Source organism: Symsagittifera roscoffensis, chromosome 10, assembly GCF_963678635.1.
Source record: "Symsagittifera roscoffensis chromosome 10, txSymRosc1.1, whole genome shotgun sequence".
Taxonomy (NCBI): domain Eukaryota; kingdom Metazoa; phylum Xenacoelomorpha; order Acoela; family Convolutidae; genus Symsagittifera; species Symsagittifera roscoffensis.
In genome coordinates, this window is record NC_087071.1 from 12,085,441 (window position 1) to 12,229,619 (window position 144,179).

The 144,179-nt window shown below is 34.2% G+C and overlaps 7 protein-coding genes across 15 annotated transcripts in view; 4 read left to right on the top strand and 3 right to left on the bottom strand.

The window, feature by feature from the left end:
- The first annotated feature begins 4,122 nt into the window (after positions 1–4,122).
- On the top strand, positions 4,123–7,558 carry LOC134854979 (uncharacterized). Its single transcript, XM_063871358.1, has 3 exons — positions 4,123–4,330; positions 6,306–6,534; positions 7,412–7,558. The coding sequence occupies exons 1-3, from the start codon at positions 4,218–4,220 to the stop codon at positions 7,556–7,558; spliced, it is 489 nt and encodes a 162-aa protein (XP_063727428.1). The 5' UTR covers positions 4,123–4,217.
- Positions 7,559–24,126: 16,568 nt separating this feature from the next.
- On the top strand, positions 24,127–32,108 carry LOC134855581 (uncharacterized). 2 transcript variants are annotated; one of them, XM_063872119.1, is made up of 5 exons: positions 24,127–24,393; positions 27,521–27,705; positions 27,952–27,995; positions 31,540–31,620; positions 31,855–32,108. In XM_063872119.1, the coding sequence occupies exons 1-5, from the start codon at positions 24,281–24,283 to the stop codon at positions 31,918–31,920; spliced, it is 489 nt and encodes a 162-aa protein (XP_063728189.1). In that variant the 5' UTR covers positions 24,127–24,280; the 3' UTR covers positions 31,921–32,108. The 2 variants fall into 2 exon arrangements, with proteins under 2 accessions (XP_063728189.1, XP_063728188.1); XM_063872118.1 differs by lacking the exon at positions 24,127–24,393 and adding an exon at positions 25,762–26,041.
- A 6,199-nt stretch (positions 32,109–38,307) lies between these two features.
- LOC134854948 (uncharacterized) lies at positions 38,308–46,292 on the top strand. Its single transcript, XM_063871329.1, has 3 exons — positions 38,308–38,395; positions 44,993–45,225; positions 46,047–46,292. Exons 1-3 carry the CDS (start codon positions 38,335–38,337, stop codon positions 46,248–46,250), a joined length of 498 nt encoding a protein of 165 aa, XP_063727399.1. The 5' UTR covers positions 38,308–38,334; the 3' UTR covers positions 46,251–46,292.
- Positions 46,293–52,633: 6,341 nt separating this feature from the next.
- On the top strand, positions 52,634–62,311 carry LOC134855440 (cornifelin homolog A-like). Its single transcript, XM_063871968.1, has 3 exons — positions 52,634–53,081; positions 54,321–54,421; positions 62,028–62,311. The coding sequence occupies exons 1-3, from the start codon at positions 52,994–52,996 to the stop codon at positions 62,178–62,180; spliced, it is 342 nt and encodes a 113-aa protein (XP_063728038.1). The 5' UTR covers positions 52,634–52,993; the 3' UTR covers positions 62,181–62,311.
- Positions 62,312–63,488: 1,177 nt separating this feature from the next.
- Positions 63,489–92,729, bottom strand: LOC134855644 (uncharacterized). The gene is made up of 3 exons (XM_063872205.1): positions 92,162–92,729; positions 90,207–90,297; positions 63,489–65,452 (listed from the first exon to the last, which is right to left on the bottom strand). The coding sequence occupies exons 1-3, from the start codon at positions 92,312–92,314 to the stop codon at positions 63,579–63,581; spliced, it is 2,118 nt and encodes a 705-aa protein (XP_063728275.1). The 5' UTR covers positions 92,315–92,729; the 3' UTR covers positions 63,489–63,578.
- A 4,492-nt stretch (positions 92,730–97,221) lies between these two features.
- LOC134855645 (uncharacterized) lies at positions 97,222–127,752 on the bottom strand. Of its 8 annotated transcripts, none has more exons than XM_063872206.1 (4): positions 127,474–127,752; positions 125,922–126,065; positions 104,526–104,669; positions 97,222–99,113 (listed from the first exon to the last, which is right to left on the bottom strand). In XM_063872206.1, exons 3-4 carry the CDS (start codon positions 104,578–104,580, stop codon positions 97,450–97,452), a joined length of 1,719 nt encoding a protein of 572 aa, XP_063728276.1. In that variant the 5' UTR covers positions 104,581–104,669; positions 125,922–126,065; positions 127,474–127,752; the 3' UTR covers positions 97,222–97,449. The 8 variants fall into 8 exon arrangements, with proteins under 8 accessions (XP_063728276.1, XP_063728279.1, XP_063728277.1 ...); XM_063872209.1 differs by having other exon boundaries at positions 104,526–104,687; XM_063872207.1 differs by having other exon boundaries at positions 127,265–127,752.
- An 8,279-nt stretch (positions 127,753–136,031) lies between these two features.
- Positions 136,032–144,179, bottom strand: part of LOC134855093 (thyroid receptor-interacting protein 11-like) — a 172,153-nt gene continuing 164,005 nt past the window's right edge. The window contains exons 8-13 of the mRNA XM_063871476.1: positions 142,294–144,179; positions 141,668–141,903; positions 140,028–140,191; positions 139,461–139,684; positions 138,934–139,107; positions 136,032–136,812 (exon numbers count right to left, since the gene is read on the bottom strand). The exon at positions 142,294–144,179 is cut by the window's right edge and continues 1,420 nt beyond it. Coding sequence (XP_063727546.1) covers positions 136,093–136,812; positions 138,934–139,107; positions 139,461–139,684; positions 140,028–140,191; positions 141,668–141,903; positions 142,294–144,179 — 3,404 coding nt within the window. The 3' untranslated portion in view covers positions 136,032–136,092. The remainder of the gene's footprint in view (positions 136,813–138,933; positions 139,108–139,460; positions 139,685–140,027; positions 140,192–141,667; positions 141,904–142,293) is intronic.

Below are 144,179 nucleotides of genomic sequence, written 5' to 3' on the forward strand. Positions count from 1 at the left end.
TTGGTTTAACCTTCGGAACAGGCTACATGTCCTAGAGGATTGTTTACTCATAGACGAGAGAGTCGTCATTCCTACCAAACTGCGGCAGACAGTACTTGACAGTCTTCACTTGACACACCCGGGATCAGCGGTGTGTTGGGTTTGAGTCACCATGTCTGGTTCTCGCATATTCATCGATCAATTGTGCAAATGGCACAAAACTGCAAACACTGCACAGAGCAAGCTAAAAATTTAAAACCCATCTTAGGAAAGAAGATTTCATTCCAAATGGAACCAGTAGTCGAACCTATTGAGGAAGTTCAATTAGATTTCGCAGTGCCCCTTCCGGATGAATTAAATAGAGATGCATACTTTCTAGTTGCAATAGATAAGTGGTCAAAGTTCCCATCAACAAAAATTGTATCAAATACAACAGCAAATATTGCAATCAAGTTCATGCAAAGATACATCTCTAACAACAGGGTGCCAAGAAGATTAAATTGCTATCAAGCGCAAACATTCAGAGCTAAAATTTTCAAATTTTTTGTCGGACATACAATATAAAATTAATATTCGCACCAGCAGATGATCACAGAGCTATAGGAGTGGTTAAAAGAATGATTCAGACAATTAAACGTAGGTTGGCTGTAATGAAAATAGACCAGTCAAATACACCATAAAAGTTAGCTTCAGATGTCGCAGAAATAATAAAAACATTAAGAATCACATCACACGATGTCACAAAAATTTCACATTCTGACGCGCATATGGGCAGAAAACCAAATACCCCCACTTTCGAATATAGGCACAAATAGCTCACCAAACAATCTAATTTGGGAGAGCGCAATGTATGCATGTTTAAATCGAAAGAACGTTACGAAGCCACCTATACCAGCGGAACTTATGCATGACCTTCAGCGCTGATCGAAGGACGAAGTACAGATACAAAAGAAAGGATCACCACCTAAAGCCACACATAAATCACTAGCAAGGACGCTCACCAACACGCAATCACCGACCCAGCCAGAAACAGGTGCACAAACAAAACCCATAGAACTAGCTAAAAAATAATAACTTAAGATACAAGGGAGTACAAAGAACAATAGACAAAACGAAAAAAAACAAGTGGCACGGAAAACTATTCGATTAGCAACAAAAGTCAAGAACCCAGAAACGTTTGAACAAAAATATAAGACCATAAATGGAAAAATCCTAACCTACACACCACACACTGCTTGAGTACAAATTTTTGGAAAACAACCGAGGTTACTAAGAAACAGCGGAACAGGATTTGTCCCTAACCCTTTAATATACGGACCATGCAGAATTTCTCGACTAAGCGATTATGTTGCTTATAAATCCGCACGGAGAATCGGGCCATGCCTACATTTTTTAGACATAGAAAGTCCAAAGACTCCACAACATCCAATGTTCAAGGAGGACACTAGAACTGGGCTACCGATCAAACTAACAGAACAGGAGAAGGCAGCACAGAGCAGAAGCCGAAGCAGCCCCACATAAAGAAAGGCAAACAACAAAGCGACAGGAAACAGGACTGGAGAAAAACCAGTAATAAAACTACAGACGCCACGAGGGATGAGCCTCCAAACTAAGATCGAACAGGAAAAGAACAAAAAGCCCAGAAAAGGATAATGATTCGTCGTCAAGATCGGAGGAGCTCATCTCACAGACACCAAAACGACAAAACCAAAAGCACACACCACCTGCAACCGCAACAAGAATGATCGACTAGAAACAGACAGGCGACACTAGCAATATCACAAGGTAACCCCATCCCAATCAGCACAATACAGATCGCGAGTGCAACCGGGAAAAAGCAATTTGAAATCGATTCGCCACCAAAAAAATCAACGCAAGACTTCCCAAGGAGATTGATCCAGGAGATTGGTTTTTTTGAAAAAAAAAATACAAGGCTTGTGTACAATTTATAGAGGCTATTAGCCCAAAACACAAACCGACCACCACAAATAACAGAATCGACCTAACATCCCCAACAGAAGCAGAAGACGAAACGATGGAAAACAACGTATTATTCGTAAACACGAAGGACACAGAAGTGAAAAAACGAGAAGACAAATATCCACAAAACAACGAAGAGCACGTTAAAATGCACGAAAACATCGACAACAATACCGTGGAAACCGGAGAATAAAAATGAAGAGACAGGACAAACAGTCCTCCCAAGGGAACTAAAAACTCAAACAGTAAAACTCTACGAAATTTTCCCGAGGAGGGGGAATGTCATCCGGCATGGATAGATAAAACTCCGCATAAAACTTATTATGTAAGTTTTGATATTATGTAACGTTAATGTGTACTGGTCGATTGACCCTGATACCGAGGACGAGGACGGCGGTTAGAGTGAACTACGGTTCAGAAAGAGAATTAACGTTAACATTAAATAGTTGTCTTTAACTTCGCTCTCTCAAGAGCCCGACATTATCTATCCATACGGATTTAGGAATTAGCAAATCATACCTTGAGGACTTAGCGGTATGACACTGATCATAAATCAACGAGGAAAACTGAAAAAGCATGCAGCTGATACAATTCAAATTTAAGTTACAAATACAAAAAGAGTTTAAAAAAATGATAGCCTGCAAACATTTGCAACGAAGATAGATAGAAACAAACTCACAACTAACAAGGTTGAAATCAAATTATTGGCCTACGCAGCAGCTCCATTTGGAGTGAGAACAAGGCCAGCGGCAGCGGTACACCCGATTCAATACTTTTGAGAGTTAAAGGTTTTACTTGGTTTTATAGATCATAAACTAAACATCAAAACCCATTATAAAGCAAACACATTAAAATAAAAAATAAATGTAAAACGAAATGCTCATTAATTTAAGAATGATGACTCGCATTTTGAAAAAATCATGTAGAATGGGTCGTACAATGTGTAATTGTATTATAGAGAACAAGTTGCAAGAGTGTTTTTTTTTCTGGACTATTTAGAATTTTTGTCATTTAACGGTTCTGTTCAAAATCGAAGCTATCGGAATATTTAAAATTAGAAACTAATTGAAGAAATTACTGTTTGTATAGGTCTATTTCAGGTACCAAAGCGCCGCATTTTGCTAAAAACTGTTTTTAAACACCAAAAATGGGGCATCTAGAGCCCTCTAAGATATGCTATGAGTTTCATATTAAAGCTTGCTAAGTGCCTAGAGAAAACTAGTGACGTAATTTTATCACAAGGGGATGGGAATTGTTGGTTTGTTCATTATGACATGAATTTGCGTCAAATTCTTTGTCATAACCAAAACAAATGGAAGGATTAAACTTTTGCTTTGGTATGACAAAAATTGTTTTGTTCATGATTTTTGGTTCCGACTTCCAGGAACAAAAGTAGCAGATTATTTGTGCTCGTGGTGTTTTTTTCTTCAGACAAATTTCGACTTTTTAATTTACTATAATTGACATTTTTTTCTAATAACTTTCAAAAACAAATTAGTGTCCTGGGCTTAAACTTAAACATTCATATATTTCACCTGTGATCTTTTTTTGTAAAGTTATGGGGATTGAAATAATATCATTTTGGCTAATTTGGGACAATTCAGGCCCGATATATCTTGCGCTATTAACGCATAAGAGGAGATTTAATTTGTCTTTAAAATGGTTCAAAATTGGTTGAAGCAAGTTTATTAGCCATAACTTATTTGTTACTAGTGTTTTCTACTTTATATGGTGTGCGGGGGATAGTTTCACAAAAAAATCTTAATTTGAAAAAAAAAAACTTTTTTTATTTTTTTTTTCATGTTATTTCTGCTCGGTAGAGCTTAAGAGGCGGTGAAAATATTTAGGACTTCGAAATTGATCGAAGCAAAAAACAGGCATTCAGAGAACCGGTTCTCAAATAATTTACCACAAGTTTTCTACTTCATGATCAAGCAAAAAATCATTTCCACCGGTCTTCAAATGGTTTTTTGTTCCAATGTTGGTCACAATGATTGAGTTTCAGAAACGTAAGGACGAGAGTTTCAAAATAAGGTAACCAAATATTTCCCTTTTGATACAAGTTTTGTATGAAAAGGGAAAAATTCGGTTACTTTTGTCAGAAATCTTCTTCCGTTCAAAATTATATGCTTCTGAAATCAATCATTGTCAAATACGGAATTTCAAACGCACGCTGTGTGAAAAGTATTTTGTATAAAATAAGACTTTTAATTTATTCCATCAAAATATTTCAATAGAAGTTTTGAGAATAGCAAAAAATGGCGACTGAAGAGTCTATGGTAGTGACAGCAAGACAACAGGAGCTAATTATTGAGGACTTGCAAACTTTGACGTCAAATTACAACGAATTCCTTGAAGATGTTTTGGAACAGTGAGTATTAAATGAAAAAAAAGTTACAAAAATTTACAAATCAATTTCTTATATACGTATTTTTTTGCAAAACAAAAGAAATGAGAGACAAAAAACAAGTCAATCGAAATGTATTTTTTGAAAATTTGGTTCACTTTTAAAACTCCGGAGAAAAAATCTTGGTTTGATTTCATCATTAATCCGTGACATGAACTTTCCAACTTTCAAAGAAAGTACCGGGACAGTAAAGCTCTAGGTTATTTTTCTTAAAACTAATTGTGTTTTTTATATTATCTTTTTTTTGGTTGAACTTTAGGAATCAACAAAAAAATTGGTACCTTGAAGTCAAAAAACTTTTTGCCAGTGGCAACTAATTGTAATGGTATGGCTATTTGAAATTTTTCAAGTTTTTCCATTAGCTATAAGTAATCCGCGATTTGATTTCCTGTTTTCCGTTAATGCTTCATCAAAGCGGTTCCAAAGGGAGATGAATCAAAGTATTTACTTCGTATAAGGCAGTATTAGAAGAATTCAATTGTATATTTTTGCATCTGTCATTTGGCCTTCCGTGTAGGAAAAATAAAAATGTGCAAGATTGCTTAGCTCTTTTCCAGTTTCCCCCCCCCCCCCCTCTTTCAAATTCAACTTTGAAAAGCTTATTTAACTTTGTCATAATGCAATGAAATTTGGCGTGGTGAACAAATCAACAACTGTGAACAGATTTGTTCTTCATACTTTACAGCGTAACATCACGCATTTAGCCGTAATAACACGTAAAACAAACATAAAACTCGGTATTTTGCAAGGTGGGGGGACTGGAAAAGAGCCGATTGCTTGTATCAGGGCGAAGCTCTGAATATTTCGACTGCCTTTTAAGGTCTATCGAGCATTAATAACCTGAAAAAAGTATATGTAATAAAACATGATCTTTTTTAATTTGATCTTCTTTGTGAAAACTATCATCCGACACGCCATATAAAGTTCGAAGTGACAGATTTCACTCATTATGGCAAATGAGCTTGCTTCAACCAATTTGGAACGATTTTTAAGATGGATTGAATCCCAGCTTACGCGAAATATATCTCGCGTTAATAATCCCAAATTGGCCAGAATGGCAATCTTTACACCCCCATAACTTTACGAAAAACAATCACAGATGAAATATCTTTTTAAATTTGAGTTCAAGACAAAAATTTTTGTCAGATGATAAAAAAGCTCCATCGAAAATAGCTAATTAAAAAGTCGATATTTGTCTGAAGAAAAAAACCACCCCGAGCACGAATATTCCGTTGTTTTTGTTATCAAAAGTCGGAAGAGCAAGACTGGCCGTATCAATGCGAAGTGCTGAAAGTTCCGACTGCGTTTTACGCTCTATGAAGTAGTGTTCACTCGAAAAATTGATGAATAATATTGATCAAAAAATATGTATCAAAAATATCTTTGAGAATTTTAAAAAGTGTTTGAGATTTTGTATCATCCCACCATATGAAATTCAAAGTGGTTAATTTAGCTCCTAGTAACCTGGCAGTATGACAAATAGCCTGCTTCAATCAATTTGGAACGAGTTCTAAGACGGATTAAATCGCCGCTTACGCGTTTACAGCCCGAAATAAATCACAATTTAATTGTCCAATTTTGGCCAAAATCGGAATGTTTAAGATCCCATAATGTTAAGAAAAATGATTGCAGGAGAAATATCCTTTTAAATTTGAGCTCAAGGCAATAATATCTTTCAGCTGATGTAACAAAAATTCCGTCTAAAATGGCTAATTAAAAAGTCGAAATTTGTCTGAAGAAAAAAAAACCACCCGAGCACAAAGATTCGGTCATTTGTTTCGAAAGACGGAACAATGATAAAAATAAAAACTCAGTTGCTTAAGTTTTTTCCTTTTTTTCAATAACTTTTTTCACCAACAGTTTCACCTGCTTTGAAATTCATGGATAGTTGGAACATTCATCATTTTGCCCCAATTCAACGGGATTTTGTTGTGTTTAGGTTCATGAACGAAAACGATGAAGTTCCCAAAATATTTTCATGGGCCGACAGCAACAAAAACGGAACGGAGCAGCGAAGTCACCCGCGGTTCAAGAATCACGCAAAGGCCATTGGAGTAGCCTTGAGAGACTGTTTGGGAGACTTGAACGCAATTAAGAAACACGAGGAGAGGTTGAATTTTTTGGGGGCTACTCATAACAAGAAAAAAGTGCAGTATCATTTTTATGAGGTCAGTTTTCTTTATAATTTTAGGTTTTTGTGCTGAAATTTAAAGAATCTGCCTGCCTTTTTGTAATTTTTGTTTTTTCAAACAATCGTAAACGTTTAGATTGTTTATTTTCAAAATTAAACTAGACCCAATTTATCACCTTTATGAGGTCATTTAAAAAATATATTTTAGGTGTTTAATGCTGAAATGTGAGAAAAGTGTGTTTTTTTTTCACGATTTTATGTTTTTATGCTGAAATGTGGTTCAAAAATGAGCAATTTTAGTTAATTAATTTCCATTAAAACTGGTTGACCTAAAAGAATATTGCCAACAACTTGGCATTAACCAGATCAACAGTAGAGTTCGCGCAGGTATGGAGGTTCCATTCCTTTTTCATTACCGAGTTTTACTTGAATAACTTTTAATTCACAATGTACAGGACACAAGAAGCATTAAAAACGAATGATTAGGCTATTCTATGCAAACTTCGTTTTCATAATCTTGTATCAAAAACCTCGATATATCAAAACCTCAATATATCATATATCATTGAATCTATAGGCAATTTATTTAGAAAAAAATATTTGATGGCTTTTTGGTAAATCATTGTGATCTACTCATATTTACAAAAGCGGCCACTGAGTTCAAGTACTAGAAGTTTAGAGAACCTACCTGCCAGGAAAAGACCAAAACTATGGTCCGACCTTTTTTCGTCCGTTTACAAAAAATTTATCCTCCAAGAAGACAAATTGTTCATATATGTATCTTTCTTGCCTTTATGAGCTGAAAATATTGATTCAATCTAAAACAACAACAAAAACAATCACAATGAGCCTTAAATTACCAATCTCTGCATAGAGAACCAAATAGTGACTGCCAATCATTTCTTATGTTTCAGAAGCTGGGTGGTTGCATTGTGAATCAAGTTCAGAAACGGATAAGCGACAAATGGGACGAAGAGAGAAAACAAGCATGGGAGAAGGCGTATGAAATCATCACCTTCTTTATGATTGTGCGGTTCTGGATGGGAAACTTTGGATCATAGTTGGATTGAAAAAGAAACCTGATTATCCAGAAATTGGTAGATTGGTCCCAAACTAACTGAAAAAACCAGCTGTCAACAATTTTAAATAAAATCAGCAAAATTTCCATGAAAAGCTTGTTAAAAAGTTACCTCATGTTAACCTATATTAGCCATCAATATTCACATTAAATAAGTTTTCAGCAGCAAACTCTCATCGCAGATACTGTTAAATTTGAAAAGCTGCTCAAGTTCATTAATTATTTTTTATTTGATCACAACTATGCACTTGGGGTAAGTTGACATAAAATAAAAATAAAAGAAGTGTAAAGATCGTGCTTTATTGAAAAAATTATTTATTCTGTAATTTATTAGTGCTCCTTATAGTTAGTTATAAATGTTATTCCAAACTATTCAATGATGCAACTGAGACTAGTTATGATATGGCTCTTGGAAACAAGTTATTGACTGGAGTCTTTTCATTTCACAGATTCCAATAATCAGCTAATTTTTCAGAAAAAATGGCAGATAATTTCCGGTTTTTTAGTGTCCAGCAAAAATTGATTTTTAAACTAAAAAATTCTGACAAAATTTGGTTATTGTATGGCACACATTTAAGTCATGAGCTCAATATTCCTTTAGTTTTTAACCGTTCGTTTTTTCGATTTTTTTTCATTTTGGTATCATTATTGCACGTGAACCTATCAGATGTCTGATAAAGTGTATATCGTACTGGTGAACTAATTTAGTTCAAAGAAATTTTAGATGAAACGGTGCATGCTAATGAACCCAACTTTTGCGTTACCTGGCAGTAAATTATCCTTTTGAACTTGTCGTTGCCTGCATGTGTCCAAAAAACTAAGAAAAATGTTAGTTTAAAAAAAGTTTTCTATTTTTCTGATCAACAAAAAATTTGTTATGGCTTGCTTTGCCTTACTAAAAATGTGTTCATATTAGATTTTATGTATTCAATTTTTTTGCTATAAGTATTTCTAGCTACTCATCGGTATAAATATCCTACTGATTGCAGAATTACTTTTTGAGAAAAAAAACCTTAATATTGCTCTTTATTGATCTATATTAAAAGCATTAAGAATGTTCAGAAAATATAACCTTTGAACTGAATTTTTTTCCTTAAATGAGACTTTAATTTCAGTAACGTGTTTTAATAGTTCCTTCATGTTCAGTTTGAAAAGTTTTCTGTCAAAATTTTAACTAAGATCTGCAAGTTTTTGTGCTTTTTGCCAAGTCAATTTCTGAGAAATCAAAACGTCCAGAATTCCCGCATCGAAGTTTAGTCGTAAGTAATCGATTATAATGGATTATTATGATGATATTTTCACAATTATAATTGATTATAATTACCAAAATTAGGTCCTTAAAGGGTTTATAATCGATTATAATCGTTATATTTTCCAAGAGATTATAATCTATTATAATCAATTATAATTGATTCTAGTTCCAATAGAAAATCTCTTATAATCGATTATAATTGTGATAATTTCCAAGAGATTATAATCTCTTATAATCCATTATAATTGATTCTAGTTCCAACAGAAAATCTCTTATAATCGATTATAATTGTGATAATTTCCAAGAGATTATAATCTCTTATAATCCATTATAATTGATTATAGTTCCAACAGAAAACCTCTTATAGGGCGTTATAATTCCTAATTTTTTCAAAAAAAAGTTGGTGAAAAAATTAATTATAAGAAAATTAATAAACAAAGAAAATAATGATAGAATATTCAATATGAACAAAATTAAAACGAGTTGAAGGATTTTGTGAATATTGTGGATTATTCTTGGAGGGGTGCCCTGGATGTAGAATAATTTAATACAGATTTCAAGAGATTATAATCGATTAACAATTGATTATAATAGATTTTTTTGAATTTTCACTAAGACAGCTACTAAAATCATACTATAATCGATTGTTATCTCTTGAAACTGGGTGCGGGTTGTCATGTATTGGTTTTGGGTTCAGCGGAGATTGTAAGACAAAAGCAATGCCCAGAAGAAAGTGAGCATCTATCAGCTTTGTTAAAAGAGATTTCGATGTGCCATTGGTTTACTTATGCTCAAGTAAGGCCAAGTAATCATTTATGTAGTCTTTATGCACACCAGGCAATTGACAATGCAGAAAGTTTCTCGATAGTTTTGTGACCGCTTTTTATGTGCTAAATCATGAAAAGATTATGCAATTAAAATAGTAAAACTGTTAGATTTTCTAGCTTCAGAAGCCTCACCCAAAGTCCAATTAGTCAAGCTTAAGATAACAATAAGTATTTTCTTAAGCTTGACTAATCGTGCACTTAGATTGATAGCCGGAAAAAAGTAAGGAAAATCTAATGTTTTTCTTTAAGGCTGATTGTTTGTATTCACTGAATAAAAACTTCATTTGGAAATATTGCAAGAAAAGCAACAGCACCTGTATATTTTTGAAAAAAAAAGAAGAACAATAAGAGTGTAGTCATGTGTTTGAGTCATGTTTTTGTTCTTCGTTAAGTTTTTTAGTGTAGACAATGTTTTACAAAGACTGACGAAGATTTTAAAATGCCTTTAAAAACAATTTTTGGTGGCATCCCTCAGCCAATCAAAATTGAGTAATAAAAATCTCAAAGTAAATCGCGAAAATCTCTAAGTAAATCTAGGCCATTCGTGTTGATATTGACCAATTAGATAATAAGCAGATGAGTTTTCGAGACTGAAAATTTCTTATGAATTCGAAATATCAAGTATAGATATTTATCTGAATAATATCGCGGTTGTAACACAAAATTCGTAATTTTTTGGTTAATTTCTACTGATTTAATACATTTTCTGTTAATATTGAATTTGATTTTGTGCGAAAGGCATTTAGCTAATAGGAACGTTTAGCAATTTTGATTGGTTGAATTTTTTCGAGCATTCGGTCCCTCAAGCCTGAGAACCCTCCCCACAATTTTTAGCAACGGCTCAAAAATGCATGTGGAACATTTTTCTTACGTAACCTTAATTCCAATTTTTTGATATCTCCCTCATTGTAATATTGTGCTTTCAAATCTTCGTAGGCAATTATTGATTAAATTAATCAATCATTTATTTTTTGTTGTATTGATCTAGAAACTAATTGAGCCACTCTGATTAACAATCTATTTGAAAAAAAACATACAACAGCCATAAAATGTCTCCAGTTTCACAAAAATTAAACTTACTTTAGGTTCAACAATTTAAGATAGCACACAAAATTGTAATAAAACAATGAATACACACGCAACCATTTTGGCTTTTAAAAAAACAGTCGAAAGGCCTACAAGTTAAGATTGCTCTCAATGAATTTTTCTCAAAATATTTATGAAATATTCGTGAAATAATATATCTAAAATTTATATTCACCATATTTTAAGTAAATCAATTTGTATGTTTAATTCCGCTTAAAGTTTTACTAAAACTGTAAAAAGAAAATTCATTGTGAAAACTCAACAAGACTGCTCGTATCAGGGCGAAACTCGAGGTTTATGGAGCAGTAATAACATTAACAATTACCGCAATACCTAATATCATTAACAAATTAAGTATACGCCATATAAATTACAAAAGGATAAATTTCGCTCCTTTTAACATATCAATTATCTCAAGTAAGCTTCTTTCAACCAATTTGGAACAATTTCTAGACGGATTAAATTTCCGCTTATACCTTAAAAGCGCGAAGTATATCGCGCGTTAATTGTTCCGAAATGGCAATCTTTAAACCACCAGATGGCAACCTTAAAGATGGCAATCTTTAAACCACCAGAGGGCCGAAATGGCAATCTTTAAACCACCATAACTTTACAAAAATTGATCACAGGTGAAATATCTTTTCAATTTTAAGCTCAGAACAACAATACCTTTTTAATGATATAAAAAACTCCGTCAGAAATGGCTAATTGAAAAATCGAAATTTGTCTGAAGAAAAAACCCACCCCGAGCACAAATACTCCGTTACTTTTGTATCGAATGTCGGAACAACAAGTTATTAATACAGTAAATGCAGTTAAATTAACTCATACAGAATTAAAACGCAGGAAAAATAACAGATCAATTGATGGATAACCGTTTTTGCAAACAATTTCAATGATTGAAACTCTTTTTCTTCTAATTGGAAGGTCAACAATCCCAAGTGTTTTTGAAACACCCAATTCATTGAAACACCGTATTTTTAGGTATAACTGAACGAGCCCTAGCTAAGACAATAGCTTTTTGGTTTTATCGAATGATCGTCTCGTTTTTACATGCAAATCAAAAAGGTGCGTTCAACGGTGCCGAAGTAAAACAGTGTCGAAACTGAAAAAGTGTCCAACAGTGCCAAAAAAATAATGATTTTTGACTTTGTTGGACGTTATTTAGATTCTGTTGTGTTTCGGCACTGTTGTACTTTCGCACTGTTGTACTGCCTCAAATCAAAGTATTTACACTTTTAATGACCGAACATTTTGCTCAAGGTATTTAAAAAAGAAAGCTACTTTGGAAGAACACAAACCTCTACAATTGCTTTTTGCTCGTGTATTAACCAATAGCCAGTTAAGTGAACAGCCATTTGTTCAGTATAAATTGGTTTTTTTTCTACAACTAAAATTAACACTTGCAGCAGGCCAAAATCGGCGTGATTAAGTTTAAAATACGTAGTTGTTGTTTTGAGAACACAGATTTTAAAAATTGCTGAGATTTTTTGAAAAATTGTCCAAGCTTTCCACATTTTTTCAAGCATTTGTTTCAAAATTAAACTTTGCTCCCACTACCTCAGAAAACGAATGTATTTTTTCTGGATTTCTTCTTCAATTAATGAAAAATTCAGTATGTTTGCACGTACCGTCCATGTGAACAATCTCCCCCCAAAAATTAAATCGCAAATTCAAGCCGCAATGCCTGCATGCACTACGCTCATATCTGATTGGCTGAAAAATAATTTTTTTTAACCAAGTGAGCAATCTCCCCCTATTTTCATTCAGGGGGGATATAGTTCAATTGGTCCTTACGTTCTTATTTCTTACACAGCGACAGTTTTATTTATTTTATTTCAGTTATCACAATGATAAGAAACGCCAGAAACCCAATTAGAAGAAAGGATGCGTAGCCGATTAGAAAGACGCGGTCAATTATATTTGCTAATCTCGACCATGCAAGACTTGCTGCTTTGGAGTTCATCTGAGCTTCGTCATCTCCGGTTGATTCAGTTTGTTCGGCTGTTTCTACGCGAGTGATTTGGTCCATTTGGTTAAGTCGGCTTGAAACCTCGTTTTTCTCTTCAGAAATGAGAGTCAAAAGCCATTTTGGAGCTGGTTTCCCTTGATCCGCATTGAAATGAATTTTAGCTATTAACACACACTCAATTACTGAAAGAGCTACCATCATAATTTGGAAAATAACGTATACTCCAATCAATGGAAAATCTTTTTCCCCACTTGCAGGTAAAATTTCGGACAGAACCAGGAGTTCTAGTATTTGAGACAGTAGAACAGTAATTGCCAGGGAAACCTTTTCTCCCGATTCCGGAGGAAGGATAAGTGCAAGAACTGAAATTAGTCCCATCAGAATTGTGGGAATTAAAATGACAATTATGTAGTAAGTCGGATGTCTTTCCAAATGTAACGTGTATTCAAGTCGGTCATAAGTATAATTGTAGGACTTTGCATAGAAAATTTCCTCTTTCGCTCGGTAAGTTACAGGTTCTTGTAGCTTCCAATTCGACGATTGTTGGAAAAAAACGAGATCCAGTTTTTCAGGATGGGAGAATTCGGGATCTGTTGTCAGACGATAGTCATTTTGGGTCGAAATCCATTGACCAGCATGGAAGGTACACACCTAAAAGCGATTAGAGTTTTTTCATGAAAAACATAGCTTGAAATACCCTAAAAGTTTAAGCAAGTTATTTAAGTCTGACTCTGATTTGGCTACGGGCAATTCTTGAGAAAAATGATCAAAAAGTGGCAAATTGATATTTTTGACAAATGTGCAATTTGGCACCCTTATTTTTGAGGCAATTATGTTTTGTTGTTTTTGCCGAATGTTTTTTTTTTAATTTTGTGAGTTTTTTTGATCAGAAAGCGCTGAAAAAAACTTCAAATGAAAACTAATTTTACTCAAACTGATAGCTAAATTTTTGTGGTTTAAGCAAAATTTGATTCTCATATTATAAATCTAATTGTTGATACAAAAAATCAAAATAAAAAAATATGAATAAGGAAAAAAGTACCTGAGTGTCGAATGGAAATAGTCGTACACGAAGATTGCATGTCAATTTAACATTAACGACACCACTGTCTGGAACCACCAGTCCGTTGTAAAAAATATACTGCCCGTCGAATGATTTGTAAACCACTTCAGTCGCTTCCAGGAAAGTCACATCAGGGTTCCAGACGGTGCCTCCAAGTTATTTTTCAGTTAGTTAGTTTCCTCAAAGCCATTTTTGAAGCTCTCAAATCATCAATGTATCAATACACACTACAGTTAGGAAGAAAAATACGGAACAACATTTTGACGTTTATATAGTACGATCCAATTTGATCAAAAATTTTGGTTTTAGCCTGCCAAAATTCGTTCAAACAGTTTTTGGTTTATTGTTTTCTGCTTCAAATTTAATTTAGAAGATTCAAATTTGAATTTCAACGCCATTTCGAAATAATATTGTATTTAAACTCCGAGTATTTTTAATATTGAGAATTTTGCTAGCGAGCATGGTTATTAGGTATAAAACGTTCCGACTTCTAAAAAAAATAGATCAATGTGGGATGGTTTTTATTTACTTCAACCAATTTTTTTTAAAAAAATTGCAGAGCTCAGTTCGAAGGTGTAATCTAGTATTCCCAAACCGTTTTTTTTTTCTATGCTAAATGCACTTTGTGCTTAGGAAAATTGCTCGCTTAACTTTTTGAAGACTTCAGCTATGATGCTGTAAGCCTAACAAGAATCCGACTTGGTTTCGAATTGAAATCAAAATGTTTCGAACTGAAATCAAGCAAACTAATTGGTCCTATTATTTTCTTATAACTACCAAATTATTGTAGCTTAATGTTTTATATTAACAATCCCAGCTTTATTTTTTACCAAAAACCTGGCGAAAAAATTTTAGAATCCCAATTAAGGGCAGTCGGAATATTCAGTTCTTCGTTCATAAATCCGAGAAGTCTTGTTCATGAACAAGGTTTTTTCGAAAAAAACATCCGCTACTCGAATGGTCGAAAATTTCACATCTTACTTACTACATCTCTACATCGTGCCAGAAAAAAGTTTGCACCACTGTGACCCAAAGTTTTTGTCAAAACTTATTGGAAACAAATAAAATGAACTAAAAAGAATCAAAGATTTGTCCTGATATTTCAGCAATCTGTTTTATATGTTTCAGGGATTCATTTGATTATAAACAACTGAAACCTCATTGAACTTTTGGAAGAGAACAAATTTTCAGATAAGAGAAGAAACTTTGTCGAGTGCTCTTGAAAATTAAGCACAAAAAACTAGTTTGAAATTGATTTCTACAAAGCCGAAAAAATTCTCTCAACCATATTTGATATGAAATAACGTATTGTATAGCATTTTTTCATTTTTTTGCACGTACAGTTTTGCTCAATGTCTCTATCACTCATTTTGATCCTAAATTTTTTTTATGGTTGTTAGTTACTTTCTCAAAAAATGGGAAACTAACAAAAAACACCTTTTAATAAAGAGAATCCAAGAAAACCAGTCATGTTTGGATCCCAGTTTATGTTAGTTACACGGTATGAAAGGTAAGTCCACAATTTGACGTTAATTGTTCCTTCTTTTTTATCTACTCCCAGAATTTGATAAATATCGGCAAGTAAAAATACTGATCGGTTTATCAAATTAGAAGGAGGTGAATGTTTTGTTAAGTTTTTTCTAACTGATTTCACAAAACGTTCTTCCTCGTCGCTATCAAGAAAACAGTTTAAGCGAAAGAAAAATAGTGCCAAAATAAGAACCGAAATTTGGATAGAAACCATTTCGCTAAAAAAATATTGCCGATGATTTAAATCAAATTAGTTTTAAAGAAGCATTGTACCGCGCAAAGTAATCAAAAGCAAATTGCCTCATTAAAATTCAATAATCAGGCAAATTCAACCATCAAAAATTCAAGGATGGTAATATAAATTCATCAATTTAGATTGAAAAGAAAAAGTGTGTGAGGTAGGAATATTGAGTAAATTATCTTTGCGCGACAGAATAATTTTTTGAAAAAACTACCTTACGAAACTGAAAAATATCTAAAATATTGAGAGTTATGATTTGAATTTCAATAAAATATACTATAAAATTTGCTAAAAATATTCGCTTGGTCATGATCTGAGAAAATAATACAAAAAACTTTTGTGAAAGATCCAATAAAATTTTTGTAGGGTTGTTAAAAATTTATTGGAATCAATTTTAAGTTTTTTAACCTTCGAAATATTTTATTTTTAGTTCCAATAAAATAACTAAAAATCACTTTTATCACCACCAAAAACGTTTTTCTGAAACAATTAATATTTTCTCAAGCATGATTTTTTTAAGATGAAATTTAACCTTAATTGCCTGTGTTTACACAGTGCTGTTGAGTATTTTTTTTCAAAACAATATTGTTTGAGATAATCTTTCAAAATATTATATGTACACTTTAGTTTTTTTATCCTAGTTGTATTGCTGACTTCTTGCTAAAAAAAATTGTTTGTCTGGCTCAACGTATGATTCATTAACTTAAAAACTTTCAAAGTTTCACAACAAAATTTCCTCACTCATAACTGCAACAAAATGTTTTTTTTTTGTTAAATTCGTCAATAGAAAAACACAATTACGGAAAAAAAGTACGTTCAACCTCTTAAACTCAATTGTTGCCCAATTAAATGCGTATTGTTTAACGGTCTTTGGTGGAAAACCCAAGATGCTATGTCTGATAGCCTGGTATTGAATAAACGTTGAAGAGCCTTAGTTTTTTCAACATGATCATTTTGTATAACTACTACTTGTGTGTTGCCTGTGTGTCGTAATGTAATTGAAAAAAAAAGATTTAAATACAATATTTTTCCAACAAAAATCTAGTTATTAAAAATGAAATATTAAAGATTTCAATGAGTATCAAATAAAAAAAATAGAATATAACGAGAGGCTGGATTCAGTGGAAAAGAAATATTATGAAACAGCAATTTTCAAGCTACAAGAAAACCTTCTTTACGTTTTTATTGACAAAACATTATCTAATTTTGAGTTTGAGCGAATTTCGTTTAAGAAGCTATCATAATTTCTTGTTGCTTATTAACATGATTTTTTCCAGAATTTTTTTTGATTTTTATTGATCTCATGGTACCAAGGGTACTTCATGTTTAATGGAAGTTTTCACACTTTGATACAATTGTATCTCGACTAGCCCAGAGATTACCTCTAACAACGTTTTTTCCGCTCCAAGTGATTTATACTTTTTCTTCAACTTCTCCAAACAGAGTCAATCAGTTACCTGATCTTTATTATATTATGACAAAAATCACAAAATACATTTAGCATAATTGAAACATTTTTCGATAAATTTACGCTGAAGTAGAAAATGCTGACGGTGAAACAAAAACTTTCCTCCAAAAGTGCCAAAACAATCTTTCAAAAAACCTCATTTTGAATGAAACTCCTTGCAACAAAAACAGAATAATTTTCTATGCTTCACAATTATAGTTTCCCAGGTAACACTGTAAATTCGAGATCTACGGTTTCCTGCGGCAAGAAGAAATTATGTTTACTGAAGTTTTTTCGAATATCAAATTTTAGACCAAGAGTTTCATTCCAGTTTTGTTAAAAATAAAAGCAGAATTGTGAAAAAAAATGAAGTTTTGAAACCGGAATTTATCATTTTACTGATTCTTATTGTTTAGTTGCAGCATATGCATCCTCAAAAAATTAGAAAGATCACATTAGATCTTTTTTCTACTTATTCACTTTCTTTGTTTTTTGAGAAATCCGAGAAAGTTGAAGCACAGTTTGAAATATAACGCATTTTTGGTTAAAAAAGTAGAAGCAAAGGTGAGAGAGACAAAACATAGGTCGAGCAACGTCAACGCATAGGTCGAACAAGTCAAAACGTAGGTCAAACAAACCGTAAACCGAGGTGAAAATCTCAAAAAAATACAAAAAAAACTTCAAATTAAGCAAATAATTCGAGACCATTTAAATTAAAATTGACTAAATTTGGTGGAACCAAAATAAGCAGTGAGAAAAATTTTAAAACTGTTAGATCTATAAAGCATAAGAAAAAATTTAATCGAGATCATCACAAACTTTGTAGCAAAATATATTTTCTGCTAAATTCGACTTCGATTTTGATTTAGTGACAAATCTTAGTCTTTAGTTGACCAAAACGTCGCTATCTGGGATTTTTCTTATTTGAATCTTACAGCTTCTTACGAATATAGGCTCTGAAAGTATTAGAAGACAGTAGTTTTTCTCATAAGAAAATTGTAAGTTAAGAACTTTTCTTACAAGAAAACATTACGAGGCCAAACTGTGCATTCTGTGCATTGTATGCGGATTCCACAACAAGTCAAAATCGAATTTGTCGCGGAATCCACATCATTGCTACTTTTTAAAAAAATTTTCTTTGCTGTTATGGATTCCACAAACAAATACTTAAAACACTGTTCCGCTCAAAATCGCTCGAAAAATAGACGAATTTGCGGAATCCGCAACCGTATTTGCGGAATCCAAAACAGTTTATGGAGTCCACAGACAAACATTAAGACATGTGTATAGTTAAATTGAGCTGTTGAGGAATCCGCAACTGTAAGTTGAATCCACAAAGTGTTTGTGGAATCCGCAATTTTGTTTGCGGATTCCCTTTACATATATGTATATATGTAGTAGCCTTTAAAATTATTTCTTTTTATATACATGATTTGATTTCACTGTAATAGAAATTTACTAGAATAGAAAGTTACTAGAATAAATCAGTGTTTGGGATTAATGGATTCCCAATTACTGACCAGTATTTGGGATCGATGAAATCTCAAATACTGAACTAATTCGACAATTTGCTATGCGTTGGGTTTCTAATCACTCTCAACGTAATGACTCCAAATAATGAATTTCTTCCATATTTATTCCACACTATTCCAGTTTTTGAGATTCCATCATTCCCAAATACTGAACAGTATTTGAGATCGATGGCATCCTAAATACTGACCTAATTTGTCGATATGCTCCATACACTCTCAACTCAATGACTTCAAATATTGAAATTATTCGGTGTTGTCTTTCCAAAATATTAAAAGATGACATCCACCGATTTAGGTAACCAATGTTTTAAGACTTGTTCGTGGATTCCGCTGACAATGGTTAAGTCTTAGCTTTTAATTTCCGCCTTGCTAGAAATAAGCATTCCAGCTCAGCTTTTAATTGTTCATATGCAAGTTCAGTATTGAACAAATTTCGGAATCCACCTACAGTTTGCGGAATCCTCTTACATTTGCGGATTCCGCTTACATTTTTGCTGAATCCACTTACAATTGCGGAATCCAAAACAACTAGCTATATTTGCTTGTTGCGGAATCCGCGACACAACAAATGTGCCGACAACATTTACGTTACACTCCTATGTACGCGGAATCCACGGTTTTGTAACTGGAATCCACTTACATTTTGGAACATGTTTAAAGATTAGTTTTTGGAATCCAGGAACATACAAACACAAATCTGTGCGCCTCTCCAGTGCACAGTTTGGCCTCGTAATGAATTGATGATAGCATTTTTTCCCAAATAGGTTTTCAAAATTTTTGTGCTTTTATGTATAAAAATTTTCCCAACGCCAGTTCAAAAATTCTCTCTTGTCACAGAAAACAAAAAACAATAACGAAAACTCGTATGCCAAAAAACTCGTTTGGCTTCATGAGTATACTGCAAAACCCACTAACTTTATACAATTAGTTTTTTCTGATAACTAGAAATTTTGACGATATATAAGTGAGCCCGTTTATACAACACGCCCGCAGCCATTTGACATGATTCGTCAAAGTTGATTTTTGTTGCCTCCAAAATAATTTCAAACGGTTATTTACAGACAAGTAGCAGGTAACAGGTTCAAAGAAAAAAAATACAAACTTTTTGCTTCGTAATACATTGAAACCTTATACAAATTTTTTACATGCATAAGTTTGAAAAAAAGCACAAAAGTCCTAAAATTCGAAATTTGGAAAAAAAAAATTGATTTTATCTGTTATTACGGTACAAAAAACAAGTTAAAAATATTTTTGGGTGACTTTTTTTTGAATTGAACTTGAAGTTGTAAGATAGACAAAAATTCCTACAAATCTTCCTACAAATAAGTTCTATGATAGGGCATTTTTTAGGATGGTCAACCCTGGGTAGTTTTTTGATCCAGAAATTTTCTCAAACTTATGACGTTTACAAATATGTAACATCCTCATCCCACATCTACAAAAAAAAAGATTTCAAAAACTCTGAAATTAACAACAAAAACATTGAAAAAGTCGATCCTTAGACCCATCTGAAAATATTCATATTAGACTAACAAAGTGAGCAGTCACTGAGCAGAAAAATGTAAAAAACCACAATAAGCAGCTAGGCAAAATGCAAATAGTTGATTTCTGATTGGCAAAAAATGCCTGTGATGAAATCTAAGATCTCCCCTGTTAATTAAACTGAGTCAATTTCAAACTATTGAATTAAATTTAAAGTGAAAAATGTTGATTTGAATATTCATAAAAGTTTTAGAAATAATATTGCCATCTACAACATTCTCAACATTTGCGAAATTGCTCAAAACTGTTAGCATACGGGTTCAAAATTGGCCTTTAAGATGCTGCAGTCAGTTTTCTTGGATTTCTTATTACAACGGTTGACGTGGAACTCATTGCAATGCAATCCACTTCAATTGCATATGTTAACAAGACTGCTCGTATCAGGGCGAAGCCCTGAAAGTTCCGACTGCCTCTTAAAGTTTATGGAGCAGTAAAAACATAAACAAAATAAAAAAAATTGATTGAAATAAAATAAAATGAAAAAAAAAATTTCTCTAAACTTAGAAAATTTTTCTATGAAAATCATCCCCCACACACCATATAAAGCACAAAACAATAGATTTCGCTCCTTGTAACAAATCAATTATGGCAAATAAGCTTCTTTCAACCAATTTAGAATGATTTCTAAGACCAACAAGACTGCTCGTATCAGGGCGAAGCCCTGAATGTTCCGACTGCCTTCAAGGTTTATGGAGCAGCAGTAAGAACATAATAAAAATTAAATGAAATAAAATAAAACGAAATTTTTTTTTCTAAAATTTGAATTTTTTAAATGAAAATCATCCCCCCACACGCCATATAAAGTACAAAAAGATAGATTTCGTTCCTTGTAACAAATCAATTATTGCAAATAAGCTTCGTTCAACCAATTTGAAACGATTTATAAGACGGATTAAATCTCCGCTTACGCGTTAATAGCGCGAATTATATCGCGCGTTAATTGTCCCAAATTGGTCAAAATGGCCACAATGGCAATCTTTAAACCCTCAGAACTTAACGAAAATTGATCATAAGTGAAATATCTTTTCAAATTCAAGCTCAGGACAACAATACTTTTCGAATGATATAAAAAAAATTCCGTTAAAAATGGCTAGTTAAAAAGTCGAAATTTGTCTGAAGAAAAAAAAACCCACCCCTAGCACAAATATTCCGTTACTTTCGTATCGAAAGTCGGAACAAAAAGCTCGGGTTGTGCATTCACTTGCTCAATCGGACGAAATTTTACACTCAATTTTACCACGTTTATACTTTGTAGTATGTAAGAAATCAGATAAGCAATTTTCGAACAGATTTTCTGCTCATATTGGTCACAGTTCGGTGTAACCAATCTGCGAATATCCAATATGAGTCACATAATGTTAAATTGAATTTCAGTAGTACAAAAAATCAGTGAAATGCTGATGGATTTCCTAAATGGATTCTGTAGTTAAATCATGCATTCAAAATCGTTTTTGTTTCACAAATACCTTTTAAACATCTTTTGGAGGAAAAACAAACAGAACCTCAAAGAAGTTTTTTTTTTATCGTTTTGAACATGATTACTTGTAATTCGTTGCCACTAAAATCATGTTTCCAAGCCCGAAAACTTAAAAAAAAAGTGCTGTGAATATTTATTCAGTCAGCTAAATATTTTCATCAAAACTAAGACTTTGGTGTTTATGGGAAAATTGATTAAATTGGGATGTTAATCTCAAATCGATTTTACAAGAAAAATGAATTTTTTCAGTTTTTTTTTTTCAAAAATTTCATCCATTGTTATTTTTTTAAGTCGCTCCATAGTAATTAAAACGCAGTTTTTATTCTACAATACTTCTGATAATTGTGACTTCGAATGTTTGCAAAAACGAGTTAGCGAACCGTAACTCCTAACAATTCTGATGGTTGAGTATTTCCATCATTGGGCCTCTCTATCGTAAGGAAAATCGCTGGAATAGTGCTAATGAATCTGTGGTGACCTTTCAGTTTTTTGAGATTTTAGTATGGGGGTTTAAAATATGTAGCAAAAAATCATCAAAAAAACGATGTTATTTTTTAAATTTCATTATTTTGAATTAATCCATAGAAATTAGAGCGCAGTCGGAAAGCTCAGTGTTTTGTCCTGATACGAACATTTTTTTGTATTTCAATTTTATCAACTTGTAAAGTAATCTACATCTTTCACGAATTTTTCAAATTGTTTTGGAAGAAGCAAAAATTTTTCAAACACGTCTCATTTTATCATGGTCGACAAAATTAGTTTGTCTAAAAGTAATTTTTATTGATTCTGTTAACGCATAAGTTGAACCAGTTAGCTCGCGCAAGTTCTGCTTAGAATCTTGTTGGAGCCGTCTCAAGTTGCTGCGATATGCTACGCGTTAATAAAAAAGCGAGCTAAAGGGGCACATCATTTATGCCCGCATTAACTAAAAGGGCTTGGTGTTTTTTGATTTGTTGAGTGAATTAGAACGAATGGAATCAGTTAATCAGTTTTCAAATGCTATGATATATTTCATTTAAGGCTTTTTTCAAAAGGTTAGAATCAGTTTCGATCTCCCCAATACCAAAAGCAACGCTAAGCTTGAACATATAAAAACGTGTTTTTTTTTTTAGTAAACCTGTGCAGCTATTCTTGTAATGCTTATCATGATTTCATTATTGTTGATTGGTTTTACTTTTACGATCATCAAAAATTTCAGCTTTCAGTTCATTTTCGTCTCGACGGGCGCTCACGAATAGTTTTATTCGCACGAAAAACGACTCTGTAATTTCTAATGACCAAAGTTTGGGCAGCTTGTGAAATTCAGGCAAAGTCAATCAAAAATAAAGCTTTCATTTTCTGGATAGTTAATATGAATCAAAAGAACAATTTTTGAAAATCACAAAGTAAATTTCATGATCATTTTAAAAAAAAATTGCCCATGCATGATCGTAACTTGATTTCGTTTTTTTTAAAATTGTCTTGTAATGATCATTCAGACATTTAATGACAAAATTAGTCATTACACACAGTTAAACACTGAAATTAGCAATGATTTCATCCTATTTTTAAAGAGCACGAGGACTGGGTTGCCCACTGTAAAAGATTATGCGCAACCATACACACCCATACACATTCACAAAACCTTACGTAATTATAAATAACATTTTAGTTTTTTTTTTCAAAATTATGGAAAAAAATACGGCTCTTTTTCCTTCCCCCCCCCCCACCTGCAACTTTTTATAAGTAAAGTTACTGTTCACCTTGTCCAATTGTCATGAAAATTGACATGCAGACTAATTAGTCCATGACAAACATATTTGGTCGTCATATTTAACCTCGTAAAACCACTCGTTAGACCTAAAAATTGATGGTCGTGTGAGGCGGGGGGGGGGGGGGGGGAAGAAAAAAGAGCTAAAAATACTATTAAATGATGCGTCTCATAAATTATGCTGTTTTACTAGGAAATTTTTTTTAGATGTTTCTGATTTGTTTAAAAACACGATCAAACCAAACTATTATTTAGAGCATCTTGACTCGACATGAAGCGTCGCAAAGATAAGAAAAACCAAATCCTACAAAATAGAGTTTCCGAAACAGAAGAAAACATTCTTTTGCTTTTTCTGGCGCTTATAAGATTTGATGTGCAGATTTGTATAAGATGACTCTTTTTTTGGCTGAAGTCTCACCACAAAGCATTTGACAACAACTCAAGATTGTAGTTTTTTGAATTGATAAACACGTTATTAACAAATATTTTTGAGTGATTACATCAGTTATGCTATAGCTGCCAATTTAGTCAAAAACAAAAATCAAAAAATTTCTCGAAATAATTGGGTGAAACAAAAACGATTTTAATGAAATAAATTTTACAAATTTGCCTTTTTTCGCTCAGAAAAACTCAGGAAGAGAATTCTTTCTTTCGATTTAAGAGTATCAATTCACTGTCATTAAAGTGAAAAACAATATAACTTAATTGTCAGATTTTGTTGAAAGATCTATTTTGTTTCTTTTTTTGGGAGAAATTTGACCGGCTAGGACAATAACGTTTTTTTATTCAGAAACTGTACTTTGTTAAATTCAATACTCCTACTATCAAATTACACTCCAGTAGAGAAAACATCAGTTTCTAATGGTTCCAAATACCAATAAATTTGATCTTAACTTATCACAAAATCTAGCCTAAAAATCTACTGTGAAAATTTTTACGAAAAAAATCTAGAATTGAACAGAGAATTATTGGACAAATCATCAAAAATGGCGACAGAAGAAACAATGAGAGTAACTCAGAGACAACAAGAGTTGATTCTGGAAGATTTTGTAAAGCTGCAGCCGAATTACGATGAGTATGTACAGGATCTTCTAGAAGAGTGAGCAATTGATTTTTTTATCTATATGAAAGTTTTAATACTAACTATATAAAAACATTTTCAGCGTCTCTTGCAAAACTTATTTTCGCTACTCGCCTAATTTTTTCAGCCTTAGCTGTTCATTTCTGCATCTTTAACTTTTAAATTAGTCTATAAGTTATGATGGTTAACTATTAGAGAAAAGTATTGGACTCGAAAGATGGATAAACGGCAGAATTTTTTTAATAATCTTTTAAAAACGTCGCCTAGCTTTTATGATGGCCAATAAAATAGGAAGATCTAATCAGAAAAAAATTGCTGGCTAAACATGACTGCTTGTATGATGGCGCAGCTTATATATTGACTTCTTTTTTTAGGTGTTTAATTTAAACTTATTCTATAACTCAGTTTTTTCCCAAAAAAAAATAAAGTCTAGCACAAAATAAAAATAACATGATAATACTAGCACATGAAGCAATTAGCTTTCTTTGGATTGATTTCTGAGCCGTGTAGTTCGCTACATTTGGTGGCTTCTACTAAACAGAAAATCAATGGGGGAGCAAGCTGATTATCCAGAAATGCCCTAATTAACATTTTTCAAACCTCCAAAATTTCACTAACAAAATCAGAAAAAACCTAGTCATACATTTTCCGCCACCTTATTCTGAATCAGAACAGCATTTTTCCTTACTGTGTTAAGTTGCACAAATGGGATAAGAATTGTTCGTATACGGACTATCAACGCCATTTGCTTGCGGGCTGAAGCTATTTCATTGATTAGTTTATGATATTTTTCTTCAGAAATGATTTTGTCGTACATACCTTAAGCGAAGTTAACTCGCAGAGTAGTTATTTTGCAAATTGTGAATTTGAAAAAAATCTGTTGACAGAACTCTGAAAAAACGTGTGCTGGTGAAAGGAAATCACTTGTGTTTTTTTTCTAGAGAAATGGACACCATCTTTATTCTGCCGTTTAACCTTAGCAAGCTTGTGTTTTCTTCTTTTAAACTAATCAATCAAAAAGTTCAAAACTATTAGAAAAAACCTACAACCAAAATGATGATTTACCAAAACTACTAATACGAGTATGATCTTCTTTGTTTTTTATATCAAATCTTATGAATCCTATAAATAATATATCAAATCTTATAATATGTTTGTAAAATTTTTTGAGGTAAGACAAACATCAGTTTGTTAATATAATGAGAGTTTTTTGGTTGTGAAATTGTAGCGCAATTTTCAGTAGAAAATAATTTGTATTGCGCACATTACTAAAAAAACAATCGCCTTGCCTCGATTCAATTTGGGATAATTTATGATTTCCTTTGCCGCCAACGCTAATAAGAACAGGAAACGTTGCTCTCATAATCATTCCAAAGTGCATTTACTCCGGAAACAGGCCTTTTGAACCAACTAAGATTTCTGAATAGTGTAACTAAATCTTCCCTCTTTTAAAGAAAAGTTAGAAAACTGACGAACAAGATATTCTTTTGTATTTAAATTTGCTTTCGAATTTTTACTCGACATCAAGTCTAAAAAAATTTAAGCCATCCAAAATGGCGACTGAGGAGTCTATGGTGGTCACAGAAAGACAGCATGAGCTGATCATTGAAGATATGCAAATTTTGATGCCAAATTTTGTGGAGTTTGTTGAAGATGTTTTGGAACAGTGAGTAATGAGTTTTCCAACTACTCTTCATTGTTTTTGAATTGTTTTACGAAAAAATTATCCAAAAGAAATCTTAAAACTTTTCAAAAAACAAATATAAACAGAGATTTTTTTCCGGATTTATTTTCGATTACCCCGCACGCTATGTCAAGTTCAAATTCATGTTCTTAGTAATTACTGACGTATCAAACAACTTCTCTCAATTCATTTTGCATCAATGTTGGAGCAATTTAATTAACCGCTGACTCGCTAAAAAAATTTGCGCGTTGATTGTCACACATTAGCCCTAAATTGGAAACTTCAAACCCCCAATTTTTTCACAAAAAATTTTAAAGAAAAACGGTCTTCACAAATTTGAGTTCAAGATATCAAATATTTATTCAAAAATTTTAATTGGAGAAGTCGAGTTACTTTTGAATTGGAAAAAAACATCCCGAGCACAAATGTTCCGTCACTTTCTTCAAAAATAAACAAACGCTTACATGAAAACTTTTTGATTGTACTTTTTTTTGTTGTAACCAAAAAAAATTGATCAAACCAGGCTAAATCATTTTTTCAACTGTCCTTTTTGTTTTTTTTCTAACACTTTCGAATTAAAACTTTTCAAAGTTGTTAGCTTCACTTAGCTCGATTTTGTTTTTAGTGAAGCTCATTTCCGAGGCAGATGATTTTGCGATTTATTTCTGAGGCAGAGGAAATCGCCGCGTACGTATTGCAAGAAAATGGGCATTTCTCAGGTCTTCACAGTTAACAAAGGTTTCCTCAAAAACATCAACGTTCGAGATGTGTATACAATCTCAATTTGATAGTTGTAAAAAATAGAGAAAAAATTGCACTGGGTGCAAATATCCAATTTCTTACTGAATTATCCAAAAAACTATTTTTTTTCAAAAAATGTATCTTGTGGTACTAAAAACTTGTGGTATTGTTTGAACTCCGGCAAAAAGTGATAGGTTTGAATTGATACGAAAATGATTTTTTGTGACACTTTTTTGATGAAAAAGGGATACAAAGTTGCGCAATACAAAGAATTATTTTACTTCAGTTGATTCATTTCCTCAATAATATCACGGCGTTTTTTTCTTGAAAAGTTTTTTTATTACTAGCTGCAGACTTAATAGGAAAAAGTATATATAATTTTTGAGTTTTCAAAAAAGTAGCTGCTGAGTAACACAAAAAAATCACGTGCGATAATGTTCCATAGAAAACCAAAGACTTTCGAATTTTTCTGATAACACAAATCAAATTAGATAATGAATGCACAAAACTAATTCAAAATCTGTTCACCCGAGATTTTTTTTAAATCACTAACCAAAGTTCCACAAAATAAAACATTTTCTTTGGAAGTGTCAGACCATCTTGTTGAAAAGTGAGTGTTTTGTTTTTTCTCACACTTTTTGTCCTATATGATTGAAGTTGATAAGTTATTGATTATGTATATATTTTTTTATTTAAACAAACCTGAAAACCATTTTCTAGATTCATCAACGAAAATCCAGAAGTTACAAAGATATTCGGGTGGGTGAACGACAACAGAACAGGGACTGAACAACGAAGCCACCCTCGCTTCAAAAATCATGCAAGGGCTATTGGAACAGCACTGACTGAATGTCTGAGAGACCTAAATGGAATAAAGCAACACGAAGAGAAATTGAGTTATCTAGGTTGGCGCTATTTTACTCATCGGAAAAATAAATGACGGAAACCAAAAAGAACAAAACAATCAGGCGAAAAAAAAGGAAAAAATCAATAAATAGACCAAAAATTGAAAAATAAAGTAATCAGACTAAATCTGTAGAACAAATTGAGATTATTTTATCATCAGTTTATAATAAATAGGGAATCGGTGAGCTTTTGTGGATAAAAGCTAGCACTTATTTTTCTGTGATGAATTCATAGCCCCAATCTAGGTTCTCTTCACAACAAGAAGAAGGTACAATATCACTTCTACGAGGTCAGTTATTTTTTTTGATTTTTTTCTAGAAATTTTTGCTCCTTAATTTTGATTTTTTTAAAATTACTAAGCTATACGCCTGCCAATCTATGAGATGTCATTAGAAACATCTTTAGAAACATCTAAGGTTTGTGCTTATGCAAAAAGCTTCGTTCAAGTTTATGTTGGCACCGTTTCAGGGTCTCCTAGTCTTCCCATAAAATAGTTGACAAACATTTTGTCAAAAAGGTTATTATTGATAAGAGAAAAAAATTTAGACAGATTCTCATCTGAGCCATTCTTAAATTTGCGCTATAAAGCAGCAAAAACCTATAACAAGTTTTTTCAGTTCAAATTTTTTTGCATTCATTCTTCGTGGCTACACTTTTTTCGCGAAGATTACAAAAAATAACAAAACTGCTCTAATGATTTTATAAATTGAAAGCTTTCAAAACGTTTCCTTTTTTTTATTAGATTGTAAAACTCCCCCACACGCAAAGGAAATCAGAAAAAGATTTTTTTCTTATGCAGGACGAGATATTTGAAAAAATTGAATTGCCTCAGTTCAATAGCTCACAATCTTCGCTGATTGAGCTATCATTGATAGTCATCTCACGCTGATTCAGCGTCGTTTGTTTCAGTATTAAGTTTTCAGTATTATATTATCGTTTCATAAGTAATTCAGCGCTGAAAAAGGCAATATTTATCGTAAATTGATACACAGATTGTCTCGAACACGATATTTCTCTGCTGGGGTGCAAATTCACTGGATATGGCCAGTTTTTAGCTGTCAACTTTGCGACGATGGTGCAAAGGTTATTTATGTCAATTGAGCTGCAAAAATATTTATTGCATTGGTGTGAAAAAAGCATAAATCAGCGTTAATACCTGCTGAAACAGTTTTGATCAACATTTATGAGGTATTGATAAGAGCTGGACTTGACCAATTTGCTGGTTACAATCTAGAATTTTAGGCTCTTTTCCAGTTCCCCCCTTTCAAAATAACGAGTTTTATATTTGTTTTACTTGTTATTACGGCTAAATGCGTGAAGTTACGGTGTAAAGTATGAAGAACAAATCTGTTCAAAATTGTCGATTTGATCACCACGCCAAATTTCATTGCATTATGACAACATTAAATAGATTTTTCAAAATTGAATTTGAAAGTGGGAGGGAAACTGGAAAAAAGCAGAATTTTACACTTATTCAGCGCTAAAATTTGCTCTGAAGTCAACACCGATATGCGTTACGAGAAATAAAGACGTGAATAGCGCTTCTCATTTATCTCATAGCGCCCAAAATATCAATTTTCAAACACCCAAAATATTACTGAAACCGATTCCTGTTTTATATTCTGTTTTATATTCTGTCAAAAACTGCTAATTAAAAAGTTAAAAATTATTTCCAAAAAATCTAACGCAAAGCATAGGTATTCTGTCGTTTTCCTCAAAAGTCAAACTGTTATTTGCAGAAAAAGAAATTTGTATGCAATTTTTTGTTTTCTTCAAATAACCGTTGTAAAATTTTCCTGCTTCCAACAATTTGACAAAGTATTTGAGACAAAGGTGGTTTGTTTTTCCTGACAAATTTAGACAGTTTGATCATCGATTTCTTAATGAAATAAAAACAAGTTTTGTCAGAGAGGTTGTGCTGTCAAAAAAGAAAAGATGTTTTACCGTTGACCTTTTTTCTTGAAGCTATGCGGCTCTGAAAATAGCCACTTTGGCCAAATTGGATTAATTAAACCACAAAATTTTTCGTTCTACCACGTATTAGGGGCAAAACATTTCTTACAAATTGAGTTGAAGCTCTTAGTTATTTTTGATACTATTATACAAGCGTTGATCATTCAAAAATTTTTTTGTCGATTTCTGTCAAAAGTCTTATCAATTTTTCAATTTGAAAAAAAATTCTATAGACGTTATAGGGCGGTCCAAACTTTCAAGGCTTTGTGCTGATTCAAGCTATTTTTCTTAGACTTGGAATATTAAAAAATTGTCCTAATAAAATTTGCCCTGAACACTTACTTACATTCCCGCAGTGATAAAAATCGAACACATTAACGCAATTAAAGAATCGATTTATATACAAGCACTTTGAGAGCGATAATTGATTATATACCGAAAGAATGCAATTTTTTTCCAGTAAAAACAAAGTAATTTTAGTGTCTAAAGAACCGATGTTTCTTTGCTTAAAACTTGTAACTAATCTTAAACTAATCTGTGTATGATCAGTTAAAGTCCCATATAAATAAGTCTGTTTAAAATATGGATATTGTTTGTATATAATCAGTAAATCTTATGTATTCAATGTGAACGTAATCTGTAGTTAACTTGTATATAATATGTATATAATCCACATAGAATCGATTCTGATGTCAAAAAATTTTAGGGGTTGTAAAAAGATCAACTCTAAGCCTCCATCTTTTTTGATATAGTTTATTACGAAATTTAGCAAAATTTGTTTTTTTAGTCATGAAGAACCGCGTCAGTGTTTGAGGAAGCTAAAGTCACTTGAGGAGAAAATATTACCAAAAAGTATAAGTTTCAGGAGATCCCGCTAAGGTTTATCAATCTAAGGTTTCTCGCGGTGTACTTTTCTGCAGAACTTTGTCAATTACAGTTTCTATGAAAAACCTTGTATGTCAATTGTGTAACAAAATCGACAAAAAATTAATAAAACAAACATGGAACCACTTCTGTTGGCTGCAACTTACTTTTTTTATAATTGATAGATTTTAAGCTTGAACACCAGTATAAAAAATTAACTGAAAAGCGTACATTGCATTTTTTTTCACATTACTCATAATAGTTCATGGGCAAAAAATAGACAAAACCAGTATATAATCTGCTAACAAAGTTTATACAGTCTTCATAAAATCTGTGTATATTCTGCAAAAAAAATAGTTAAAAATTGGTATATAATCTGAATATAATTGGAAGTTATTCGGTGTACAATAAGTACAATATCTGTAAATAGTTGGTGCATAATATGTATATCTTTTTTAGGTGACGATTTGTATATAAATAAAACATAATCCTTACATACTCTGTATGTAATCTATGTATAATCTGTAAAAAAAAGTTGCAGATAATTTTTATGTAATCTACAATAAATCTGTGTATAATCTTCTGCATATGATCAGTATATATCTTGAAAATAAACTGGATATAGTTTGTAGATAATGTATTGTGAAAAAAAGTCGTTAGATAATCTGTAAATAAAACTTTCATAGTCCGTACATACTCTGTATACAATCTGTAAATAATTTGTGGATAATATTTTAAAGAATAAAATTTTGATACAGGAAAAACAGTGTGTTTTGAAAATGAATTTTGTTGAATATATACTGTTTAAAATTTAGCAAAACCAAATGCGTTGTAACCGATTTTTAGAAGTTTTTAATTGAAGTTTTACTGTATAAAATAAAATTGATCGGAATCATTTTTCTATAGATAATTGATTTCCATCCATTTTGTCGCGGATGGTCTTGTTTTTCTACGATTGCTTAATTCTGCAATGAGGAAAAATACATTACACTGTTTCTTTATAACTCGTTTTTTAGAAGCTGGGCCAATGCATCGTGAACCAAGTGGAAAACCGAGTTGGATCAAATTGGAACGCAGAGAAAAAATTGGCTTGGAAAAAGGATAATAATTTTTCCTTTATTCCGATCGAATTAACTTGTCCTGAAAAACAAAAAAATTAAAAATAGTTATTCGAAGTTTATAGCTTTTAAGAGTTTTGCAAGAAGGCCTTGAAGAAAAACTCTAGACGTTAAATAGAGATTCCACTTGGCATAAGATTTTTGATGCCAAGACGACCAGTTTGTCATAGAGAACCTTCTATTAGGTCGGAATAAAGGAAATAATTATGTCCGAAGGCATATGAAATCATCACTTTCTACATGATAGTTCGATTCTGGATGGGAAATTACGGAGTGTGAAAAGAAAACAATTTGAAACAGTCATACTGAATTATCATTTCACACCATTAGATACAAGAAAAAAGAAAAGTTGCATGATTTTTCTTGATGAACTCACAAAAATATGAAAATAAAATAAAAATTATAAGTTACAATTGAATTATGATTTAAACTAGACTTCTCAGTTGTTGACACATAATTTGAACAAAAATGTCCGAAAAGTTCATTGCATCTGCGACGCTATTTTCATAGCATACATATCAGGTAATTTTTTTAGCTTATTGAATGAAATTTATCCAGTCTCCAAGCCTAGTCCATTTTATTGTTTCCCCAAAATCCAGACTGAGTTGTTTGGGTGATAATAATTTCAAGATCCTTGTCTGTTGTTTAAAATATTCTGTTTGGAAAACGATTTTACAAAAAAAATGAATATTTCGTGGTGAAAATTAGTTACCTACATTGCTTAACTCTGTCTAGTAAAAAAAATTTTTAAGTCTCTTTTCTAAAATTAATTTGCAATCTTTAATGTTGAGAAGTTATTTGATTTAATATATTTGCAACTTCAGATGTTTCAAGATCAAAAATTCAAAACAGATTTGAGCTAAAAGCTGAAACACTGCAGCATGTAGCGATTCTAAGTTTGTCCTAAACTTCAGATGCCACTTGATGGCCCAATATATGACACTTATACTCACTAAATGCCAGCAAGGCACTCATCAAGTCTTCAATTTCTATGATTATGAGGCATAAAGAAAATCTTCAGAAGGCTAGAAAAAAAACAGCCAACTTACATTACGAGGCCAAACTGTGCATTTTGTGAATTGTAAACGGATTCCGCAACAGGCAAAAATCAGATTTGTCGCGGAAATAGCTAAAACACTGTGTTGCTCAAAATCGCTCCAAAAACAGGCATTTTTGCGAAATCCGCAACAAAATAAGAGGAATCCGGAATCAGTTTGTGGAATCAAGGAACAAATAATGATAATACATGTGTTTAGTAAACTTAGGCTGTCGCGGGATCCGCAACTGTAAGTGGAATCCGCAAACTGGAAGGGGATTCCACAAATTGTAAGCGGAATCAGCATGAATGTGCGGAATCCACTAACATTTGCGGAATCCGGAACAATCACCTATATTCGCTCGTTGCGGAGTCCGCAAGAAAATCAATGTGCCGACAAAATTTACGTTACAGCTATTTGTACGCGGAATCCACTAAGGTTTTGACTTCTAACTTCTAACTTCCTGTCTCTCGAAGTCTTGTTTTTGGAATCCCGGAACATACAGACCCAAAATTGTGTTCCTATCTAGTGCACAGTTTCGCCTCGTAATGTAAGAACAGTGAACTTGAAATAAAGAAAAAACATTATTAGGAATTTTTGGCGGTTATTGATCCAATTAGGCGGCAAGCAAATGTTTGTTTCTAAATTTGCTAGCCCGCAAATCAAATGAAAAAAATCTACTGCTGTAAAAAATAACGATTCAACATTAGGTGAATGTTTTCTTCTAATTGGGTGTCTCGCTTCTAACGGGTTGGTGACCGTACAAAATTGCTTAACATACCATTTTCGGCTCTTTTTTCAGTTTCCCACCCTTCTCGAAAAATTCCACAATTAAGCTGATCAAAAGTTGCTCACATGACCTTTTGCATATGAGAAATGCTGTTCACTCTCACACATTTTGATGGAGTTTTTAACATGAGAAGTTATTTTAAAATTAGATTTCCACATATTGAATTTCCGAAAACTTCCAGGGGGGAAATGGAAAAGAGCCCCATTTTCTTAAAACTTACTTAAATCTTTACTTAAAACCTACTCCAAAGAATGTGCGAAAAACGTTTTTGCAACCAGGTTCAAAAATTGATAAAAATGATTTTCATACAGTTTCAAGGCATGAAAAATTGATTATCCTACAATTTCATAAAATTGAAAAAATGCTTGTCATACAATTTCATAGTGTGAAAAATATCTATCATACAAATGTATTCTATAAAAAAACTGATTTTCACTCCATTTTCATCCTATCCCGATTGGGGTGAAAACACTAAAAAAAGCCAGGACTGACTTAAAGAGTGTAAAAAAATGCGTATTATCGAACTTGCTTATGTTTATTATGAAATACTTATTTTGCTTTTTTCATACTACTTTCGTAGTCAATGAAATAGCAAGAAATAGTATTAAAGCAGTTTTTCATAGTATGAAATTGTATGACAATCATTTTTTGTCAACCCGGGCTGCTTTGGCTTCTTCTTCTGCTTCTGCTTCTTCTGCTGGCTTCTGCTTCGGTATTGGGCTTCTGCCTTGACCCAAACACAAACACATTTTTTAAACCAAAAACAATCAACGATGGGAAGACTGTCATTTGAAATAAACTTTTTAAGAGATTTTTATACCATTTCATAGGTTGGCAACAAAACTAGGTAACCAACCGTTTAATTAGACAGCGATAAAAGAGTAGAAAATCAACTTCTATAAAATGGAAAGCGAACCGCGTGTTGAGATCTGATCTCGTGATGTGACATCGCGTGATATCGTGCACTATCCAATCATGTTTTTATTTTGAACAAAAAAGTGGGAAGTGACTTCTTTATAAAGTGAGAAGTCATTTCTTCAAGACCTAACACTCCTCCTTTCAAAATAAGTACTGCATCATAGCCTACACTAGTCTGGAGGTTTAGTTTTACCATGTCCATACGATGTTTGTTGAAAGCAATATCAGTTTGTCCTAGCTCAAATATCCTGATCATTTTGCCTACTCTGCTTTTAAACTTCCTGCTCTTCACTATCTTTGAACCTAACATCATAACCATACTCTGAAACTGCCTAGCCTCGCATAATTTTCTCTATAATGAGAAATTTCAAAAAAAAATTTTGGTTAACATCATTGACAATTTGTTTTCTTTCGGAAAAAAATGGTCCCAAACAAAAAGTAATCAGGTATTCTGGTGTCTACATGTTAGATTTTTATAATAAAGGACTAGCGAGAAGTTTTTGATGCTTCTAAATTTTTATGCATTTTAACTACATTCGTTAGAAGTTTTAACTTTTTGGACAAAATTTTTTTACAATTACAAAAAAAGTTGTAAATAAAGTGCCCACTTGAAAGCCGATTTTCAGGCTTCATTACAATTGTAAAAAACATAAAATCTCAAAAGAGTAGCCATTAGTTCATTAATCGAAACATTTTGGAGATAACGAAAACATCTTTGGCAGTTTTAAATAGTGTTCAATTCCGATAATTAAAACTAAACAGTTACATGGAGTTATGTTACAAGGCGTCAGCTTTATACGAGAAAAGAAGTGATTGACAAAAATGTAACGATTTTCCAGAGTTTTTTGTTACACAAGATGATAATTCAAATTTTCTGTTACGCGCCTATTTATTTTTTTGTGAAGTACTTGCTGAGAGCCTTTCAGTTTTTCTACAAATTGTTCCCCTTGACCGTGAAGCAAATAGCATGTATTTTCAACCTCCGTAGCTGATTTAATAATAGATCAAAAGCAATCACACTTACTTGCTTCTTTATATTCGGTTAATTTCATTGCTTCAGGCTAAATGCCGAATGGAGAAAAACTTGACTGCCATAAATTTTTCATGAAATTTTTGTTCTTCCGTTGTTAATGCCAACTGTGTTTCGAACTGGCTCGAACTCTGTATCTCGACAGCGATGAAAAATGATAATTGAAATTGATTCCGATCAGTTTAACATAACATTCGCTACCTTCAACATGACAAAAAATTTCTGCATTTTTTTCGCCAAAATTTATCAATCGAAGGAAATGATAGAAAAAAGGAACCATTAATACAAATTCGTTCAATTTTATGTTGCAACTTTATGTATAGTTTTATATTTAAGCCTTTGTAAATTAAAAACCTATGTTTCTTGATTTTGATTTCTAAGGAATTTATGTTCAAAAGGTAATTTCTCAAAGTGACTTGTGAAAGTTGAACGTTCCATTTTCTTTATGATAATCAGGTTTACACAGTTTGACACTCATCATTTTCGCAAATTTACATGAATTGAAGCCTGTTCTCAATTGACAACTTTAATAAATATTATTTGGCTATATGTTCATTCTTCACAGTTTTTTTTCTGGCTTTAAAAATTACTTTGTTTACTCAAAAGCAAAAAAGTCGTTTGTTTGAATTCATAATCAGCAGAAAAGAAAATTTCGCTAAAGTTTTTAGTATTATATAGCCAACCACCGAATAATCTTTAAAAAATGTTCAACTATTATTTACGTAATTTATCTAGTTTATATATTTCGTCCAACTTTCAAGTGAAACAAATAGGGATGCTAATAGAAAACTTTCCATTTCTAATTCATTCGAAGTTTTTGTAAAAAGAAAAAATTCACCTGTTAACACCATTTTCAGAAACGCACAAACACCAGAGATCAAAATGAAGCTGCGAAATCAAATCAAGTATTTAACACTTTTATGCACAAAAGTCACTAACACACAGTTGCACCCAAGAAAAAAGATTATCCTACAATTTCATTCTCAAAGAAGATAAGAAAACGTTTGTCATATATTTTCTATATCTGATCATTATTTGATAAACAATAAATGCAATGTTGCGAAAAACCCAAAATCCTAGGTTCAGGAATATAATTTGTTTTACTTTAGCCGCAATATCATTTTTATGCTCAGACAAACAATTTTATCTAGTTTCCTTAATTATGTGAGAATTAAGGAAATTATATATTCAGGAAGAAAGAACATTGTACGTTTTTTATTTTCAAAATTTTTATTATTGTTAGATAATTGAATACTTTTTACTGAGTAACTTTTCGATGTTGAAACATTGTATGGTTGTAGGGAAACCTTATGTTCTGCAAGCATAGCATCTAGTCCAGGGGGGCGGATCTAAGATGACCAAATTGATTTTTTGAGCTCTCCCAAATCACTATAGAGATCCCATTTTGACCAAAATTTCTGCGCCGCACAGGCAAATTTTTGATTAAGAAAACAGGCCAAAAAAGGGGTTTTTAAGCTTTTTTTGGAAACTTTTGACCAAAAGATTGCGTTTTTTTCCGCGCGCGTTTTGCGTCGCAGGGGGTCAAATCACTGATTAGGGGGGGTGTCTTCCGCCTCCCTTAAATCCCCTGGTGATCTGGTCAATTCTTTTTTTCATCCATCGAATTTTTTCTCGGGACATATTTTGAGGTTGATCAGTCCTTGTTTATACAAAATTTAGGTAAGTCAAACTGTAGTGTAATTTGCTTTACCTTATATGGGGAAGATTTTCAGTTGACTGATCAATTTTCTTTGGCTGTTTTCATTTAGAGGCTGGAGAAAGAGTGATTTTAACGGGAGTTGATGTGACTTCTTTGATGCGCTAAAATGGACTTTGCTAAAAGTTATAATTGTATTTGTTACATTTTGCAACTTGGACATCGCGACATGAACGAATTGAGGTGTTGCTCTTTTTCTGACAATTTCAATCAATACTTTATCGCACGCAGCGTCTCCTGATTAAATTTGTTCTATTTCTTCCATCTTGTTGATAACATTTTGCTTCATTACAAATCCTTTAAAGTTTGTTTTTCTTCGTCTTTGTGTTTTTTAAAGATTTTTATCTCAGTAACAGTACCAGTATCTTTTTCACTACCCCTCTTCATTACATTTGGGGGGACTCGTTAAATTCAGATATTAACTTAACCGTGGAATAAGTTCTTCTTAGGGGTGGCAATTCTTTCGAGAGTATCAAAAGGGGGGTGTGGAGGAGGTGATATTTCAAGAGAACCAGTATTTTTACAAAAAAACGAAGAAAACTGTAAGAACTGAAACTGAGTTCCTACAAAAATATTATTTTGAACAAAAACTAAGTTTAACTTAGATCTAGAAGTTACAAAATTACCAGAACTGTTATGATTTCATTTAATCTGCAATCAAATCCTAATTTTAATCATAAAACTGACTTTTTCGGGTACATTAAACTGATTTAAGGCTACATGAGACACACTGGATGAAAATTTGATTAATTTATCTCGAAATGATTGTCAAAACCAGCCATACTCAAATTGTCCAAAGTGTTATTGTGTATAATTTTAATAAAAATATATTTTAAAACTTTTTTGACTTAATTGAACTAATTTTTGATAGACTTCTGGGCAATTTTGGCAAGTTTTATTTAGCCAGATTAAAAGCTCGAGGTCAAATCTTTGAAACGCTCGAGTCAAAGATAAGCCAGTAGGTTTTGTATTATTAGAATTAGAGCCATGTTTGTAAACTTAAGAACAAGCTTTTCAGATTGAATTTTCGGGTAATATCGTGCAAATTAAATCCATGATGTTAAATGCCGGTCAAAATTTAAGCTGTTTTCTTTTGCCATCTTGATTAGTCACCCAAAAACTAACCATCTTCGAAAAAAAAACAAGCTAAAAATTTCAAATTTTTTGTTAAATTCAAACAATTTACACTTACAATACTTTGATGGCTATTAAGAAATGTTTCGGGTGGATTGCTATCACAATGACAGTACTGGGAATTTCAGGTAATTATTTGAAAGCGTTTAAACTTGTTCAAAAGAGGATTTGCTTTGGAAATGCATTTAAAAAAATAAAACCGATAAAGTCATGGTGAAACAAAAATTGGGGCTTTTGTTTTTAATTGGAAGCTCGACTCAGTTAAATTACTGCTATCGAAGTTTTTGATACGGATTTTAATCAATCTCTGTACTTATTCGTAATCTAACTTAAGATGATTTTCTTTATTTCGACGAAAATGTTTAAAGCAAAGCACAGTGGGTGAACGTCGATATTTTGGGAGGGTGTAGTACTGCGTTGCAGTCATCCATTTACATAATATGTATACTATTATTTCCAAGGCCATTTGTGCCGTTCTAAAATAGAAGAACTGCAAATTCAGTCCTGCCATACAGCGTAGTAAAACTGAGCTAGTAAAACTGAGCTACGAAAAAGACGTTATTACAAACTGTCTAAATTCAAGTGTTGTGCAACACTAGTTTTATATAATTGAGTTATCAAAACTTCCATCAGTTATCATAAGGCGCAGCCAGCAGGATTCTTGTCTCAAGACAACCCAACCGAGATGGGAATTCCCGTAGTCGGGAGCACAGCGAGTTCAGATCAGCCATGAAACTTTGAAATTTGGCTCGACCAATTTATCATGGCAGTGACGGTGAAAGAGAAAGTGGATCCCGAAACGTTACTATAAGAGCCAAAACCGATCATAAAAAATTCAGAACTAAAACCAGAAATGCCACGAACAGGTGAAGATGCTATGGCCGTGAAAGAAAGGGAAGAAAGAGAAATAATGGCTAGAGACAAAGTCCAAAGGGAGAACGAACAACGAAGAAAAAGAGGCCGAAGGTTGGCCATAATGTGTAATATTACTAAGTACAGAAAAGATTAGTGTCAAGAATATTACAAGCGGTGGGGGCAGAAGGAAAGACGAGATTCGTTTAGCAGAATTCGCACACGGAGAACTCAAAACTGAAATTTAAAGAGATTGTAGCTTTAGAAGAGTGACGTATGAACGATACAAGCTTTTCAATAGACATCAAGAAGCAGGAGAGTCACTGGAAGCATTCCATGCTGCTCTACATGCACATACAGCTAGGTCCAAATAGGGTAAGCTCGAAGATGAACTACTAGTACGAGGTTTATTCATCACGAGGATGAAAAATGCAGCCCTACAAGACACTTTGACATTTGAAACCTCATCTCCCGACGAAGTGTTTAAAGAACGCTCAAATGTGAACAGAGCAAACAGACAACACGGTCATTTTAGAAGAAGAACGCTAATACTGCGAAAGCAATTCAATCGTCTGAATCACAAGAATAAAACAAGAACCTGTTATGACAGTTAGGAACAGTAACCAGATCTGCAGATGGCAAGGTAAGGAACAGCATGAAACAAAACAACAGTAATGTAGAAACAACTCACGAGCTACTAAAAATAAACGAATTTGCATTAGATGCGGCAGAACGTTTACCGAGGGTCATTTAAAGAATTGCCCAGCAATGTGGAAAACGTGTAAAAACGGTACGAAACCAAACAACTTTGCGAAAATGTGTCGTTCTCAACAGGTAAATGTATATGAAGTAGCGGAGGATGTCGAAGGTAGGTCTGAAGACGGTTGCAATATCATACAGAACTTTGACTACCGTGATGAATTTGAAACCATTTCGATAGAATATTCTCAACAATCACAACTCCAGATAGAACAAAAGGTCCATAACAGATTGGAAAAAAAGAAACGATACAAAAGGAGAACAGGAATGATGTAAGTAATAAAAAAATTGACATACAAAGAATTCCACAGTCCGAGAAAATTAATTCTCTGAAGGCTCTTGTCAAGATTGATAATTAAATTATCTACATTGCAGTAGACACAGGCAGCCCAGTATCGTTTCTCCTTAGGGCTAAAGTAAGACAAATTTTGGAAAGTTTAAAGAAAACCAGGTTTGTATCAACCGAAAGTTAAACCTGCAGGCACAGTTTTTTGACTACTATCAACATCCAAAATGATTCCTGGAGCAGCCAAAGTAAACATTCGCTCAGCGGAATGGCAAGTTCTGGATGCATCATTCCTGATTACAGAGAGACAAACTAGTTGTAATCGTGAACACCACCCAGAAACTAGCTCCTAAAGAAAACTCGATGTTTGACGTGCTACTGTGCGAGCAGTCAAAAAATTGGAGAGAATTTTTTCTATAAAAAAGTCATGAAATTATTTGATTGATAGGAGGAATTGAAAAACCATTTAGTAAGCATAAAGTATCCACTATGTCTAATTCAGGAAAAAGGTAGGCGGATACCAATTCACATCCAAAATATTGTACAACTTGAATTAGAAAAAATATTAGCGCAAGGTCATATAAAACGGCTTGACAAGTTCACAAGTGAATTTTTCTTCGCTACGAGAGTGATCACGCACTGATTATCGCATTGGAAGCGAAATAAATACACAGACAACTATTTAAAAACAAGTACCAGATTACCAACGTAGACAAACTATTAGATAGAGTAAGCAACTGCTAAAGCAGCGGGCGGTTTATATTTCACAGTATTAGACCTGAAATACGCATGTAGTCAATTGAGGTTGACTGAGGAGTTACCAAATCAATTTAACTTCATTTTTGTCGGAGGGCAATCAACAGGGACTTACAGGTTCCTGACAGGTTTTTATGGACTAGCCGTCATTCAGAATTTCAGAAGACATGAATAGGACCTTAATCCACGCCGAAAACAGTTTCTGTTTTCTAGACGATATAATAATCGTTTTGAAATGAAACGAAAGCGAACATCAATTATTAGTTTCGAGCCTATGAAAAAAGTGGATGAAGAAAATCTGGCTTTGAAAATCGAAATTGTTGCGAACGAGGTAAACTGACTCGGTCACCATCTATCATCAAGCGGGGCTATACTATAAGTTACAAAAACAGAGGCCATTGTACAGTGAAATCCCCCAAGGCATTGAAACAACTTAGGTCGTTCGTGGGAGCAATAACTACTTTTCGTAGTTCATTCAAAATGCAGCAAGTCTAACTGGCAAACTCAGATCAAAAAACGCATCAGGATGTAAGGTGAAAGATCAAGAAAAACCGTGAGAATCAACGACAGGAGGAGTGAGCAAGGATGCGAGCTTGGAGACAACATAACAGTGGAGAAAGTAGCGAAGACAACAGTTTAGAGAACAAGGAAGATAAAGAAGGGAAAGCTAGCAAAATCAGAACCGGAAAGTTCAGAGACGGACATACCGAACGTGACCTCGGAAAAAGAGAGAAAAACCCGGACGCAACACAATCAACTTTGTCAAACTGATGTTTTTCTGGGACTACATAAGACCTGGTCATATATTCAAGCTAGATGCCAGCTCAGAAATGATCCATAACAACTATACTAACAGTAACCAGAATACCAGAGCAAGCAACAATCGAGGAGCTGTTTTAATAGTCGAAGTTGACTTAACAGTAAGATATGAGAAAACCAGTCCAGATGTGAGCGTGGTGATACCAGGAAAGAGTGTTAGTCACACGTCAAGACAACAAGAGCCACAACTGCCCGCGCAGCAGGCAGACGGAAGAGGGAATGTTCTACCTGCCATGAGTTTTTGAGAAAAGTCTTTTGGCAGAACTGATCACAGAAGACGTGTGGATGGGTCGTCGAGAGGAATGATCGCCACGACTTAGAGCTGATGGAGTCTACACAAACCCACTATGGCAACAAATGGCAGTCGCTGAAGTTTGCTTACTGGTTGGCAACCACCTACCTGTGCGAGCCCAACTTCGACCAGTGGTGATGAAAAGGATACAACGTGGACATCCTGGTCAAGAGGCCATGCTGGATGTCTCAAATTATTTGTGGTTGCCCCATATGCATAAGGATATCGTTAGGTTAGTGGATGAATGCAGAGATTCCATCAGATATAGCAAGAATGCTAAGAATGTCATTCCTATTTATTCATATATGCCTTTGCCTTTGTTCACGCACCCGGGTCAGGAAGCTCAAATTGATTACGCAGGGCCACTAGAAGATCATAAGGGAAAACATATATCTATAAGTGGCAATTGATAGATACTCGAAATTTCCGTCGTTTGAAGTTACAAAATCCACGGGGGCAAACTCATCAATTAAATGTCTACGAGCGTATATTAATATGCATGGCTATCCCGAGTCATTCAAAACCGATCAATTCTCAAAATTTAAAGGAAATGCAATGCAAAAACTTTGCACGGAGAATGTTATAGAACAAAAATTTTGCTCAGTGTGAGACCTCGGGGAGTGCGGTTTAGTCGATAGAACGATATAAACAATAAAAAGCAGACTGGGTCGCATGCTACTGAATGGAAACATTTTATCAGTAAAACTTCGCCTTAGTACAAAAAAACGAGACTTATGATGGACGAAGCAATAAACAATACAATGTTCGCCATTTTAAGCCCATTTTGGACGCTTACGAAAACCAACTTAGTGTAAAATTCTACAAGATAAAGTTCTAAACAACTCTGAAAATTTAGATAAACAGCACCTGGAGAGATCAGCCCTCACAGCATCGCAGCTGAAGCGCAGAATTGATCAATTTTTGGAGAATTTCAAAATAACCAAAAGAAGATAAAATAGCAGAGACGTCAGCCCGCTGTTTAAGCAGCAGATTTCATCAACCAGAGATCGGGAACGAGCCCGAACTTTGAAGAGTCTAGTTGAAGCCCAGTGGTTTGCAGAGAGACCAGAGCCATCAGGGAATGACATGCGCCGGATTTTCGACGAAACCAGCACGATAATCCTGAGCTTCGGAAAGAACTCCTATACTCATGGTTTCATAGAAGATCAGCTCGAACTCCAGGGGGTGAAGCTCTCACCGAATCTACCCAGTCAGGATGAAGGCAGAAAAAGCGGAAAAGCCGTAACCAATCCGCTAAAGGGGTGGGCGGTCTTAGAATCATCCTCTACAGTAAAGACAGTAGCTGGCTCAATATATCGGAAGAGGGACATTACCGAAGCCAAAAAACACATGCGGTCCGAAAAAGGCAGTAATTCCACATAAAATTCAAGGGACAAGTTGGAAAAACCAATAAGTGAACCGAAAAGGAAACATCAACAAAGAAATAGAAACACCACTAGAGGATTCTGAGGAGTAAACACTGCAACAGCAGCGGCCAAACGTACAAAAACTTGCTCAGGAACATTTTCAAGCAAGTCAATCAGTTGTAACGTCGAAGGACACCGGGGAGGTCGGGGAGGTCTCAATTTAGCAATCAGGAGAGCCAGGCCAAATAACGCGGGACAGGCAAGCTCTTGCCTGAGACTCAGGAGGAAGTTACAATTAAGAAGAATGAACGCAAACAAACAGCTCAAATGGCTAGAAAAGCTACAGCTGCCAATGCAGCGCAAGAAAAGGCAAAAGCAACGCACCACAAGTCACAAAATGAAAGTGCTGATGAAAGACCTAGCAGCTTCACTCCGAAAAAACTGTCCACCAAAAACTGAGAAAGATCAATCGTGACACACCTCCAAAGGATATATTTGACGGATTCCAGAACCAAGGCATGGTACCAGAAAATTGCGAGAAGATGGCAGACCAAATATTGACACGAGGTGTTCAGAATACAGCAGAGGAAATTCTCACCACAAACGGTTGACCCGGGGAAGAAACTGTGGGAACAGCAGTGATAAATGACATCGGCTATTCAGATGAAACATATCAGAAGGACACTGCAGGGTCCAAGATCAGACGGAGTGCCAACAAGAATCAAGGACCGAAGAGAGTTGGCGATCAATCAAGCATTCAGTAAGAATGACTACCACGGAAGAGGACAATACAGAACTCATTGAGGTGACTTTAGAGGCGTGGAGAATGAAGTTAGCTTCATTTGAGACTAGAACAGACAAGCCAAACGAAAGACGATTCGTCTTACTGCAAAGACACTTTTCTGGAGGAAATTTGGGTATTCCTCACTTGACATTTTCAGAAAGTGGAACGCAGCATGGATAGTACCGCTAGAGTTGGAGGAACCAAAAGAAAAGAAGGAAGATAATTCGAAATTGTCAACCAAATTGGAGGCAAAACTTATTAATTTGAGTACCAAAGCTCTAATGTTTTAATTAGAAAAGTTCCTAATAAACACCGAATAGAACTGAGCTACAAAAAAAACTGAGGAACAAAAACGACTTTATAACAAATTGTCTAAATTCAAGTTTTACGAAACACTAGTTGTACATAACTGATTTAAATTTTATTACAAATGCTTTGCAGTTTTTCTGAGCGTTGACATAGTTTGAGAATATGCCGAGAATAAAACTAAAAACGTATTGGGGCTTCAATTTATGAAAGTTTTGTGGAGAAAACGACAAAAAAATAAGAGAAGCGAGCCAGTTTGAAGCCTAATCAAGTGAACTTGTTTGTTTTCACCTGTCGTATATTTCTGTCTTGCCTTTCTCACTGATATCGATAAATTTTGGATGTTAAAATTTTTTCTTTTTTCGCTATTTTCGGGATTATAACCGAAAAGACCCCTTGCGAGTGCAAGACAGCTGTCGTCAGCCCGAGAAAAATTTTCGTCCTTAAACAACTATACAAACATCGGCTTGGATATCGAAATAAAAAATTTTAATTTAATTCCAGGTATCTTTCTGGCTGGCGTCGTTGGGCTAATCTGGGGTCCTTTATGTCTTCTGGGTAGTGATGAGCTTCAGAAAGAAATGCAATGCAGACAAGTTGTGAGAAGTAAATCAATATCTATGGCCTTAATAGTGTGTGGAATCATGGTGCTCGCATTGACCATAACTATAGTGACCATAGAAATTAGAATTCAGATAGCAGAGCGGTTTGCAAATAACTCGTCACATGATTCAAACGTAAGTTTTTCCAAAACGTTCGAGTTAGTTTGGCAAAAAAAGATGACATAATTTTAAGTCTAAAACACAAATTCAATTATTTTAGGCTTTCCATCATTACTTTATAATCAAAATTGATTAAAAAAGAAACAAAACGCGAAACATAAATTAACCGAAAATGATTTTAAGTAAAATTTTGTTGTGCGGCGGTGCAACAGTAATTCAAAAAAAGTTGAGAAAAGAACATTTAGAGGCACTTAGCATAATGGTAAGTCATTCATTTTGAGGGAGTCAGATTTGTAAGACCTCTAGCTGTGGTTGACTTGCAGCATCAGATTAACCACAGCCTGACCATTTTCAACCGCAATATTGGTACCTTGTGAAAATTCCTTGGTACCACACGTCATCAATTAACTTCTACAATGAAAAAACTAGTTATATTTGTTGGACGCAGACATTTAATGAATCAGTTGGCAAATGATACGCGGTGCAAATTTTTCGAAATTTTATCAGAATAGCTCGAACTTTTTCTTCTTTTCAGTTTCAAATTTTTTTTGAAATTAATATGAACCTATTTAACAATCGCTCTCCCTTTGGTATCTACTAAAAAGTTGCTACGCTTAAAAAAATCAAACTTTTCTGCAATCTGTTTGGTCAAAAATTCGACAACTGAATCTAGTTAACAATTACCCCCCTTTCTTGAAGGGGGGGGGGGCAAATTGAAGTAGATCCATTAATTTTGGCAAATAAATTAAACTGTTACTCACCGTATAAGACAAAAAGCTACTCTGCCACATGGTTTCATTAAAATATAATCGGAGTTAATGCGTTTATTTTTTCAGAAGCCGGAGAACTCTCGATACAACATCATTTATACCGAACCCGAAAACTCCATCAGAAAATTATCCAGAGAGGCGTACTCTAACTTAGAATATCTACAAACTGCACAGAATGCAATTGACGAAACTCTAGAATCCACTAGCCGGCTCAAGCAGAATAGAAAAAACGAAGAAGCCGAATCGAAAAATATCGACGGTCTCGTTTGATTTGCCGAACGACTATCGAACAGGAAACTCCTCGCTTGTTCAAATGGAACAATGAAACTGAAACATAAAGAGGATTTTATGAATACATTCAATGTTTAAAAAAGCTGGATAAACATAACACCATCTTTGAAATTTAAGTCACGATGATTTCATGCTTTAACAAGAACAAAAAGTCAAAAGGATCAAGCTGCTTACACACAATTTCTTTTTATTCAGCAGCAAAAATTATGGATATGAGTTCCGACAAAAACCAGAAGTTTTAGAACAATCAAATATGGAAAATTTTTTGAACGTTTTTTATTCATGAGACCAAAAGCTCAACCTTTTTAAAGAAATAGTTTATAAAAACTGTGTTATTTTCAAAAGATGAGCTATTTTATTTACCTAAAAAACTGCTAAAAAAGATTAATTGTCACTTTTTAATTATGGAGCTGATCGGCCGCAAAAATGGTGGATTTTTGATTAGGGGTATTTAATCATAATAAAAATAGCCATAATCACAACAATCCAGCCACTAAAAATTGTAATAATGATATTAATAATTCTGAAAACCAAAAAAAAAACTAAAATGCAATTTTTGGGAAAAAGTAGTTTTGACTTCAATATGAATATTTTCATCGGATTAAAGATTTCCAAAATTTGGAATTTTAGTTTTTTTTTGGTTTTCAGAAGTATTAATAAGATTCTTAAACTTTTTATTGGCTGCATTGTTGTGATTAAGCCTATTTTTTTAAATTAAATATCCCTAATCAATAATCCACCATTTTTGAGGCGGATTACCATTATAAATTAAAATTAACGACTGATCTTTTTTTTGGCAGTTTTGACTGCTTAGAATTGTCAAAGGTGTTGGTTAAAGACAACGTATGTCATCGACGTCTGGTAAAGTTTGTTTTTTAAATGTTCCGACGCTCTGCCTAGTTTTTGCTTTTTTATTCAGTGACGCTTTTATTGATAATTACTTGAATTGATTTTAGAAGCTTTAGTATTTTCATTATTTACCATGTACAAGGTATTGTGACATATTTGCACTGGCCGAATCATTGGAAATTGACAACTTACACGAAATGTCAAGTCTTTTCTATATCGATGGTTTCATATACTCAAGCAACGAGAAAAGCAAAGCCGAGCAACAATCATGCGCACGATCAAATACCACTCAGTCCCGATAAGATTGTTCAATGCAATTTTTTGTTAATTAAGGGAAGATCGACAGGAATCTACCGACTCAAAACTGGTTTCTACGGAATGACAATTATGCCGGCGGAATTTCATTGTTAATAGATTGGCATTGTCAGAATATACGGAGGCACTTGCATTCATTGACGACAACCAAGCGGTAGCGAAACGGTGCGAGAAAGAACACAAATCAACTGTCGAGAAAGTCTTGCAGACGCTAGACAAAGAAAATATGGCACTCTAGCTAACTAAATGTAGGTTTGCCCAGAAAGAATGCGAATGCTCGGCCATAAAATAAAGCCAGCCGGAGTAACGCCGCTAGTCCGAAAAATGGATCAATCAAAGCACTTAACTGCCCGGAACACTCACACAACTAAAATCTTTATGGGGTCAGTACAGAGTTTGCACAAAAAACCTCCCGGCTTTCTCGGAATCATCAGCAACGCTAAGGCTGTTACAAAGCCAGAAAAATGAATTCCGATGGAAACAAGAATGCAAGCCGCATTTGGAAATTTAAAACGCAAGTGGCGAATGTAGTAGAACTTAAACATTTCGATGTCCATAAAGATATAAGTATAGTGTGCGACGCTAAACATAACGGACTGGGAGCAGTCTTACAGCAGCTCAACTCCGAGGTTAGCCGGCCGATTTCGTTCGCTTCACACTATCTAAAGGATGCCAAGAAGAAATACTCGACAAACCAGCTCGAAATGCTAGCGGTAGTATTGAGGCAGAGTATTTTTGCTTTTACGTACTGGGCAGACCATTTCAAGTCATAACCGATCGCAAAGCCCTCGTATCGATATTAAATGGTAACAATAAGAAAACAAGACGATGTTCAGCCGGCCAACAAGATGGCTCGATTGTCTATTACCATTCGATTCGAAGGTGGAGCAGAAGCCAGGGGTTTAAATCGGGTTAGCAGGATTACCTCTCCCGAAACCCAAATAGCGAAGCTAATCCAATTTTGATCTACGATAGCATTTTTATGGTAGCAAAAAGAACGTCACTTTGTAGCGCCCTCGGATTTAAAAACAATTAATTATTCGACAGATTAGACAGAAAATTGAAAATTATCGCGAACGAGTAGACTTTAGCTAACTAAAATTATGAATTCAAAATTCGAAACTCAAACCTGCCAATGGAGCGCAATTTATCATGCAATACAAAACCACTACATCACAAGACATCAATTTGCACAAATCGAAAGCTACGCGACAATTTCTTAAGTTTAGTTAGGACAATTCGTATCTCTTAAGATCGTTATGCAGGAATTTTAAGTAAATTACATTGAGCCGAAGAAATGGAAAAATTTTTCAGAAAGTTTTAGAATTTCCTTGAACAACACCCCAGCATTGAAAGTAGCCCATAATTAGGAGTTTAAAGATTAAATGAATCTCAAATTGATGCCGTTATCACGGAAGCCACAAATACGAAATCGGACAAAGTTTTTCCATTCCTTAAACTTTTCCTGGAGATTTCTTTACCTCGATTGACCAATCGAACCAAATCATGTCCATTGTTCCCAGAAACTGCAAAGTTCCCAAAAACTCATCACTCCTTGAATTATTCAATCTTCGTTTCATTGAACCACAATACGCGAACCCCAGTTTGAGGCGACTTTTGAAAAGGTTAAATCCAAAGACCTCAAATTGGTCTCAAAAGTTAATGATATGAGCAAGTTTAATTTTTATTTTGCTAGCGGTTTTCACGTTTTTGACATTTGCCTCTCGCTGATTGACAAGCTGGTCACTACGAATACGTTAGATAAAGCAGATAAAAACAAGCTCCACTATTACCACGACGGGAAGTCTAATACGCTAACGATGGCCATGGATATCCGTACATCCTCATGAACATCGCGTCAAGGGGCGAGAACTGCATAAAAGCATATTCGCGGGTAAGAATCCTAAGTTTATATGAGCCAAGGGTGACTTTGTAAAAATTCTTGAACTGAGGGAGCCTAACGAGGCAATTGAATTTGGGGTACCAAAAATCACTTCAATTAATTGAGGAAAAACTTAATTGTAGCAGTAGATACGTATTCACGATGGCCATCAGCAGTGGTTTGCAATACATACTGCGCAGACAACGTTCTTAAATTTCGTTAAAGCTACATAATCAATCATGGGATCCAAGAAACGATTGATGTCTACCAAGGCCTTAATTTCATGTCAAGGGCAGTAAAATTTCTCTGCAACGGAGATGGCATCGAAATAGTAAAATCGCCAGTGAATAATCATCGTGCCACGGGATGCGATGAGCGAACAATAGGAAGCCTGAAACACTGAATACTAACATTTGCTCGAGAAGAAAAAACCGAAACCCTTGGAGTAAATGCTTGAAAGGGCCCTCGGCACCTTACGTTGCTGGTTGAACGAAACGCTTAAGATCACGCCATTCGAGGCTCATCACGGTCGGTAAGCAAACACAAGTCTAAGAAACTTAACGGAAAAAACCTTCCCTTAAAAAACTGGTCAAACGTTAAAATCTAAACCTGCTTGTTTAGAAGCGAGTGACTCGGCGGCGCAATCAATGCCACACCCCCTGTATACATACTGGGGCGATCGATCGGTCTCGAACTACGTGGTCGTCTGAGGAACCACGCACAACATTTGACGGACAAACAGGCCAACGACCAAGAGAACGAGCCAACGGCCCAATCAATTGACTTACTTAAAACAGAGGCAGCCCGCCAAGAGCAACTTTCCAGTGCACAAACGAGCAAATCTGAACAAGTCTAGGTTGCATAAAACAAAAACAGTCGCGGAAAGCACACACACACTAAAAATTAGTAACGGTAGACGATTTAGGAAATCTGGAGTTGCCATTAGGAAAAAAGCAACACGCCGATAAATCGAACGTCAGGCTCAATCAAAAGCGCACCAACGCCTAAGGAGCTGCGAAAAAAAACAGGCTTATAAAAGCATCAAAATACGCACAGTGACTACAGAGAGCAAAAACAGGCAACCAAGCGGAAAAGGGTGGAAATCATGACGCGTAGAGTTCGGAATCGAACGACGACAGGCCACTAGCGTGCAAACGAATTATAAGAAAAAACCCGCAGTTTCAGTCTTACCTGAATGGCAACCACAAGCAAAATCCTCGGAATCATTTACTACCCCAACCGTTCGAGCGGAGGGAACCGGCGGAAAATTTTCCAAGATTCAGGAATGAGCCGCAGGAATGATAGCAGGAATGAGCCGCAAACTCTGATCATATTCGTGAACGATATAGTCGGGGCGAGCAAAGGGACGGAGCGAGCGAAAATTGAAATTAATCGAGAAACAAGCGAGATTTGAATCAAGTCGGGCGAGGAGCGGAAGAGAACGTACAAAGTATTCGACGAGCAAAGCAATCGGCGGCGCAATCTGAACCAACTTCGGCGGCAGTCGAGCGTAAGAAAAAGGGCGAAAAAATAGGCTTGTATCTTACAAAAGCTAAGATTCTACCAGCAGCCAAGATGAAACGGAGTCACAACGGAGCGGGCGCAAACAAACGGTTGAATGGAAAGTAGGTGCAGTCAATATTGACCATATTTTTAAAGCGGCGACAAAAAATGAGCCTGAGTATATTTAAAAGCTATCTAAAACTCTACGGACCAGGGAGAAAGCCGACTATTGACGGTCGAAAACTTGAAAAAATCAGTTTAAATCTGTTATCATTGTTGCCAAAAGATTTCAATTGAGTAGCTAAAGTTTTCATTCAACAGTTATTATTTCATACTATTCATTCAGATTTCGTTTCACCAGAGGTAATGTCATAGTCATTCAAATTAGCCATTCAAGCTTATTCTAGGTTATATGTTTATTCTTGCTGTCAATCATATATGTTATCTTTTGATGCTAGCCTTCAGGTAGCATCAACAGGTATCAACCCTTATCATTTTGATCACTGATACAATTAAATTGGTAAGCTTGGGATTTAATTCAACTTATCAAATTAGCTATTTCAACACATGCGATGATAGATTACAAAATTAGTTTTGGCATAGCAGGGATCCAATAAATTTCAACTTGATGTCTAGTATTTTCAATACCTAACTAAAATTTTTCCTCGAACTGCTGCTGCTTGGTACTTGTTGAATAACAAGTTATATGTGAAATGAGTCCTTCTTCTCTCGCAGTAATACAAAGTAACAAGCAACTTTTGACGGATTTTGTACAGTCTGAAAAAATTGATAGCCAGGGCTCAGGTACTTCTTTTTTTTGGTCGTTTTATTAAATTATAGGAACTTTCTTACTATTTTTTGTTATCAGCAGAGCTTAAAAACGCGTAGTTGGTCGCACCCGTATATTCAATAAAAACATCCAATACTCCAATTTGAAGCAAAAGAGAGAAACAAAGCAGCTTTGTTTTTATTGGAATTTTTCTTTCAAAAGTGAGATTTTTTCAAGGTGTCAGACCGATACATTTTTTTTCGATTAAGTCACTTGGTCTTTTTTGATCAGTTAGCTCGAGCCACTGCTCCGGTTGAAACGTTTTGATGTGTCACATTTTAAGTTGTCTGGAGTTTCAGGTCCATGATACCATGTATGTTTTGAAAAGATCTTGGACCTCAACTTTTGAAAAATTATTTTTTCGCGAGCATATATCTGACATGTATAGATTTTGGAAAGTCACATGGTTATATTGCCAAGATCTTGCAAGATCTTGGCAAAATAGCCATGTTTCATGGATAATTCAAGAGTAGCACTGGGCTTTACAAAAGCTAAGATTGTAAACTGGGTAACATCAAAAGTATAAATATGAGTTTTATTTGCTTGAGTCTGAATTTAATGTGGTATTTATATTGCCGATTTGAACCCGGCGGATAGCAGATGTTTAAAAATCATTTTTTTCTTCTAGGCCTTTGAAACAAATCTTTAGAAAGTTTAATCATCCGGAAAAATACTTAATATTGACTACTTAGTCATCGACAAAAGTCGAAAGTTGTCAAATAAAATGAATGCTTTAACATATGAATTGTTATACTTGCTTTATTACACGATCTAGTTATGTTGGTTATAAGCTATCATAGTTTTTACCAACAACCCAAATAGTGCAATGATGAATAACACGGTCAAACATTATGATTTAAGATTTGAGTAAGTTTGCTCAAAAGGTAATCAATGCGTCATAAAATGTATACCATTTGTAAAAGTACCAGAAACTGAAACACCTTTAGCAAATTTATGGCCAAACATTGCGAATTAATCAAATATTTGGGCAAAATACAAAGGTTGTGCAAACTGTACAAAAACCCGCCTGAAGTATTTTAATCCCAGCCTATGACAGCCGAAAATCAACCAAACCTTGAAATTCAGTCAAATTTGTTAACAAAGGCCGCCAAAACGAAACAAAATTTACCTGTTTTAGATGAAGTCTTATATCCTTTTCAAGAATCCAAACCGAAAACAATGATAGCCCAAATTGGCAAACTTTGGAGAAATATTAACCAAACAATAAGAAATCATAACTTGATTTAATTTGGTAGAAAACTGTCCAAAATCAAGTCAGTCCTTCATTAATTGGTTTTTTCCGTTCCAACAAAGCCGAAAATAACATAAGTCGACAAGAGCAAAATGGGCGAATGGAACGAAGGATTGTTCAGCTGTTTCAGCGATATGAAAATCTGCGCATGCACATATTTTCTACCCTGCTATGTACAAGGTACGTCTAATCCACATCTCAAAAAGTCGACGCATATAAAAACTCATCACCAAGAATATATACAATAAAAGTAAAATCATCCATTTGGACTTGATATTTTTTTATTTTCCGGGATTGAAAGTTCAGTTTTAATAAGAGAGCCTTAATTAAGTTGAGAAGCAGTAACAAGCCTTCTTTTCTGAATCGATCAACCAAAAAGAAGGCACTTGTAATTCCTAAAACACTTTTCTAATTCTTTCTCAGTTACAAGTGTTTTAGTTGCTTCGTTTAAGTCTAGTACATGAGATATATTTAAAAAAACTAAAATTGTAGCATTTTTTATTCATTTTTTGACAACATTTTTTTAATTAAATTTCTTCTTGAGCTTCAAATGGCCAAAACCCAAAACTGAAACTAATTTCTATCTCAATTGTTGTGTCGAATCATTGGTTCAATTTTGTTAAAATGACATATTTTATTAATAGAAATTTTATAAAATGTTTTAGAAAAGCAAATGTTCAGCAAACTAAAACTGAAACATTTTTTTTTTCAAAAAGTATAAAGTTTTTTTTTAAAGAAGCTTAGTTTTTCTTTATCTTCTCACGATCTATCTTCTCACGATTTGAGTTAATCAATATAAATGAATCAAGACGAATTCTTTTCCCTAAATTGATTTTGAAAAAACTTTTCATAAATATTCATAAAAAATTTTTCACACTCCTTAATAGAAGTTCAGCTGATCAAATCAATTTTGTATTGCCTTTATTCTTTTTTCTAATCAAAAAATTTCATTTCCAAGCCAAAAAATAGTTAAAAAAAGGGTACGTTAACAATTTATTTTGGCTTGGGAGAATACCAAAAAGTCATCAGCTTGACGCGGTAGCGGATTTAGGGGAAGGGGGGGGGGGGGGGTTGACGCCTTTTTGTACTACTTTGAGATATCCATTGTTGGCTGACTAAACCTAAGAAAAATTCTAAAGGCGCCTTTGAATTATATACTAATTTTGAGGGGGAGGGGGCGGAGAGCGTGCCAAAAAAACGCGATTTTTTGGTCGAAAGCTTCCAGAATGTTTTTTTTTCAAAAATTTCAGAATAAGGGATTTTGTAGTGATTTTTGGTCGACTTAAAAAAATTTCGTATTTTTTTTCTGAAAATCCTAGATCCCCCCCTGGCGTGACGGGCGGCATCTCCATTTAACGGATCCTAAAAACAGATCCAAAAAAACACAAAAATTCTGTGCCGCATTCTGTTTGTTCACAGGTAAAGTGGCTGAGGCAATGGGCGACGGATGTCTTCTGTGGGGAATCATCTTCTTCATCCCCCTAATCAACCTCATAGCCCCAATCTCCCTCAGAGGAAAGGTAGGATGTGATGGATACACTTACAACCCCCACCTTTCAAGAAAGGGAGGGGGGAATAATTGTAAACGAGATTAAGTGTTCGTAGAAGCTTAGTCGATGTCAGTACCCAGGTCTGAACTCTTGCTATTAAAGTTCTCTTCGGTGGCCAGTCAATAGACAGAATGGTCTAAGAGCAGAATGGGTCCAAGAGCAGAAAAACAGGAAAATATCGAATTTTGTACGCTAATCGGGAATTTAAGTATGAGAATTGTCAATATTACCTAATAAGCAATAGTTTATGCATAATTTGAATAATTGAATCGAGATTTTTTTTAAATTCAATTTATAAAAAGTTGATAAAATTATTCAAAACATGCATATTTTAGTCATTTTCTATTTGATTTCATTTTCTTATTTCATTTCTTGTTATTGTCAATAAAAGTTAATATTTTTCTGTTGCTCTGCTCTTGGACCCATTCTGCTCTGAGACCATTCTGCTTTTTGCTCCGCCTCCATCCTATTCACAGGTAGTAAGTGGCTGAGAACATTGACTCACGTAACAAGCTGAATAAGAAGATATTTTCCATCACTTCATATTTAAGTTTTTGTTCCAAAAAATTACTGTTACTTTCGTATTCTGTAGCACTTCCAATATCAGCAAATAGTAAAATCTCATAAATTGCTTTTTATGCATGAAAAAAGGCGGATCTAGGATTTTCTCGATGGGGGATGCGGATTTTGAAACAATTTTTGAAAATTTTGTCGACATTTTTCCCGGTCGACCAATCTGATTTTTTTGAGCTCGCCCAAAGCACTAAAAAGACCCTGTCATGGCCAAATTCTGTAGGCCGCGGGCCAAATTTAAAAAAAAGACGCGGTTTTAGGCTTATTTGAGAAATTTTTGACCAAAAAATTGCGTTTTTTTGGCGACTGCTCCCCATTCAAAATTAGTTTTTTATAACGCCGTTTTTTAAGGTCAGTCGCCAAAAATGACATCTAAAAACAGTAAAAAGGGGGGATGAATTTTGAAGAGGGGGTGTTTGTGGTCAAAGCAGGTCTTTTTTGGTGTTTTCAGAGAGCTCGGGATTGATAAGAAAAACTGTAGAATAATACAGCAAAACTTCTTTAACTTTTCCAAATCAAAACCTATATATCAAGTAATTTAACCCTTATAGGCTCCTTATAAAAATTTTGATTGAGAACTGAATTGATTAAAAATCAGAGCATTAAAAAAGTTTCTGCAGTTTATTAACAAGGTTAGAGTGATTTCAAAGTTTAGGATAATTATTGAAATCCAAATAATTTTTGACTAAAATTCAGAGGTAACACCAGATCAGCATCTAAAATTGGTTTTTCAGATCCGGCAGAATAATTTGCCTCCTATGAATAAAGCAGGTTTTCAGAGAATTGTTTTGTCCAGGCTTTTTCTCTATTAGAGTCCTGACTACTTCACGTTGATTTTCTCTGTTTGTTTCCCAATCGGCTAGACCGGTCTAATCGTTCCTTTCTCTTTCGACTTTTTCCTCCAATCTTTTGAATGAAAAGGTTAAGTTGAGGGCAAGTATTCTGTACTGTACTACGCTTTGTGCCTCTTTTTGTGCTGCTCTTGAGGCTGTTTTGTCCGCTCTAACGATCGCAGGAATTTCCTTTTGTAATTAAGTTCAAATAAGTTTAAGTCCAAATACAGGAGGCTCTAAGTGGCCGGAAAATAATCTAATGACCTAGTCGAAGGAAAGGGTCAGCGATTCATCAGCACTAATGCCTAATTGCATTGCATTTTCCAGTCACTTCAACTAAAGGATTCTCCTTCTATAGAGATTCCCAATTAACGAATTACAATCAGTAGTTCCCTACACCAACTCAGTTTGACCTGCTAAAATAGTGTATCCACAGATAACTTTTCTTTTGAGGTAATTTCACAGACTCTTCTAACTTCAACAATCACTCTGGTTAGAAAAAACTAAGTTCTGGTTTAGTAAAACGCGTTCTCTCCTGATGAGAACCAACAATCTCGTTACGTCCTTACAACTGTTGTTTCTGAAAGTAGGCTGTTTCTAATTTTTAATTCAATTCCTATTTGAATTTTAGTTATAGTTTGAGAGTTATGGTCGACACTAAAAGGGCTGGCATGTACTTTGGAGCATCTTAGGCAAGTTTTTAACCAAATTCTTCTTCTATCAACAATTGTCCTAATGTAATTCTTTGTATTTATCAAGTCCGATTTCTCCTCTAAACTGAGATATGTTTAGGCGCCAAAAGATTTTACTTATTTATCCCACTAACATTTTGACTTTCCGCGGTAGGAGAAAAACCTTTTCATGGGTGGCTATTTCAAATTTTCAAGCATCTAAAGTTCTCATATATAGTTCATTTCAATACCGACCTTCTAGTTATCAGGGGAACGTAATAAGGGTTCAAACTATGCCAACGAGTCACCTCCGTAACTAAATAATTATCCAGTCCAATCATGTTATCAAGGAGAACAATTTGCCATGCCACGCTCCTATTAATAGTGTTTTCCTCGAGGGCATTTTTTTTCGTCTAGTTGGAGTTTTATTGATAACATAATCAACAAGCTGAGTTTAGCTCAATATTTGCCAAGTCTACTCTTACTCAATGTACTACTCCAGTAAAACAAAGTAATGGCTTTGTCCTTTCAGTTTCTACTTTAATGCTCTTTAGATAGAAATGTTTCCAATAATTAGTAATGTAGCCGATCACATTTTGATAGTGTTGGGACTGGGGCGTACGCCACTTGCATATGTTAATATTGAGCTCTACACGCATTTTTGCTCAAAAACGCTTAAAGGTCTCTTAAAGGTTATCCCGACGACACCATTATTCAGTATTCGGGTTCGAGATTTTTTAGGGTTCCTACCCACCAAGCTTCGTTCATATCTCAGTGACACTTTCTATTTTAGTCCTTTAATAGGTATGTTATCACCTTCCCTCGGAAGCGCGCTATTGAAATAAAAGTTTTGTGTCCCAAAGTTGTAGCTTCCTGCGTTCAGTGGATGCCAGGAAACGGTTTCCCGAAAACCAGGATAGAGACTTCTTACTTATAGCTTTTGTCAGGCAAGTTAAATATATCTAAACTATACTCTAATCGCGGCCATATAGCTGTCAGGGGAACAAAATTTGCCTCTTAAGCGTCAATTTTTGCCAAAAACTTACATTTGGTAAGCTAACTAATCATCTCGTACTTTCAAGTTATTTGTCATGTCAACTATTGCTGCAATTGTGCCCTGATGTAGCATGAGGGTGATCGGCTCAAAAATTTTTGAGTTTATCTTGTTGTCAATTTTGGTTCACATTATGCATACGACTTATCTTGCCATTAGCTGTAACATTGCAAATTTTTAGTTCGCTGCGTTCCGTGGATGCTGAGAAACGACTTCCGGAAGTCTTGGATGGAGAATTTTCTCTTAGAGTTTTCGCAAGCCATCCATAATTCCCATCTATACTCTATTCCAATCCCGGCCTTCTAGCTATCAGGGGAACGTAATTTGCTTCTTAGGAATTAAATTATGCCAAAACCCACATCCCGGAAGCTGAGTAATCATCACGTACTTTCATGTTATTTAGGGGATATTTTTCCCATGCCATGCTTCTGTTACTGTCAATTTTCAATGTGACTTTTTTTTTCGTCTAATTTAATTTCTATTAATAATATATTCACAGAACTCACTGATTGCCACGTCCACTCTCACTCAATTCTTTACTCCAATGTTACAGTGAAATAACTGTTTCTGTTTAGTTCCCAATAGATAACATTCTTCGAATTATTGGCGATTCCGAATGCGCTGATCGATTCCGATTTCAAATTGGGACTGGGGAGTACGCCACTTTCCGGTGTTAATCTCTGGGTTTTTACGGAATTTTGGTAATAAACGCCCAAAGGTCATTTATAGGTCACACCCTTTGTCAACCGGAGTCAAACTCTTACGTCAAATTCAAAATTTTATAGGGGTCCTAATTTTTGTTATCACTTTCCCGTAGAAGGCTTATTAACTGTGGAAGTGTTTGCCGGAGAGTTGGAGTCACTAGGGGTTCTTTGTCGGGGTTGAGTTCTAGTGTATTTGCGGCCATAAAAACAAAATTGCATCGAATTGCTCATTATTTTGACTAAATTGCGCAATTGGGATCGAAAGGATATATTTCCGAAGTGCTAGTAACTTCCGGTCCAACTAGTCAGATTTGGTTCACATTATGACATACAACTTATCTGGCCGTTATCTATCATATCCCATCTGGCCATTTTTTCTCCCAGCGTTCAGTGGGGCCGAGAAAAGACTTAAGGAAGTCTATGATGAGGACTACTTACCTAGGGCTTTTGTCAGGTCTACAATTGCTGCAACTGTGCCTTAATAGAGCCATAAGAAAGATCGGCACTAAAATATCTGAGTTTTTCTTGCTGTGTTGACGAGGGTCTCTTGAATTTCTTACAACCTTTCTGAATTTCTTGCCTTCCATTGAGCCGGCTTCGTCATGTGCTCTATGAGGATCATGAAAGTGATCCGCCTTGAATGTTTTTTGGATTATCCGCTTTTTGCGGTTGCGGGTGTTATCCTTGATCACAATACATAAGTGTTTGATGCATTTTTTGATATCTCCACCAAGTTGACATCTTCTAGTGAGTTGACTTCGTGCACTTGCTCTATGAGGGCTATGAACGTCATTGGAGAGGGCGAAGCTGTTTTTACATGTTTACAAAGAATTAAATGTCGGTTTTTCTGAAAGTATCGACAATGACGTTAAAGCTTGATCTTTCTCTAAAATTTGGTTATCCTGATTAGTTTACTTCAGGCTAATAATTGTTCTACTGGGCCTTTAAACTATCGTAGCGTACACTTCTAAACCTCAATATACTCAAGGTGACGCTGTCCACGTCAAATTTGCGAGTAGTCGAGTTTACAGAAGAATCACCAGTTCTACATTCTCATGTTTTTGTTGCATCTAGAAGTCGTCAAATTAAGAAGTCTTCATCTAGCATTTTGAACGTCATTTTTTGGTAGATTGTGTGTCTTCTGTTTTCATGAGTGTTCCTTTCCCTTGAAGGCACCTCTGTTCTGTATCCCTTCGTAGCGTTTCGAATTCTGGTTCATTGATGATGTCCTTCATTTTTGCATAATTTAGTTCCTTTGTTTTTATCGAGCGTTCCTCCTATTGCTCTATGCTTATTTTAGGCGTTTGTCGACTCATTATTTCTTTCCTTGAATTGTTTTGCAATGCAAATGTTTGTCTTGGATTCATTATGAATCCAATCCTTGTTTCACCACCTGCCTGTTTTATGCTTGCTTTTGTATTTATAGGAGGCAGCTTATTCAAGTCCCGATTGGATGTTCACCGGTAGGGTTGGCTCTAATCTGGGACTTAATGCTTGGGTTCTGCTAGCATTCAATGTTTTGATGTTTTTTTGCTCCTGGAGTTACGGAGATTAGGTGAACGTTTTGTGACACTTTTTTTCAAGCGTTATCCTAATTAACCCAATTTTTACTGCTCGTTCAATTATTTTTTTTTCTGGTGCCCAAGAAGGTGATATAATCCGAAAGCAATGATAAGTCATTCTCAAAAAGCAATTCTTGTGAAATCGATTTATTCTGTTACCTCTAGGACCTCTTACTTAATGTTGGGGCAATGCTTTGAAGGTCGTCAAATTGTTATTTTGACCTGTTTCGGATCTGAAATAGTTATTGCATTCTTGATTCGAAATTGCATCACGTGTCTGCGTCTTTCTTTGCTCTATCCGAAAGAAAAAAAATGTGTATCCTATTATAAAAACTCTGTTTTTTGTTACATATTCGATTTAATATTTAATCATTTATCAATTAATAACGAATCTTGAAACGTGTTGTCTAAACGGAAATTAAAAGTTAATATTTTCAGACATGCTTCTAGTTAGCCATTTTGGGTTTTAACTGAAACAATTCATCAACAATTGATGACAGGTGCTCGGAATGGTGTGACAAGCACATTATGGGTCTATGGAAGTCAACACGTACAACTAAATTACTTAAATATAATTCTATACGCAACGAATCTTTTTTCCTGTTAACATTAACTGAATTAGCTACTCGGGTTGGTGGAATCCCTCATGCGCGAAGGTCCGATTGCGCGAAAATATAAATCAGCCAATCAGATTTCAGTAATCTAAAATTTGTAAAGAAAGTAAACATTTCCAGGGACTGGGGTATTGAGATTTCGTATTTTGTTTTCGATTTTTCGCATACAACTTTTTTCGCGCATTCGGTCCTTCGCGCATGAGAATAGCCCCCACTCGGGTTGACTTCCATAGACCCGTTATGGATCGGGCTATCAAATTTTCGAAAATTTTATTGAGCTTTTTTTAGGTCGAATAAAGATTTTCCGAGCGCTCCCAGAACACTATAGAGACCCCAATTTGAAAAAAATTTTCTGCACCGCAGGCACATTTTTGAAAAAGTAGGTCAAAAATGTTGTTTTGTTTTTGGCCCACGCTGCCCTTCAAAATTAGTATATATTAGCGCCAATTGCGCCTTTAGAAATTTTTAGGGTTGCTCGGCCGAAAATGGATGTCACAAATAAATACAAGAGGGAGACTCTTTTATTGGCGAAGGGGTCGAATCACTGAGGGGGCATCTGTACCCCCTCGTCCGCTCTCTAAATCCGCCCCTAGTTAAAGAAATTTATTTTTTTTGTCCGTCAAACAAACTTTTGATGATTGTTTAGTTAAAGCCAAATCATTGGCATTATCTTTTCAATCAATCAAGCTAAATGAAGTTGATTAGCTTAAAACTGCTTATTTTGACATCAGATTTCTTTTGTTCACTGATTTCCACTAAAAAAACCGTGTTCAAAAAACTAATAAATCTGACCAGGGGCGGATTTAGGAGGGGTGGGGGGGGGGTCGGACTCCCTTTCTTCCCAAAGCTTAGGGAGAGCTCGAAAAATCAATTCGGTCGACCTAAAAAAAGGTCGACAAAATTTTCGAAACTTTTTTGAAAATCCGCCCCCCCCCCCCTCGAAAAAATCCTAGATCCGCCTCTGAATCTGATCGATTATATTGCTCAAGGTCACCGACATTACAATGAATCCTAAATATCAGCAGGGGCGGATCTCGAATTTTCTCAAGGGGGGGGGGGCAGATTTTCAAAAAAATGTTAAAAAATTTTGACGACTTTTTTTAGGTCGACCAAATTGACTTTCCGAGCTCTCTCCTTAAACATCAAAAAGACTATGTTTTGGTCAATTTTTCTGCGCGGCATGCAAAATTTTAAAAAACAGCTCAAAAAAGCCGTTTTTGGGCAATTTTTTGAAAATTTTGACAAACAAATTGCGTTTTTTTGGCGCGCGCTCCCCCTCAAAATTAGTATATATTGGCGCCAAAGGCGCTTTTAGAAAAATTGTAGGATCGGTCGGCCAAAAATGTACCAAAAGGGGGCCCTTTGGGTCGGCAGGGGGTCGAATCCCTGAGGGAGGGTGCGTCCGAGGCCCCCTGTCCCTCCCCCCCTAAATCCGCCCCTGAATATCAGTATGACTATGGCTTCATAACTAATAGTCAATAGAGATCGAATGACCAGTACCTGGACTAAACTAACTGAACAACAGTTATTTCACGTAAGTTTGAGAAAAACACTTTCTATTTCAGATTCGTGAACAAAAAAGCATAGAGGGGGGCATACTTGGAGACTGTGTTGCAGTGTGGTGTTGTCTACCTTGTGTGTTGTGTCAGGCGGCTAAGGAGATGAACGTGGATTTGATGGCTGCTGATGGAGATATTGAGCAATTAGAACGCGTTTAAACTTAATTTTCCCGCCTCAAATGATTTCCTAGATTATAATTTCATGATATCCAATTTACTAACAAAACTCAACAATGTATTCTATTGTCTCGAAATATATATATTTATTTTAAAACAATTTCTGACCGAAACCAATTTCTTGACTTTTTTCCAAGTTAGGTAGAAGCGCAAGTAGGACAAAAAGAAGTGTCCAAAAATCAATAAGCAGTTTTTCAAAATCAAAGAGCTCAGGCCTGTGGTTTCTTTAGCCCGGGTTCAGCTACCAGTAGTACTCATCGATGAAAAATTGCCAATCCAGTTTTAATTATTTTTTTGGATGATTCCGTGTGTTGTTTCTAGACCGATGAATTAGCAGTTTTTTATCATTAAACATCGATAAGTTAGAAATGATTATCGAAGTTTAGGGCTGGGAAATAAAGAAAAAAATAGCTCAAAAATAGCAATAAAAATAGTTAACTCGTTGCTAAGCCTCTGAGATTTAGTGCAAATTGGATAAAACTTAGATCATAAAGAAACATAATTTTTCCCCTTCTAATCATTAAATTCCATCAAATTTTTATTTATGACATTCGATGTACGGATTTACTTTGGAGTTGGGTTAAATGGGATGCACGTGACAACCCCCCCCCCGCCCCCGCACACACACATGCATACACACACACACACACAAACATTCCAAACCCTACATTTCACACACCACGCCATTGGGGGGGGGGGGGGCATTCCATTATTATTTAACCTTTCCAGCTTACTATACCAACCCCCCACCACGTTTACGAGGTGGGAGAGATAAAAACGAGGAGAAAGAGGGAAAGGGAAGGCTGAGGAACAAACGGGGAAGATGTGCGAGGGGTAAATGGGTGTGAATTATTCAGATATTCTAAGTCGGTAATAAATTGCCTCATTTCTATTTAATCGTCAAGAAATCGTCCTTAATTCACAGCAGAAAGATTCGTTTTTTTTCCAGCTCTGAATCAGTGCTAATAATTCAGCACTGCATTTTCTATGTGTGTAAATGTTTAGTGCTAAACCATTAATGGCGATCACTGTTTTTTCAAACTTCCATCGTTAAGTTCCAATGACTACTCATTAAAAAAGCATTTAACCACCTATCAGGATTAATGCGGAGAAAAAAGATGTGAGTTTACAGTTGATAGACACTAGTAGATGAATCTATGACAATGGGTTATTATTTAATTTTGGGTTATTATTTAATAACTATTTAAAGTTCTTGCGACATCTTATTTCACCTAAATAAACGAATATTTATTGTTCATTAATTAAAATTATTTAAAACTATAAGTTTATCATCTATTCAGAGTTTAAATATTGGGTTATTTGAAGCATCGAGACTATAATATACGCTTTTTGGCAATTTGAATCTCTGAGTTTATATGTTCAAAGCTTCTTCTGGTGTTTTAGATCAAGAAGTATTGGTCGCATGTGTCTTTTTTGATCATTGTAAGTAGCAAAGATTGTAGCGTTGTCAATGGTACAGTGTACTATTTTTTCTTTTTGAGTTTTGATTTCGGGCATAGGCTGTATTGTTTTTTCTTTTTCGTCGAGATTTTTTGATGAAAAAACTTGTTCGAAATCAACTTTATACACAAACAAAGACGTATGCTTATATATTGTTCTATTTTCCTTTTTGTATAGTTCCAAGACGAATAAATATCCTTCGAGTGATTTAGATAAAAGCACGTTATCCGATGCTAACCACACAAGTGAACTAATAATTCCTTTTACTGGCAGCTTAAGGAACCGAACTGATTGAGGGTTCAAAGTAACACCAGGTGTTAGCTCGTCAAGCGCTTGAGCAGTTGATGTTAAATCGGCTTGCGAAGACTGCGTTTCCGAACTAGAATTCGGCGCTGAGCTGGAATCAGATACCGATGAGCAATGTTTTGATAAAGATGGTAACCAAACCACTGCTATTTTCTTGGCATTAACACCACATGAGAGCAGCAGAGTTGTAGCGTTGACCAAAAGAGGTCTCCAAGTAAAATAGAACATTTCGCCTTCAATTTCAATATTCAAAGAAACCGTATGCTCTCTACGTTGATTTTTGAACACAGTCACACTTTTCCATTTGTCCTCAGTGTGTTTTTTGTAGTCATAAACTGCTAACACAACAGTACCGCCGAATGCACTAACACGCCAGCCAATTCTCTTTTTGTTCTCAATTCCACGTGTGTCAAGTTGTCCTTTCTTTACGAAATTGTTCTGATCCAAAACTTCTAATCTTTTTTCTTTGTCCTTAGACCGTTGTACGATTCCATAGAGTATGTTTCCACCGTCCATTGCTATATCAAGTAAGTTTTCCGCTTCTGTATCGTCGGTCCCCCTCAACGAATTCCAGTTCATCTCTCTTTCGAATATAACTCTACGTCTTGCTTCGTTTATGCTACAAACAGCGATGCCAGTGCCTTTATTGAAGAGCTGATATGCTAGGCCAAATACTTCCTTTGTGCTTGAATTGTAAACTGCTTTAATTATAAAAGGAACTTTTTTGTTTCCTAACTTGCCCGTTTTCACCTTCTTCAATGGAAGTTTATTTATATTTTTTGACTCTGATTTTTCCTGATAATCAACCGTATCATTCTCTCGCGTCTCAAATATCGTTTCGCTATTCGTATCAATGAGACAATCAAATCCATTCTGCGATGAAGAGAACGATTCATCTTTTTTTTCTGATATGCTCGAATCCTTTGCGTTTTCAATAGTTGAAGAACTGCTATTCAGTGATGAATTTTCTGTATTTTTTACTCGCTTGCCGTAAATATCTTCCCATGTTTTTCGCAAGTCGTCAATTTTAGATAAAAATTTTGACTTGAAGATGTTCACATCATTCCAGTTCAATCGTAAAAATTCTTTGACTTCTTTTGATTTTACATCTAACTCGTTTGTCGATTTGGATCGCAGTACCTCTCGATGTTTTTTCTCGGCATTCGCAATATTCTTCAGCAGATTTTTCCAATCCTCTTCCAGAAACATAGCGACCTTCTGGCACTCTTGTTTGTAATTTTCCAGCCTTTTCTGGATATCTTTCTGAGATTCAATCTGGACCATCAGCTCCGTCATTAGAATGATTCTGTGACTTTTGTCCTCGTGGTCATTTTTCCAGCACTCTTCACAGATGGGAGTTTTACATTTGACGCCTTCACAGAAATATCTGAGCTCGTAGTTTGGATGACGATCACAGAACAGTTTAGAAGGAAACTTGGAGTGGGATCCGATTGCTGTTTTCGAAGCAGTGAAAGTTGACGATTGCTCTAAAAAATCCAATCAAAATAGATTTTTCTTAAACAATTTTTCTTTGTAATTTAAAGGTTGTGATAGTCAAAATTGAGGAAAAACACATCGTACATATTTCTTTGTTTTTTCACTCCGCTATTTGGTCAGTACAATTTTGTATTCTTAATGAACCGATTCTTAATGATATATTGAGAAAGAAATGCATAATAGCAGGGGCGTATTTAGGGGGGAGCGAATTTATTTACATATATTAAGAGTTGAGTTGTTCCGTAATGCCTTGAATTATTGTTCCGATTTTCGATACGAAAGTAACGGAGTATTTGTGCTCGGGGTGGGGTTTTTTTTCTTCAGACAAATTTTGACTTTTTAAGCCATTTTTGACGGAATTTTTTAAAATCATTCAAAAGGTATTGTTGTCCTGAGCTTAAATTTTAAAAGATATTTCACCTGTGATCATTTTTCGTAAAGTTATGGGGATTTAAAGATTGCCATTTTGGACAATTAAAGCGCGATATATTTCGCGCTATTAACGCGTAAGCGGAGATTTAATCCGTCATAGAAATCGTTCCAAATTGGGTGAAAGAAGCTTATTTGCCATAATTGATTTGTTACAATAGCGAAATCTATTTTTTTTGTACTTTTTAAGTCGTGTGGGGAGATGATTTCATAAAAAAATAATTCAAGTTTTAGAAAAAAAAATTTCATTTTATTTTATTAAATTTGTTTTTTTTTTAATGTTATTACTGCTTCATAAACCTTAAAAGGCAGTCGGAACATTTAGGGCTTCGCCCTGATACGAGCAGTCTTGTTATTTTTAAAAACGTGTGGGTGGAAATTTTCAGAAAAAAATCACTCAAATTATTTCAGTTTTTTGAAAAACTTGAACATTTTTAATATGATAGATTTTGAGGAAAATTTATATTTTTTGAAGCTCAGTCAATCTTGATTTTTTACATTGCGTTATTGTACGGTAAGACATTGCTCGGAAGTATCTGACCAAATGTATTAAACATGGCCTCTTACGAGTTGCTACCGCGAAATTTACAAAACGTAGTTTACCGTTGCTTTATTTGAAATAAAGTTGGATTTGAAATATTTTTTTAGGCATCGATTGGTAATTGTTTACCAGAATATATGCAGGCAGCAAAAAATCGTTGAAAGGCTCTCAAAATGTTTGACATTTTGATCAAAAAAAGGTTGCCGAAACCGGTGGTGGAGCTTTTTTGCTCTAAATTCTTTGAGGCATGTGGAACCTGATCTAAACTACATTTTATGATTGGATAAATTAGATATTTTACCAATGTAAAGTATTTAATATTAACCAATCATGATCCATCTAACTAACAACCCACTTATTTGTAAGTGCTGAAGTTACTTGTAATTTCAGCACCAGAGAGATTTGAATTTAACTTAGAAATTAGTTGGACTCTCCCGAGCACTTCAGCAGCCGCAATAAACCAGTATACCCTAGATCTATTGAGCCTAGCAGAGACTAGTTAAACAACCTGAGACTAGATAGTATAAGAGTAAGATTAGGATCGGTATTAGACTAAGAAGTTGCACGAATCTATCCGGCCGAAAATAAGATAGCGTGACGAGCAGACGGTGTACCCTATCCGAAATTACTCTATGAGTTATACACTCCAGTCCTAACTCACATGGTTAGTAAACATGACATTGATCCGAATAAAACTTTTGTTGCTGCTTAAGGGGTTAAATACTGCTGGCGGCGAGTGTTGTCTTAACAAGCAGAGTCGATGCTAATTATAAAAATAAATTGGACGGAAGGTTAAAATCAAATCTGCGCGCGTCTTTGGGCGACAAACACTAAAAGGCTATTGCAAGCCAAAAAGCCACCATTAAACGTGAATACTATCAAAAACCCAAATGTAATTGATGGCAAAAACAGAAGATGATAATTAAACGAGAGAAGAACATTATGCAGGAATGTTTGAAGGTTCGACAGAAAGCGGGAGCACAAAACATTTGAGAAAAACAAGTATTTAAAAGCATTGACAACCAGATGTGGTTTTACAAAAAAAAAACGGGTATTTTTGGTACATTTTTATAAGGAAAATTTGATGACAAGCAGGAACTATCGTGATAGATCAACCGACTTACAGGGTGTGGACATACCATCGCGACCGAGATACGGTATTTCCAGAGTTTTTCCGCTGTCCAGACTTAAAATCCTGTCCAGAATATGGATTATCGGTCGCGGAATCAACAATTCCGCGACTGAAAAAGTTTTATAAAAGTTATTCGCCGACATCGACCCGGGAGGCCGTGGCCTGGGCTATCATTAACAGAAATCATTCACCCAAATTAACCGAAAGTGTTACAACTGTAAATTGTCGATGGGATCTTTACATAGTCTCCATGATTACTAGCCACTATTAGTCATGTTTTTATTCAAATCTCGGTCATCAGATAGCAGAATTAGCAGATTAGAGTTTGGACAAAACATTTACAAAATGTTATACGACAATAATTTAATCGAAATGTCTCTACGACTCAATAGATCAGAGCCAATATTCCGAACCATAACAGAACTACCCGGAATTGGAAGAAGACCTCGAACCAGAGACGACATACGACAAAGTAGAAACTTGCCATATAGCTATATGATAGTTAGGCAAAAACCAGAACAAACTTTTATATTTAGAATACTACTGGCAATGAATTTAGATTTTCATTTGCAAACATAAAACCTTGAAGTTAATCTTCAAAATCATTTCAGGCGCTAAACAAAATTATTAATATACAATAACGATTGATGAAAAGATCTAAGATCGTTTTCCTAAAACTCTGCAGTAATATACAAAACATGTTTGAAAAATATTTATTGAAAAATAAAAAATAAAAATTAGTAGCATGACAATAAATGGTTAGTAATCATAAATCATCCTGTTGTTCCAGCTCCATCACCTAAAACATAACAGCAATCATAAACCCACTAATATCATCAAAACACTAAATCTTTCCTTTACACACATTTAAAATTTTATTAAAACTTAAATTCACTTAATTTTAAAACCAGATCATCAAGGCTTATCCTTGGATCTTAAATCATTTTCTACTTAATTAAATTTCAAATTTGATCATCAAGGCTTATCCTTGGATCAAACAGAACAACTTTGTTCTCCCCCACCCACTTAATTAGTGTCTAACGACCTCAAACGTCGATTCACTACCCAACCCTTTCTAAAGACCTAAGACTAATAGAAATTTTTAAACAAAACTAATCATTCAAATTAGGATAAACAGTGAAGAACTTCGGTTATTCATCCTTCACTTCCTTTTACTAGACCCAGGATAAATCTTAGACTTAGTAAGTTTAAAATAGTATCTAACGAACTACTCGCGTTCTAATTATACCTGAACCTTGTGGATCGATTTACTATTCTCCAACCCTTGAACACAATCACTACCCCTAAGTAAGATTAAGTAAGTTAACACCTTAACTTATACTAGCCACGAGAAAGTAAAAAATCATTCTTCGGAATCGATATACTTTTCTCTCCAACCCTGAACAAATAGACCCAGGTTAAGCTAACCAAAAAATCGTAAGAACTAACAGTTTAGGAAAATAGAAATCATTTAACAACCTTTTGCATCCGTCATCCTAAACCTTATGTCATTTAAAAACCTAGGAAATAAACAAACAATCGTTTTACACAATTGTGAAATAGATAACAAAAAATACGACCTTGTAATCACACCTCATACACAAACAGTTGGATACATTCGAACAAAACGACAAACACTAAAAAGAAAAATAATAACGAAACAAAAACAAATAACACGAAAAAGATTTTCAAAAAATCGAAACGCATTTTCAGAATCAGAAACCAACAGTTTAGACGAACTTTACAAACTAAAAGAATCAATAGATAAAAATTGCCCACTTCACGATCAATTATATTTTTCTGACTCAGAAACAACTTCAAATTCATCAAAAAGAGGAAAAAGAAGAATAAAAAAGCAGTATAAACACAAACCAGTACATTTATACAATTGGAATCAACCAATTGGACACATCAATAATTACATATTAACAGTCATCGAACGAAAAAATGAGCTCAACGCACACCCCAGGTGAAGAAAGCCCAGATGATGATGAAATCTTTCCTTTTATAATAGATGCAACCACTGATAGAGGACAGCATATATTTTGCAAAAATTTACTATTAAATTTATTTGAACCCGGAATCAGTCCATGTAAAACAGAGTTCCCAGATGTAAAAATCAAAAGACAAATCATAGACCACTACTTAAAAGATATATGCAACATAACACAACAGTATGGAATCTACTCCATAGAATTCACCTCACCAAACCATAATAATAGAAAATATACAATTCAAACAGACGATCTTGATTTAGAATTTTCAAAAGTTTTTTCAGAATATATAAAAAGCATCCAATATCATAACTCACAAAGAGCAAACTCCATATTCACCAATGAAGTTTTCGCAATAATATATAGTTATATTTCGATATTAGAAAACGAAATCCCAATAACAAATGTCTCACCGACAGAAACATCTAAACATTTAAGAGTACGACATGAAATCACACTACTCTCTAGTTATTTAAACATCATTAAAGAAAATTTCACAAAAAACGACGTTTCACAACATACAAAACACGATCTACAAAAAATTTTGGCATGGTTCATAATAGATTATTTCACACACAATATTGATTTAATTGCACAAGCAAGAAAAAATTTTAGACCCCAAAACTCGAACGATGATACCGCTATCACAGAACAATCAGATTATGTTTGGGACCCCGAATGGTCTCATCCCGCATTTATAAGCTTCCCACAATCAATCTCAAGTCAAGCAATAAGTACGATATCTTACATAAGAGATTATGTAAAAATAATACCATTCACCATTGATGCAACACCATTAAACTATAATACATTTTTGCCCGATACACAAAATAATAGTTTAAACTCTACAGTCATACACAACGAAAACCTCAATGGAACTAGGAATCTTACTCAACAAGATATCCAGACACCATCACACTTCATAAATGAAGAAATTGTACACACAACAACTACACAACAAAGTATTTCACCAATACGCCCAAATTTAACAACACCAAGAAATACAAATCCTTCACAAACACAGGTAACCTTACAATCAACCGTTAAACCTTCGGTTGCCCCTAAATATTCACATATGGATTACCAAACATACAGACCCATGACAATACCATCAAAAACACGCAAAACATTCACTAGAAACAACTTTACAGACCATAATTATAATTATACACATCCATCAAAAACATATAATCAACCACAAAGAAATTTTAACCAATATACAAGATCTCGAAATTGGGATAACCCAATGACCCAACCTAATTCAATAAATTTCCAAACAAATCCTCCACAGGATCACAGTGAAAATTACCCATTTTTTCAACAAAATAAAAATAAAAAACAGACATCTTATCAAATGGATTATTTATCCTCAGATGATGATTTCTTACAACCAGATATATTTGCACCAAATACTCAAGAATATCGTAGACAAGGAATACAGAGAACACGTACAAATCATAGAAATTTTTCTCCACAACCAATAGATGCACAACATCAACAACCAATTCAACAACAAAATCTAATTAATACACAATCTTTTCAACCAATTCAACAACAAAATCCAATGACTGCACACTCGTATCAACCATCACAAATGCAAAATGAAATACCACTCCCATATTATCTCCAACAACATGAAATAACAAGAAACCAACTTTCAAATTTTTCTCAAATGCCAAATGCAGCAGAATCATTACAAATGACAATGAATCCATACCTTATGGGTGGATCATCAATAACATCAAACAAACCTTTAATGGTTTTCACAGGAACAGACCCTGAATACTCTGTAGAAGATTATTTAAATGCAGTAACAGCAAACCTGATTTTAAATATTGGACCTGAACCAATTAATACGCCACTACATCAAAACTGGATACATCGACGCACAGCGTTAATACAAACAACCTTAGATGGCGCAGCCCAAAAATGGTTTTCAGTACTACCTCTAGAAATAAAATCAAACTGGAAAAGGTTTACACAGGAATTTTCAAAAATGTTTGACTCCGAAAGAAACAAACAACAACAAAGAGTTTTATGTAATGAAATTCGCAGATTACCAAACGAAACCATCAAGCAAATAGCAGTACGAATCGAAACACTAGTTCGAAAAGCATATTCATTAAATACACATGACTATAAAAACACAAAGATGACAGAAATCTTAATGATGACCTTAACACCACAATTAAGGAAAATAGCAATAAAAAAGAGAGCATCCCATCCTTCTTCAATTCGAGAACCCGATTTAGATTTTCGAAAACTAGTAGACAAATTAGAACAAGCAGAAATCACGATGAAACTAGAAGAAACGGAAAATCTGAAATTACAATACGTTAACAGAATTGAAACGACTCCCACTAATATTAATAATATACAGGAATCAGAGACAGACCTCGTTGAAAAAATCACTGAAATACTCAATATTTACGAAAAGAACCCAAACTTTAAAGGCAAACCATCTTTCAAAAAATGGTGTAATTATTGCCGACGATACGGACATAGTATTTCCGAATGTAGACAAAAACAGCAAGACAATCAAAATAAACCTCAAAAATATAAAGAACCAAATAAATCATTCCATCAATACATGAAAAAAGATCAAAACCTACCGAACAAAACAGTCTACAGCAACAACAGTTCAGGAAAACCACTCCCGAACAATACAAATTATACAAGAAATCAATCACCATATAACACAAGTTATAGAGGAAGATCACCAGAACGAAGAAACACGCATAATTCATCACAAAATCACTACAATAGACCAAATAGTCGAAATAACTACTCCAGATCACATTCAAATACACAACGATTTGTTTCTAGATCTAATTCCCAATCAAGAAATAACTACTATCCAAACAACCAATCACGAAATTCATCATACGATAGGAATAGAAACTACTCCTATAATCGAAATAGAAGTTATTCAAACAACCGAAACCAGAATTACCCGAACAATCGATCAAGGAATAACTCATATAATAGATCGAACTATAACAGACCAAACAACAATTATCAAAATAGATCGCGAAATAATTCACAAAATCGACACTCAAGTTATAATAATCGTTATAGAAATTATTCCCAATCACCACACCGGAATAATAATAACTATAATAATTCTAATAATCGCCACAGAAGTAGTACACCTAAACATCAAAGACATATTAATCAAGTACAATCTAATCCAGAAACAACATCAGACCCTCCAGGTATTGATGACACAGTAACTGATACATTACAACTCAATCAAATAAACTGTACATCATCAGATTCAGAAAGTGATACTGAAAACACTCTTTCTATCAATATGATAAAAGTCGAAAATGACTATGAATCTGTCATATATGAACAACCTTTTTCATCACACATATATGAAAATCAATCAGAATTTCTTCAAAATTATTACACTACACCCATAAATTCCACACCAACGACGCAAGAAACAAATGAGATTAACACTACAAATCAAACCAATAAAAATATCAAAACAAAATGCTTGAATACAAACCACATTTATCAAAATATACAAAAAGAACAACCCAAAGAAAAAATTTGGACAATACCATTTCTCTTAGAAAGCCCAAGAAATAAAGAATTTCAACCACCAGACCTTGAAATAGATTTTTTAATTGATTCAGGAGCAGAATCAAACATAATAAACATCCCCACATGGAATGAAATAAAAACTTTACACCCAAAGCTAACACCTCTTGAAACTTCCAGTAAGTTAGCAACAGCACAAGGATCAACATTGATAAACTACGGAAAAATCCAATTATTTCTCCTCCCCACCAGAACAATGGAGCAAAGCAAAATTTTAAATAAGCCATTTAAACAAATATTCCATATCACTGATATTAAATATAATATCATTGGAATACCATTTATTTCGAAGTATATACCAACAATTAACATACTAAATAGTAAAATATTAATCAAAGATAAATATACAAAAACAAAAGAAACATCCTTAACATTTTTTCAAAGATTAAATAAACAACCACCATTCTTTTCAAAATTCTACCCGATATTTAACCAACAAAGAAAACACCTAAAACCACTATCAGGAAATATCTATAATTTTTCAATCAAACAAGTTCACCAATACGATAAAGAACAAAACAAACAAAAATTTTATATGTCAGATTTTGAATTCAAACCTATTCACAAATTTTTCAAAATCACAATCTCATCCATAAAATATTTGAAAAATTCGAATTCAGATATCATTTCCTTACATGTCTATAACAACACACCTTACCAAGTAACATTACCTTTAGGACTTCTAGGATATTGTGAAACCAACGCTACAATATCACCAATACACGAAAAAGCTTATCGCGTAAATAATATACTCCAATTACTAGATATTTGCCAATCTACAATTCTTAATGAAGAATTATCTATAAATAATATAATAAGTAACGAAAACAGAAATACGGATTATTTCACAAAAATTCCATATTTCAAACCTACATTCAACATAAGTAACTACACAGAGGACCAACAGAAATTTTTAACAATGTTTAATTTCCAACATTCACAAATAACACAAGACGAATTCGAAAAGTTAGCCAAACAGCTAATTAAATATTCATCAGTCTATGCAACATCAAAATTCGATGTTGGAAAAATCAGTTCATCACTACATCTCCCGTTAAAACCAGACGCAGTTTTCAAAAAACAGAGAGCAAGTAAAGTACCAATTCACTTACATGATAAAGTGAACAGATTACTCGATATTTTAGAACAATACAACATTATATCACCAGTTAATAAAGAAGAACAACCAAAAGGGAACACATTTATCAACCCCGTTATCATTCTAGCTAAAGGAGAATCATTAAAAATCGTTCTCGATGCTAGATACCTCAATTCACTTATAGATGAATCAAAATGTAATTGGCCCATTGAACCAATACAAGTTATTTTAACAAAAATAAACGGCAAATACTTTACAACCGCCGATATGAATAGTGCATACAATCAAATGCCACTAGATGAACAATCACGACGTTTAACACAATTTGTTATCGGAAACCAACAATATGAATTCAACCGTTTATTCTATGGAATATCCATAGGACCAGCAGCATTTTCAGCTTTTATGAGCAAAATTTTTAGACCACTAATACTCAAGAAAAACGCAATCACCTATTTAGACGATGTTTTTATGCAATCACAAACAAAAGACGAGATGTTCAATGTTTTAGAAAAATATCACCAAATACTTCAGAACGAAAATCTGAAGGCCGCCCCCGATAAATCACACTTCTTTTTGACAAGAGTTAAATTCTTAGGACATAATATAGAAAGAAAAACAATCACTCCATTGAAATCACGCATTGACGCTATTCAAAAACTTCAACCACCAACAAATAAAAAGAAAATCCAAGAATTTCTTGGAATGTTAAACTTTTTAAGTAAATATGTTTATAAAATGCAATTATATCTACGACCATTTTATAACATCCTTAGACAACAAAATAATTTTGAATGGAACACAGAACATCAAACACGATTTGAAGAAATAAAGAAACTTTTAACTGAACAAATTTCAAACACAATTCCAGATTCAAATCAACCATTTTATGCAATGTGCGATGCTTCGAACTTTGGCATCGGTGCAGCACTATTACAATCACATAATGGTACAAATAAAATGAACCTCATATCAGCAAATTCTCGATTATTCACTCAAGCAGAGCTACGACTCTCAACTCTAATGAGAGAATGTACAGCCATAATATATACACTGACAGAATATGAATTTCTGATACTTGGATCAAAACACCCCACAGTTTTATTCACAGACCATAAACCAATCATCTTTCTCTTTACACAAAAATCTAACCCAAACCACAGAGTTTACAGATTTCAACTAATTCTAATGAAATTTCCAAACTTACATATAGTTTGGACTGCAGGAAAAAATCTTGCATTACCAGACACCTTAAGTCGAAATACACCACCTGAATTACTTACACGAAAAACAACAGTTGAAATACCCAAAAACATAAAATTCTACCTTGCAGAAAACGAAACATCACCCCGATTGGAATGCAAATATGCAGTAAAAACTGATATTGAACAATCACAAATAAATAGTTTACAACATTTCCCACTTTATTTAGATTGTCAAAATAATCATTATGAAGTTGATCTACTTGGAACATCAACTTTCAAACCAATCCCATATTCTCAATGGATAAAAAATAACACCCAACAAAAACGAACAAAACAACACCCGCCTAAGAAAGACCATTTTCCACTAATTGAAAAAGAAAATTTAACTGATAAAATAAATTTATCAGGACCACAAACAAATGATTCAAAATACACAATAAATCAAGTTTTTGACCTCCACGACCCACTTGATACAATACCCTTATCTAAATTCGAAATTGAAAACATTTTTCTCCCTCCAACAGAAACGATTACAATTTCAACACTGAAACAATATCAAAATCTTGACCCGATAATTAGACAACTAAAATCATGGCACAAATATAAAACTAAACCTGTCAAGGCAGATTCAACCATTCTAGGAAACAAAACACTCCTCCGATACTTTCGCAAATTTAACAACACAACAATTAACGAAAATACAGACCTTTTAGAGTATAACCTGAATGAATCTACAGTTCCCTGTCTCCCTTTAAGTATGATTCTTATAGCTTTTAATATTTCACATACACAAAATATTAAAGGACACTCTGGATCAGAAAAAACATATTCAAATTTTATACAAAATTTTTACTTCCCAAATGCACCAATTTGGATAAAAATACTATGCAATGATTGTATAGTATGTCAACTAAATAAACCTTACCCAAATCAAAAACAAATAGCACAAAAACAAGATTTTAAAGGACAAAGTTTGTACTTTAATCATCGTATCTCTTTTGATACCAAAGGACCAATTTCACCCTCATCCGAAGGAAACTCCTACATTATGGTAATTGTTGACGCATTTACACATTATGTAGCAATTAACCCAGTACCACATTGTAACGCTTATTACGCTTACACAACACTCTATGAACACTGGATAGCAAAATTCGGACTACCAGAAATTTTAGTTACAGACAACGGTACAGAATTCATAAATAATGAAATTATCACACTATGTCATTTATACAACATTAAACACAAACCACGTACATCTCATGCACCTTGGACAAACGGCTTAGTCGAAGGTATGAACCGTTCATTACAAGAATATCTCAGATGTATCATCAACGGAAATGATACAAAATATACCGAATGGTCAGCAGATGTAAAATTATTTCCCTTAGCATATAATTCACAAATTACGACAACTTTAGGAATGTCACCATACGAAATGGTTTTTAACCAAAAGCCACGCAAACCAATAATGTTTACAGCAAATTCTCATAAAAACGCACAAGGTTATTGTCAACCAAATAAAGACTCAATTTGTTATAACCTACCTTTACATACACACGATGAAGATCATTTTCATCACCCACAAATTCTTAAACTAGCCTCCGGTACACACACCGAATGGATTCTAAATAGAGATAAAAAACACAATGAAATTTATCAAAAAATAACAAAAAAGTTATTACAAAGACAAAACATTAATGAACAAATCAATTCACGTTTTACACCAGCCTCCGAATTAAAAATTGGAACATTTGTTTTAATACCTAATTTTAATACTCAAAAAGGAATTTCTAAAAAATTACAACCCCTTCGAAAAGGACCATACCAAATAATTGCAAAACCCACTGATGTCACATATAAAATTACCGACTCAAACAAAAAAGAAATCGTTCAACATCGAAACAACCTATTACCTTATTACCCAAAAGAATACGCACTCCGCGAATTAACTCAATTATATTCTTTCACAGGATTAAAAATCATTCAAAATGAACCACATCTGAAAAACACAGAACAAAATGATAACCCCACCGAAAATCAAAACACAAAACCAACCGCCACCAAAAACAATACACAAAACCATAAAGAATCCCCAAAACAAAGAAAAAATAAAAAAATGACCGAACAAATAATACCCCAAGAACAAATCGACAAATCAGAAAATAGAAAAACAACAAGACTCCGAAATCAACCACGTAAAAACTATAAAATATTCATCCCCCAATCTAAAATTTTAAAGAAAGTGGAATTTCAAAAGTAATTTTAACATTATACTTCACAATCTTGAAACCTCCGAAACATTTTCCATTTACATTTTTCAAAATAACATGCTGACAAGTACGCAATAATTCTAGTTCAAAATAGACCAATAGGATTCATCCAATCCGTCACTTTCTCTAACTCAAACTAAGACCAATTAGACGAATCATATAGAACTCCAGGCACATCTATAACTATAACTTTACGACCTCCAGGTCAAAAATAAGCAAACCACTCCAACTTGACAACTAAAATAAATATCACCATAATACCGTACCCCTCCCTTATCTAATAACCCAAAGATCAACAATATTTCCCCAACTCAGACCACGAATACCCCCAAAACAAATTTGTTAACTTAGCCTAAAGTAACAAAATGAACATTTCAATTAGCCTAAAGTATAAAAATCTCACCATACCCCGGATCATTTGACAAACAAAAATAAAGAAAAAGACGACCTCCCGGTCACCATGAAAATTGCCCCCAACAATTTTTTACAAAACTCAACCCACTTGTCAAAAAACTAATAAATAATCCGACCACACTTGAAAATCGCTTCAAACAGCAAAAAATATTCGACCAAGAGATCATTTATTAAATGCTCTTCTCTCAATCAGTTACTCAAATACTCATAAATCTTAAACATTTTTTTACAATACTTGAAACCTTTATAATATTTCTTTTTGATATACTTGAATCTTTTCTAATAATCCTAATCATTTTTTGTAACATTTTTTTAATTTTCTACACTATATTCGAACTATTTCTCCAACTTTCCAAAACCCTTGATTATATCCACAGGTACGATTCATATAACTTGTCTAAATGATACGAACAATTTTCAGTAGAACTGATATTTTTTTATTGTTTGTAATCTTCATAACATTTTTATCATCCCTCATTTTGACAATATGCAAATGTATAAAGAAAGCAATCATCACATTTGCCCTAGCAACAATTTTTCTAATTATTTTTTTGGAAGAATATTATAATAAACATAAACCTTCCCACTAAAGTAACAATTCAAAAATCCATCAAAAATTGCTACCCAACAGTCACAGAATCAGTCTTCACCGACATCATCCCAAGATAACCCAACACCACCTTCAACTACTCAAAATCCTCAAACATCTACACGAATTTCTTTTCAAGACAATCCATACACTTTTGAAGAACGACATGCTCGTTTATCAGAACCACTAGAACCAGTTCAACGACAAGCACCTCTAAGCGAACCAACATATAACCTATACCCAACACTACCACAAGAACTAAGTAGAATAAGAAATCCTAGTCAAAACCAAAATACAGTCGAAATAAATAGACAAATTATACATCCTCGACGAAACAGAAATTTTCAAACTCCCCGAGTTCATTTTGATATACCTCAATCCCCATCACAAAACACTCCAGAAAACCCCATTGGTATATTACCAGAAACCCCTACGCTTCTTTCACAACGTAGCACCTCAAGCCTACCATCAGATTACTTAGGTTCAACACCAACATCTGAACAAATACGTGAAAATCCCTTTAACCCCCCAAACCAGGCATCACGACTACCATATTGGACAACACATTCATTTACACAAGGTGAATTAAATTTAGTCAATAATCCAATAGATATTTCTACGGATACAACAACATCCTCATCACTACCAGAAACATTATCACTACCATCAACACCATCAATAAGCCAGATTTCACCACCACCTTTTAACTTAAATTTTCCAAATAATCTCGACGCCAGATATCGAGAACAATCATCAATAAATATTCCTTTAAGATTAGATTGGAATACATTTACAGCACCTCCACCATTATTTGGACAACATCAAGAAAGTAACCGCCTTCATAACTGGGCACTTAATAGATTACAATATCGCCAAGATATTCACAACGATATCCGTGATCACAATATTCAAATACTCCAACAAAACAGTTTACAATTAAAGTTTGAAATCACAGTTAAGTTAAACAATATTACCCAACATCCCTACCCATTAAACCCACCTAACATAACAGCTCAATCACTACCACCACCGTTTATAACTACTGAAGTAATATACAAATACGACAGATATACCAAAAACACAATTGGCTACATTACATTTTATAATCCATACTCAGGATTATCATACACATGTATATTCTAAAATTATTAATTTTTCTCCAACTCCTTTTTCTAGTAATCTCAAATCAAAACATAAACCCTTCCCCTCGTACAGGACCACAAGATTTATTAGTAACACATTACGATTGTGAAGAAAATGAACAAAAAACACTACACAAATATGCAATAAATCAAGTATCACAATGTGAAACAGAACCACAAGCTATAGAAACCACAAATGTAATAGCGACACTCTATTCAAAAGCCCGAGCAACAACAGTTACAGGTTATAAATTCACAGCAACATTTTCCGAAAAGAAAGTACATTGTTCACAAGTCTCGAACGGAAACAAAAACCGACTTGACCATGAATCATTCTATCAGAGTAATATAGAACGTCTTTTACATCTCAATCCGGACGATTGTAAAAATGAATTACTTAGACTAAACATCACACAAAATAAAAACTCCGAAAGAAAGTTAGTTAACTTTCAAGTTTTTTCAGACTCTGTACATCAATCACAACTTGAAAGACACCAAGGACATATAAAACTAGACGACAAATACCCGTATAACGGCGCACACGGACGATTAACCTATGACCTACACGATAAACATTGGATACCACACATTGGTATAAATAACCCATCAAACTGCAAAGCAGACACAAAAAATAAAGGATACCAAGAAATAATGTTTTTCGATTGGAAAATACAACTCGAAAAAATACAACTAACACGAGATTTATCAGATAATACAATGATCTATCAAGGAATCCGATTACCTTGTAAAAATGATCAAGGTTATTGCGACCCTACAACGAGAACACAAGCAACAATTGTTTGGTTCCCCGAAGATACATGTACAACATTTCAAGTAGCAAGAATACACGCTCGTATGATAAAATTTCACGAAAAATACTTTATACAATCAATTCCATATGAACAAGTACATCCATCACGAAAACAAAGTACTAATTTTAGAAACATACACAATATAGAAAATAAATTGACACGTTTTCAAATATATCAAGAAACAGAACTTGCATGTAAATACAGGAATCCACTTCACAGAACACAATACTCTGAAATATTAGTTGAATACGAAAAAGGATTCGACATGACCACTGGAAAAATAAAACTTGACCCATATGCCACAGGTCATCCTCCAAACGAAGGAACATCCTATATACCAGTTAATTTTGAAAAAAGCAACGGACAACCTGGTGGACATCTAAAACCCCATGACACCAGAAGCACACGCTTACAAGAATTATCACTAATGAATACTACATATTTCGGTAATATCCACTATGATATTCATTTAGATATGAAACTAGATTATACAATTAGCCGAATTTTTCAAGAAATGTCACTCTCCGAATTAGAAACACTACACCAACTATGCGAATTAGAACGAACACAAATATTACAATCACTTGCACTAGCAGTATTAAAAATACCCTATGCAGGATACTTATTATCTGGAAATAGATCAAATTTTTTAGACTATGAAGGAAACATCTTATGGTTTTATACTTGTACTAAAAAAGTATCACCACTATACGTTTTTGAAGATAAACGATGTTATAAAAGAATCCCTATCTTTTATAAGAATAAAGTACATTTCGTGGATACACTTTCACGAAGAACCTATTTCTGGGATACCGCAGTCCCATGTGGATCAGAAAACAGCCACAATGTAGTACAACTAAACCCTGATGAAAATAAATATTATCTTCTCACTCCATATCCCACATTAATGCAATCACTCAAAAAATTTTCACCAGAAAGCATTCGCGCTATTGCTCGAAACCCAAATATAGACTTACAATCAATAGGAATCTATTCAAAATCAGATATTCAACATCACATTAGAACACAACAATTCCAAGAATTATTAACACAAATGGACACTATACAAAGACAATCAATAGATCAAAATTTACGCAAACTTGCAGAAACCGCAGGATTTGCCGATATCTACACGCAAGACTATAGCGGATATTTTAAAGACATTAAAGATTATATATATCTAAACGGTGAAAAATACCGTCCCCAAGATATATCACCAATTAACATTTTTAGCTTTGTTACACTCAAAAATGAGATCCTCGATTTTCTAGGATGGCCCTACTACATCTTAGAAAAATTGACTATTTTATACGCAATGTTTAACTTTATTGGATTTCTTTTCTCACTTTTAAAAGGAATCTACAACACATGTGCTATACACACACAAGTAAACAGACAAGCAAGCGTAGCACGCATACTCTTTGCAGGATTTTTTGGAATCTTTTCTACATCTATAAACAAAATTCTTTTAGACGCACAAATAAAAGAATATAACACAAAAATAGCAACACGACAAAATACATACGACGAAGAACATAACAATGTAGACATAACGCCAACGGCACCACAATTACCACCCCTGCCAAATAACCATCCACTATCCCTAGTCCCACGAAATTTTCGAAATTTAGCCATCACACATAATCCAAATTTTCGACTCACCACATCACAAAGTCCCATCCAACATATAATGACACACCAGTCACAAGATCATAATACTTATGAACAAATTATTGAACAACCCCATACCACCGCTTTTCAGTCTCAAAATAATCATTTTTTTAGCCCACGATGAGCCGCCAACTTGGATCACTACACCGATCAAATTCCCACCCAACCAATCTTACCTCTCCAATCCCAATAATACCACTTTTTGCTTTTCCGCCACCCGATTTTCCATCTAGTAATGTAACATCAGGCATGAATTCCGACACTAATTCACACATCTCAGTTTTATATTCCATCTCACAACTCAATAACCCGAATATTGAAACCCCCGATGAATTTGCCGACTCAGAACCATCCCCATCCAATAATTTTCATAACTCTTCTAATTTTTCTCAACCCCCTTTTCAACCCATATTATCCAATAACCCTGACCCAATCACTTCCACACCCTCTTATGCTTCCCAAGTTACCCCAACCTACTCCTCATTTCATTCTGACCAATCAACTCATTCTCCAGACACCCCCCGAATCTCCCCAGAGCTAGATAATTTTATTACCCTTCAACAACAACCCTACCACCTCCATACCCCAACAATAAACCAAATCTCCTCCACAATAAATTCATCCAACCCCCCTACCCCTACACCCTCTTCAAATTATACTGAATCATTAGCACCATCATCCACATCAACTGAATCTTCACTCAACACTAATAGAGCTTACCGCACTTTTAAAAGAAAGTTCCCCAACCATCCTTTCCCAGCAAAACCAGGAACAGCCCGTGAATACATCAACCACCCCAAGCATACTAACACAAAAGAATTTTTAGCCATCACCTTACCCTCATTCCCACAATACACCTTAAACACCCCCCACGACACTAACGAAACACGCAACTTTGTAGATGAATACGTTTTAATGCCCACTCTCTCTTGGACCTCATATTATCATTTTACTAACCCTCTTTGCTTACCTTTATCTAACACTCACATCGATATAGAGCGAAATACGGACATGCTATATCGACTCACTACACCACTAACCGCTAGACAATTTACTTACGTTGGATATAAAAAATCACTAAAAACACACACTGCACCTAGAGCTAACGAATATACACTCGAATACTATGATCACAACATCATCAGAGCTAACCAAGATCAATTCTTAGACGACGATCGCTTCGCTAATCCACAAATTACCGAGAAATTTTTCATCAAGACACCATATATATTTACACTAAACATCTTCGACCGAAAGTTTGATCACATTATTTCAGAAGCACTAACAGACACACAAGCATACGAAAGTTTTAAAGAACGCTTCCAAATAGTTTCACTAACCTTTCATTTCCTTGCACCACACGAAAGAGATTTACACTGCTCACACGATATTATGTTGCGCACTAAACAAACCCACACATATAGTTATTATCGCTTCATCCAAAATCACTTTGACCTACACACACCCTCTAGACAACCACACCATCGTTTTCAATTCATTAATTCCAAATACACTTCACCATTTTTCCTAAATTTCACATATTGCATTAAAGATACTAACCTTCATGGTATTCTTCGCAATTATGATCCCATAACCCAAATGTACATCTTCTGTCCCATCACCAAGACCTTCAACGCCGAAGAATCCCGACCCTTCCTTATCCCGCACGAGTTTGTACAACCTATAGAAATCCCAATTTTAGAATTCATCCACAACACTAAATTCAATCACAAATTATATAATCTAATCCAAAACACACCTTATGAGTTTGCAGTTGGCACTGAAGAACTAACCACTATCAAGGCACTTCAATTGGTTTGGCCACTGCTTCAGACTAAAAATATCATCCGCATCTTAGCTAAACTACTAACAAATTCCGATCTCATCCACGACATCTTCCCCCACGGTTTTTTCCCCGACGACTAACAGGTAAGTATGAATTAAATAAATATTACTAACTAATTAAAATATTAAAAAACTCACCATACTTTATCCATGTTTTCTTTAGGTTTTTAGCCTTCATCCGACAATCACCTACAAAAACCACAAAAGACAAATAAAAATCGCAAATTTCATCAAACAGATTTCAAAAATTCTATTAATCTCTTACACTTATAAATTTATAAATTTAATACCAATGCAGTAAATTCATTTCTAAAATTTTCCCCACAAGCAGTAAATCTAATTATGATGAAAATTTGTAACTTAAAATTCCCCCATAACTAGCAGTAAATTTCCAAATTCTATGCAGTAAATTAATAAAATGCAAATGCAGTACTAACCTTTTGATATTTTCATTCATTCGCACAGAAATTCTATCCACACTCGCACAGCTCGCCCACGAAGAATTGTTTAAAATAATGAATTTCAGTTTCAAGTTTTCACACTCAACAACTCTAACATATAATAACATGTTTCAAACCTTCCTTTAACCCGGTTGGAAAGGAATCATATACTAAACAAAACTAACCAACGCAGCTTACTAAATACCACAAATCATAGAATAACAGCATGACTAAGAAAAGGAAACCAACGGTACCCAAACCGGATTAACCCAGTTTAAAACTGGATAATTTATTCTTTTGAAGACTATTATAAAGTCTAAAAAAGAAATAATAAAACACAAAAAAGTCGAAAGACAAACCCATACCACGAACAATTTGCTTTTTGGAAAAAGGACATAACCAACAAGACATAAGAAAAACCACAACAAACCCAACATAAAACGTTGTCACATAACAGGACCCCTCATAAAAACCGCATGAAATCATACTCCCACTCCTGGCCTAACCCACCAGGAAGGACGTCCTGAGCATGCTCTATAGCCGGCCTAACCCACCGCGCTACATCCACGCTTTGTGACCACACCTCTATTTTTAATAAGAGCTACTCAAGGGTGAGTAACTCTTCAAAATAACCGAACTAAAACAAAAAGCTTTTGTGAAAACAACTAACTAAAATCATAATTAAAAAATATTAAACTAATAAATGTTTTATAAAATGTAAATTACATTATGCAATACATAGATCAGAATACAACACCAAGGACGAACATCTAAAGACAAAACGACCCCACTACACTCGAGAGAGAATGACCAACCACAATCGATATGCCACTCACAATCACAACTCAAAGGATTTAGAGTACGACTTGACTTCGCAGAAAAGGACTTCATTGAACTAGACCAATGACCACCTCGATGTTCAAGTATACGTACAGATCCGAGTAACCAGGCATCCCCTCCACGCACAATCTCCACGCCATTCCCAAACTAGATCAGACACAAAAGAAGTTCTCCACGCAGAACAGAAAAACCTGACATAGCCAACCATTCTGAAATCAGATTTGAGTTTGTTGCAAAGACTTAGTCGTTGTCACTAGAAGACACAACGTCTTATGTCTCTAACTCCAGCTTCCTGGAACTTCTTTAACAAAGAGGAAACGGAAGAAAATGATGTTCGCCAAAAACCAACGTCCATCATCCATCCTTCAAATTGCAGAAGAACTATTCTAAAAAACTCTGTAAAACCCGGATGGGTGGAACCTGATCTAAACTACATTTTATGATTGGATAAATTAGATATTTTACCAATGTAAAGTATTTAATATTAACCAATCATGATCCATCTAACTAACAACCCACTTATTTGTAAGTGCTGAAGTTACTTGTAATTTCAGCACCAGAGAGATTTGAATTTAACTTAGAAATTAGTTGGACTCTCCCGAGCACTTCAGCAGCCGCAATAAACCAGTATACCCTAGATCTATTGAGCCTAGCAGAGACTAGTTAAACAACCTGAGACTAGATAGTATAAGAGTAAGATTAGGATCGGTATTAGACTAAGAAGTTGCACGAATCTATCCGGCCGAAAATAAGATAGCGTGACGAGCAGACGGTGTACCCTATCCGAAATTACTCTATGAGTTATACACTCCAGTCCTAACTCACATGGTTAGTAAACATGACATTGATCCGAATAAAACTTTTGTTGCTGCTTAAGGGGTTAAATACTGCTGGCGGCGAGTGTTGTCTTAACAAGCAGAGTCGATGCTAATTATAAAAATAAATTGGACGGAAGGTTAAAATCAAATCTGCGCGCGTCTTTGGGCGACAAACGCTAAAAGGCTATTGCAAGCCAAAAAGCCACCATTAAACGTGAATACTATCAAAAACCCAAATGTAATTGATGGCAAAAACAGAAGATGATAATTAAACGAGAGAAGAACATTATGCAGGAATGTTTGAAGGTTCGACAGAAAGCGGGAGCACAAAACATTTGAGAAAAACAAGTATTTAAAAGCATTGACAACCAGATGTGGTTTTACAAAAAAAAAACGGGTATTTTTGGTACATTTTTATAAGGAAAATTTGATGACAAGCAGGAACTATCGTGATAGATCAACCGACTTACAGGGTGTGGACATACCATCGCGACCGAGATACGGTATTTCCAGAGTTTTTCCGCTGTCCAGACTTAAAATCCTGTCCAGAATATGGATTATCGGTCGCGGAATCAACAATTCCGCGACTGAAAAAGTTTTATAAAAGTTATTCGCCGACATCGACCCGGGAGGCCGTGGCCTGGGCTATCATTAACAGAAATCATTCACCCAAATTAACCGAAAGTGTTACAACTGTAAATTGTCGATGGGATCTTTACATAGTCTCCATGATTACTAGCCACTATTAGTCATGTTTTTATTCAAATCTCGGTCATCAGATAGCAGAAAGTTGTCGAACTATTTTTGAGAGTTTGGAAAAGCGCGTCGCTGAAATAAAGGTGCTGAAAAATAGTTTGTTTGGTTTATGAGTATTGTTCTATGGTGCCAGGTTGAGAGCTAAATATCTTGGCTCAAGTTTTAACTCATCCCTTGCTTTGGCTTGCATTTGGCCTATTGTTTATTTGAGGCTGAGTTTATAAAAAAGAGAGGAGAAATATTGGTATGTCGGGGTACCTATTGAAGCAATTCGCTTCCAAAAAAAACAACAATTGAAAATATTCACTATGACTTTTGTTGTACGATGGCAAAAACGAGCTACTTCGTCAATTGTGGTCGAGGTCCCAGACTCTTGTCCAGAAAGCGTTCTAGCCAAAGGAGAACTGATACTCTAAAAAAAAAACGTTGTTTTGCCTCCGATTAGTCAACCAGTCAAAAACTAAAACGTCAAACGTCAAAACTAAAACCGAAACTCAAAACAATTGATTCCGAATAAATTTTGGTTTTTTTGAATTAGCCGGCAAATTTTAATGGTGATAGATTTTGATTGTTTCAACGCAATCAAAAATGTCAAAAATCGAAAGTGATGCACCGAGAAGAAACAAAAACAATGTGGAGTACGTAGCAATACAGCCGTTATAATACTTCAAAGCTGCAATAACAAACATTTCACTAATAACCAATTCTGGGAATTTCTAACAAATAAACCTAAAAACACATATGATTATTATTTCAAGTAGCACTTCTGATAGCAAGTCATTCTTTATGCTTTTTTTCGCTCTCTTGCAAGAAATTGCTAATCACTTATCAACAATTAATTCGAAGAATTATCAGGATTGTGAAATGTGAGATAAAATTTTTAACGAGAGACTGAACTTTAATTTACTCTATTAAAAAAAATACTCAAATTATTATTTTTGGCTTTGTAATGAAACTGAATTTGTCTTCATGCTCACTTCAATTATTGGAACCGATCATTTGCCCATACGCTTTACTATAATTGATACAAATACCTCACTAACTTTACAACTAAAATCTTACGATAACTTCCCTCGAAAAATTACCCGAATCACTCGGATCAATTACCCATATTACAAAAAAAATGTGGTCAGAACCGTTGATACAAGTATCTACTCCTTCCAATATGTAACATCGACATTATCTTCAACAATACACAATGATGCCAAACATCTTCAAGAAAATGAAAATTAGAAGTATCGATTTAGATGAGTAGGCATTTAGATGAGTAGGCATGACGTAAGAAACTGGGTACATTCTACAGACAAGAACTCTTGATTTTGACAATTACTTGGATCGCTATCCCTCAGAAACGCATCAGACATATTATGATGGTCTCAGAAGTTACCCTACGAATACTCAGTGCCGAAATTCAAAACATCTTGGGTTTCAAGCTCCTATAGAAAACGACTTTTCATCAATTAGAGTTCCAGGTTATTAATTTATTTCTGAATGCCATTTTGGTGGAGTTAAAGGATTGGAATTGCTTACAGCTCATGAAAAAGAAAAAAGAATTCCCCAATTTGATAACCTCAGCGTAGAATTTGGGACAAAGAAATGCTCTACACATATAATTTCGAGCAAGATAAAATAGAGAAATCTAATGGCAATGGTTTGCAAAGTAAAACAGAGATTCGAAGCCCAATCACTTCATTTTGACAAATCTGAGATAGTACTTCAGAAATTTGTCAAAACTTGTAAAATAACAGTTCCATCAGTTTCATTCTTTCAGTTGAAGCTTTCGGATAGCTTTTTTGAAATTAATTAATGCAGTTTTCAAAAATTGGACTGTTTATGCTATTTGAAAAATGTTCAAATGTTATGTCATACTAGATTTTTTTTATAAGTCATGCTATTTGGAATTCTTAAATTTTTCATTGACATTTGAGACCTAATCATTTTAAACAGGGGTGGATCCAGGATTTTCTCGAGGGGGGGGGGGGCGGATTTTCAAAAAATTTTCAAAAAATTTGACGACTTTTTTTTTAGGTCGATCAGATTGATTTTCCGAGCTCTCCCAAAGCAGTAAAGACCCTGTTTGGGCCAAACTTTCTGCGCCGCAGGCAATTTTTTGAAAAAACAGGTCAAAAAAGCTGTTTTTGGGCACTTATTGGAAAATTTTGACAAAAAACGCGTTTTGTTTTAGCGCGCGCTCCCCCTCAAAATTAGTATATATTGACGCCGAAGGCGCCTTTAGAAAAATTTTAGGGTCGATCGGCCAAAAATGGATTTCTTAAAAAGTACCAAAGGGGGACCCTTTGGGTTGACAGGGGTTCGAATCCCTGAGAGGAGAGGGCGTCCGCCCCCCCCCCCCCCCCCTAAATCCGCCCCTGATTTTAAATCATAGTTTTACCGAATCTCTTGACTAAAAGATCTCTTGTATGGTCAGATCAAAAAAGCAAACAACGTGAGATAAATCGGAAAAGCGGAGCAATGCTTTTCAGCGAGTTTGGGATAAAAACATGCCCTACACATATATTTCCAAGCATAAACAGCTTACTGATCATCGGATGGTGACGAAAAGAGGGCACACCGATAAACTAATTAGTTGAAAGTTTAAAAAAAGAATGGGCGGCTGTGGCGAAAGTGTATAAATGTAGAAGAAAATGACAAATCTTGGAGCTTTCCAAGGAGATCAATGACACGGCGGAAAATGATATATCTACTCAGTGATTTTTTAAAAGTCAGTTAAAAGCGGACACAAGGAGAAGCTGGACACACCTCTCTGGCCCTTTTGGAGAGCTGAGGTCACAATTTCAGGCAACAGCATCGACTAGATTTTTATAGAAAACTGAGGTGTAAGGATCCAAAATTATGCTTTTTCAAGCTCAACAACATTTTAAATAACCATTAATCAACATAATAGTTATTGTAAACTGACTCTAATTCAGTACAAAGAGTCAATCCGTTCATCAAATAGTTGCTCTAAGTTTAAAGCTCGACCCCCCCGTCTTTAAAATTTTAGGATTTAGAAAAATTTTGGGTAAACTAAACACTTGCATTCAAAACTTTTGCTCATATCCGTAGGTGGGAAAAATTTAGTTAAAAAACTAATCACCAAATTTTTTTTTTCAATTTGTTCAAAACAACACTAACCTAATGGGGTGGGTAAATCTCTGGTCTTCAACTGGCTTCTTGATTTTTTTACTCGACCTTGACAATTTGTAATTGGACATGTCTGCAAATGCTGCAAAAACAAACATAACAATATAATTAAACATATTTTGTATTTCTTGCATTAAAATCATCTATTGTTTGAGAGTCAATTCATCTTCTTATGAATTGAAACACACTGATTGCACTCAGATTCATATGGATTGCAATCAGATTCATATGGATTGCAATCAGATTCATATGGATTGCAATCAGATTCATATGGATTGCAATCAGATTCATATGGATTGCAATCAGATTCATATGGATTGCAATCAGATTCATATGGATTGCAATCAGATTCATATGGATTGCAATCAGATTCATATGGATTGCAATCAGATTCATATGGATTGCAACCAGATTCATATGGATTGCAATCAGATTCATATGGATTGCAATCAGATTCATATGGATTGCAATCAGATTCATATGGATTGCAATCAGATTCATATGGATTGCAATCAGTTTCATATGGATTGCAATCAGATTCATATGGATTGCAATCAGATTCATATGGATTGCAATCAGATTCATATGGATTGCAATCAGATTCATATGGATTGCAATCAGATTCATATGGATTGCAATCAGATTCATATGGATTGCAATCAGATTCATATGGATTGCAATCAGATTCATATGGATTGCAATCAGATTCATATGGATTGCAATCAGATTCATATGGATTGCAATCAGATTCATATGGATTGCAATCAGATTCATATGGATTGCAATCAGATTCATATGGATTGCAATCAGATTCATATGGATTGCAATCAGATTCATATGGATTGCAATCAGATTCATATGGATTGCAATCAGATTCATATGGATTGCAATCAGATTCATATGGATTGCAATCAGATTCATATGGATTGCAATCAGATTCATATGGATTGCAATCAGATTCATATGAATTGCAATCAGATTCATATGGATTGCAATCAGATTCATATGGATTGCAATCAGATTCATATGGATTGCAATCAGATTCATATGGATTGCAATCAGATTCATATGGATTGCAATCAGATTCATATGGATTGCAATCAGATTCATATGGATTGCAATCAGATTCATATGGATTGCAATCAGATTCATATGGATTGCAATCAGATTCATATGGATTGCAATCAGATTCATATGGATTGCAATCAGATTCATATGGATTGCAATCAGATTCATATGGATTGCAATCAGATTCATATGGATTGCAATCAGATTCATATGGATTGCAATCAGATTCATATGGATTGCAATCAGATTCATATGGATTGCAATCAGATTCATATGGATTGCAATCAGATTCATATGGATTGCAATCAGATTCATATGGATTGCAATCAGATTCATATGGATTGCAATCAGATTCATATGGATTGCAATCAGATTCACATTGATTGCAATCAGATTCATATGGATTGCAATCAGATTCATATGGATTGCAATCAGATTCATATGGATTGCAATCAGATTCATATGGATTGCAATCAGATTCATATGGATTGCAATCAGATTCACATGGATTGCAATCAGATTCATATGGATTGCAATCAGATTCATATGGATTGCAATCAGATTCATATGGATTGCAATCAGATTCATATGGATTGCAATCAGATTCATATGGATTGCAATCAGATTCATATGGATTGCAATCAGATTTTCTTAGCGGTTTAATTTTTGAACTTCAATATTTACTTTAACAGAATGACTAATCAAGCAATTGTGTGAACATCGAAACAAGAGGGCGGACAAGGCTCGCGAGCTATTTTTGCTTGACATACAACAAAAAACGATAAATTTTTTTCTTGCGTGTATTTTTCTGTCTCGGTTAGTTTAGTGTGTTCAATTTTTAAATGTATGGGCCAGAAAAAGAGATTCAACAAGAATACCTGTGAATCTGGCTCTAATTCGCTGGCGCAACCATAATAAAGGAAATGTCCACACGGAAGTTCTTTGTTAAACTCTCCGGGCTTTTTCTCACATCTTTGGCCTTGGAGAGAACTTTCCGGACTAGAACTTGAGCTTTGAGATGCTGTAGCCATTTGCTGTTTTGTATTTTGTGGGAGGTCAAACTTTTTGCGATTGCCACCGATACTTAACCTGGAGTGTAAGTTTGACGAAGTTAGCTTTTTTTTTGAATTAAAAGATTATTCTTTTAAGTATTTTTGTCCATTCAGTTTATTTGACCTGTTTGAATGTGTTGCTACTTTTGACAAGGAATCAAATCAAGCTCAGAATAATTAATTGATAATTGGCTTCTTAAATCAGGAAACAAACTTAATCAATTTTTAAACAATCACTAACGAGCATGTGTAAATTTTACACAGCTGAAACAGATAATTTCAGAAAAAACGGCTGAGACTTTCCTACAATTTATAAAATGAAACAATGAGTTGAATCAGAATTATAATCAAGTCAAGTCAGAAAATAATACAAAATTTGTTGAATTGACTGAGATGCGACTAGTCAGCAAAGTATCTTTTAAAATGTTATAACACAATGATTTAGATTTAATAGAAAAATGTGAAGACTTAATAACCAAATTCTTGTGCTGCAGTGCAAGTTATAAAACAAAAAAAAACACAAAGCACGTGAGAACTACGTTATTGAAAATGTACATAAAGTAGAGAACTTTAGAAAGAAACCGTATTTTAAAAGAAAGAGTACTGCGCCTAAAGTTAGTTACGGGAAAAGAAGTCTAGCGCCCCGATTGCAATACCGCTTATCGCAAAAGTAAACAAAAATATGGATTTTATGCAGTTGAGCTAGTCTCGCAGAATGAGCTGCCCACCGTTTTTTGCAAAAATTTCTAGATTCAATAGAAGAACATTATCTGGACTTAAGAAGAATTTTTCAGATAGCTTAGTTTACATTTAAAATCTTGTTGAAAACGCGTTCCTTTTTTAAAAACCACCACAGTCAAATTATATCTCGAAGAATATACTGCAATACTCTTGATTTTTGCAAGGGTAAGCAAAAGTATAGGTTTTATGCAGGTGTGCTAATCTCGTATAATATACTGACCACCGTTTTTTGCGCAGAAACTTCTTGATTTAATAGAAAACACTATTTGAACTTTAGAGCAATTAGAGGAATGCCTTAGATACCTTAGATTATAATTAAAACTCTTTCATTTTTAGGAAGGTCACGGCAGTCAAATTCTATTTTAAAAATGAGGTTGAACTTTTGATTTAATCTTGCAAATTCAGTTGGAAAATCAACTGCTTCGTATTTCGTTTTCAATAGTAACACTTCCAAAACCAAATTTTTTTTGAGAAGTTGACAAGAAAACAGTGTGTTAACCAATCCGAATATCCGCAAAACTATTGTTTAGCAAAATTAAAAGGTCCGTGACTGTTCATTTAGCGTGAAAGCTTTTGAGCACTGTTTCAAACTTTTCACAAAAAATCATTTCATTTGAATGAAATCAAGACCACAAAATGCATCTGACTAAATATTGCAAATAATCTATGAGGAAGAGGAGATAAAATATAAAAAAATTTCAGCTTGTTTCACGGATTTCCTTTTCTTTCTCTCTCTGTCTCTATCTCTCTCTCTCTCTCTCTCTCTCTCTCTCTCTCCCCCTCTCTCTCTCTCTCTCTCTCTCTCTCTCTCAGGTCACTAACTACCAACATTCTAATGTCAATGCAAATTTGGGACAGAAACTACAGGAACCGTTATGATCTTCAGATAGGATCCTTATGATAAAAAAAATGTGGAAATATTGACAATCAGGTTTAAAAAGGCACTCAATCAATTGAAGCGAGAGTGCGAACTCAAAAATCATTTGCTTATCATACTTGCATCATACAAACAATTCAATCTTCAACTTGCTCAAATAAATCAAGACTTTTTAAACTAATGTTTTAGAACATTTTTTTGAAATTTTTAACTCAAAAATTAATTCTTGAAATTGGCTTCAGCAATTGTATAATTCACAAAGAGTTTATATTTAGTAAAACAGTAAACTCTAATTTTAACGCTTGAGTTTTGTTTCAAAAGTTGATGGTTGCATGAATCGGCGAGTTTGTAAAATATAATTTTGTCTAATATTACAATCAAAAATAAAAAAATGTAAATGAGAATTATTTTTTTAATGTTGTTATTTCAAATGGGGCGGTACAGCAGAGCCGAAGTACATCAGTGGCCAAGATGAAAAAGTGTTCAACAGTGCCAAAAATTGATAATTTTTTACACTGTTGGACAATAAAATTATTTTCGGCACTGTTGTGCTGCACTTAGAGGGGCGTTCAACAGTGCCGAAGTACAAGTGTGTCGAAAATAAAATTATAGTTCAACAGTGCCGAAAATCATCAATTTTCGGAACGGTTGAACACTTTTTCATTTACGGCACTGTCGAACGCCCCCTTTCAATCGCAACTTCAAAAACTTCTCAAAAGGTTTTAAGAAGATAGATATCATATCGTTACAATTGTGAATAGGTAGCAGGATGATAGGCTCCAGTCAAAATGTTTTTGAACGAGAGGCAATTAAACCAAAATTCAACTTTGTTTTTCAAACATATACATCTAACAATAATTGCTTTTTTCAAACTACGATTAAAACAGTCGGTTTTTTTCTACTTAGATCCTTTTGCTCAAAAAATTGAAGCAAAAAGTATAGAAATAGTTAAGTGCTTCTGAATTTTTGACCGTTGTGCACTAAAATCTGAGCAAAAAATTGCTAAGATCTTAAACAAATAACAAACATAGCAAAAGAGATTTAACAACTTTGTTTTTTAATACGGTATTAAACAGTCCAAAAAGCATTTAAAATACTCTCTTAAACTTTTACGATGACCATGAAGTTCAAAAAGAGAAATAAGATTGTTTTACCCAATCTGGAAAACATCTTCAAGATTCTTTGAGACTTTTACAAAAATATTCAAGATCTAAGAAGATAACCAAGAAGATGGAAACAATAATTAGGCAGTTTTGTGTCAAAAAACAGACCTGCTTCACAAAAGATTAGAAGCATCAGTACCAACAACAACCAATGTTTACAGGAGTTCTAATTTGAAAATTCCAGAGCATTTTTTTTCTTAAATTTTGGATTACAAAAACTGATTTCAATATTTTGGTGCTTCTCAGGTTAGAAAAATCTTTAATAACATTAATTTCCATTATGTATTTTCAATTTCAAAATAACTAAGACAGACAATGGGGAACTGGGCATTTTAACAAGCTATATTTGGGAATGTTCACAAAAAGAATTTCTGTAGACCACAAGTAGTTGCCTTTTCAAGCAAAACAGACTAGACAGCGTTCAATTTCAAGACTTAGTTACATTTTGGAACTATGTTGAGCATTCAATTTCATTGTTGGTCAGATCCCTGAGAACGAATCTTAAGAATTGATTTAGATGTAAAGATTGTTCTTTGACTCATAAACATCATTTTTTTGCTGAAATCAAAAACAAAACTGCTGATCACAGTTTTTGATTTATGTATGCTCTTATTCATGAGATAAACTGCTTTCATTGTTTATCTAAAATTGCTTCAAGCTGATCATTGGTTCAAGTTTTTGAAATAATTACAGAAGTTGGTCTTTAAATTGATGATTACAAATTATGCACATAATTCCAGCGACTGTTGGCTTTGTGGTTATCTCGGAAAACTTAATTTTAAAAACTTTACAGTTAGTTTTCTCAATCAAGAGTGACAGAAAATTTATTTGACATTTTTATAGAAAATTGTTGATAATAACTCGAAAAAATGGTTGCATTTTCGCAAAACTTTGAAAGTAAAATTGTTCATCTTCGAAGCAAATCATTGAAAATCTTCAAGATAGTTTTGCATTTGAATTCTTTTTCCCTCAAACTTGTCTCTTGAAAAGTTTTCGATATTACAAAAAGTTATTTACATAAATAGGTAACCAATAGTTTCTTCACGAGGTTTTTAACGATTTCAAATATTTTTCAAAGAAATCAAAAATTGACAAAGCTGGGGAGTGTTAACTGCAAGGTTTAACACAGAGGCTAAGTTCCACTTCGCATAAACAAGCAATATTTTGACCGATAACGCTACTGGGAAAAAATTGAATGCGTAAAACTTTGAATCTACAAAATTTCTCAAGTGACGCACGCCAATTATGAGTATACTTAACTGCCAAGTGACGCAAGGCAATTATGACGCATTAGCAGTACCATTCAGTTTGAAAAAAAATTACCAACACACATGCCTCAACTTATAGAGCGACGCAATTTAACTAGTATACTAAAACGTTTATTAAAGGCTCGAATCCTCTTACTTACTTTGTTGCGGGTATCCCTACATCAATGCTACAGATCCATGATACCTTGAAGCTAAATTTGCTAATTAGGCTAGAAAAAATAGATATCTCCTACTTTAACACAAGCTTTGCTGTGTAATCAAACATTCACTCACAGAGAAAACAGTATGTTAACCCTAACACGACTAATCTGACGGGCTTTAAAACTAATAAGAAATACCCTTTGATATGAAAAACTTTTATTGTTGAGTTTTTTTTATAGAGGCGAAGCGGAGTGTGTATATTTGATTGCTAAGCCCTTAAACGCCATTTCTAGAAAAAATATTACAACTTCTAACTCATTTTTATATTTTTATTTCAGTTGTACTTATAGCAGCCCCTAAACAAGTTTCAAACTAGAAAAATCCTACGGATCTTCTTTTTTACCATAAAACAGACTCTTGAAAAAAGGAAATCAACACTTCCACAACAATTCGCTTAGTCCTATCTTATGAGAAGTTTGTTCAAATATCCGCCAAAATAATTCTCAAGTGTGATTTAAAAATTGTACTAAATTTGGTGGGAAATTATTTGAGCAAAATGTGGCGGCTTTTTGGCACCATGTTTTTCATAAATGTCGCACATATGGTGGGCAATTTAGTTACTATGGAGGGTACCTTAATGTTTTAAATCTTAAATTATATTTATTGAATAGTTGAGGAAAACTTTAAATTCAAATCATTATAAAAAGTTAACTTGTAAGATTTGTAAAACGTATATTATAAAGAATCACCAATTGTTGAGAAGTGATAGATCATAATCGGTTAGTGTTCATCCAAAATATCGTACTAAAAATGATTCTTTGATTTCATGAATAATTTTAATTATATAAAAATAGGTTAGCTGAAGGTTCAAGTCCGATGCAAAGAAAGTTATGTATGGCAGTTTGATGATACGAGTTTGTCTGTTCAAGGTACTTTCTGGTACTCTAGATCAAGCAGCACTATTCTACTGACTTTGTCTCCACTAGCTAATGTGGCAACGATTTTTGAGTTGCTAATGGGAATAACAACGTCCGTATTTTTAAGAGATGTGATTTTGGGTATGTGCTGTGATGTCATTTCTCTTTCGTGTTCATTCGTTGAAAGAACTTTTTCTAAATCAACTTTAAACACATGCAGTGTAAAGTTAACATAGTTAGGGCATTGTTCGGAGACGAATAAGTATCCCTCGAGAGATTCGATTGAAGGCTGGTCATCCGAAGCTATCCACACAATTGAAGTATTAATTTCATCTGTAGTAGGCAATTTTACGATTTTAACAGCGCGTGGATCCACAGCATCGCCAGATAATAACTGGTTGGTCGCTGTAGTTGTTGACGTTTTTACGGATACCAAAGACTGCGTTTCCGAGCTGGAATCAGATACTGAGCATGGCGTTGATAAAGGTGGCAACCAAACCACTGCTACATGTTTGTCACAAGATAGCAGCAATATTTTCTCGTTGGGCAAAAAAAGGTAGGATGCAATTTGACCGGAATAAATGTTTAACGATATAGTGTTCTGTCTAAGTTGATTTTTAAACACAGTCACACCCAACCATTTCGTCGAACACAAGTTTCGAATGCAATGAACTGCTAGCACAACAGTATCACCGAACGCACCAACTTTCCAAGAAAAACCGCGGCCATTTTCAATTCCACAAGTGTCAAGTTGTCCAATCTTTGCTAAATTGTTCTGATCGAGTACCTCCAATCTCTTATTTTGGTCACTTTTCCGCCATATGACTCCGTAGAGTGTGTTTCTACAGTCCATTGCCATAGAAACTAAATATTCTTCAACTCCACCTTTTGTCCTTCTTAGTGACTGCAAATTCAGTTTGCGTTTTACTTCAATTTCTCGACTTGTCTCGTCTATGCAAAACACTATGACATTATCACTTCCCACTTCAGGGCTAAATAATTCTTTTGTACTTGAATTGTACGCCGCTGCAACGCGAATTTTACTAGTGCAATCTTTTACTAAATGCTTTGTCACTCCCACCAATTCTCGTTTCTTTTTCTTGCTCGACATCGATTTTTGAAAGTTTGGAGCACCGTTATTCAGTGACGAACTTTCAGTATTCTTTTTGTGATTGCCGAAAATACCCTCTCGTGATTTTTGCAGTTTATCAATTTTAGAGAGGAAATTTGACCTAAACTGGTAAACATCATTCCCATGCAATTCTAAGAAATTTTTAATTTCCTTTGACTTTGACTCTAACTCGTTTGCTGACTTGGATTGCATTACGTTTTGTTGTTTTCTCTCCGCATTTTCAACCTGCTTCAGGAGATTTTCCCATTCTCCTTCCAAAAACTGTGCAACACCCTTGAACTCAGACTTGTATTTTGCCAGGCGGTATTGGACTTCGTTTTGAGGCCCACGATGAACTTTTAAGAGAATAACTCTGTGACTTTCGTCTTTGTGATAATTTTCCCAGCATTCTTCACAGATGGGTATTTTACATATGGCGCTTTCACAGAAATACCTGAGTGGGTAGTTTGGATGACGATCACAGAACACTGTAGAAGAAAATTCTGAGGGGGGTATGATTGAAGATCTTGAAGTAGTGGGATCGGCAGACGTCGTCTGCTCTGAAAAATTTCGACTTAAAATATAAATTCAGTGACAACTTTGTAAAAGTATTGTAGAACAAACACTACAAAGGAAAAAGAACTAACAGAAAAGTTTGAGCCAAATTTGAGGCTCGACATAAAAACTAGGAACTATTCTTATGCATATTATGTTCAAAACGAGGAGGGGGCGGTGCTGGCTTCTTTTTTCGCAGGTATACATTCTCATCGACAAAACCTAAAATTTTACAGGAGGGGCGGGCATCTTTTCCTCGGAGATTCGACCCTCTCACTGAAAAAGGGGCCAAAATAACGAAAAGCTTTCGAAAAAAAGATCCAAAATAAAAGTGTTTTTTTTTTAATTTGACTGCGTTGCAGACAATTTTATCAACATAAGGCCTTTCTAGTTTTCTGGGAACGCTCTCAAAGAATCAATTTGGTCAACCTAACAAATTTTGAAAATAAAAACATCCCCCTCTATCAGAGTGGTCGGAATAATAATCCAAAAAAATTTCACGCGGTATCCTGCTGAGCGAAGTTAAGTTTTACCGAGCTAACAGCAGTTAGATTAATTTGAACAAAATGAAGTTTACTTTAAAAAGCTCCGCTTAAGAAGAAACATAAACTCTTTGCTCTAAATTCAACTAAATAGGTTACCTCTCGAGGTGCTTATTCAACACTAAAATAGATTTTCGAACAATTTTGCTGCAGCTGAAATCATGACGGTTAAGGCTTTGAAACGGCGAGTGTCAGAACGGCACATTTCTTTTCGATAACCAGAAAGAAGACCGAATTCTCTATCTGCAACTTGAACTTGATCTCAGCAAATGCAACAAGAACTGGATAACTGCAACTAAAACCCTAGTTTATAGTTCTGACCGATATAAATGCATCAATTAAATACCATTTAAAAAAAACTGGGTGCACCATTTTTATAAAGCTGTGATTTTTTTTAGCTGTAAGAGACAATTCTAAATTGAATCTCTAAAACTGAGCAAATTTCAAAATATAGCGGAATAATAACGCAAACAGAACCAAAAAAAAAGAAAATGACCTGCAGTTATTATGTAGCGGCAAAGATAGTGGCGTTTTTTGGCAAAAAAACTAACTTATTCAAAATTCTTTAGCTATAACAGAATGAAATAAAAACCAAACTTATTAAACAGCTTTTAAATCAAGCAAAAAATGGAACCACTAACTCTGCGTTACTACAAGCCCTTGTATTGCTAAAATTATATTCATCTTGATTAATGAGTTTGTAATTTTGAAGATGTACAATTGGACGTTTTAAAAGAGGTCATTACCAATACTACTAAAAGTTAGAAATTTCGCAACAAAATACAAAAAAAAATTCATTCACAATGAAACTTGAAAACATTTTTTTGAAACCTTTAAAAACATCATAGCTGCATCATTTTCAAAAAAATACGAACAGCTTGACTGCAAACTGCAATTTTCTCTATTTTTGTTATCGAAACTTTTATGGCAGCACCATATCCACTTTACGTTTCAATCTCACCGTTTACTGGAGAAAAATTCGAAGATTGGTTGAAGTTTGAAGAACTTTTCAAGCTAATATCATTGTGGCCAGCGTAGCAGAAGCACAGAATCAACAAGCTCAATGTTTAGATCTTCATATAAATAGAAGAGCCCTCGAATTGTATTCAAATCTTGATGAAGCTGTGCGAAACGATTGCGAACAAGTTTTTGGTCAATTGCGAAATCAATTCACAGGGCTTGACCGATTTAGCGAATAAGATTTAAATTGCGAAACAGATTTTTCGAAAGCAAAATTGAAGATGCACAAGTTTTCATATCTTATTTGTGTCGTATAGCAGCTTGGCTACTAGATGACAACGATGCAGGAATAATCCGAGCAAAGAGCGAAGCATGCGAGTATGAGAGCACTTCATTGGCGGAATGCTCTGCAAGTACAAAAAAAGTTCTGCTCCGAGAACCCCAAAAATTCACCGTCGAAGACCTATGCTCTATTATTCGCAGAAGAAATCACTTTGTCAGAATCGAAAATGACGAGATGATAAAATGTGCAAAGTCAGCCTTTCAAAATGTTACCGGCCATCGCAAAGAAGACAACAAAATTTGTCATGTCTCTGCAGTTTTAACATATAATGGCTATCCAGAGAGCAGTCACAATTTCAACCCATATCAAAAAAATAGATACCGGCCTCGAATAAAATCAAAAGTTTTACACTGATGAGTAGGACGAAAACGAAAGATCAAATTTCGTTGAACAGGCGGATAATTAAGACGTTGACTAAAATCAAGATAGTGAGGAAGACGTCTCTAGGTCCGGAGACCAGGAAGCAAATCAAGTCTCTGATCAGGTATGATCATAGACTGTTGACGACTGGCCAGGCTGGGCAAATATAAAACCACTGTTTTGCAAATTGCGCATTAGCGAAACTCATCTCACAAAAGATTGTATAAAGTATCTCTCCTACCTTGACTGAGAGTATATTGGAAGCGTGATTCTAATTTCCTAATGAGACTTACTTTATCTTCAATTAAAAATTATGAATGCCTTTCAACTAAACATCTGACAAACTGGCCAGACAGCAGTATTAAAACTTAGTACCTGTTGTTTCCTTGGATTCTCCAACTCAAAAATTTTAAATGTGAAAGAATTGACTCACCAAAATATAAACACTGTGCAAAATGCACGATCACAAATCACGAGTCTACAAAGAAAACTGAGGAGCAAGGGCTATCATTTCAACCCTGATAATGACCTAGGATGCAACTGGTATTTTACATTTCGGCAACTGGTATCTTGAATTACATTATGAATACCCTAGAATCTAAAGCGAAGATAACTATCTTGCGATATCAAAAAATGCTGCAAAAATCGAGTGGGGCACCAAAAATAAAGATGCACTATTGCCCATTTCACAGCAGTATCTCCAGTGCGACAAAATTTCAGGAAAAAAACTAATTGTGTTTCTGCGGTTTCTTTTTGTCAAAAATTATCCTTGAACAGAATACCCACGTCCGCAGCCTCTTTTACTCTTAAAAAAAGTCCAAAGTAAGCTTCCTCTGCTGTTGCGTTTTCAATTGGTCTTTAACTTATGGTTGAATTGAATGCCTACAACTTGAACTGCGTTACAGATATTTAGTAACCTTGATCATCTTTAACTATAGCAATCTCCTTAGTAAAATAGTAAAATTTCAGAACAAAAATCTTAAAATTATTTGCCCTATTCTTAACAATTTTATAGCCTTTTTAAAGTATCAGCCGTTTGTAACGTCAAGTTTTAAATACTCAGTGGATTAACCTTCAAACAAAGCAGAACAGCCATTGCTACACTGAAACTACTTGCGACTTCAAAATTACTTTTCTCTCAGCTATGTTTTTGATACAGTTTCGCATGAACCAAAAAAAATCCGAGCCAGACAGGCAAATTAGCTAACTATTCAACATTTTTTATCAAATCTTGATGTAATTACATTGATCTTCTTTTTATAAAACAACTTCTTCGGAAAACATTTGGAAAAAAATTATCATGATTTTATCTGTATCACTTTGTTGTATTCTTTAACTTTTTGCACGACTTTTGTCTCTCATGCTTTAGCAGAGGCTCTTTTTTCGAAAATGCAGACTCTCAAAAGCCATACTTGATTTTCTCCCGGTACGCCTCCCGCGGACTTTTACCTTTACCAATGTAATTGCACTTTGCCATGGGGATTTTTGAACGACAAGCTGTTCGTTATAACAGCCTTATAAAAATATCAACTGAAAATTCGCAAAAGCGTCACTGACCTTTTTATACTTATCTTTCGTTTTGACCTAAACTCGGTTGATAAACAAACCAGATTAATCATTTTGAGCTGAGTAGAAGACTCAAAACGAATCACAAGGTTTTGAAGCGGAAACAAAATTTAGATCTCCAATATATAAGACATCTCCATTATTTGGTTTTGACCAATGCTTCATGGATAATAGCTAAACTGGCATTGACAGATAATCAATCAATGCAGCCGGAAAACTAAGGGATTCTTTTTGTTAAAATGCAAATTACATCACCCTGAGGCCCTAATAGAACAAAATGTCCATTAGCATCGTTCACTTCCCAACCACATTATTGATTCCTGTCACAACGCTTTCCCTTAAATTAAATCCCTCAGGAATCCAAAACCGCAGTGAACAAGCCTGCGTTTAATTTCTGTCTCCATTTCTAATCACAAATTGCAGAGCTTGAAGTTTTTTCACTCTTTCGCACAGGATTTTGCGCCCTAAGCACGATTAGCCTACTATTTATTATCCAAAGGCACGTTTTCCTTCCTAGAAGTCAAAAAAATCTTACGGCATTTAGTTTCAACTACCAATTTTCTGAAGTATTTTTAGAGCCAGCATTTTGTCGGATGGGAGACAGACTTTGTTTTCGTAAAGGTTAAAAACTTTACAAAAACAAAATTAATCTACCATCGGACAAAATGCTGGCCCCAACAAGAGGTCAGAAAACGGTACAGCGTTTAACCGTACTATCATGCTTCCGTTTTTTTGAAATCAAATTTTCAAAAAAAACTCCTGAAAAAAAACCAAACTGGGCTCAACTAAAATGATGTTAGAGAAAAAAAACCATGAATCGAAAATGAAACAAAAAATGTCTATGCACAACTCTCTGCTTGATGATTTGGTAAAAAAAATGTCCAGCTGATATCTGATATCTCTTACAAGGGGTGTCCACTTAGCATAACTAAAACTGTGGTTTTTTGTCCTTTTTTAATATAATCGGATGCTTCTCACTTGTTACTGCCCAATCCAAGCTTTTTTCATTAGCTTTTTCGCTCACCTTTCTAACTTATTATTGATTCCCTTTACCAAACCTGCTGGTAAAGGGAATGGATTTTCCGGAAAGATTTAAAACAAGAAAGAAAAAAAGCCCAGGGTCAGAAACGACACGTTCCTTTTTGATAACCAGAAAGAAAACCCAATTCTCTATCCGCAACTAGAATTCAGCAAATGCAACTAGAAGTGGATAACTGCAACTAGAACCCTATTTTATAGTTCTCACCGATATATACGGACCATCATGTTTTTATCTTGTATGCACCATTAATTTATACCACAATTTCTTTTATCTGAAGAAGATTGTTGAATAATCACTCTCTAAGAATCAGTCAGTTTCGAAAACAAAGTCGAATAAAATGCAGACAGAGCCCAAAAATGAAGATAGCCCAGAGATATTATGGCGAGTAGCTAGACCCTATCTGACACCTAAATGTCTTTTTTAAGTTTGAATGAAAAACAACGCTGCTGAATCCAAAGTTCCTACTCCACCCTATGATAGAAACAAAAAAAATTGGTTACGTACGAATGACGTGTAAAAATTATACCGAACGTTTTTAAACTCTTCAGATAGTTTTCATCCTGGAAAAACCTCTAAAACATCATTTTTTCAAAAAAGATCTTACCTGATGCAATTTCCTGAGCATTTGAAGGCAGCGCTATTTTTGAAGAAGTGTTCATATCATACACTGGTCGAGTGGGTAAATCTCCTGTCAGGAATTGAGACCTCAAGTCTACTTCTCGACTTCAGGAATCCGCTGTTGGCAACTCTGAATATGCAGTCAAACCTTAGGTAGTTTCTGGTGTTAAAACAGCGATCTTTTTTTTATTTGTTTTTGATTTTTTTTCTGCTCAGTCGGATAAAAAAATATTTTCTCGCTCTCTAGCGATGAATTTTTCTAACGCACCTATACACTTTTTTAACTTGAATTGTTGCCATTTTGACTTTTCGTCGAGTTCGGGAACGGAAAGCTTAAATGTGTCGTTTTTTACTCGAGGAGTCTACAAACTTGGTTAGTGTAAAATATGACATAAAGGCGCCTTCAAACATATTTGTCCCTATGACTGAATTGAAATCATGCCAAACAACTTTTTGTCTAAATGTCTTATAGAATAGAAGAACAACTGCTGGTTTCAAAAATGACCGTTTTCCTCCGGTTCTTATTAGTGGTTTATTTGCCTGAAGTTTAAATATTATGATACTCAGAAGCAATAGGTCAGAACGAGGCCAATTTTGATTCTCATGCGACGCATCTTTTGGCAATTGTTTGTTCCTATGCCTCTGAATGTATAAAAAAAACTTGAAACGGAACCCGCCAAATTGTTGCGAAACATACATACAAAAACTTGTAACAATTTTTTTTACCATTTATTGTGTAACAGAATCCGAAAAGAGCGATTATAGAAGTGCAGTTTCTAAGTTGTTTTTATATCTGGATTCAACGACAAAAAGGTCAAAAAACAGCTTTGTTGCAAAATCCACGGGACATTTTTTTCAGCTATTGCAGAGCTCGCTTAAATTTCACAAACACTGTTTAGCGTTACAATGGTTTTCTTATCAATCGTTAAACATTCACTTTTCAAGTAACTTAAAAATTGGTTATCAAAAGGTTTGGACACAACTTGTAAATATCTACGATTATTACAGATAACGTTCATTTTTAGCCAAATCTTTTAGTGAAATAATCTGAACTGATACACTGCTCATAGGAAATGTTATATCAAAAAATTGCTTTTGTTTCAATTTTGGCAGAAATCCCAAAACTTATTTCATGTTGTCAATTACTTAATTACTTTTCTTTAATCCCCAACACCGTTTTTCTACCTATTTAAGTAACCCAAGTCGCCAATATTTTGCGCGGATGAATAAAAACATCAAGTTTATCGTAACTTTCGTTCAAACTGAAGCTTGTATTTCAGTCTACTGTAATCAGATAAAAGAGAAAGTTTATTTTTTTAATTATGTTAGAAATCAGGAAAAATAAAAGACCAGAATTTGTTTGCTTACTTGGCGTTCTTGGACAGGAGACACGAAAGTAAAGCCGCTCTTGGACAGGAGTAAAGCTCAGTTTAATCAGGAAAATAGGAAAACTTTTTAAAAAATTTTCATCAAAAAGTCGATGATATAATTTCATCTTGTAGCATCAAATTAAACTTCCGGAAATACAAAATAAGAACGCATTCAGCCATGACAAATTCTGTACAATCTAGCGATTATAACAATGCAGCTTTAAGCTTTTTTATATGTGCATGTGTATTCCACAGCGAAAAGTCAAAAAACAGCCTTGATGGAAATTCCACGTCAAGTTATTCCATTTTTAACAATTTCTTTTGTTAAAGTCTTTGAACTGAAAGTAACATCTAAACTGCTCTTAGGAATTGTTATTTCAATAAATTGAGATTTTTTTTTTCAATTTTTTCATGTTGTCAATTAGTTTATTACTTTTTATATTCGAAACAGTTTTTTAAGTATTGAAGTAGCCATAGGTTACCCAAGTAACCTTTAATTTTCACGGTCACGGACGGACTACTAAAGACGTCAAATTTAATTTCTTTTCTGTTCAAGCTGAAAAATGATATTACCTTTTTTAATCAGATCAAAGAGACAAATTAGTTTTTTTTTGCAATTTTAGATTTCGGGGGAAGAAATCAAAGTCCAAGATGTGTTTGCTTACTTGACCAATTTGAAAACATAGCCGCTAATGGACAGGAGTAAGGCTCAAACTAATCGAGCAATTAGGAAAACATCTAAGAACCTTTCTCATCAGGAAAGAAAGAGAATCAACGATGATATAATTTAACTTTGTAACATCAAAATCTGAAAATCAAAACTAGCGTGGATTCAGCCAATCTGTACGATTCAGCCAAGAGAAATGGTGAACAACCTAATTTTGATAAGTGTCTCAACGCCTTCCATGTCCCATTAATCGCCCAAAGTTTGTTTCAGAAAAAATAATTGATATGTCCGTTGAACAAAGAGTTGAACTATTCAATTTCGAAATCTGCATTGAAAAACCCAATGGAGGTATAATCACGTGAAATTAAAGCTCAAACGAAAAATGATTAAATCGACTGATATACAAAATTTGAACCAAGTGTTTTCTCACAAAAGTAATTTAAAATACACAAACAAATCGAAGCTTTGTGCGCCAGTTCAGTACTTACAACAAGTTTTTTGCACGTGGGAAGAAAGTAAATCCAATTGATAAAAACGTATGACATTTAAAAAGGTATGTATTAACTTCATAATTCATTTTCATGTTTTACGAAAATCGAAAAGATTATGAGCAAATATTTGTTATCAATGCTTGCAGCCAGTTGACTTTTGAGTGAATTTTTCTTTGGCCTTAACATTCATTAAATTAGCCCAACCTTAGTTATCTTAACAAAAATTTCAAAAAATTGAAATGAAAAATTCCTATCGAGCCAAATCTGCTCTTTGAAAACACTTGCGAAAGATAAACAAATCAGCAGCTCCAAAAATGAAATAATCAAAAGTAGAAATCAGCCTCGAATTAGTAAAGTTTTTGCTACGTCTCGGATTTGAGCCACAGACGACGAGATTTGAATCTCACGTCCTTTCCTCTCAGCAAGTAAGCATAACGATTTCCGATCACTAGTCATAAAAATCAGATAACAGATTCTATGCATTTTCCAACTATACAAATCGAAATTATATCAAAAATGTCATCAAATTAGAATTTTTTTGCAAGTAGGTTGGAAAAAATGAAATCATACGAATAAACTACCTTCGCTGAGGTGAATTGGTTTTAAAAAGGTCGTTACTTAAGAAACAACTAGAGTTGAATTGTGGCAGTTCAAAAATTACATAAAATGGACTTCTGTTCTGCGCTAAAATGTGCGATTTAACATTGCTAAAACTAACTCTCGATCTATAACTTTGTTTGCTCATGTAATTAGGTTATCCTAGACTCAAACAGTAAAATTCTTTATTTTGAAAAATTGTTTTTAATTAATTTGAAAATTATAGCTTAATTAAATCTCTCTTTGAGGACACTGTCAAAATGTTTCTAACTACTGGAGTTGTTTTTAAAAGTAAAACTTAAATGGAAGATAACAAAGACCAGTTTGTGAACACTTAAAACGTTCAAACAATAAAAACAGTGCAACAAACAAAAACATGATATATAAAAACATACTAAAAAATTTGATTTTGTAACTACTTGTAATAACTTAATGTTTTTTATTTGATTAAGTGTACAACCGATGGTACCTGTATTGTATCGTTGTTTACTTATTAGTTTCAAAACGACTTGAAGGAGGCACTTTAAGCCGAGGAAAAGCTGCGCTTTGGAAACACTAGCGAAAAATGACAAAAAAGTAGCTGCTCAAAAAAGTACCTGCTAATTGTATCGTTGTTTACTTATTGGTTTCGGAACGACTTGAACGAGGCACTTTAAGGAGAGGAAAAGCTGCGCTTTGCAAACACTAGCAAAAAATTGACAAAAAAGTAGCTGTTCAAAGTTGAATATGAAAAAAGATGAAAATTAATCCTTAAAAAATAAAATTTCTGCAGTTGCAGACTTGCTCCTACGATCAAGTGACTTTTAAACCTCTGACTTTTAAAACAGCTACATATGTTAATAAATTGCCAATACAACGGTGCAAAAGTGAAGTCAAATACAAAAACACAATTTCGCAAGTAATAAAGTGGAAAACAACAAACAAACATCCACACTAACATTGCATCTAATAAATTGGAAAGCATCAACCCAGATGTTGTATAATTTAGGCATTTCACGAATTTTGCAAGATTTATTGAATTAGAAAATATCTGAAGTCCAGTCCACAATTTATTATTGTACTGCTGTTTACAAAATATCTTTATACGGTTCATTTGATAAATGAAAAATGCATCAACTGTATTAATGAGCCGTAAATTGCCCCATAATGAAACCAAGACTTGCGTCGTAGGACGAAAAAAAAAAGAAAGTTTGTACTAAAACACTACTGTGTAAATGAAAACTCATAACGTTGAAAAACAATTTAGGACCTTGAACAATTATTGATGTTCAGCTCCCCGTATTAGCAAAGTTGTTTTCGTATCCAAGCTATTGAAAAGTTTCCAGTAATTTCAAGTGGACAGATTTATTTGCTAGAGTTATTTTTAATTGAACTTTTTCTATAAACCGCAGATCATAAAAATATGAGGAATAATGAATTCAGCAAAAACGCTACAAAAGTTAAACATTTCATACAAATGAGACTAAAAATATATTTGTAGCCAAAATCTCATCCAGCTAACTGTTTAAACTCGCAACTATAACCGTGGACCAGTTAAATCAATACTAGTGTTTCTTCCTTTTCCTAATGAAAATATCCCACTTTTCAAAAAATTTATTGATGATTTTATTGATTCGAAAACCTAGCTTCGGCTAAATTTTATAAGGATAGGTTTATTTAACTTTCTGGCTCATTTTGTTACAGCTAACAAAGTAGTATTTTGGTTTAATGCACAAGTAATATTTTTTGAAATCTTGGTTTCTGCTTGTTTTCGCTTTGCGATGCAAATTTGTCTTGAATATTGGCTCGGCTTCATTAGACTTATTGAAATGTGAAGAAAAAGCTAATTTTGTTTCTGATTTGTTAAATGGTCCCTAAAACTAAATTGGTAGTAGGTCTGCTTGAGACTCGTTGATCGCACCAGATAAGTTTAGGTCTGAAGTGGCCTTCTCAAGGAGTAATTTCAGACAGTAATTTCAAATCGATTTTAAAATTAATTAACAGAAAAAATTGAGCCAGATTCGAAGCTCACAACAAAAACACAGACTTTTTTTTGTTTTTCATTTTAAACCGTTATATTTGGGACAGGCTATATTCGAGAGATATTTTACCAGCCTAATTAGTTCTTTTACCAGCCGGTGACCTGTTCGAATGGTCTACCACGCATTCCAAAAAGTGGAGTTTACCATTACTTACTTTGAAATCAAGTTAGTATTCGATTGATTTTCTTAGGTATTAATTGATCAGGCTGATAAGAAACTAATTTGGAAGGCCGACAAATTTTTCAATAAAAAATGGTTGTTATATCTCCTATACCTTATAAGTGCACTGAGTTGGTTGAGCTTCTTATTTGCAATTGGTTGCCATTTGAGGCGTCATAACCAAAAATGGCATTCATTCAAACTAATTTTTTTGAAAACGTTGCATGAATTGACGCGTTGCCAAAATAATTTAATAAATTATAAATTATAATAACAATTTTAATCAAATCGAAAAAAGAGAATGAAAGCAGAACCAGTATTTACGCTGGGGTGAAAAAACCCAAAGGTGATTGGAGACCAAAATGCCAGCAAACAATATGAAAATTAAGAAATAGCTTTTTGTTTTCGACGAAGCAAAGATCGTTTTCAAATGAAAAAAAAATATCATGCGTCAATAGGGACTGTCCTGTTACAATCTAGAGCACAAAAAACTTGAGAAAAGTCAAGCGTAAAGAAAGTTTTTCATCCAGTTATGGTAAAATTTCCACCGGAGCATCATAAAAGATTCTACATTGATGACTTATAAAAGATTGCAAAAAGGACAAAAGCAGGCATTTTTCATTGAAATCTTGAGAAATGAGTAATTATAGGCTACCAAAAAAATTAATGCTCACTAAAGAAGGTATTTCTCAGTTTAGTATAATTTTTTGATAGTCGGGCGAAGAATTGATAACTGGGGCGAGGCAGTTAAAAGTTATTTGTTTTAGCATGCCAGCCGTATCTCAAACTATTGATAAACTATCCAATAGCCTTCCGCCTAGCGTCTTCATTGATCATATCCGAAAAAAAAATTAAAATATAGCATAATACCTTAGCTGAGATGAATTTGCAAAATCACGATAAAGCGAAGTCTGGAGTAAAGTTCTGAGGGCTAATGCGGAAAAAAAGATATGTATTTCGAGATATGTATAAAAAACTTACGCGAATAAAAATTCCGATGAAATCAATCTTCCAAAAAACTTGAATAAAAGTGCATTCCGATTAAGAATGCGAAACTTGCAAGAAGTGTGTTCCGAACCCTGCAAAATAGGAATGCGATTGGCTGGGTCATCAGCGAAGTATTAGTAGCGTATTACCGATAATATTGCAGTAAAAGGAGGGAAGTGAAAATAATTCAGATAAAAAATTCGATCGGATCTTTACATAGCATTTACGATTACAAGTCATTTTTAGTCAAAATCAACGCGCATATTTTGTTCAAAACTCGGTGGTCAGTTGAACTGAAAGTTTCTAAACTGCCTATTGAAAGTTTGATAAAGCTTATCAATTGAATATCGGCGATAAATCAGCATTTTGATACCTTTAGAGATACTTGTTTTGAAGTTCTCTTGCAGAAAGAACAACTGAAAAAAGTCACTATGTCTCTAATTGTACGTTGGCGAAATGTAACTAGTGATTAAATTGTTTCAAGGTTAAAAGGATGCATCATAGACAAAAAATTTGTCGACCTTTCATTTTAGAAAAAAGTCGACTAAATTGATTTGTTTTCCAAGCGCTCTTGAAAGACTACTGACACCATATTTGGATAAAACGTTCTGCGCAGCAAGAAACTTTGAAAAAATTATTCAAAAAAATTTTACGGCTGGTCGGCAAAAACTGGATGTCATAAGAAAATATCACAGGGGGGATTCTTTGGTTGCTGAGGGGATCGAATACCTGATAAAATGAAAAAAGCGTCCACTCCAATCCCCCACCCCTTAAAACGCCCCAGGATGTAAGCGTTCCCGTTAACAATTTGAATGAATGGCGCCAAAATGATGACGCGTAGATTGCGCGAAGTTCCGTTTAAGTGTGCAAATCAGAAAGCGTGCTGCTAGCCAACTAGAACTGCTACCCAAATAAAGAACGCAAAGAAAGTCCTCTATATCGATCAACCGTAAAAAATTCGACGGTTCATTCCGAATCATTCTGGATAGACTTGATGATATTTGGAATAGTCATATATCGTATAAGTACGTGAAAACATCACCGCAACAGGAAAATGTCAATCATAAACTAACTTTACATAAGGCACCGAGGACGAGCTAAAATGATGCCTAGAATGTTCAATCTAAAATTACAAAAATGTTAATTACAGAAAATCTCATTTTCTGTGTAAACCACCCCGCGACCTATAAGCGCATGCAATTATAATCACTCTAACATCTGATTAGTATATTGATTCAAGTAGCAGCGGATTGCACAATTGCTTCAAATTTCAAATGTATCTAGAAGTTTTAAATTCAACCCACATTTAACCGAGTCTCCTATCTAACAGGACCGAACTTCCAACACATCCGACAAAATCCTGACCGAAAAACATAAGGCTCAAATCATTACGAGGCCAAACTGTGCACTGGATAGGCGCACAATTTTGTGTCCGTATGTTCCTGGATTCCAGAGACAAGTATTTATAAATATGTTCCAAAATGTAATTGGATTCCTCTTACTAAATTTTAGTGAATTCCGCGGACAAACACTTCCAACGTAAATTTTGTCGGCACATTGGTTTTGTTGCGGATTCCGCAACGAGCGAATATAGGTAGTTTATCCGGATTAGGCAAATGTAAGCGCATTCCGCAAATGTAAGCAGATTCCACAAACTTATGCTGATTCCGCTTACAATTTGTGGAATCCGATTGCATTTTGCGGATTCCAGTTACAGTTGCGATTTTGCGACAGCTTAAATTTACTAAACATATATGTTATTATTTGCTCATGGATTCCGCAAACTGTTTCCGGATTCCACACATTTTGTTGCGGGTTCCACAAATTTGCTGGTTTTTGGAGCGAATTTGAGCAATGCAGTGTTTTAGCTAATTCTCCGTGGAATCCAAAATAGCAGAGAAGATCAAAGAAAAATAACAATGTTGCGGATTCCGCGACAAAATCTTATTTATGCCTGTTGGGGAATCCGCCTAAAATCCACAAAATGCACAGTGTGGCCTCGCAATGATCCTTACATAAGTAAAAGCAAAAAATTTTCTACATTGAAATAGCGGAACAGTATCAAGCCAAAAATAGGTACAAAAATTGCACTACGTTTATTTTCTTGGGCAATGCAGGCTCACAGATTCCCTGAGGCCAAAGAAAGGGAGACAAAAGGAAAACTGAAAAATTGAAGGTAAACAAAACAGATGCGGCTGTGACGAAAGAAGAAAAACGCTGAGAAAAAGGTATTGTTAAACAATGCAAGGCGATCAATGACACGGAATGTGATTTCTCCCAACGAGGATTTTTTTTTGAAATCGAATGACGCGGAGATAAGACGAGCAATTGGAACAAAAAATGAGCCGTTGGTTATGAGAAAAAGAAGCGCTCATTGGGAAGAAAACCCCAATTTAAGCAGTGAAGACCTCTTGTGTGAGTTCCTAAATTGGCAAAAAAAATTGTGGTTTAAATTAGATGATTATAAAAACATGGTAAAAAATTGGAATAAGTTCCAATGCCAAACCTTATTAGAACCAGAAGAGTTTATATGTTTGTCTGCAGCTTGTTATGATCTAAGTATATATTATTTTTCGCTTGTTAATTGAGCACGTTCTTAGTTCGTTTAACGTCATCGGTCTTCCCAACATGTCTACAATCTTTACAACCGAATCCAAATTGAACCACTGCTCCAGCCGAGCAATGTTCACGGAAGGATGTAGGGTGGTGCCTTCTCAGGGCTGCATGATTCCTAGGGGCTGAAAGGAGCCACCAGTGGTTAAAATGAAGTCTTTCTTGGTGAATTTTCTAGTTTTCTGGAGGTACCCGAAATAGGAGACCCTCACAGTCGGTGAGCGTGAGAGAGGGGACGAGATTTGCTAAGTTAACAATTCCAGAAATGACGGGTGACAGTTCACCGCGATGACCTCGGGGGGGGGGGGGGTGGTCTCAAAACTAGTGCTAGGAATTTGAAGTTTATCCAGTTCCCCGGGGCGCTCATCAGAACTCTCTCCAGCAAGAATGGCGAGGATTTTTAACCCTAGTAATGGATATGGTTGGCAGTATCTCAGAGTTTTTTTATTGATTATACTTGTTTCAGGCTGTTTTCGGATAGGCGGTAAATGTATTGCTAAAGACGCTTCATCTTTTGCTGCTTCTGTGAGTCCATCTCCAGGATTAACTGTCCTAACTAAAGAGAGTCTTGGAGGTTTTTTGTGTGCAAAATCCTAAGATTTCATGTCAATCCGATATTCAGACTAATTTGACAATACACGTTTTTGTAGAAATCTCGATGGAGAACCGATTATTCTGGCTTTTTGGTAGTTTACCCGTCTCAGTTCTGATTGCCGAAATCACTGTTTTATTTGCAGCGCTGCTGGATGTAGGTTGACATGCACTAGTAATCTAGATTATGGGCTCAGTTGCAGTAGTTGGTCATATGAAATTATCAAGACTAGAGACAATATCTTTAGGACTTGGGTTTGCGAGTTTGGAAATAGTCTTGTTTTTAGCAGGGGAGGGGTATGGAGTTGTAATGCCGAAATTTTTTCCTGGATCTCTTTCAGGATTTAAGGTCACTGGAATTCTGGCATAGTTCTCTTTTGGAAACCCATCCCGATCGTCTATAGTTGTTCGTGGTTGCTGGAGAATATGGCATTGTGATCAACGGAGGGTTAGCAACTTGCTTGCTTTGATCCGGATTAAAATAGTTTCTCAGTCGTGCTTATTGAGCCCCTTCTCTTCTCTTAGAAGAATTCTCGTGAAATGCTCATGGCTGCATTGCGATATGCAATATATAAGTCTTCGAATACCCTTCTTAAGTTTTTTATTGCGATCGAGTGATTGTTTGCTAATATTTGCTCGCATCAGAGAGTTCATTCGATGAAATTGAAGCGTCTGATTCGTCAAGAATTAGATCTTTTATGAGATCGAGTGCGTCTTATTCCTTCCCTTTTCCTCGGAACATTAAATTGCTTCCCTTATCCAGATATAACATTCGCATAGTGCTAGATACACCGTCTAGAGCACTATAATTTTGGAGTAAGTTTATTTTTAGTTTTTGGTTAAAAGTGATTCGAGCTGAGAGAAATTTTGATAAGCAGTTGGTTTGCACAAGTACGTAATTCCTTTTCTCAAATTGGTTCTGCCACACGGTGCAACTTTCCTGCGTCCGACGATAGTGTTATTGGTTTTGAACTCTTACACACTCAATGCAAATTTCTCCGTGGATTTCAATGTTACGATAGATTTTAGGCTTACAAACATATTGGAGGCACAAAAACTTCATTGCGATAGGTCTGGATGAGGTTGGTGAAGTTTCGCTGGAGACATAAGGCGTCCATCGATTCATAAACAGCCACATATATTGTTTTCGATACTCATTTACAGAATTTTTGACCTTCTTAGCACTAGAACTTTGTCAATAAGCAAAGCCTTGAAACGACTAAAAACCTGCATGTAACTTTTTCTAAACGGCAAGTCAGTTTTCGCTATTCACACAAATACACCAATATAGTTTTTTGGCTTCTGTTCCAATTTTGATGAATTGTTTGCAATTCATGAAACTAAAGCAGGTAAATGCTTTCTTGTGACCTTGTCCGGAGCCAATATTGTTACTTTATTCACGCGTGAGCTAATCGTTTGAACAAATCCCTGCAATTTTTCATTATAACTGTAAATCCATTCAAAATCCAAGTACTTATAGATAATGCTTTTGAGCGATCGAATGTTGCTTTCGGCAAAAGTTGATTTTTTCATTGTATTTGATTTGATCATTTCACGTTAAGTACATAGTTTTTCGAACCCTCCTTTAAACTCTTCTATTTCTTGTTTAAACTTTTTTGGTTATTTGTTTTGATCATTTTTTTGAATCCTCGGTTGTTTCTTTAGCATATTTGGTCTTCAGGGATTCCACTCGTAAGCAGCGAGAGAGACAATCGACAGCAACTATCATATATCGTACCCATGATTATTTTTAGCCAATTTATCAACATAAACCAGTTCAAGAGACCAAATTTTGTTGATATCGTTAACAATCACTTTCAGGATATGCTTTACGAAACAATCCATACTTTGTATGTGATGATTGAGATCACAGAAAATTTGTAACATTTGTTGGTGAGAGTCCACTAGCATTTATTAAATTTTTCACACTATCGAATGCAGCTGGACCTTTCGTGTGGAGTAATTTGAGTTTCTTTTCTTCAGTGATAGTAGGATTTCCATTCTTTTGATCACATCGCAAACGATTCTATACTGCTTTCAGAATTTTTATCATCGTCGTTATCGTCGTCGTTAAGGAAAAAGTTTATTTTTTGTTGGAGTTTTCTTTTGTCGGATTGCTTAGTTCTGGGTTTAAGAGTTGCCGATCGAGTCTTCGAAGAGGAAGGTTTTGATCTCTTCGATTCCTCAGATGTTGTGTTGTCGTAGACGAAAGAAGAGGCTGAGGGCCTAGCTGTTTCGCTCTTAAGCGAGTGGAGAATCTGTTTGGCATAAGTGTCAGATACTAAACTAGGATCAAGACTCAAATCTTTCAAAATTTGTGGATAAAAATTACCCTCAAGTACTTTTGTGTTCTGCTGTGTATCGTACAAAAAGATTGAATTTTAACGAGTATTGGTTTTCTTTGAATAAAACATTTCCGTCAACGTCTCAAGTCAAGGATTCATTTTAGAACAGCTGCTTTAGCACTATTTTTGCTCTTTCCATTTTTTAAGCTTTCAATAGGTCTTGAATGGTTTCCATAACCATTCGAAATACTTCAGCGGTTTTTCCTTTATTTTTTGATCGTTTTTTTTTAAATTCTCTTTAAACCTGTTTGCTGCAGAGACTTGTCTGATTCAACATTTTCTTCTGCCTCATCATCAGCAAATCTTCACCGAAATTGGTAAGTGCATATAGATTTCTTTTTCGAAGAATTGGTACTACAAATATAGGGGTTAAAGGAGTAAGGTTTGAGTTTAATGGTGGTGGAGAGTCACGGCTGAAATTTCGTTCTCGAAATCGCTGTATGTAATTGAATTGAGACGGTTTGTCATTAATAAATTGATAGTGAAGGATTTGAGATTATGGTACAGTTTTCCATCTGGAGCATATGTTTTGCGAAGAATAAGAATGAATTCTTCAGCATACATGCTTAAGGTTCTGTTTTTTCAGATAACTTTAACACAATTTCCTGATTGATTTAACCAGTGAAAAATTGTTTTTCAAACCTTTTCGTTTTTCTTGTTTACTAAACTTAGGGTCAAAAGTTTATTCAAATGGTACTTTCTTACTCTCGATGAAACTTTTGTTTGCTGGAACATGCCCAATTAAAACATTTATAAAACAATCGCAAAGAAACCTAATAAACTTTGAATCAGCTCTTGTCAAAATTGATCTACAATGGTGACTATTGAGCATGTGCTTCAATAAGCATAATTCTTTCTCTGCTTTCAAGGATGGTAAATAAAAAATGTTTGGCGATGGTGGAACTAAGTTTGACGAATAATAAAGACATTCTGAAATTTTGGGATTTAGGTCTATCAACGGATGACCAAATCTTCTTTCATTGCCAACTGATACGCATGAGTTTCAAAGTTTCAAAGCTGGAAAATTTTATAAATTCAAAATCAAATTTGTTGTGAGAAACAAAGAAACGGTATTTGGGTTGATCATGAAGATAAGAAAAAGATATCTCGTTATATATTGGGCAGAATGTACCTCTGAGAAGCATATGAAAAGTTTTATCAGTTTTGACCGATCCCGAGGGACCTGAAACGGATATAAACAGACAATACTGTGTTGAAATGATCTCATTATTTATTATAACTTTGGACTTGGTAACATGTAACCAACTGTACTGGACAGTTTGGAAAGCCAAGTGGCAGTCTCGTCACAACTTAGGTTGTAAAAATACAATTTTGAAATAGATAAAGATAACAAAATGAAGACAAAACAGACATATGTAACAAAGACAACTTCTGCAGACGGAAGAGAAACAGAATTGCAGGATCTTCTGTTTACGTCAGACAAAGACTGTTCGACACCACCAATGTCTACAAAGTCGCAATCGTAGTTCTCGACAGTGGATTCTTTCGTGTTCCATGTTGGTTAAAAGAATTTTTTGCTTTTTGTATCAAGGTTGATAGTTACAATTGCATCCCAAACGCCTTTTTTGCTCTCTGACCGATTGCTCTTTGGTTTTGTATTTCATTATATATCTTGCTTTGGTTCTGTCTGTCATATGTATTCGAACTATTTTTTCTAGTTTTTTGGTTCTGAGTTCGTCTAATAAAAGTTTTGACAAAATTACACCGACATGTTATCAACTACTAACCACATAAGAACGAAGAAAAATGAAAACAATCAATAAATACACTTAATAATTTTCAAAAAACTTGGTATATATGGGCTTCGTCATTTCGGTTCAACAAGCAAATCCACTCAAATTAGAGAAGAAGAATTCATATTTGTGAACTGGTCAAAATCACATTTATAATTGAATTTTACAGCAAATTGAGCAAGAAATTTGATAGTGGCGTGAACTGAATGTATTCCGTCAACATTATCAGTTTTGACTAATTCCTTCAGTTCAGTTGGAAGCTGTTGATTAGGCAAATGGATTTGTCTTCTCTCTCCTAGCTGAGTTTGCAGCCCTTCCAGGTTGAGATTGAACAACTAGTGTGACTGTTGAAATTTATGGAGTCTGAACATTGTACAGGTGAAAGTAGTCAAGAACTGTAAAGGATTTCCGTAAAACATCAATTTCGATATCGTTCAGAGTAACTTGTTCGAGTTTTTTTGCAGGATAGGTTTTTCTTGACAATCTAATATGCCTGTCCGCGTAAAAGTAACTTTATATCTTAGTGTTAAATTATTTTCAGGACTCTGCTCAGTCATCGAAGCCTAAACCACCAAACTTGGCGATAAAGTTGTTTTCATCATTGGACAGCTCATTTAGTATTCAATCGAAAAAACGTTAGATTTACTGCGTGTATAATTTTTTATTAAATGATGCAAGCGAAGCAAAAGAGAACTTGGTTCGCAAATATGTTTTTCTTGACCCAAAAACTGTTCATTTTTGGGCAGCCATATCTTCCGATTTTATCATGGGTAATTTCAAGTAATCAGCTAATAAAACAGATCTTTGGGTACCTTTAGCAAAAAATGGGAATTTGGGTACCTCGAACGAATGCTGTCACAAATTTAATCCATGTATGAGTAAGGGTATTCACCCAGGTCCCAACGAAGCACGTGCAGAAGTTTAGATACCCAATTGTAAGCTTTTTTCTCTTCTTTTGATAAATTGTTGAATTGAACTGGTGGTAGAAAATGAATTGTATCAAATGTAAGGGCAGAGCAAACGGAAAGTTCCTTTATGATGAAAGGTTTCTTGCCGCATTAAAATCCTTCAATATGTAAATTAATGGGATGGTTGGAAAACCAATTTTTAGTTTTCTTTCTTTGGGTAACACAACTTCGAACATAGCTTCTGCCATTTTGTGAAGAAAAGTTATCGTGAAGAATTGTGAAGAAATCGTTTGTTTTTGAGGAAAGTTGAGATTTCCTGGCACGTTTACAATTAGACTGTGTATTGTCTTTATTTTCAACAGTATCAGAAATTCCATTCGTTTGCGCTCGGATTGACTTTCCCGATTTTAACAAATTTGAAATTTCTTCGTTGGCTATTTCTTCTATGGCTATTTCTTCTATGGCTATTTCTTCTATGGCTATTCTTCGTTGGCTATTTGAAATTTCTTCCTTCAGTTGCTTTTTCGAAAAATTTCAAGAATACATAATTTCCAGCCTGGTTATATATTTTTATTATAGCACGCACTAATCTTTTACTGTTTTCCGAAATATCGAAAAAGCAATCGCCGAAGTTTTTATCTGCATTTGCTATGGTGTTTGGTTTTGTTTATTCCTTGTAACGAGTAAACTTTCAAAGTAACTTGATTTTAAAATTGAAAAGAAAGAAATGGTTTCGCTTGATTGTGTAGGTATGCAAGCAAACCGTTGTATCTATTTCAACATCAACACACCTTTTTATTGCAAAGATTTTGAATTGCAATTTGGTTCAAATGGATTAGTATTTTGTGCATGTACAACTGATAAAAATTTTAATGAGTGTCAAAGGTCATAATGTTCAAATGTATTTTGATAAAAGCAATTTGTACGATTGCAAATTAGATATACATAGAAAACCAGGCAAGGTAACATAGATATTTTACACGCCCTCCCTTAGTAATTTGATGAGAAACTGCATGGAAGGTCCTAAAATTCTGATTTTAGAAGACCAATACCTAATTTAACCGCTTGACAAAATTTCACAATTCATTTCAATTTCTTTTTTTTCGGCGTTACTTTGTCATTTTCTTCAATATTTTCTTCAAATGTGCCTTGTTATGTTTTGGCCCGATATTCCAATCACGAAAGAATCATTTTTAAGGGCACCGTTTACGGTAACTTTGTTGCAATCATTAACGAAGAAAAAAATCTTAATCTGATGAGTGGACTTGTACAAATAACATTATGATACCTAAAAACCTTTTACTTTTATTCAGTAAAATTTTTTGGAGATGTCTACGGAAGATGAAGAACTGAAAATGAAGTATTCGAGTTACGTTTCAGATTCTGGTAAAAATACGGATCCTGACAAGCCTCTTGCTCTTCAGATTGATGTTTCAACATTATCAAAATAAGTTAAACATTTTTTGTAAGAAAAATTGTGGTGTTATTCCGATATGTGAAAACCAGTTACATTACTTTGAAAAATTTGAATATTTTGATCATTTATGCGGAACGGAGCAGAATGAGGCACCCTTATTATTTACCCCAAAAGCTGATACTTCTTCTTAAGTGTCACCATGGCTCCATAAACCAGATTCTTCAACTCCAACGCCTACCCCCGTAGCGACAGTGAGTAATCACATGGAAAAGTTGACACCTTTTCTATGCCTAGCAACAAAGAAAAAAGGAAATGTAACATTACTGAAAAAAGCTCAGGAGTAGTTAGATCTTATTTAAACTTGAAACTGAGATTGCGTTTTCTTGAATTTCGTTAGGTTTTTTTATGTATACAGATTTAAACTTGAAATCAGATTCATTTTTAATAGCTTTCATTTGGTTTTTTTTGTATGTATAAACAAGTTATAAATTCAAATTCTCTGCCTCTTTAGGCTTCGCTTATCAAGTTGCTAGAAAAGGTTGCTAGAAAAAGGTTCTAGCAAAAGGAGAGCTTAATAAATCATTTTAAACCAATTGTTGGACAAGTCTTCAATCAAAAAACAAAAAAGATATTTTCAAATCTCGGAAAATTGTTCAAAATTTTTATCTCGTAAACTTGAGGTCCTATATTCTTATAAATTCTGTACTAAACTTAACTAAATGTTACCCGACTATGTTCAGACCATACATTGAAGAGATAGAGTCATTTCTTTTTGAAAAAGCTTTATCCTATACAAATGTTCTAATTTTTTGTTACACGGTCCAAATATCGTCTTCTGACCACTCATATTGCTGCTCTCAGTGAGCTACGCATATTCACCAGTGGTCATAACCTGCATTGCAATGTTTTTTGAAGATCAACATTTCAAGCCCAAAAAAAATCTTTTTTAAGAGTTATCTTTTGGGTTAATCAAAAAATGGGTTAGTTTTAGTGGAAAAAGTAGTAGTTGGTTAAGCCTCTTTAAAATTGATCTTCACATATATTTTAATTGTATCAGAAAAAGTAATAATTGATTTCACAAAATTCATGAGGTATCCTATAAAAAGATATACATTTTTTTGCTGATATCGGTTTTCTAATCACAAAACATTTGAAACTTTTTGAAAAAATGAAAGCAAATCAAATTTGATTTTTTGTGTTTTGGCGGGAAATCAACTACATTACGAATTTTGGCGGTCAAATGATTTAAACATATTGAAACATCGTTGAACTATTCGAAACTTATAATTTTGAAAATTTTGCTCACTAAGTTGTTAAACCGAAAAAAGTATACATTCCGATTCGATAACGCTTGCTAATCACAAGCATTTTGAAATCAATTTTAGGCCGACGAACACTAACTCTGAAGGGGAACGCACGCCAAAAAAACGCCATTAGATTCACCCCTGACAAGGATACCCGGTTTCTGTGCAATTAATTGATGGTAGACTCGTAGACTGATGACAGTAATTAACTGATAGCAGACACCCGTATGAATTTCTCTGATATTCTCATAGAAAACTATGTGTTTAATATTTTCATTGACAGCTGTAGTGGGCTAAAATAACTCTCCAATTTGATAATTGAAAGAAAAAAAAAACAATTTTCTTTTCGAGAAAGAATCCAGCCTACGCCATTGTTCCTTTCATTGTACTAGTTTAAAGTATAAATCATAAAAAATAAAGTTTCACAGCGTATGCTGCTGAGCAACTTGAATTTTTTTCCGAGCTTACAGCCGTTAGACTGATCTGAACCAAATACAGTTTACTCTAAAACGCTACGTTTAAGAAGAAACATTAACTCTTTGCTCTAATCTTATATATTACATGAAAGCCTTAATGCGCTATGGACGCAACGTTTTAACTTTTCTATCGAGCACAACGTTTAAGAAGCATTCAACCAACGATCAGAAGATGATGAACTCAATCCAACTTCAAGGCTAGACAGTACCTGCCTAACTTTTGTCTAAAGTTTCATTTCATTTCAGTCTGGAACGAATTACTTAAAAACAGCAACCTCCATGCTAAGAAAGAAAACTTTTGCGAACCGATTCGGTCTATGAAACAAATGGAATTTTTTCTACGTTTCATAGCTTGAAAAGCTTGCTGAAAATTAATTTTTCGCGAAACGATTCATTCTATGAAATAACTTGAAGTAGTTCAAAATATCATAGCTTTAAAAGCCTGCTTAGAAAAACGTAATTTTTTTTTTGCGAACCAATTCAGTCTATGAAAATACTTGAAAATTTTCTGAGTTTCTTGGCTTGACTAGAATGCTTCAAAAAACTTACGATTTTGGCGAACAGGTTCAGTCTTTGAAAAAACCTGTAATAATTCAAGGTTTCATAGCTTTAAAAGCTTGCACAGAAAAACTTGAAATTCACAAACCGATTTAGTCCACAAATTAACTTGCAATATTTCAAAGTTTCATAGCTTCATTAGTGTGCTTGGAAAAAAATTTCGCGAACTGATTAGATTTTTGATAATACTTGAAAGAAACCTTGCTTGAAACAACTTCAAGTTTTCGCAGACCGATTCAGTCCATGAAATAAGTTGAAATAATTCAAAGTTTCATACCTTTAAAAGCTCGCTTAGAAGCTTGCAATATTTCTAAGTTGCATAGCTCTAATAGGTTGCTTAGAAAAAGTTTTAGTTTTTTGCGAACCGAATCAAACTATGAGATAATTTGTACCTATCAAAAATTTCATAGCTTTAAAAAATGCTGAGAAAAACCTAAAACTTTTCGATTATCGATTCAATTCATGGAATAAATTGAAATAATTCAAAATTTCATAGCTTTAAAAGTTTGCAGAGGAAAACTTTTCAAGAAACGATTTAGTCCACGAAATAACTTACAATAGTTCAAAGTTTCGTAGCTTAATTAGCGTGCTTAGAAAAAACAAAAAAAACTCGCGAACTGAATCGATTTTTGAAATTACTTGGGTTACATCAAAGTTGCATAGCTTAAGAAGCTTGCCTAGAAAATCTGGCCCACAAAATATCTTGAATTATTTCGATTTTCATTGCTTGCTTCAAAAAACCTAAAGATTGTCGAGAATCGTTTCAGTTTTTGAAATAACTTGTAAAAATTCGAAATTTCGTAGCTTCAAAAGCTTGCTTAGAAAATCTTAAACTATTACCGAACCGATTTATTGCACAATACAATTTGCAATTTTTCAAATTTTCATAACTTGATTGGCTTGCTTCGAGAGACCGCGAAATGATTTGGTCTACGAAACAACCTGAAAAAGTTCAAAATTGCTTAGCTCTCAAAGCTTGCCCAGAAAAACTTGAACTTTTCGCAACTCGATTCAGTCTTTGAACTAACTAGCAGTTTTTTAAAGTTTCATAGCTTTAAAACTTTGCTTGAAAGAACTTTAACTTTTCGCGGACAAATTCAGTCTATTAAAAAATCTGATAAAATTCAAAGTTTGATAGCTTTAAAAGCTTGCTCGAAAGAATTTAAACTTTTTGCGGACTGTCTCAGTCCATGATATAAATTTAAATAATTCAAAGTTTAATAGCTTTAAAAGCTCGCTTAGAAGCTTGCATTATTTCAAAGTTCCATAGATCTAATAGGTTGCTTGGAAAATTGTATAATTTTTTGCGAAGCGATTCAAACTATGAAATAACTTGTACTAATTCAAAATTTCATAGCTTGAAGAGCTTGCTGAGAAAAACTTAAATTTTTTCACAAACCGACTTAGTCCGCGAAATAACTTGCAATATTTCAAAGCTTCATAGCTTGATTAGCGTGCCTAAAAAAAATTCGCGAACTGGTTTAGTTTTTGAAATTACTCCGAATACTTCAAATTTTCATATCTTTAAATGCTCGCCTAGAAAAACTTATACTTTTTGCGGAAAAAAGAGCCTATGGAATAAATTGAATCTTTTTAAAAGTCCATAGCTTTAAACGCTTGCTTAGAAAAACTTCAAACTTCCACGAACCGGTTTATTCCACGAAATAACTTGGAATATTTCAAAGTTTCATAGCTTGATTAGCTTGTTTAGAAAAAACTAAATTTTTCGCTAACTGAATCAGTCTATGAATTATTAATTCGGAAGTTTTCCATAATATCGAAGCTTACGAAGTTTCGATTAGTTCAAGTTTTCAAATAAATTGCTTAAACAAGTTTTTTGTGAATTGATTTGTTTCCTTAAATATCTGAATTATGTCAAAGTTACATATTTTGAATTGCTTGCTTTGGAAAACATTATGTTTTGGCTGAAACAATTTGGTCTAAGAAATGGCTTGGATTTTTCGAAGTTCCTTGCTCTTTTAGCTTGCGTAAAAAATTGATTAAAAAAAAGAAAAAACCTTGAAATCACTTGAAAGGCAAAAAGGCTCCAACAGAAAAACAGTTTGCTATCCGTTTCACTTTTTGACCTTGATTGAATTTATAAAGGTTCCATAGTTTGAAAAGCTTGCTTACAAAAAGTTTAATTTATCGCGAATTTTTTTTTATACAAGGAAATAATAGGAAATATTTGAACCAGATGGATGAATAGATGAACCAAATCAGTCTATGCAATATTTTGGAAACGTTTGAAAGTAGAAAGTATTTTCAAAAGCTGGCATAGAAAAACTTGAACAATTTGCAAACCAGTTCGCTCTGTTGAGTAAGTTGAAAATTTTCATTTCATAGCTTGAATAGCTTTCTAAGAAAAGGTTGTTGCCAACTGATTTGCTCTATGAAACAATGTGGATATTTTCAAAATTTCCTTGCCTTGATAGCTTGCCTAGAAAAACTTTACTTATTTGCGAATTGATTCGCTCTATGAAGTAACTTGAAATATTTCAAACTTTTTTTTTTCGCTTGAATAGTTTCCATATAGAAACTCTAAGTTGTGCCATCCGATTTGCTTCATAAAATATTTAAAATTTTTTCAAAGTTTCATAGCTTGAATAGCTTGCTAAGAAAAACAGTGTGAGCAAGCTTTTTTTGGGAACCGATTCGTTCTATAAAACAACGTTTTTTGAACCGATTTACGATACGGCTTAACTTGAACTTGTTCAAAGTTTCTTTGCTTGAATAGCTTGATCAGAACAACAATTCATTTTTTGCGAGATAATTGATTGTTGGAGGCGAGCTTGCTAGTTTCGATTAAACAGATAATCTCTCGAGCTGCTTTTCTAACGCTTGAAAAATTTCTCGAATAAGTTTGCTGCAAGTGAAATCATGACTGTTTAGGCTTTCAAACGGCAAGTAACTAGTCTATCTGAAACCTAATTGACATTTTTTTAGCTTGAAAGGGAAATAACGCAGCTGAATGCAAAGTTCCTCCTCCAATCCATGATATAAACAAAAAATCGACGAACTACGCAATTTATGCAAACATTTCGGAAAACTCATTTCAAATATTCAGATAGTTTTGATTCAAAAAAACCTCTAAAAACATGAAATATTTAAAAAAAGATCTTACCTGATGAAATTTCCTGAGCATTTGGAGACGCCGCTGTTATTGAAGAAGTGTTCATATCATACACTGGCCGTGTGGGTAAATCTTCTGTCAGGAAATGGGACCTCAATTTTACTTCTCGACTTCAGCAATCCGCTATTGGCAACTCTGCATATTCCGTTAAAACAAATAACAACAACATTCAGTAGTTTCTGGTGTTAAAATATCGATCTTTTTAGTTATTTGTTTTTGATTTCTTTTCTGCTGTCGTATCAAAAAAATTATTTTCTCGCTCTAGTGATGAATTTTTTAACGTACCTACACATTCATTTAATTTGAAATGTTGACATTTTGATTTGTCTTCGAAATCATCGGAAAGCGTAAATTTCTTGTTGTTTTACTCGACGAGTCCTCTAACTTTAGTTGGTGTAAAAATTGACAAGAAAGCGCCTCAAAATTATTTGAGCTTATGACTGAATTGAACTCCTGCCAAAGAATCATTTGTTTAAATGTCTCTTAGAATAGAAGTGCGGCTGCTAGTTCGTTCCAAAAATGACCGTTCTTCTCCGGTTCTTGTTAGTGGTTTATTAACCTGATGTTTAAATCTTATGATGCTCAGAAGCATTAGGTCACTACGAGGCCAAACGAGGAATCGGTAAACAAGCCTATCAATGTATAAAAAAAACAAGAACACGCCAGATTGTTGCAAAACACACATAAAAATGAATATAACGATTTTTGGAAATTTTTGAGAAGCAAAATACAAATAACAGGGCATTTTTGAAGCCATTTTTAGATGTGCATTTGTATTCGACAACGAAAAGGTCAAAAAACAGCCTTGTTGCAAAATCCACAGCAAAGATTTCCAGCTATTGTAGAACCCGCTTAAAATTCACAAATTACACAGTTTACTTTCATAATGAGTTCTTATCAGTCGTAAAACAATTATTATTCAAGTTATTTTTAATTTGGTTATTAAAAAGTTTGGCGAAACTTGACTTTCTCTATGCTTCTAATAGGCAACGCTCATTTTAGCAATATCGTTTGATGAAAGAATGTGAACTGAAATAAGGAATTTAAACTGCTCCTACAAATAGTTAAATCAAGAAATTTATTGCATGTTGTCAGTTAATTAATTACTTTTTTATATACCAGAGTTTTTTTAACCTATCTAAGTAGCCCTAGATTACCCAAGTCACCAGTAAACTTAACGGACACGGACTATTAAAAATATCAAATTTATTCTACTTTTTATTCAAACTGAAACATAATATTTCTGTCTGTTATAAGCAGATCAAACAGAAAAATTACCGTTTTATTAATTTAGTTTCGGGAAAAAAATCAGAGACTAGGATTTATTTGCTTACTTGAACAATTTGAAATGTAGCCTCTCTCGGACAGGAGTAAAGCTCAAATTAATTAATAAAGAAGTTATTTTAAGAAAATTTTCACACCAGGAAGCAAAGAGAATCAAAGATGATATAAATTTATTTTGTAAGATCAAACTCAAATTCTGAAAAAAATTAGCGCGCTTTCAGCCAAAACAAATACTGACGATCTAACTGTTTATAATTACCTCAAGCGTTTCCATGTCCCATGAATCGTTCAAAGTTTATTTTATGTGTATAGTTCCAGAGAAAACAATTGGTTGGTCCGTTGAACAAATTGAACAAAGAGTTGAACTATTAAATTTCAAAAAGTGCATTGAAAACCCCAATGAAATGTGTTATCACGTCAAATAAAGTCAGATACAAAGTTTGAACCAAACGTTTTCAAACAGAAGTAATATAAAACACACGAACAAATCTGCTTTTAATCTAATCTAAGCTTTGTGCGCCAGTTGTACTTACATCAACTTTTTTGCACGTGGGAAGAAACTTAATCGAATTGTAAAAAATGTAAGACATTTAAAAAAGCATGAATTAGTTTTATGATTCATTTTATATTTTTGCTATCAATGCTTGCAGCCAGTTGACTTTTGAGTCTAATCACAACCTTAAAATGAACTCATCTAACCTATCAACTAATTGTCTATCTAAACAGTAAAGTATTTGCGGTTGGCTAGAGTATGCTATAATTATCGGTTGGCAATAATTATCCTGTCCAACCGTATCTTTACACAAATTCTTGAAATATTGAAATAAAAAACTTTTATAAATCCGAATCTGCAACGTGTCGGATTTGAGCCAGCGACTGCGAGATTTGATTCTCACATCCTTGCCTCTCAGCAGGCATGCTTAAAGATCGCCCAACTCTAGCCAAAAAAAATGCAGATAACAAATGCTTCGAAACTTCCATTGCTACAGATCGTTATTAAAGCAAAGAAATGTCAACAAACTAGCACTACGCTCACTAGGATGAATAGACTTTGTGAAAAAAAGTTCGCTAATTATTAACAAAGTAGAATTGAATTAGAGCAGAATAAAAAATTCATAAAATGAACTTCTGTTGCGCACTAGTATGTTCGCCCTAATTTTGCTTAAATTGAACACTCGATTCAAAACTTTGGTTTGCTTGGGTACTTAGGTGAACCTAGACAAAAATACTTGACTTCATTATTTTGCTAAGTTGTTTTATTAAGAAAACTAAACTTCAAGCAAATCTTTATTTGAAGACTTTTGTTTCAGTATTTCTTACTAGTGGAGTTGTTTTAAATGCAAAGTTTAAATGAAAAAAGACACAAACCACTTTATCAAACCGCGAAACTTTGAAACAATTTAAACGGGACATTAAAAATTATGTTTTACAAACGTTTATTAACAAATTTGTTTTTGTAACTACTTATAATATTTTGCCATTTTTTAACCTTGATTGCGCGCAAGATCGATAGTATCTGCAGCTTGATATAATGTATCGTTATTTACTTATTGGTTTCAAAAACGATTTGAAAGACGCACTTTAAGCAAAGTCAAAGCTGCGCTCCGCAAACACTAGCGAAAAAATGACAAAAAAGTAGCTGCATAAAAATGAATAAAAAAAAAGATAAAAATAGTCCTTGAAGAGAAAAATTTTGTTATTGGGGTATCGATCCTACGATCAGAAATTTATTCCCCTGCCCTCACATCTGCACTACGTGCTCTGACACAAAGCAGCTACATATGCTAATAAATTGCCAATCCGATGCAGCAAAAGTGGCGCTAATTACGACTACACAAATTTGCATGTAATAATTTAGAATATAACAAACTGGCATCCACATTTACATTGCATATAGAAAATTGAAAAGCAGAAACCCGGATTTGTATAATTTAGGCATTTTACAAATATTGCGAGACTAGTGAGCTGGAAAATTTTTGAAATCGACTTCAAATTTTTGTACTGTTGGTTGAAACTAGCTTTTTACGGTTGTTTTGATAAAAGAAAAATTCATCAACTGTGTCAAAAAGCCGTAAAGTGACTAAAAATGACACCACTATTTGCGTCTTAGTTTGAAAAAAGGGTAGTAGTAATACACACGATCTTGCGTAAGTTGGCTAGTGTAACTACTCATATCGCTGAAAAAATAACAATTTGAGACCTTGGCCAAATATTGATGTTCAGGTCCCGCATTGGCAAAGTAGACTTCGTTTCTAAGCTAATGAAAACTTATTGAATTCAATTACAAAAGAGCAAGGACCAGTAAGAGAACGATCGGTTAGTTCTTTCGCGCTTTCAACGTTCGCTTTTCGAGATTCTTTTTTGCGTTTCATTCATTGAATTTCTCAAATAAAATTAGAAAGCCGAGAAAATTTATATTACGAATCGAAGTTTCTAAAAGTAAAGACTTTTGAAAAAATTATTGCATTAGGCTAATTGAAAAAAAAATACGTTGATTTACCAAGCGCTGAAATTTATGAACTTGACATAATTCCTTTATATATCCGAGGGAAGTTCCAAGGTTGAAAATAACAAAACTTTTGAAAAATGGTTCAATTTTTTTCTTAACAAATATCTAGGTCAAACAGATATTGAGAACAAAATTTTAACAAGCAAAAAACCGTAGACCCTTTGACACCTTTCCCCTAATTTCTGTGAACGTGTGAAATCTTTTGCGCCAAAAGACCGTATTTTAAAAGAGTATTAGATCCTTATTTTTTTCTTGGAAATTATATTTTGTCGATATCATGGAACAAGTCGAAGCTGAGCCAACACCTACAAGCGGTAAACAAGGTTTGTACCGAGGAGTCAGAAGTGCGCCAAGTGAAATCACAAATGAAAAATCTTAAAAAAACAAGTAGACGAAACGAAATCAAAAAGTAAAACTTGCAAAAGTAAAATTGAAATTATGGAACGGGTTCAATGAGAAAAGAATGAGCAATTACGGGCACAAGAAAGAAATAGCCGAAAAAATTGCCTAGTGATCTGCAACCCCCCATTTGACGCATCTAAGAGCCAAAACGTATTACGCGACACATTGCGGTTTGTTAAGGGTTATTTGGGTAACCATTATTCAGCTGATCGGAAAAGTCCTGACCGATTTTACTGAGGACTGGCAATGATATTTTATATCCAGCAGTCATAGTCAAGTTTTTAAACTACGACAAAAAAGGATACCGTTTTCCAGCTCGTTGGAAACTTAAGAAAAACAGGAAGATGTTGAAGGGTAAATTTATTTATTTAAATAAAAAGTTACCGAAGTACGAAGCTGAAATCAAAGCGGAGGCTGATAAAAAAGGGTTTATAACATCAGCACAGAACTGCTCAGTATCTGTATTTGTTAAAAAAGCAACATTAATACCGGATTTGTTGCAGTGAACAATATTGCTTAGTTATCGGAAGTACGAAATCCAAGAAAAAGAGATGTAAACATGAAACGAAAGCAGAAGAGGGATGAAACATCTTCAGAAAAAAAACATACATCTCGCCTGAAGCAAAAAAGCAAACCAACCGCTGAGGAAAAAGGAAAAAACTGATCACGTATTAAAATCCATAAACACTGAATACAAACTCATGGGCAATAATTTTGGACTATAACTTCACTGCAAGAATTATTTGTTCCTTGAACGACTATGCGCAACTAAGCAGCACGAAAGGCTTCGAAAACCGGCATCAAAAAATTTTCAAATGAATTTTTTAACTTTATTTTAAGAAACTAATTATGATTAGAATAACCAATTTAGTATCCGCAGTTTTTTTTTAGCTTTTTTTGAGCTTTTTTAAAATATATATATAAGCAATTTTTATTAATTATTTTCAACGCTAAGGATGATGTTTTTCCCCAGCTTCAAAAATGAATAACATAGGTGAAAACTTATATCCACAGGTTGGCTCAGCTAAGCAGTTACTTATTAAAATTGAATAAATTTGTATAAAAAAAGCAAAAGTGATTGTGTACCTTGCGATTTTCAAGGGGTGGCTCAAATTAACATTTTGTGTTGTCTAATCAGAACATTACGAGGCCAAACTGGACATTTTCTGCATTGTAAGCGGATTCCGCAACAAGGACGCTCCCTTTGTTCTTTTTTGTTCCTTCATTTTCTTTGATCGTTCCGCCAAAATTTTATCATGTTTAAAGACTTGTCTATGGAATCCAGGAACATACAGACACGAAATTGTGCGCCTATCCAGTGCACAGTTTGGCCTCGTAATGAAAGTATGCAGCAATATTATAGAAGGAGACTTGTCATATTCAAGAGAAGCCTCAAAAACAATCAAAATTTCAAAAAAAAAATGGAAATTTTCCGATACTCGCAAAATGTCCAAATTTTATAGACGCAGTTTTCGAATTTTTTTAGGAAAATTGTTTTAAGAAATTGGTTTTCTTTAGAATATCATTGAAACCGAAATCAAAATTCAAAATGCTTGTATACTCATGAAACTTTCAAGAGGATAATGCGATATCAACGGGGTAGCTCAGATTGTACAGCTTTCACATTATTGAAAAACAAAGTTGATATGTTGAAACAACAACTGAGAAAAATAAATGAAGAAATCATTATCCATGTCATTAATAGCAAATATATTTTCTGCGATGTCCGCGGAGAAATATTATAAATCATAAATATTAAAAATCATAAAATTTAAAAAAAAGATAACAGGAGGCCATTGTCCTGTTTTTCTTCATTCTTGTTTTGATTTAAAAAAATCATTGTCGAAGCGGAATTATTACAAAATTTTTTTTAAAAAATATGAATAAAGAATGACTTTTTTAAAGTTTAATTTGAAACAAGTTGAGGGTTAAAAAGCCTCAAATGACATGAATTGTAATCTTTCACGAGCATATTAGGCTCAAGCAAAAAATGGTACATGGTCAAAGGCGCGTTTTCTTGTTTTTACTAAAAAATGATGGAAAATTTTCAGTTTTACGAAACATAAGATGACTGAAGAAAAACGTCGACCAGATTCAGCTTTTTCTGAATACATAAGGTTGTGAACCAGTACTTATTGCACCAAAAGAAACATGGTTAAAAACGGATTCAAGCAACAAATGCCTCACATTACCAAACTACCACCAAGTAGAAAATCACGGAGAGAGAGAGGTGGAGTTGCCTTTTTTGTCCACGAATTTGTTCAGCGAATTAGTGGCTTTACATCAGACCAGTGTCAGATCTTGACTATTAAAATAAACATGACAAAAAAAGTATTTTGTGTAGTAGTTTATTCAAGTCTTGGCATAGAACTGACTGATTTAATGAAGAGTTTGGAAAACTACTTGAATGGGATGGATGTAGGACCCGATGATAAACATGTTCTTTATGAAGATTTCAATCTCGATCATTTGAAACATGCATGCGGGGATTTTCTAAATGTTTTTAATTTAAAACGCCGAAACAATTCAGTATCGACTCGCCACACAATTTCCTCCAAAAATTGCATAGATGTAGTTTACTCAAATCTTTCTAGTTATTCAGGTGTCGGATACATTGATTACAGATCATTCAACAGTAATTACATGCCTAAAAGAAACAAAAAGTGAGTCTACTGATGAAATTTCCCTAACAGAAGCATACAAAATTTGGAACACGTTAAAAGACAACAATTTGCGAAAAAATGAAATACAAACACACGATAAAAAAATTACAAATTTAGATTGCAATGAGTCTTTTCAATTCTTTTTCATCACATAATTACAACAAACATAAAACATTTTAACCCAACTACAATATGAGACAAAAGAAAACAAAAAACCTGGGTAGATAATGAAATCAAAAACGTGGCTGACAAAATAGGGAAAGATTATGCAAATTACATTAGCTCAGGAAGTGACAACCATAAAGCGAAATTGGCAAAAAAGTATAAATGCATTACAAAAAGTGATAAGCAGGAAACGTAAAACAATTTTACCAAAATAAGTTTGAAAACGATGCTAAACAAAACTCAAGAGCTTTTTTAATAGTTTGAGAGAAATATCCCGTGAAAGCAAAAAATCTTGTTAATATAAGCCAAGAATAAATCGAAAATTTTAATCTTTTTTTCCTAATCTAGGGCATCAATTGGCTGAGCAAAATGAATCACGTCAAAAACTTCACCGGAAGCGAACTCTTAACACTGTTTGTCTCATGAAAACAAACGAAAAAGAAACCTCCTCAATTTTCTTTAACTTTGATCGAAAATACAGTAGTGATTTTTTTTTGGGTTAAACACTTTTGTAATAACCAAGATTGAAATGGCAAAAATTAAAAAACTGACAAACGTAAAAAACAGATGTTATGAAAAAAAACATTTTTCCAGACTGTCTTAAATTAGACAGTAATAGCAATTCATCAAAATGGAACAAAAAAGATCCAGATAACTAGAGGCCAATATCTCTTCTACAAGATTTTAGCAAAATTTTCGAAAAGTTACTCCATAAACGCATTATTGATTTCTTAGATAAACATGGTGTTTTGACTGAAAACTAATTTGGGTTCGGACCTAAATTAACTACATTAGATGCTTTGGTAAACTTTATGCATGACATCCGAAATGATTGGGGAAATGAACTCTAATGTAACATATGCAACTTTCATAGATCTCAAATGAGCGTTTGATACAGTATCATATGATACACTTCTAGAAAAAGCTGAAAACTGCGGACTACGAGGTCTCACACAGGCATTGTTTAAATCATAATAGAAAAATAGATCAAAATTAATCGAAATAGGCTTAAAAATGTAAAAATTGAGAACTATTCACCGTGGAGCTACATAGGGATCAGTGCTGGGGCCAGTACTGTTTATTCTGATCATCATTGATTTACCAAGAGCCATAAACGCACTGAACACATAATTACAAGCTGATGATACAGAAATGAAGCAAAATGAACAAAACTTACACCAATACAGTGAGGATTTATCAAAATGGGAAATTGGTTGAACTCTGAACCTAGACAAAACAATGAACATAAATTTTATTAGAAAAAAAATCACAGGAACAGACAATATAAAAATAGGAACCGACGATGTCAAAAAAATACTTACTAAATATTTGGGTAGTCACATGGACTCAAAATAAGATTTAAAATTTCATATTAAATTTCTGGTCAAAAAAATGAATAATTTTTATTGGTTGCTCTACCGATTACGTGACGTACCAACGACAGCACAACTAATTAAAACCTATTTCAGCCCTATTCAACCAATTCTGCAATATGAGTTTATAGTGTACGGACTGCTAATAAAACATCTCTACAAAAGCCTGAAATGAAACAAAACCAAATTCTGAGATTTTTGTTTAAAAAACGGAGAAAATCAGTCAGTGATATATTTTAAAGAAACCTACAAGATAAGCTCAGTAAAATAATTGCACACATACGAGATATTCGAAAATTTAGCTAAACTTTTACGTAAGGATTTAAAAATAGAATTACTAAAAAACTCAATTTTGGACCCGGAGATTCAGATATTGAAACGAAGTTGAGAAAATCAAACCAACGAATAATTTCACTGATTAAAGGCCGAAAAGAATAGGTAAAAGGATAAGAAAACTATTCAATTTTATTCAAAACTTTTCGAAGATTTTGCTGATACAGTCAGCAACCCTAATGATAGTCAATTAAACACTTTTTCGCAATTTATACATCACAATAAATAAAGAAATGATCGATTTTTTTTAAGAGAGGGGGCTGTATGGTATCGACAACTGATAGTAGTTTACTGTAGTAACTTCTTAGTTCTTCTGAGAAATTGTACTGCTCAATTAAGGCATCAACTGACTAGGCCTATCGGGCCTTTTGATGTCCTTGCATATCAGAATTATGTAAATTGACAAATGTCTGTTGAATAATCTCTGATATCAAAAACCAACATATTATTATTAATAAAATTAATTCAACATTAAAACACGGAGGTCAAGTTACACTTTGCAGACACTAGCTAAAAAATGACTATTTTTTTTACAAAAGGCAACACTTTCTTTGAAGTACGCACTGAGCAAGATCCCATAACAAGACTACGCAACCCACTACTAAATAATGGTTAATTTCAAGCGGACAAATTTATTTGTCAAAATTATTTTTAAGATAGCTGCTGCTATAAACCGTAGATCAAAAGAATATGAGGAATAATGAATTCAGCAAAAACATTAACGCTACAAAAGTTCAACATATTATACAAGTGAGACAATAAACTAAATTTATGGCCAAAATCGTACCCATGTAACTGTTCAAAATCAAAATTTTCTTCCTTTTCCAAAGAAAAATATCCCACTTACAAAATTTATTGATGTTTTTATTGATTTCAAAATCTAGCTTCGTCAAAATTAATTAACACTATGAAAAATCGATATCCGTTCAGTTTAAGATCAGCTTAATTTTGGATTAGATTTTTTCATGATTTTTAGGAAAATTAAAAAAAAAATCACCGTTATATATACTACCGAAAAACTACAATTCTCGTAATCTACATTAATTATAATACAATATATTTCTTTCTCTTGAGAATATCAATTTCATCGGGAGAAAGTAAAAACCACTAGCACCAAGTGAAAATTTCATTTTATTTCAATTTTTTGTAAAATTCTAGCACACTTTCATTCTAACTTAATCAAAGATTAATCGAGCTAAATCAGTGAATTCTTTTTAAAAATGAAAGCGAGAAATAATTATTCAATTCCAAGTTACAACCGAAATTTAGTGAAAAAAATAGAGGCAGACTTTTAAACTTTATTTAATTTTTTGGCTCTAAAATCGCGACTCATTTCACCTTTTAATTTCTTGAAAATCAAAACAAGGTCCAATAACAACGAAATCTGCTTCTACTTTTATTGAGATGGTATATATATTTTATAATTAGTTCGATTAGTGTTCTTTCAATAAATCTTTCAGAAAACTGTTCTCTGCTCTTGTCGATACACTAGACGAAACACTGTCCGAATTATCATCACTCGAGTAACCTTGACCCCCAGTCGTGAAAACAACACCCGAAGCTGACACACCCACGCCACCTTGCACAACTGAGGAACTATTGCTACTTCTTCTAGAACCTTCTCGCGATGACGTCATTTGACTTGTTTTCGAACCTCCCGAATGTTGGTTCGAAAAATGATGTCTTGAACTACTTTGTTGCTCACTATTGTCATCAAAGGAAGACTGACTATTACCACTTAAAGATGGACTAGGTGAATGTTGCGGTCTTAGTTGGGGTAAAACTGAAGGTGAAAACGGATTGAATCCCCCTTTACTATCACCTGGCCTAGATTGCGCTCCGAAATTGAGCCTCGCCGACGAAGTGGACCCAGTACTACTCGCCGGACTGTGCTGATTTGCTTTGCCGGAGCTCCCAAATCCAGTTTCAATCGTCATTTCGCCCATTGTTTGTGGGTTCAGATGATGATGAGGTAACGATACAACAGTCGGTTGGGTTGATTCGTTTTCTAAGAATTCGATGAATTTCTTCGTGAATGATTCCTGTTCTGTGTTTTCTGTATTTGTGGATTGTTTATTTTGCTGGGATATTGAGCTTGCAGGCGTTGCAGGAATCCATCCTGAGAACCAACCACGTTGTGCGTTGATTCCAACCTAAAATGAACACATTAAAAATTAGGGTAAGTTGGAAGCTTAAAACTAGCAGCACCGAGTTCAGAACTTAGCTAGAAAACCTAGCCATAAATCTAGTTTCGGGCAACAAAGTGGCCATGGTGTCTCAAAAATTGCGGAACTTGAAAAAAATGATTGCCAGGCGTATCTTCTAAACATAGCCAACAGATATTTGGACACAGAGCAAAAATATGACCTACTGGGAAAAACTGAATGAGTAAAAATTTGAATCTTTACAAAATTTATTTAGTGACGCACGCCAATTATGAGTCTTCATAACTGCTAAGGGACGCACCAATTATGACGCATTAGCAGTACCAGTCACTTTACCAACTATTTACCAACTATCATGCCTCAAATTTCAGAGCGGACGGATTTTAATTAGTATACGAAAAAGCTCAATGAAAACATCCGAACCTGACCAGATGCGAACCCTCTTATTTTGTTGCGGGTCTCCTTCTCTACCTCTATAGGTAACGAGCTATTTGTAATATAACAGTCTGTGTCAAAATTCTTAGCATTGGCTGTAGTTAATAGCTGATTATTAATCAAAATGAACACTAATATTTGCGACTTAGGTCGGAAAAAAAGAGTTCATAATATCACACAAGCTTTTTTTGTGTAAAGAGTCAACAAATGCAAGTAAAAACAAAAATATTCACATTTGTTTTTCGAAAAAACCTCAACTCTCGAACTTCAAAGAAAAAATAGATGCCGTCAAGCTCATTGAATGTCTAGAAAAAATTTAGGGTAAACACCTTTGATTAAATCAACCCAAATTGACAAAACTGGATCAAAAAGTAAAATTACTATTCCATTGGGAAATCTGAAAATTAAAAAACATTTTCAAGAAAAAAGTCGAAAAAAAAACTTTTTGCGACATTAAAGCTTTTGTTGCTCGACAGTGTAGTGTGCCTTCCTTTGATTAAAGAAAAAGAAAAAAAATGAAAAAACAAAATTCAAATCTCGAAAAATCAAATTTGAGCCTTTAACAAATCTTATGGCTTCTAAAAAAATCATCACGACTAATAAAAAGTCTGAACTACGTTCATCAACTATTAAAAATAGCGTTTTCTCCTTTTCGACAACATTTACGACAATTAAAAACCATGTTTTGAAAAAATTTATTCTCAAAAATTAGCTTAGAAAAAATTTTTTTTTCAGAAATTTTGCTTCAGACAAGTTTTTCGCAGAGGAGCTGCTCGAACTACTTGAAAAAATTCTTACTGCGTTAGCCCTTTTCAATTTTAATGGATGAGTGAACAAATCTTGTACGTATTTTTGTGACACACTGATTTGCGGGCACGGACACCGAGGCCACCCTGGGCAATTAATACAGAGCAAAAATTTGAAAACGTTTCAAACAGCGTTGTATCACACAAACTGAATTAAACTGCTGTACAAAAAATTATATTTGTATGCTTTTCAAAAAAATGTATTTTCAAGTTTTATTTTCCAGTATATCACAACAGAATTTTTTCTTAACCTTATCGGCGCGTCTTTCTTCCAATTTCCTGCTTCGTATAAGATGATACCAGCTCTCTAGTAAAAGGAAGACACCGAATCTGTAGAATCTATGGAGCTATCCTAATTTATTCTATCATAAATGATTTATCAACCGTTGAATCAATGTGTTGTCTATTTGAAATGTGCACCAATTTAAAATCGTCGATGTATCAATCAGTGATCAATTAAATTGTTTCAGCCACTAAAATGAACCAGGCATATTGAAAACTCTCAATTAGACTTCTCTCATTTTTAAGCCCCTGTACTAGTCAATGCAGCCAATACTCAATCTGTGACCAACCGTGGTGGAGGGGGGTGTCATCCATTTTGCCGTAGGCGGTCCACCTTGAGGAGGCGGATGACATTGGGACTCCTCCAACCGTGACCAAGGGGGATTCGAACGCAAGATCCTCATGTACAGAGGCGCGTGCCTTAGTTTAAGAAAAAGACTTACATAAAAGATTCCTGAAATATACTGAAATGTTCTGAAAAAATAGGAATTACGCGCAGCAAATATTATAATAACTTATTTATTATAATTATATAAGTTTAATTTGACAACAGGTCTCGAGAAGTAATCTGAAATCTAAATTGTACCTTGTTTCTCTCCTGTTCGGAGAACTCCAAGAATCTCGCTATCATATTTAAAGCGTCCGTCTTTTTATTTGCAGGCACAGTTAGATAGGCAACCAACAGATTCCGCACAAGTTGTTTCTCAACCTTTTCGCCCACACCTACTGCTTCCTGTGCCTTCTTTTTCCATTTGGTCACCTGTAAAAATTCAACTAGCAATGATTCTGATATAATCGTTCGCTGCCAAATATTTTTTTCTTTCCTTGGAAAAGCCATTTTTTAAAAACCGTTTTTGCTACCAGGCTTTTTTCTTTCAAAAACAAATGAAAACTTACTTAATTTTTTCATAAGGAATACTATAGTCATTTTTAAAGTTAATTTAAAATCCAAGATAGGCAATGAAAATATCTGAACAGTACGAAAACGTTTTTCTTTTCTTCAGAAAGCTGATTTTTTTTGTCTCTAATATCAAACTACCGACTACCGACTCCCAACCCCCCCCCCCCCCCCCCCCACACACACACACACACACATCTCATCCCTAATCTCACCTGCACCATCTGAGCATCCACCTCCCCCCTCAACCTCTCAATTTCCTCCTCCCTCAATTCCATCTCCCCACTCAAATGTGCCGCCTGTTCGAGCAACTCCTGCTGTTTGCCCACACGTGCAGTGAGTTTGGCCACTTTTGACTCAAGTTGGCGTTTTTCTTCTTGGAGGGACTGGACACGGTGGTCGAAAGTATCTTCCAGGGTACGCTTCTCACGTTCCTGCTCTGAAATAATGAATGTATTGCTATGAGACAATGAATGCTATGAAACTATGAATAGTATGCCTCGTGATTTAAAATTTCTAATAGAGTTTTTCCATCCAGCAAATAAACATCAATATCAGAAAAATTGACACACATTTTTAACGACTGAAGACTTTTTAAAATGGTCAAGATGTTTGTGACTTTCTGCCACATATTTTCTGAAAATTGATTTCAAATTGATTTATAATGGCTGCTGTTAACTAAAAAAAAACTGTTTATAAGAAACCAGTTATAACATAATTTGATCGATTATTAGCTTCATAGAGCATTTCATAGCACTTTCGCGCCTAAGTATCCAACCCACCTTTCTGGAAGTTCTCCAGCACCATCTGGAGATTCTGACTGGCATCCTTGTACAGTCTCATCTGGTCACTTGTCTCCTCTAATTGGGTCTCCAACTGATTGGCTCTACTGGTCACTTCTGTCAACTGTTTCTCCTGCTCGCTCATTTTGGACAGCAGTTCCGAGCTGATAAGCAAAAAAGAGATAGACTCGACATAGCCATTATCAATCTTCATGCTTACCGGGGATGAATTTTAATGGGGGAGGGGGTACTTTTGACTGATGTATTCAAAAGATTGTCAGTGACGCGATAACAATAGGTAAATAGTCTTTATAAGCATCGAAACAAAATCAACCAAGTGGTGACAAAGCCGAAAAGACCTGAACAGAAACTCTTCGATCCAATTTTTTTTTCAAAACTAATCTGAAATCATGCTCTATTTGCGGAAAATAAATCCAGAAACACGATTGACGATAAGAAATAAAAACTCAAAAAATAATTAACATGCGGCAACTGAGCCGACGAAACTTAAATCACTTACCGTAGAACCGAAAATATATGTTGTCATGAAAAAGTTTGAACTAGAAATTCTATTCTAAGATTTTTAGCATTCTGTGCGATCTGGAATGAATCATAAAACTTATGCTTCCTGTGAAACGACCTCAAATTAGGTCACTAAGCCAATAGAATATAAGCCCAAACCATTTAAGCCGAATAAAGTTTTTCAGCAAAAAAAAAAACAGCATTAAATTAGAAGTTGGAGTAATTCAAAACCCTGAATGCAACTATATTAAAAATTGCGGGCAAAAAAGCAATTCTATGATGTGGCTGTAAAGCCAACATACTATAAGCCGACATTTGTTGATACGGAATATTAACATTTGGAAAAAAAAACAATTCCTGGTTAGATTATAAACCACGACCTTGCCGTCCTAGGCGTATTCTTCACCTACTGGCTAAAGGCGGTACACGCATAGAGGTTTGAATTCATTATGGACCAAGATAGAAGTTAAACAAATTGTCAACCAGAAAAAAGTCTGGTTTAATATTCCGGTTTAATAACGCTTGCTAATCGCAAGAATAATTAGCAGAAAAAATCAATGCATGAGCGAATACAGCAGAAACACATAAGCTGAAATGCATGACACGTTGAGAACACAATCTCGAGAGGGGTGTTTTCCACTAAATCTACCCCTAATGGTCAATTACATATTAGTGAATATAGCCAACAGACAGCTGGAAAAGAGTCAACAAACGCAACTAAACCGAAAAAACTTCATTTTCGAAAATCAAAAGAATATGTGGCTTTGAAGCTCTTTTAATTTCAAGAAAAATTTCTGCTTGACCCTTTTTTGAAAAAATTAACCCAATTTGAGAAAACTGGATCAACAGGCAATTTTTTTAGCCCGCTGAAAAATCTGAAAACTAAATTCCACTATCGAAACTAGAAGTCGATCACGTTGTTGGCGACCTTCACACTTTCGCTGTTCGATAGTGGAGTTTGTATTCCTTTATACAGCGGAAATGAAGTGAATTTGAAAATATTTCATAAGTCAAACGGCGAGCGTGAACAAACGTTCAAACTTTTCTTGGAAAAGAAACAAAAAAGTAATCACTTCGTGCTATCAAGTTCACGCTGTGTAAATATCAAGTTCACTTACTCGATGACATTACTGCTACTTGTCAGTCTCTGCAAATGGTCTTCCACTTGGTACAACTTAGTCCTCAAATTCTTCTCTCTCTCCTCAGCCGTCAATGCCTCCATTGTATACCCCTCTTCTATCTTCAACATGTGGTCTCTCAGCCTCACTAATTCGTGGGCTAGTTTGTCGTTTTTGGAAGTCACGTCTTGCAGTTGGCTGGATTTATGGGTCACTTGGGAGGTTAGGTCGGCTATCTGAAAAGCAAAAACTGAAAATACTCTATTACTATATAAATTTGGTATTAGCATCATATTCTGTCTCTAACCAAACATTATATGAGAAAAGGTTGGGAGGTTATTTTGGTTATATTAAGAAGAAGAAATAACAAAACTTCATCATTATTATTTGAGTCTTTTCTGCAATATCTCTGTAAAGCGCCATGCCTTTCTTTCGCAAGAAAAACCTTGTGGTGGAGTTCGTCGAATATATGCGCCATAAAAGCCCAAAATTCAACAAAATTTACGATATTTTTGATTCATCTATTCCTTTGCCAGTAAAAGTTTTTCAATTAGGATTGTTTTACCTGTTCTTAAAATTTTCGCATTTTCATTATAATACAAAAAAAATCACTATGACTTTTTTACCTTTTCTTCAAATTTCTTCAACTCTTCATTTTTCGCTCGGAGGGCTTCTCGTTCTTTTGAAATATCCACTTTCAGTTGCGATATTACATCATTCTTGGAGTTGACTTCCTTTTGTAAAACCTCAATCGCCATTTTTTGACCACCAGCAGAGGAAATTTGAACCAAATCTGGCGGATAACCCGAGGATGACGTAACATTTTGAACAACTTCCGTGCAAATTTCCGGTTCACTCAAGGTCATTGGCGCCATAGATGATGAATCAATCAACTTTTCTTCTAGTTTTGAGTTTTCTTCTCGTAAAGTTTCTACCGTTTTTTCCAACTTTGAATACTGCGCTGTTTTCTCGTTATAAGCGAATAGCAACTGATCATAGTGCGCTCTTACTTGGTAAGCTTGCTGAGCATAATTTTCGAAATCTTCTTGCTGCTTTTTGAATTTTTGGTTCCAACCAATTTCGTTTTCGTTCAAAATTTCACTTAAAGCTTCGTTTTTAGTTCTCAGTTTCTCTATTTCTGTTTGCAATTTTTCGGTGCTTTCTTCCAATTCTGATTTCACTTCAAAAACGTGCTGATATTCGGAAAGTTTTTTAGTGGTTTGCTGTTCTATATTTTGCAACGATTTTTCAGTTGTCGATAATTTATCTCTGGTATTCGATAATTTTTCATTCAGACTTACAATAAGATTATCTTTTTCATTAACCACCATTTCTGATTTTTGCACTTTATTGAACATTTCTTGTAATTGCTGAGTCAAACTTTCAATTTCATTTCTCGAATCTATAATTTGTTTTTCAAATTCAAGTTTTTCAGAAGTAGCAGAACTAATTTTCTCTTTTAAAGTAGAAATTTCTTCCTGAAAAGCCCGATCATTACCAGAAACCCTCTCTGAAATTGAATTATACCGCTGTTTTAGCGACTCGTAATCCTCAAGAGCCTCATTTAACTGACTTTCGTAACCTTCGACTAAACTTCTCAACTCCAGAATTTGACTTTTTTGAGTTTCGACTGTTTCGCGTTCTTTTTCATACCTTTGTTCCCAATCACCGCTTAAAGTGTCGCTCAATTTTTTCTCTGAAATTTGCAAATAATTTTCTAATTGCTCAATTGTCCCAGCTAAACTTTGGTTTTTCTCCTCTAGTAATTTTGATTCATCTGATGAATATTCGTTTTTATCTGCCAAGTTCTGAACTTTCAGCTTTAAATCATCATTATCACGTTCTAGTCGTTTTGCTTTATATTCATTTGATCTAAATTCTTTGTCTTTAATTCTAAATTCTTGTTTCAAGGATTCAAATTCTTCTGATATTTCGATAAACTGTTGAGTTTTTGAGACACATTCATTCTCAACGCGTTCTGTTTCATTCTTCATCCAAGAGACAATTTTTGAAATTTCTGAACAATCACTTGTTTCAAAAATACTTTCCAATTTGGCGTAAATTGATTTCAAGTCTAAGTTAACTTTAGCTAATTCGTTGTTTTTTACTTCTAGCTGGCTCGAAACTTCGTTTTTGCTACTCTCTGAATTTTGCAGGTCGTTTTCGATTGAGGCAATTTTTGATTTTAATTCTGAAACTTCCGAATGTAAACGCTCATTTTTGACATTAAAATCATCGTGTAAAATTGCAGTTTCTCGATTAACTTCGTCGCTAATTTCACTATTTCTGCTAACTAATTCTTCAATTTCGACTGTTAGTTTTTCGCAAACATCTTTAACATCATCAAGTTCTTTTTGCAGAGCATTAATTTCTTTTATTAAAGATTCTTTCTCGGCTTTTAGTTTTTCGATCGATTTTAATAATGATTCTCTTTCGAGTAATAAATTATTAATTTTCGTGTTGAGATCACATTTTTCGTGTATTGAAGATGCTAATTTTTCTGAAACTTGTC

Excerpts from the sequence above, each read along its gene's own strand:
- LOC134854979 (XM_063871358.1), top strand. The coding sequence starts at position 4,218 with ATGGCGACTGAAGAGTCTATGGTAGTGACAGCAAGACAACAGGAGCTA. Across the intron at positions 4,331-6,305 it reads CTTGAAGATGTTTTGGAACA|GTTCATGAACGAAAACGATG; the intron begins GTGAGTATTAAA and ends TGTTGTGTTTAG. Across the intron at positions 6,535-7,411 it reads TGCAGTATCATTTTTATGAG|AAGCTGGGTGGTTGCATTGT; the intron begins GTCAGTTTTCTT and ends CTTATGTTTCAG.
- LOC134855581 (XM_063872119.1), top strand. The coding sequence starts at position 24,281 with ATGGCGACAGAAGAAACAATGAGAGTAACTCAGAGACAACAAGAGTTG. Across the intron at positions 27,706-27,951 it reads AGAGAAATTGAGTTATCTAG|GTTCTCTTCACAACAAGAAG; the intron begins GTTGGCGCTATT and ends GCCCCAATCTAG. Across the intron at positions 27,996-31,539 it reads TACAATATCACTTCTACGAG|AAGCTGGGCCAATGCATCGT; the intron begins GTCAGTTATTTT and ends CTCGTTTTTTAG.
- LOC134854948 (XM_063871329.1), top strand. The coding sequence starts at position 38,335 with ATGGCTATTAAGAAATGTTTCGGGTGGATTGCTATCACAATGACAGTA. Across the intron at positions 38,396-44,992 it reads GACAGTACTGGGAATTTCAG|GTATCTTTCTGGCTGGCGTC; the intron begins GTAATTATTTGA and ends ATTTAATTCCAG. Across the intron at positions 45,226-46,046 it reads ACTCGTCACATGATTCAAAC|AAGCCGGAGAACTCTCGATA; the intron begins GTAAGTTTTTCC and ends TTATTTTTTCAG.
- LOC134855440 (XM_063871968.1), top strand. The coding sequence starts at position 52,994 with ATGGGCGAATGGAACGAAGGATTGTTCAGCTGTTTCAGCGATATGAAA. Across the intron at positions 53,082-54,320 it reads TCTACCCTGCTATGTACAAG|GTAAAGTGGCTGAGGCAATG; the intron begins GTACGTCTAATC and ends GTTTGTTCACAG. Across the intron at positions 54,422-62,027 it reads CAATCTCCCTCAGAGGAAAG|ATTCGTGAACAAAAAAGCAT; the intron begins GTAGGATGTGAT and ends TTTCTATTTCAG.
- LOC134855644 (XM_063872205.1), bottom strand. The coding sequence starts at position 92,314 with ATGGCTACAGCATCTCAAAGCTCAAGTTCTAGTCCGGAAAGTTCTCTC. Across the intron at positions 90,298-92,161 it reads AATTAGAGCCAGATTCACAG|CATTTGCAGACATGTCCAAT; the intron begins GTATTCTTGTTG and ends TTGTTTTTGCAG. Across the intron at positions 65,453-90,206 it reads AGATTTACCCACCCCATTAG|AGCAATCGTCAACTTTCACT; the intron begins GTTAGTGTTGTT and ends TGGATTTTTTAG.
- LOC134855645 (XM_063872206.1), bottom strand. The coding sequence starts at position 104,580 with ATGAACACTTCTTCAAAAATAGCGCTGCCTTCAAATGCTCAGGAAATT. Across the intron at positions 99,114-104,525 it reads TGCTCAGGAAATTGCATCAG|AGCAGACGACGTCTGCCGAT; the intron begins GTAAGATCTTTT and ends GAAATTTTTCAG.